The 142830-nt window shown below is 39.9% G+C and overlaps 12 protein-coding genes and 1 pseudogene across 18 annotated transcripts; 5 read left to right on the plus strand and 8 right to left on the minus strand.

Annotated features, from left to right (window-relative positions):
• Positions 1-12141: 12141 nt before the first annotated feature.
• LOC116318360 lies at positions 12142-13331 on the minus strand (annotated as a pseudogene).
• Positions 13332-13481: 150 nt separating this feature from the next.
• Positions 13482-15607, plus strand: LOC116318361 (immune-associated nucleotide-binding protein 9-like). 2 transcript variants are annotated; one of them, XM_039617452.1, is made up of 5 exons: positions 13482-13559; positions 13697-14124; positions 14357-14400; positions 14531-14581; positions 14759-15607. In XM_039617452.1, exons 2-5 carry the CDS (start codon positions 14066-14068, stop codon positions 15328-15330), a joined length of 726 nt encoding a protein of 241 aa, XP_039473386.1. In that variant the 5' UTR covers positions 13482-13559; positions 13697-14065; the 3' UTR covers positions 15331-15607. The 2 variants fall into 2 exon arrangements, with proteins under 2 accessions (XP_039473386.1, XP_039473387.1); XM_039617453.1 differs by lacking the exon at positions 13482-13559 and having other exon boundaries at positions 13633-14124.
• A 152-nt stretch (positions 15608-15759) lies between these two features.
• LOC120441922 lies at positions 15760-21102 on the minus strand. 2 transcript variants are annotated; one of them, XM_039617446.1, is made up of 2 exons: positions 21001-21102; positions 15760-18173 (listed from the first exon to the last, which is right to left on the minus strand). In XM_039617446.1, the coding sequence occupies exon 2, from the start codon at positions 18079-18081 to the stop codon at positions 16612-16614; it is 1470 nt and encodes a 489-aa protein (XP_039473380.1). In that variant the 5' UTR covers positions 18082-18173; positions 21001-21102; the 3' UTR covers positions 15760-16611. The 2 variants fall into 2 exon arrangements, with proteins under 2 accessions (XP_039473380.1, XP_039473381.1); XM_039617447.1 differs by having other exon boundaries at positions 21012-21094.
• Positions 21103-29547: 8445 nt separating this feature from the next.
• LOC120441923 (NACHT, LRR and PYD domains-containing protein 1b allele 3-like) lies at positions 29548-34058 on the minus strand. Of its 2 annotated transcripts, none has more exons than XM_039617449.1 (2): positions 33970-34058; positions 29548-33073 (listed from the first exon to the last, which is right to left on the minus strand). In XM_039617449.1, exon 2 carries the CDS (start codon positions 32890-32892, stop codon positions 31531-31533), a length of 1362 nt encoding a protein of 453 aa, XP_039473383.1. In that variant the 5' UTR covers positions 32893-33073; positions 33970-34058; the 3' UTR covers positions 29548-31530. The 2 variants fall into 2 exon arrangements, with proteins under 2 accessions (XP_039473383.1, XP_039473382.1); XM_039617448.1 differs by having other exon boundaries at positions 33959-34053.
• A 7082-nt stretch (positions 34059-41140) lies between these two features.
• LOC116336342 (GTPase IMAP family member 8-like) lies at positions 41141-64596 on the plus strand. Of its 4 annotated transcripts, XM_039617443.1 has the most exons (12): positions 41141-41253; positions 42917-43064; positions 52020-52077; positions 52230-52272; positions 55118-55294; positions 55387-55606; positions 55747-55875; positions 55964-56073; positions 58025-58118; positions 60784-61222; positions 61309-61352; positions 61501-64594. In XM_039617443.1, the coding sequence occupies exons 4-12, from the start codon at positions 52237-52239 to the stop codon at positions 62079-62081; spliced, it is 1830 nt and encodes a 609-aa protein (XP_039473377.1). In that variant the 5' UTR covers positions 41141-41253; positions 42917-43064; positions 52020-52077; positions 52230-52236; the 3' UTR covers positions 62082-64594. The 4 variants fall into 4 exon arrangements, with proteins under 4 accessions (XP_039473377.1, XP_039473379.1, XP_039473376.1 ...); XM_039617445.1 differs by lacking the exons at positions 41141-41253; positions 42917-43064 and adding an exon at positions 50082-50193 and having other exon boundaries at positions 55390-55606; positions 61501-64596; XM_039617442.1 differs by lacking the exons at positions 41141-41253; positions 42917-43064 and adding an exon at positions 50082-50193.
• A 3358-nt stretch (positions 64597-67954) lies between these two features.
• LOC120441847 (GTPase IMAP family member 1-like) lies at positions 67955-79945 on the minus strand. Its single transcript, XM_039617294.1, has 2 exons — positions 79923-79945; positions 67955-68456 (listed from the first exon to the last, which is right to left on the minus strand). Exons 1-2 carry the CDS (start codon positions 79943-79945, stop codon positions 67955-67957), a joined length of 525 nt encoding a protein of 174 aa, XP_039473228.1.
• Positions 79946-84787: 4842 nt separating this feature from the next.
• On the minus strand, positions 84788-86187 carry LOC116312793 (GTPase IMAP family member 7-like). Its single transcript, XM_031730275.2, has 2 exons — positions 86135-86187; positions 84788-86004 (listed from the first exon to the last, which is right to left on the minus strand). Exons 1-2 carry the CDS (start codon positions 86151-86153, stop codon positions 85307-85309), a joined length of 717 nt encoding a protein of 238 aa, XP_031586135.2. The 5' UTR covers positions 86154-86187; the 3' UTR covers positions 84788-85306.
• A 105-nt stretch (positions 86188-86292) lies between these two features.
• On the plus strand, positions 86293-87824 carry LOC116312787 (GTPase IMAP family member 7-like). Its single transcript, XM_039617728.1, has 4 exons — positions 86293-86345; positions 86564-86647; positions 86866-86921; positions 87168-87824. Coding segments are annotated over exons 1-4 (729 nt in total). The 5' UTR covers positions 86293-86343; the 3' UTR covers positions 87755-87824.
• An 8067-nt stretch (positions 87825-95891) lies between these two features.
• On the minus strand, positions 95892-99426 carry LOC116312786 (GTPase IMAP family member 3-like). The gene is made up of 5 exons (XM_039617197.1): positions 99272-99426; positions 98663-99104; positions 98466-98509; positions 98326-98376; positions 95892-98151 (listed from the first exon to the last, which is right to left on the minus strand). The coding sequence occupies exons 1-5, from the start codon at positions 99279-99281 to the stop codon at positions 97580-97582; spliced, it is 1119 nt and encodes a 372-aa protein (XP_039473131.1). The 5' UTR covers positions 99282-99426; the 3' UTR covers positions 95892-97579.
• Positions 99427-106385: 6959 nt separating this feature from the next.
• LOC116312785 (GTPase IMAP family member 7-like) lies at positions 106386-107852 on the minus strand. Its single transcript, XM_031730268.2, has 2 exons — positions 107788-107852; positions 106386-107658 (listed from the first exon to the last, which is right to left on the minus strand). Exons 1-2 carry the CDS (start codon positions 107804-107806, stop codon positions 106961-106963), a joined length of 717 nt encoding a protein of 238 aa, XP_031586128.2. The 5' UTR covers positions 107807-107852; the 3' UTR covers positions 106386-106960.
• Positions 107853-107949: 97 nt separating this feature from the next.
• On the plus strand, positions 107950-109662 carry LOC116312784 (GTPase IMAP family member 7-like). The gene is made up of 4 exons (XM_031730267.2): positions 107950-107991; positions 108265-108352; positions 108573-108628; positions 108818-109662. Exons 2-4 carry the CDS (start codon positions 108288-108290, stop codon positions 109402-109404), a joined length of 708 nt encoding a protein of 235 aa, XP_031586127.2. The 5' UTR covers positions 107950-107991; positions 108265-108287; the 3' UTR covers positions 109405-109662.
• Positions 109663-131554: 21892 nt separating this feature from the next.
• On the minus strand, positions 131555-132893 carry LOC116312782 (GTPase IMAP family member 7-like). Its single transcript, XM_031730265.2, has 2 exons — positions 132841-132893; positions 131555-132736 (listed from the first exon to the last, which is right to left on the minus strand). Exons 1-2 carry the CDS (start codon positions 132857-132859, stop codon positions 132039-132041), a joined length of 717 nt encoding a protein of 238 aa, XP_031586125.2. The 5' UTR covers positions 132860-132893; the 3' UTR covers positions 131555-132038.
• A 3895-nt stretch (positions 132894-136788) lies between these two features.
• LOC120441973 (GTPase IMAP family member 6-like) lies at positions 136789-139659 on the plus strand. Its single transcript, XM_039617638.1, has 5 exons — positions 136789-136805; positions 137417-137527; positions 137633-138077; positions 138324-138520; positions 138623-139659. The coding sequence occupies exons 2-5, from the start codon at positions 137518-137520 to the stop codon at positions 139234-139236; spliced, it is 1266 nt and encodes a 421-aa protein (XP_039473572.1). The 5' UTR covers positions 136789-136805; positions 137417-137517; the 3' UTR covers positions 139237-139659.
• Positions 139660-142830: the final 3171 nt, after the last annotated feature.

A 142830-nucleotide genomic window follows, 5' to 3' on the forward strand; every position in this document is an offset into this window, starting at 1 on the left:
TAAGGACCAGGGCTTTCAGCTGCTTTGCTCTTCGACTCTGGAATTCCCGACCTCCTGATTTAAGAAATATCTCTTCCTTCTCTGTCTTTAAGTCCCATGTCAAAACTCACTAGTTCAAAATAGCTTATGCCACATAATCTCTCCACTCTGCTATTTTAAATTTGTTTTATGTCTTATGCTTTAATGATTGTGTAAACTGCTTGCTTTCATGTTGCTTTCATTATTCTACCATGTACAGTGTCCTTGAGTGTTCTGAAAGGCGCTTTCAAAGAAAATGTATTATTATTGTTATTAAGAAACCAAAACTTGAGAACTAAATCACACACCAAGAAGAACTGGGGAAAAAATAGAAATGCATAACAGAAACCAAAACCTTCACAAAAATAAACTAAGATGAGAACAAACATAAAAAGGTACAAAACTGAAACCTCTAACATCTTTAGAGTAATGAATTCAATTTCCCCTTTCATAAATCTGTTTGTGTCCTCCAGACTCATTTCTTAATACAGAACAAGCCTGATCATGTAATATTCTCCCTGAAAGTAAAATTGTGAAACATAAACCTGGAGAACATCAGAGAGTCTGATAAGAATTAATGAGGAGTTTAAACTGTTCCAAATCCTTTCTTGATACAAGACCGCCCTCTAGAGGCCATACTCACTACATGCTCTTTTTTGCAAATTATTAGCAAAAAGGAATAAAGCAAATTTGAAAATTCAGTCTTCAGTTTTTCTGTACATCAGCATTAGGTAACCCCCTACCTGTACCAGGACTACAAATAAAATATAATTTTAAATATGCAAAAACAAAATAACTTATCTAGAGTTATGGTTACAGAGTCTCTTCAACTTCCTATTCTTATTTTATGAAATCAAACCCATATTTTAACTGAATAAAAAGAAATAGATGCATATTTTTAATGAATTATGCTAACAATACATTTCATGAATAATAGTACCAAATACTCACATGAAAGTACTATTAAAATAAATACTATAACAAAATAAACTGTAAATAAAACATAAAATAAAATAAATAAACATATTTAAATGTCTGTATGGGAGAAAATAGGAGGTTGATTAGAAATCTACTGACAAATCAGGTTTTTGGAAAGTCTCATCATGACAGGACGATTCCTGAGATGGTGGCGCACAGATAGTAGGAGGGGCTAAAGTTTTTAGAGAGATTAATTAAAAAGAAAAGAAGCAAAAAACAAAAAACAATTCTAAGAGCAAATCTATTCAAGAGAATTCATTTACAAAGCTAACTAAAACAAAACATGCTCGAAGCTGAAACTGAAGAGTTGCATAGACTGTTTGTGTGTCTGTGTGTGTGTCAGAAGAAATGCGACTGTAGCATGCTATCAAACATGTCTGATACTGAGAACAAAGCATGCTTAGCGGGAGCTTTTAAATTTTTGCCCATGTGCAGTGATATTTAATCCTGCTCGGGTTACCAAAGCCAGGCCCAGTGAGGATGACTGGAGAAGAGCACCTTGTGGCTAAGCCTGTGCACAGTCCACAGAGGGGACCCACCATCAGCAGGAGACAGTGTAGGGGCCGGGTGCAGTGTGTATTGGGTGGGACGCCCTGCCAGATCTGAACACCAGTGGTGTTTTTTTTACTGACATTCTGTGTAAACCACAGTTTTTCCATAACAAACACCATCTTTGAACATGTGCCACAGGTCGATGATCAGTTTTATAATCTTATCATTGGATCTGCAGCTGCATGTTCTGGACACTGATGTGAAGGTAGCATCATGTGGCGATGGAGGATGCTGGACAGACAAGATGCTGGGAATGACTGGCAGAGGATCCGGTCCACAAGATCTTCAACTCCCACCTCCGACAGAGCTTTGCCAGCATTAGATTCTGAAAAACTGTCAAACTAAAATACTTAACAGTGATAAAACCAAAAGGTTTTAAGAGACGCAGTCCAAATGCAGCAGTTCAAACAGAAGCACAAACTGCAAGTTAAAGGTTGGAAGAGCAATTGGAAAGAAAGGAAAAGAGATGTTGAACCAGAGACTTAATAGGATAATGTGGTGGTGTAAAAACTGTGTTTATGAAAATAAGTGATAATGATATGAAAACCATGGGATTAAAAAAAGAAAAAAAGAAAAACGGGAAGACAAAAACAATGTAGAAATGTGTGTAAAAGAAATTGTCTCCAACTGGGGGGGAGCAGTGATACTGTAGATCTGCCCTTAGAAAGAAACAGAACAGGAGAGTCGTTTATGAAAATAAGCAATAATGATATGAAGACAGTTTTGTGTTTCTCAGTCGAGAACAACATTCTCACTTTCGGGGTTTTAAGACCAGAGAGTACAAAAACAAAAGTGAGGGGGGATGTGATGCTTCAGGAGTGATGAGAATAATAGCAGTGACAGTGAATGATCAAAATATCTCAGTCTGTCAGTTGCAGGCGGGGAAACAGACCTGGATCAATTTCCACAGGTAGCAGTTGGAAGAAAATTATAGGTTAATATTATTAGAAACACTCAGACCAAGTTTTAGGTGATTTGTCTTGCAGCTTCACTTCCATGTGCTAAGCATTCTGAAAAGCAAGCTCCAAGGACGCTAACTTCTCCCTGAAGACAAGAAATACAGTTCCAACAACAAGAGACAGCAGCAGTATCGTGACCAGTGAGTGGGTCCAGCAACAGCAGCATGGGCAAACGGCATCAGGAAGGAGGAAAAACAGCGTCTTTATGACTGGATGGATGGAGATGCATTTCCAACAAGCCACAACTTCACAGTGTGTGAATGGACCTTTGAGAAGATTGTCTAAGTTTGACATTTGCCATGTTTGGAGTGAAATGGCAATGAAAGAGACAGTGGGATTACACAGGAAAAAGGACAAATTGAGTTAGTGAACCTGGGGAAGAAAAACTGACTGCCTTGAAGTGGAAAATTGACAAACTGTCTTGGGGCACCACAAAATAGCACATGTGCACAAAATCACGCACACAAACAGAAAAATGCATTAATCCTACTAACACATACAATGAAGCTCATGAAGACCAAGATGACATCTTAAGTGTCCGGTTCACTTAGTGGGATGAGAAGTGATATGTAAACTAGTGAACTAGTATTTTATTAGAAAAGATGACTGAATTATAGCAGGGGGACAGACTGCTGAAGAGAGGGTTTTAATGAGTGAGACTCTCGTTTAAGCAGGACTGCACGGTTGGAACTGAAAGCCACACATTCCTTTTTTGTCGGGAACGATCGCAAAGTGAGCTTCTCCACATTACAATGGGCTCTGGAGAAAGCCACTTATCCGGGACACAGTCACATAGCAAGTCCCTGTCTAAAGGATTCGGTGAGGTAATCCAGTCAAAATTCTTCTTTTTGTTTTTTTAAATGACTTCATATTCCTGGCAGTAGAAACTTTTCTGCTATCAGCAATAAAAAATGGGGAACTGACTGAAATGACAAAGGCTTGACTGACTTGACACCAGTATGCAAGACTGCACCTACTCCACCCAGTGGCTAATGTTTTTTTCCTTAACACAGGGTTACAGGCCTGGAGCATAGCTACCCTGGGGAGAAGTTCCGCGGCCACCAGCAAACAAAAATTTTCGATCCACATGATTGAGGGAGAGAGAATGAAACAGATAAAAGTACAAGTAAAAATTAAAGAGAAAAAGCAGGAGCAACAGTAACAGGCTGCATTCAGGTTGGTGCATGCAGCCTGTTACAGCCGATGTAGTCCCCTCACTTTTTTTTGTTACCCTAAGTGTCAGACATAACATCACTAGTAAAAAGTATAGATATATAGATAGAGTGTACAGGACCTCATATGGATATCCTGCAGCTGATACATCATTACATTTACTTCTGCACTGGTATGTAGCTCACATGTATTATCACAGCAGGGCTACTGCACATCAAATGACCAGCAGATGTCAGTACTTCCAAATGAGCTGTTAAAATGGGCGTAATGTGACCTGCCTTTTAGTGATGCAATTGGCCAGAATGATTTACCGGGCATTCTGACACCATTCCTGCAAGACCGTCACATTACACTCAGACCAGCGATCCTTTCCTCCTCTCACCTGTTACTGAAACTACCATTACAACCTCAGTCCTGCAGTTTGTCTTTCAGCAGTCTTGACTCACAGATTGAGGTCACACTAAGTGTTTGTCATAGAATTCAATTAAATTTAATACAATCCAGCATCTACTGAGGTCCAGACAGTGATAGCCTCCCAGTCCAAATGCTGCACACACACACACACACACACACACACACACACACACACACACACACACACACACACAGCAGAGGGAGAACTTTGAGAAGAGACCAAAATAAAAATGTGAGGGACCATGATACTTTTTGATCTCACCACCAGTACGGTACTGTGACATCCCCTGATCCAGTTGTTGCTAAAGCCCACAAAGAAATGACTAACAGGCCCAAATGTGGTCCACATCTGCAGCTTTCTTTTGGCCATATTTGACCTGCAATAACAACAATCACTCAGGGCGAGTATAAGTGACACAACTCAGGCACAGGTCAATTAAATATGGACAACATGTCAGGTGGATGAAATCGAGTACAGCTGGTTACCCTCTTACACAACTGTCATCAAACAAACTTGGTTTTCTTTTAAATAAGGTTCATGGATTTTTATAGAGTCTATAGTAAATAAGTTTTTTATTTACATTTCATGATGAATGCGTGGCTGAGTGGTTGACATTAACTCTGTAGATATACTTGGACATACTGTAGAGGGCAGTCATGTGTAAGGATGAGCTCACTTTGTTATGATCCAGAGAAAAAATCTTTTTAATTTTCCCAACCACTGACTCTTTGCTTTTTTGTATTTTTAGTTTCAAAATTTTAATTCATTCTCATTTCTCAGTTTTTAGAAAACTGTAATAAAAATCTATTCTGAAAACAGCTGAAGGGATTCAAAAATACATCAAATAAATAAACTGGGGACACATACTCGCCCCATGTCTGAGTTGAAAAGCAATAAACCAAATACAGCTGTACTGTTTACTGACCAACATTATTTATCTGCACTGTGATGAATAAAACTTCAGTAAATACACACTCTACATACATTACATGCTGATATTATTAAGTAAAGTGATGTAATAACAGAGTAAATTACAAATGTAAGTTGTTTTAAATTAAGACTGCTCCAGGTTTAGTCTAAAAACAGAATAAAGCAAGAACAAGGACATTAAGAGTTAACTACTTTAATATTATTGTGGCAAAATCTTAGAAAGTTTTCAATTAGCTAACATAAGCAAGTGAAATGAACTGCAGTTTTGCCAAAATAGAACCCAAATGACATCGTTTAGCACACTTTGTACACCTACAAATACTGGTCTTCAAAATGCCCAAACGCTAATTATCAGTTACTCTCACACATGTTGCAGATGTGAAAAAGGTGGAAGGAAGAAGCTACAAGTTTAAGCTTCTACAAATGTTATTCAAGATAATGGAATGGCAACAATCCATTTGATGGAAAAATCTGTTCAGCTGAACATGTTGTGTTGTTGCAGCAAATCAACATTTGTTCTGTCATATGTATCATTTACATATGAAATAGTGCACTACATGGGGAATATATACAGCTACTATAAATGCTTTTTGTGAGTGAAAAATAGAAGACGTTGGACTCAACAAGAAAAAGACAGCTTATTTCCATATATTTGTATACATATGCATAAAATGGTCACATTAAGACAAAACATACATTAGCATTTCTGATGGCCATGTTTTGAATCTTTTACATCGGTATTTATTTTTGATGATCTGTGAGATGTAAGCATATATGTGTGTTATCTGGTGGAAAGAATTAGTTTTGATGTAGCTTATAGCACTAACTAGGCATTGTTTAAAAATAACTACTTATTGGTTTATTACTTTGTGTTTTACTTTCAAGATTGTCCTCTCAAGAGCAGGTAAAATGTATTTAAATTCTATAAAAAGAATATTTAGATAAATCTGACGTAAAGAGTGATTTAAAAAACACAGAATTTCAGTGGCCCAAAGAACAACATAAGCATCATCCAAAACCAAACAATGATTGATTATTAATTTATTTCAAACATGTAAACAATTTACAGGTACATTTAGAAAAGAAAATAAGAGGGAAAAAAATATACTATACAAAAATCAATACATTTCAATATTTCCACCGTTCTGATTCATTTACACGTTGAAAGGGAGTGGGGAGAAGTAAACACTTATTTAATCCCACCCCTTTGCTTAAATTATCAGTTAAGATTTAGTCAGCTTCCTTACTGATATAATCTGTGGTGAAGAGATTTCTGATATACTCTATAATATTATCACATCATAATTTTTATTTTAAATAGAGACATTCACTAAATTTCAATATTTTCCTTTTCTTTATAGTTTGAGAAGATCATATTTTTATTTTAACTCTTTTTGAACTGTTTTATGTTTGGACATAAAGCAATTCCATGTTCAGACTGTTCCACAGTTTCACTCCATGAACAGAAACACAAAAGCTTTTTTCTTGTAGTACGTACCTTCCCTGTTTTGAAGTTACAAAAACCCCTTAAATTATAACTTTCTTCTTTCAAAAAAAACATACTCTGAATATTACCTGGCAGTTCTTTATTTTTTGCTTTGAATACAATATGTGCTGTTTGGATGGGTGCAGGGGTCAGTGTTTTGAGCCATCTTTATGTCACGCAACTGCAGCTCTCAAGCTGCCAGCCGCAAATACACCACACCACCCACCATCCCCTGAGTCCCTGTGTCTTACCAGGCGGGCGTAACTTTTGCTATTTTCACTCTATCTGGAAATCGACCAGTTTGAAATGATAAATTACAGATGTATGTAAACGGTTTTATAATAGCCTCAATGACTCTTTTAACCACTATCATATCATTACAATCCAAAGATTTCTGATTTTTACATTTTATGAGAATTTCAAAAACTTCATTTTCATCAACGGCTGTGAGAAACATAGAATATGGATTTCTGTCAATCAGTGTATCCAGTTTTTCCTGTGCTTTCCCAGGATCAGTGATTGTTCTTGCTAAATTTAGTCCAGCAGTTACAAAGAATTCATTGAAACTATTTGCCACAACATCCATATAATGAAATACTAGTTCTTTTGTCCAGCCCCATGTTTTATAACACTGCTCAGTATTTCCCATGATCTTTTAAAATTATTTCTATTTATATCCAATTGCTTCATATAGTATTCCTTTTTACTATATGTAAGTATATTATTTAACCTATTTTTATATCTTTTGTATCTGATTTCTTAAGAAATCTCTGTATAGAGCATTTTTATTTATACATGCAGACCTTTTGTTATCTATAAAACCGCAACATGAGACTGATTGAGTTTTAATGGGCTATAAATTAGAGTCACTAAGGTGAAACAGAAATGGTTAAAATATATTAGCTCGTGTGTAATGACAAAAAATAACCCAAGAATATCTTTCTGACATAAGCTGCAAAAAAGTGAGTTTTTTTATGATATTAAATCACTTCATGTTTTATTCCAAATCGTGACTGTTTCATTAATTTAGCTGTCGACAAAAAGAGTTGGCAGTTTTCACACACTTTTATTCTCTTGTGATTCATAAAGTTTGCCACAACGAGGATGATATTAAACACCACTGCAGCACAAATGTGAGTTTTTAATCAAGAAGACTCGATTTCCAGGCTTATTTTGCAAGACATGTGAGGGGTTTTGACAAAACCGGGACTGTTTTACATGCAGTCTCTGAAAATGTGCTTAAATGTTTCATAAATACTGTAATCACTGCTAATCACTCATTTAGAATCAGCTGATTGGACTCCATAGTTTAAGTAGGTGCTGTGTTTACAGACAACGATTACATGTAGCTTAAAAAAGATCCTGAAGTGAAACCGTAACAGCTTGAGGGAGAAAGAGATAACCATCAGCTGAAAATGACAGTTTTGTTAATTAAAATGTCTACAGAGAAATTCCTTTTTTTGTCCTCATGACATCTCTTTAAAAAACATGCTGTCATCACAGCAAAACCTGCTGAATGTTTGTTCTTCTCATCTGTCAGTGAAAACATTTTGGTTGAATAAAGCAGGTGTTACAGGTTTTTCCACATCAGTATCCAACTTTCTGTCATGTTTGTTCGAGTCCCACAGCAACATCACCGTTCCTTGGTAATAGTGATAGGATTTCTGGCTCTTTTTAGAGAACCGGCTCTTTCTGCTTTTATCACTAAGTCTCTTTCTGCTCCCAACTGGTTCTTCAGGGTTTTTTTGCTTTAATTTATTATTAAAAACAATATAAAATTATTTTTTTACATTAGTAATTCCTTTTGTGCATAGAAGTGGTTTTATTTATATATATTTATATATAAATATATAAGGTGGCCCCTAGAGACAAATCACGTTCAAACTACAAAGCACTTACACCCATATGGAAAAGAAATAGTAAAAACTTATAAAAAAAACTTTTATAAGATGTGGCCTACTTCATATAGTGAATCATATACGGCTTATATGATTTACTCATGAAAGTGGCCACTTTCTCATACTTTCATATGTTGTTTTAGTAAATATCCAAAACAGACATGTTTATATATGTTTTCACTCTTGTATGCTTTTCATACAAGTTTTACACAAGACAGATACAAACTTTATAAGATTGATATTTATCTTTTCCATATGGAAAAGATATACATAAATATATCGGTCACGTCAAAGTGCCTTGAGGGGACCGTTGTAGTCATTATGCAGTACGCTGCACTCTCCTCAGCCTCTCTTTGCTGCCTCATGTCTTCTCTCATGAGGTCTAACAGCTCATCATCCTTGTCTCTTTTCCTCTTCCTCCATGTTGTGGGTGGCTGACTTCCCTTATCGCTTTCGTTGTAGTCACCCACTGCTGTGCTTAGCCATGGAGTACGGAGCCCCGCAAGGGACATGGGAGAAAAAAATTTAAGATGAGCTTTTGCCAGATCTCGCAAAATAGGAATTCCAACAATGGCGGCAGCTACTTAGTTGTAATATTGCTCTTTCTGGGTCACAAAAAAAACTTTTAAGATATTTTGAGGCATGAATGTAGCTGTGTAAATGTCAAATATCTGCTCGGTTTACAAGACATCACATATTTGCAAAAGTGCTCCGACGTTTTCGGAGATGTCTGACACCCACCATCTCGAAGCTAACGGGAGGTCGAGACCTACTACATCCGGGGCCTCGACCTCCCGGTCGGCTTCGAGCTGGGGGCCTCCGAAGAATGCGGCCAAAACTTTTGCGAGGTCTCACAAAAGTTCATCTTGAATTTTTTTTTTCTCCCATGTCCATTGCAGGGCTCCGTACTGGAGAGTCCTCCGGGATTGAGAAAATTAGGACAGGAGGTCTCATGGAAGGCCTCTGTTCTGTCACCTCATCCATGAGGGCAAACCAGGGTCAAGTAGCAGCAGTGTCCTTCCCACTCACTCCCTCCTCTGACCCTGGATACTTGCAATCCTAAAGGCAGAGGAAATCAAAAATGACAGTAGACAAATGAAAACAACACAACTATTAGTAATTCTATATTTATTAACTTGTGTTTTTAACCCTTTAAGACCTATCATAGAACCAAGCCCAGCAGAGCTTATCTTTTTACATGTTGTAGAGCCATTTTTGGGACCACTTCAAGTTGCTTTACATCAATACAGCCATTATAGCCCAAATTGTAATAATATGTATGTATTAAGTCTGTATTAATTATATAAATTTCAAAAATGTACAATAAACTACAAAAAAATTTAAATGCATTTTTAGTTGGTTTTTTATTTACATATATTTATAGTTAGAGAAATTTCAGTGGGATATCCCTCAAAACTTTAAATACAAAAAAGTTGCAAAAATAGTTTACAACAACAACAAATTTATTTTGAGTGTCTTTATAATTTTATTTTTGAGATACACAAATTATATATACTGCAGGAAAAATGAAAATAAATATTACAATGCAAACTTGCAAAGAAAACAGTATGTGCATCAAAATAAACTATTTCCAGCAGTGCAATTTAAGTTCCAAGCATCCCAGAAACGATAGTTCGCACTGAGATCTATTCCAACGTAGGAAGTGTTATGAACAGCTGATTGGAAATTTTAAAATTTTTTAAAAACATTTTAAAAAGTTAAATGGCACATATTTTATCAGACTATTTCATTAGAATAATATTCTTTACAATATTTAACATATTTAATTTGAGACTGCAGGTTTACCCTTGTGTTCACTTGTTGGTGGCTGGTGATTTTCCAGCTACAGTATAGGATTTTTGTACTGTCATGCTAATGAAAAACCTAGCTCCTGAAATTTGAGTTCCTGATTTAAAGCTTGTCAAAGCTGGATTTGGTAACCCAGAATTGTTGTTGTGATATAAAAGCAGGGTTGGGGAGTAACAGAATACATGTACCGGCATTATTTATTTGAAATGCAAAATATGACCAACTGTATTCCTTTATAGTTACTGTTTGAAAAGGTGATAATCAGAATACAGTTACTTTGTTGAAATAAATGGATGACACAGCGGTATATTCCTGTTTCTTATGTTAGGCTTTCCCCACTTTATTTTTGGTAATTCCACGCTGGTGGAAACCCAAACAAAACTGCTTGTCTCTCGCAAGCAAAGTTGACCCAGACAACAAAGTAAAGCTAGTTTTCAGCTACCAGCCCGACACGGAACCCGACGTATTAGCCAGAGGTCCCTTTACTACTGTTTGGAGCCACGGACCTGTTTTATATATGGGCAGAATAGTTTTCTATACGAGATCGCTGCAAAAAGTGCAGCTTTACCTAATGTCCACCTACAGTTACTCATTTTATATTAAGATTTAAAAATCTAGTTGGTATTGCTATGGCGAATAATCTTCAGTAATAGTAATAAATTACAAAGTGATAGTACATTCATGTTATTGTAAAAAGCATGACAGTATATTATGTAATCCAAAGTATTGAGCATACATTTCTCTCATTGAGTAACGTAACGGCTTGTGTGTATTCATGTATTCAGTACATTTTTCTCATGGTGGGCTGTGTGGCAGGCAGGCAAGTAGGAGTGGTGGACCCAAAATGCAGGACTCAGACACGGAAGTGAAACTTAAAGCGCAGCTTTATTGCTGGGGAAAAAAACCTCTACTTAACAAAACTCACCTAAAGACAACAAAAACACATTGGAGGACAAAACAACTGGAACTGAAATGCTAAATGAGAGCTGGTGACTAAACCCCAGAAACACAGAAGCAGAACACACAGCTAGTTGAGGGTACAATGCGACAGGGAACACAGTAAAACACAGGGCTTATATACACAGGGGAGTAATCAAGGAATGGAAAACAGGAGGGAGACACAGCTGGGAAGGTTTGGGCTAACGAGACATGGGGAGCAAAATAAGACACACTGACATGAGGTACAACCTTTCAGAATAAAAGAGGACACAAGAAACAGACAGATTGACACTGAAGTGAACCTATACTAAACATGAGACACAACTCAAGAACAACCCTCACAAGAATAATACTTATAAACAAAGCATAACAAAAGGATCAGAATACCAAACCATAATACAAAGGAATGTAAGAACTGAAAATGCTGGGCCAAAACGACCCAGGACCGTGACAATTTTAAAAGGAACCTTCCCAACACTGTATACAAGCAGTACCAGTCAAACATTGGGACACATCTTCAGATTTAATGTTTTTTCTCTGTATATATACATATATAGGTGTGTGTGTGTGTGTGTGTGTGTGTGTGTGTGTGTGTGTGTGTGTGTGTGTGTGTGTGTGTGTGTGTGTGTGTGTGTGTGTGTGTGTGTGTGTGTATCAAAATTAACATCACTCAAATGAAGCTGGAGTTAATTTGCTCGGAAAATCTTTTATTAAATAACAAGTAACATCCTTTCTGATCAGTTTGTTATGCTTTATCCATTTATACAGTTCTGCTAGTGTATTGGGATGATATTTTCTTTCTTTCTTATTATTTGGTGGAGTCTAAAAACGGGGATTTAGAAATATACTGATATAATTTTTGTAAGGCAGTTGGCTGCGTAAGATCTTTATTTGTTATTTTATTTAATTTGGAATAAAAAACTGTTCACATTTGATGATTAGCTATATATTGTTTTTTATTTCATATTCATGTTTGAAATAAAATCAAAATCAAGCATTAAGGCAAACACATTTCATTAAGAAAGAAACTTAAAGGGCACAAACTTTAGTTCAGACAGATCACACCACCATGAATAAAAGCCTACTACAGCATTTAAAGCAGGTACAAGAAACATTTTCTTAATGGCATGACACCTCTATTATGATCATTATTACATTTTTTAAAACCATTTATTTCTTCATCAGCACCCAAGGATATTTCATTAGATTTTTTTTCTGGCAAACCAAAGAGAATTAATGCTACACAGCTGTCTACACATTAAATGTTTTCAATCAGATGTTACATTTTGATGCAAAGATGCTGTCCTGTTTTAACTACACTCATTCTAATGTTTATATGATTTACTACAGTAATCTAATCTCTCCCAAGAATGTAAAGAAATTCCATGATACGTTGCTGCAGTAGAGCGAGGAATATATAATTAAATATTCCATGTCCACTGGTCTGTGCAGCCTCGACCTCTCTGTACATTTCATTTGTGTAGCATGTGCCCCCGTTTACATCCACCATGTTATCGATTTTCCTGAAGAGCTCCACCACCTGCTGGCTGTCACTGCTATGGTTTTCGAAAACGTGAAACCTGTTTCCACATCTTTGGATGACTCGCTGTAGATCTGGTGTGGATTCACGTACATGGTCTTGGTTCCAAGTTCACGACAATCATGTAGCGGTTAGCCTGTGGACCAAACAGCTCCTGCAGGGCTTCCACAGCATTTTTCTCCTCTTTGGTGAATCGACCGACTTGGATGACCAGCAGGAACACATGGGGGCCTGGGCAGGAGACTTCAACACATCTCACAATTTCTCTTTTTATGAATTCTGCAGATCTTGAAGTGTCCAGGATCCCTGGTGTGTCTACTACACTAACCACTCTATTACCCCACTGTACCACTTGTTTTGTACAAGTCGTAGTAACTGACTCTGCACTGGGTTCAGATCTGAAATATTCTCCTCCCAGGATGGTGTTTCCGACAGCACTCTTGCCCACACCAGTTTTTCCAATCATCACAATTCTCAAATCAGGACCTGCAACAGAAATTGTGAGACATTTAGTTTATGTTTTTTGGTCAGAGTATCTAAATAGCTCGGTGTAAATAAATCAGTTTTCACTTAACCGGAAATTAGCTATAAACTGAACAAATTAAATCTATTGCTTACCATGTGAAAATGCCATACTTTCTCTAAGTGTTGTTTCTTCACAGGTGAGAAATGAAAAATGAGGAGAAACGTAATGTTTATTTATAGATCCAAAGCTGACACACCTGCAGCATTTGCATATTGCATACGGGAGGCGTGTCAGGTTTAGTTCTGTATAATGCAGACAGAGAGCAGCACAGCCAGCGGATACACACAGCTTGTCTTTTACTGATTGCTGCATTGTATTGAAGGGCGATGTCTCACAGTAAGTCTTAGATGTAATCTTTTTTTTTTTAACTTTCGTGTCTCACACACACTATCAGTGTTTGAGAAATGTGTTTACATATGTTTGTGGTTTATGAAAGTATCAGAGGAAAAGATATTTCTATTTTTTGTTCACAGACAAGATTTCAGTTGTTCTTCTGGGAAATGTGGATTATCTGAAAAAATCCCTGATAACTATCATCCTGGGGAAAGACGCGATTAAGCTCTCTGAAACAGGGGCTCTGAAAAACTGAGAGATTTATCAAGATGACAAGTTTGTGTTCACATGTATATCAGACACAAATAATGCCATAAAATAGTCATTTCTGGAGAATCCGGTCCCTGACATGTGTTTGTTGATGGTGGAGAATGAGTTTTCAGTAGATCGTGTGTGGCAGCCAGTATATAGGAAATCTGAACAAGGTCACTGGAAAACCTAGAGATGAGTTCATAGTTGTGCTGCCTGGAATCACAACTACTACAGATTACCCATTCAGATGCTACACAATGCTGCAGTTTTTCACTCAGCTGAACGATGTGGTGAAAATGAAAGAGACAAATATGAGGTAAGGTTCAAAAATCTCAAATGTATACTGACTGATTATTTGGGATTTGATATTCTCATGATAAGAACATTGAGGTGATTTTACAGTGTACATTAGGACAAATGTTCGGTTTCGGTTTGTAAAGTAATACATATTCACTGTGTTATGGTTTCATTGTAGTTATAGTGTTACACTAAATAATACAAAAGGAAGCAGCCTCCCAATCACTCAATTTGTTTTTACTAAACTACAGAACTGATTACAACCCTGAGTCACAACATCAAATGGATATGAAAGGTAAGGCACAATCTTTCCTCGGTATTACGACACAGGACCGATGTTCACTGAAGGGTGTTTAATTAATTAAGAAAGAACTGAAAGATTTAATGGATACTTACAAATTCTCTTATTTGGCCTTTCTATTCAGGTGGCAGATTTAGCAACAACACCTATGAGGACCCTATGATGACTTCAAAAAGTAGACATGTTTTCAAACTTGCACAAGTATTAATTACAAAAATCTGTGCTAAAGTATAAAAGTGTTTGTGGACATTCTGATCATAGCAGTGCATGCATGTTTTTAAACAAATTAAAATAATAACATTTTTTTTATTTTCAGTATATAATATGTTCCTTTTCTTCTTCAACAATGCAGGAAAGTGCACCATCACCAATGTGAACCTTGTTCTGGTGGGAATGGCAGGCACTGGAAAGAGTGCAAGTGCAAACTCCATTCTTGGGAGGGAAGCTTTCCTGTCCACATCCAGTTCATCTTCAGTCACCACAGAATGTCAGGTGGAACAAAGAGAAATGAATGGCATACATGTGCGTGTGATTGATACTCCAGACATCTTTGATGATGAAATGCCATCATCAGTTAGGGACAAACATGTAAAACGGTGCAAAAAGCTTTGCGAGTCAAAACCTTGTGTGATTGTACTTGTGATGCATGTGAGCAGATTCACAGATGGTGAGAGAGACATACTAAAAAAGTTAGAAAAAGCTTTTGGGAGCAAAGTTAGAGAAAAAACTGTTATACTGTTCACCCGAGGCGATGACTTGAAGCATGCACGAATGAGCCTGGATGATTTTCTGCATCGCTGCCAACCTGCTCTGAAGGAAATAATTCAAAAGTGTGGCAACAGGTGTGTCCTCTTTGAGAACATGTCACATTCATGCCAAGTGGAAAAATTAATGAACCTAGCAATCGCTTTGTCAAAACAGTAGAACGTATCATTGAAAATCATACCAAAAAACATTGGATCTTTTATTTTGAATATAAATATGAATAAACAAGACCTTGAGATGATTTTTTCTCATTAGTCATACATTTAAAGTTAGCGCTGCTTTTTTAATCCTTTTTTCAGCATTAAATCGGAGATGGTTATAGTTGTAAATGAACCTTTTTCTGAAATTGGTGGCTGGATTTTGTCTTTTATTATTTGTTATTGTGAACTGCTGTAAAATATTTGTGTGAGAGTGATCAATAAAAAAATGGTTGAAATTTGTTGTTTATTAATGAAAATGTGATCAAAATTTCAAAATATGGCTTTTTGCTACATTCAGTGGATCTTTGCATCTTTTTAAAAAGAAAAAAACACCAGAAATCATAATTTATTAAAGTATGACTTATAACTACAGACGTTGTTAAACGGTTGTAACCAGGAAGTCATGTATACAAGCACAGATACACTCACACATGCATACACGGTGCCTTTAACTTGACACACCATAGAGGTTTTACAATGAGGTGTTTGTGTGTTCACTCAACAAAAGACTGCGTGGGAAGGCTGGAATTTGAAGTTGGCTGGGGTCAGGTGGGGAGCTTGTACCTTCAAGATGCTGACCAGACTGGCTTGCCTTGCAAGTTAAAATGGATTGAGCTCTGAGTGTCTTGCTTCATTCATGGGGATAAGTGTCTGAGTCAGTGAGGCCTGTGAAAGCAGACCTAACAGGAGAAGTCTACGCCGAGCAGGGATGTGGAAGAGGGAATGATCCCGGCAGCCAGTAGATAATGATTAAATACAGAACGGTGTATTACCATATTGTGGATAAAACCAGAACGTAAGTGAAGAAGAGGAGGGGCCTGAAAGCTGAAGGCTCTGCTTCTCATTCTACTTTAGGAACTACATGTAGGCCTGCAGTCTGAGAAGTGAATCTAATGGGGTGAAATAGCATTATGAGGTCATTAAGAAGAGGCTGAATATAATGGGGTGAAAGCAGAAATATGGTTTCTCTTTCTAATCCCTGTCAGTACTCTTGCTGCAGCATTTTGGATTAACTGAAGGATTTTCAGGAAGTTAATGATACTGATGATAATGAATTATAGTAGTCCAGCCTAGAAGTAATAAATGCATGAACTAGTTTTTCAGTGCCTAATTTTAGAGAAATTGTGAAAATGAAAGAAAGCTGACGTATGTAGCTTTCATATGTGCATTCAAGGACATGTCCTGGTCAAAAATTCCTCCAAAATTCCTCACTGTGTTACTGGAGGTCAAGATAATAATGTCATAGCAACCCAAGATTCCTGCAGAGGAAGGAATCGAGCTCACAAAGAGACTCAATCATTTCTAAAATGGCATCTTCACCTTTCCTCCTCACAGTATCGAAAACAAAACAAGCTATTTTCCTTCTCTTTTTCTTTGCATCTGCTGCCTCCCTCTCAGCATCAGTTATCACATTTTTCTCCAGCAGTTTGTCGAGCAGACTGTTGAGAACAGGTTCTGATATCTTATCAATGAACAAGCTCCGTACTTTTAACAGCTTCTTATTTGAAGAGAGAATCATGCTTCTCATTCTGTTGGGCAAAAGACAAACCTCACTTTCCCAGACACAGCTGGAGCTGCTCTGGTGTGTCAGACTCAGGTTAATATTGCTAATGAGTCTATTAAAAATCACTTGGAAGGATGGGACAGGATTGTCAAGGGACACGTCATCAAACACTGTTTCACTTGGTTGAACTACAATCAGGCCATCATCAGGAACGGTGGAAAGAGAGTAAAGCTGCTTTGGATGCAGATTGCATTTAGAGGGTATGTCTATGTATGTCTCTTCTCCAATTAATTCCCTCCTCTTCTCTTTGACATCTTGGATCTTGATGTTCCTCGGCACCAACAACACACTGAGGACAGACCTGGGATCAGGATCAACTGGGGGTTTGTAGAAGAGCAGAACCAAAGCTTGGACTGGGTCAGGGGGAGAGTCTTCATTATTGACAATGCCGTAATAAGAAAAGCCTGTGATGTTTACAACAACGTGAGTTTTTGTTATCTGGTGAGGGGTGATGAACTCGATGCCCTCATCATTCACCTCAGTGACCTGCAAGAACTGACCTCCACCTGTGGAGATGATCTCACTGTGTGGGAGATGAAGCTGACACACAGACTGCTGCTGACATCTGATGTCAAACAGGGGTCCTGCAGGCTTCTTGTGGTGTTGGGTCAGCAGCCTCATGTACCAAGGGACAGTCCTGTAAACCACTTCTCCTTCTCCCTTCATGACAAACACCAGGCCGGTCACACTGCACTGGTACAGGCCTGCACAGGAGCACTGGAACAGGTAGGTTTTATCATCAGACCCATCAGCAGTGATGCCCGGTGTAAACTCCTTTAACCTCATGTCAGGTAAGCTTGCTGCTAATGGTTTGGATCGCCATATAACAGTTTCTTTCTCCATAACTTCATCATCACCGATATTGCAGTGATGACTATTTAATTTAATGCGTGGAGACAGCCTAGAAGAGGACCATGTTCTGTATGGGAAGAGACGTGATCCCAAGACAGGAGAGTTGTCCGGTAGGATTTGAGATGGCCTTCTGGGAACTGAGCAGCAGGCTCCTCCTACAGGATCCTCCATGTCTTCACCATGTGAGCGATTTTCTTCTCCTGCTTCTGCAGATCTTTGACTGGGTGGTTCATTTTTGACTTTATGCAATTCTTTCGCTTTTCTTTTCTTCACTGAAAAAAGTTTCTTAAACATCTTCTCTTATGTTTAATGTATGCCTGTTGAACCTTCTTTAAAGATGCTTCTTTATGGTCTTCTGTTCAGGTCTGCTTGTACTCATCAGTTTCCTGTTTCCAAAAATATACATTTGAATTAAGTTTTAACTTTAATGTTTAAAAAGACAATTAAAAAAAGGTAAAAAAAAAAAAAAAAAAAAAAAAAAAAGAAAGAAAAAAGAAAAAAAGGTTTTTAATACATTTAGTATTAATACTTTCATGCATGAATTATGACAACATCAATCAGGATTTCTTTTAAGTGTTTTTATTCATCTTTAGGCATAAAAAAAGATTTTTGAACTTTGAAAACATGTAGTTCTCAATGAGTTTTTTTTAACTTATCCACTCTGTGAACAACATACATTTTGACTTATGAATTTGACAAACAAATAAATAATATATACTGTGTAAAAATTATAACATCACAAAAATATTTTTGTAACAACATATGTAACAAATATAAGAAATATAACGGCATCAGTTTCTTTTGTAGTGGTTTATGTGCAATACAATACAACTTTATTTATTTAGCACATTTAAAAAACCAACGGTATACCAAAGTGCCTCACAATAAACTAGTGCAAGTAAACAATCAACACTGAAACAAATATAAGAAAACAGTCCACTGTACTGACCACTACTGAAAGGGTTAAATAAGGAAAATATTAGATGTTCTTGATGATATTCCCCCGTTTTTAGCTTTTTAAAGGAAGTTTGCATATAACGTGCAGGTGTGGGTTTTGATGTCCAGAGTGCAGCTGAGCTCCGTGAATGAGTAAGTGTAGCACTGTAATAGTATGCCACTGAGGAAAATAGTCAGCGAACCTAAATCTTCCACAATCAACTGAAAGAGGTGTTATTGAAAGTAGGAAACATTTAGGAGCATCAGCAACTCAGCCGTGAAGTGTCAGCGCCAAGGGCGTAGATTTGGTTTTGGCATTGCTGGGGACGGATGATTCACCACCGAACCCTGACCTGTTTCTTTTTTCCTTTTTGTCTTTGCTTCTTAATAAAAAAAGGAGAAATATAGTTGCCTACATGTGCTATTCTACATGCTTTTGAACCATTTAAAATCACAATTCATAGTTTTATATGTGAATTATATAATGTTAAATTACTGTTAAACAAATGACTGACGAAGTATTTTAGGCTTTAGTTTACTTCAGCCATATTCCATATAAATCAGGTATCATACAAAAATAAAAATAGCTTCAAATACAGTCATGACAATAAAAGAATTTGACTTTAAGGACTTAACAACATTACTTCAGTTATAGTACACCAACATCTCTGATACATTAGCACTAAGGGAACACTGAATGACCTGGTGGGTTTTGGCCATAAAACTACTCATCTAAGATTACCACAAAGTAAAAGATCTCTCAGCAAAATTACGCAACATTTTACGCACACTATTGTCCCGATCAAATCAGTGAGCTGGGATTTTTTATTCTAAACATGAACTACTGTTACAGCAACAGACATGGACTACTGGTGTCCCACACAACAACTCAATGTCCACTATGTGAAGGAGCCAAACACATGCCTGCTCCTCTCGTTAACTGAGATGAACTGCTGGTATATTGGTTTTACATATACTGTCCAGTCTCTCTTGATGGACATGGCAACAGAATATTAATGGTTACAAACAATTTTAGACTGATGTGGACCAAAGCCTAAAACGATGTGCCCGGAATTTGCTGTTCTCCCCGGCTCAGATATTTGAAGTTTACACAGCTACATTCTCACCTGAAAATATATTAAAAGTTTATTTTGCGACCCAGAAAGAGTAATAAGAGTAATACTAAAACTAAGTAGCTGCAGTAGTAGTAGCCATTGTTGGAAACTGGAATTGGCTGGGCTAATCTGGGATATGGTTTTTCAATTTGGTTGTCCGAGTGGAAAAACGGAAGAAATTTGGGAGAATGGTGGCTCCGGGAAATTTTCGGGAAGGGCACTGAAATTCGGGATTCTCCCAGAAAAATTGGGCCTAGCATATCCTGTAACGTTATTATGACGGACACATTTTATGAGAGAACTTGACTTTAAGTGACTTACAGGTTTCTTTGAAAAATACTTTCTTACATTCTGGTTCTTTTTGCTGCCATCCTCCTCTCCTCCTTGCAGGTCATCGCAGCGCAGGCTTGCTGCTGCTAAAACTAAAGAGAGCTCCCCGAAAGGCACAGCCAATCACATTGGCCATATTTGTCACATAACGTAGGACTCCAGTAGAGAACCTAATTTAACTCTTTGTGCACCGCTAGGTGAATGAGACATTGACAGATCGTTTTTTTTTTCTTGCTATCGGTTTTGTTTTTCTTAACTGGAAGAGATCAAATTATTGGTGGGGACAATTCAGTATCAAATCTACGCTCTTGGTCAGCACACATAAAGTTGCTGATTATTCTGGGTTAACTCTATGACTTATTAACTGCAGCATTTTAAAAGTCCTCTGTTACCGCGAGAAAACCAACGTGAAATATTTAATGTTTCCACCATTTTCTTGGTTAGGTTTAATAATTACTTTCACAATTTGTGTAACCGCCATAAATACGTGTTTAAAAGGTGACCCTGGCCTTTAATAACAGGCAAATATTAAGTGACCATTTCTTCACATTGTTCTGTTGCCATTTTATTTGCCACAAAGGAGGGAAATTTGAACATAACCTGCTCACCAACAGGTGACGTATACATAAGTTACTGTGGTAAATCAGGTCACAAAAGAGCCACTGTTGTGACACTAAAAACAGTTTATTCTCAGAAGCCTCACTAAGCCTACTCTCACTGTTCATATTTAAATTGTAATTGTGAAGTCGTAGGCTATTCTAATGAGAATGCTGTAAAATTGAATCTGAAAGCTAAAATGATCATACTCTGGCTGTTTCTATCACATCCTTACCTGGTGTTTACCTTTGTAGGACAGATTCAGTCCTGCTTTTCTTCCTTCACTGGGATGTTCCACTGCAGTCAGTCTGACGTTAGCGACATCAGACCTGTAAAATATAATCTACAAGATGGAAATTTGGTTTTGTTTCCTCTGTTAATTACAGACTCCATGGACCCACCCACATATTTCTGACGTAGCTTCAGACAGATGGGCAGACAGACACTGATGATAATGTAAAGAATGAGCAGGGCTGCAGTGAGTCAGACAGAGAACCTACAGTCATACCTTCATACCTTACTAACACCATGGAATGAAGCCCTGCTGTGATCGGTAAGAGTCACATTGTAACAGGAATGTCTTCAGTGTCTGTAGAAGTACAAGCCTATTACAAAGAAAGAGCTCCCCTAGTATATTTTATTATTTTCATCATCTGTTTAAAATTAGTTAAAATCATCCAAGTGGCTGGGAAAGCTGGATAATCTTTTGCATTTACAGTTGGTCATTATGGCTGAAGGATTTTTAAATTGTGAGCAGAGGAAGCAAAAGAAACAGAAAAAACAAACAACATTAGTAGAGCAAATCTATTTCTATTTACAAAGCTGATAAAACCGAAAGACACGTGAATCTCAAACTGAATAACTGCAGTGCGTGTGTGCTGTTGTGTGAAGGAATGCAACTATTTTGTAACTTGTAGTCAAACAGGTCTGTTACTGAGAACAAAGTGTCCTTAGCAGGAGCTTTGGAATTCCCCCCCCACCCTCCGTGTGATGTTTAAGTATAATAATAAATAACTATGAATAATAGTGATTAATAAAATAAGTTTGGTTCGGTTTACAATACACAAATTAGTTCATCTGAGGTTTTTATACAGAAGGATATAAAAATCTAAACTTAGTCTTCCTGTAAAACTAATTCATGTGAAGTCTATCAGTTCAGCATCAGAGAAATGCGAAACAATCACAAATATCAAACAACAAGTCCCCCTAAAAGTGGACAGTAAATTACAACATACCCAGGTTCTCTGTGTTATCTGGATTAATTTACCCTAACATTGGCGATGAAGATCAACTTGTTAAACCAGGGTTAACAACATATTGTTGGAGGCCCATTTGATTTTGCCCAAATCTATAAGGGGCTTTATCAAATGGTTATTAAAAATAGATGTAAAAAAAAGAGTATGAAACATATCAACACATCAGTAAAATGCAATATTTAATTGTTTATTTCTAAGAGCTCTAAAGCTTTTAACTAGATACATTTAATCATTAAAGTCTACTGTCACATGCTGATAAAGGAGATGTGGACAGATGTTATACCGTATATATAACTTAATATATTTAACTTTTATAAACTTTCTAAAATCAGTTAATAGATGCACTTTGGTACGGTCTGGCTTAACAAATGTCACATGTAAAATGTATTGCACTAGCAGATAAACTATAATATATTTAAAAGATGCTGTGAAGAAAACACTCCACATTAAAACTGATCATAAATCAAAACTTTGAACATAACCTGCTTTACCCAGGTTTAGTTTTGTTTCTGTCACATGCAGACGCAGTGCTTTTTAAGGGTTTGAAAGTTAAGAATAAATATAAACAATAAAAGTGTTATAAATTATTTGCTGACAACAGAAAAAAATATTATAAATAGTAATAAAGAAATAAAGCTGCATCTAAGAATGTATGTTTATTGTTGATTCTCAGCAGGGAAACAAAGATTTTAGAGCCTATTTAAAACTTTAGACTCTCCTGTTTGTGCACAGAGGTATGAGGGAACTTCCAGGAATGATGGTCAGGCAGTAATTTCATATTTGATCCCTAATTTGAGACCAGAGCATGTTAAGTTTCACTAATTTCAGCCACTTGCTATCTCAGCTCACTCATAGATGATGGCTCTTACAGCCATACCGCAGATTGACTATTACTAGTATGCTAGTAAACAGAGTCCAGCAATGTTTTCACATTTAAGTAAAAAAAGGACAGGTTCACGATCTCCAAATTCCAACTACGAGAGGCATTTTTCCATTAGTGTGAATAATTATGGTAAATGGTAAATGGACTGGTTCTTATATAGTGCTTTTCTACTCTATCTGAGCACTCAAAGCACTTTAGGCAACTCGTTCCTTCATCCAATCACACAAGCAGTTTTCTAAGTTTTTAGTGCTGTCTAACTAACTAACATTCATTCACACATTCTCACGCCGATGGATGCATCAGAGAGCAACCTGGGGTTTGTATCCTGCCCAAGGATATTTGACATGCAGACTGGAGCAGGCTAGGATTGAACCACGATCCTTCCGGTTAGTAGGTGACCTGAGCTACAGCACAACAAATGTTAATGTTGTGTCTGATGTTTTATCTTAGACAAGTCTGATTGCAATTGAGATTGCTAAAGTCCTGTACAGTAAATTTTTGCACTTCAAACAAACAGGGAGTCTGATGTGTGCTTTACAGTCAACAGAGCCACAGAGATGTAGACATAAATTTTAGTATTAGCTGATAATACTTCGCTGCTGTAATCTCCGTGTTTTGTAATGACTACAGGATGACCGTACAATCTCTGAAGTTAAGAAAAAAAATAGGAAACTCACATCTAACTGTTATCACAATTTCTTTTAAAACTAACTTTCTACAAATATTTAAATTAAATCTGAGCTTTATGAATGAGAAAATGAAAAACAAACAGACACATCATCCCATAAAGTCTAATGTATAAATACATAGAAACACACAGACGGCAAATGGAGGGGAGTGGAAACAGCTGTATAACAACAGGCAATGGCAATCAAGGTAATCAAGTTAACTAGATACAAGACATAGACCAGAATAGCTATCAAAATAGGGGATCGGAAAACTTTGGAAAAATTGTTTACTATCTGTTTTATGGATCATTAGTACACCCAGAGTCTTGAAACTTGGAGAATGAAATAAAAGCTATAATACCACCAGCATGATACACAACAGGAGAGACAATTCAGTGTCATTCTCAATAATTAGGCTCACAATGTTTTCTTTACAAGTAACCAAGGTTTTTTTTTTTTTTTTTTTGATTTATTCACATGATTAAATGACAGGTTAAATTTCTATAAAATGCCAAACCATATTCTAATTCTGGACAACAAAGAACAATGATAAAACAAAACAAAGAAGGAATATTTAAAATTATATTACTACACAATTACAATCATTTACAAAAGACAACACTACATCATTGAATTCATCCTCGCCATTACCTACACAAACTAGAGTATTAAAAAAAAGAAAACGTTTTTAATGACAGGTAATCTATTTTTTATGTTTTATTCCCACTGACACTTCTGGTGTATATATCACATTTGGAGAACAAACTTTATGAAGTTTGTTCAAACTTTATGAAGCTAATTGCAAGAATTAGCATCATCAGTAGGGGGGAAGGCTGGCCAAAAAACCTACCTACTTCAGAAAAACCAAGCTGCTGACTAAATTGTTTTGCCATGCATCATATTGAATTGCTTAAGCAGTTGAAATAGCCATATATATGTTTAACACAGAGAGAAAATAATATTTTTTGAAGCACATTGTTCCTTATTTGCATGGAAATTTTTCCAAAAGGTGTCTATAATTATAATAAGGTGTTAATCTTAGATTATCACAACTATTTTAATACACAGCCCTTTTAGTTACATTTGAGCCAGGTCTGGAAACAATTTCATGTGTTAGTTACATTCATAAGCTGTTTCTGTGACGTCACAACACAAAGGCAAAGAAGCTCTTTGCAAATGAAACAGAAGCAAAAACATCCATCAGAGCAGGAAATTGACTTTTTAGAGAAAAAGAACATTGAAAAATTGAGAAGAAAAAAAAACGTGACTCTTGATCCATGGAAGATAAACTGTGGTGGATGATCATAGGATCATTTACAATGTAAAGAAAAACTTGTTCTGCTAGTCTTACTTTTTGTGGTGTGTTTAAAAAAAATAAAAAAAATAAAATACATTTTAAAAAAACTTTACATACATTTACTTTTAAATAAGGAAAAAAATCTTGATGACATTCTTTCCCTGTCTTTTTTTGTTTGTTTGTTATTTGTTTTAGCTTTTCAAAGAGAATTTTCCTGTGCCAGGGCTAGGGCCCAAGACATGCACCAATCCACAACCCCAGTGACACACCGACAAGTCATAAAGTCAAACATAACTTTTAAATCAAATCACCTTTATTGTCACGTCACATGTGCAGGTACACTGGTACAGTACATGCGAGTGAAATTCTTGTGTAAAACACCAGTATAGGCTCATGAGGCCCTGATGGTAAAAAACTACATTTCCGCAAAAATGACGTCACTTCCGGTTTCAGGCAGGTAATGGCGGACATGCAATAGTTCGCGCTGACGTCTATTTCAACATAGGAAGTGTTACGAACAGCTGATCGGATCGGTAAAGCGTGTTTCTGGAATTTTATGTTTTTGATGCTGCAAGCGCTTTTTATGCAGTTTTTGCAAAGCTATATGTGGAAGGAAACCGTGACCTAGGACAAGCTGATGGCATAAGATGTAAGTTCAACTCCTCCAGTTTCATATTCAAAAAAATTTATTGCGCTAGTTTACGTTGTTGAAGTTCTAGAGGGATTTAAAAGTAGTTACGCAAAATGGAGCGTGCCTGCTCTGACCGGTTTTAAAGGGTTAATATTCTGTGGTTTTGTTTATGTTGGGTTGTATGTGATTATCCTACCTGGTGTTTTGTGTCCTCTGTACTCTCATGTTCCACATTTCAAGTTCCTGTGTTCTCTCTCCACACTCTGTATTAAGTTTGCGTGTTTAGAGTGTGTTTCCTGTTTTATTTTGAAGGTCCCAGCCGTGTCTCCCTCCTGTCTCCCATTCCTTGATTGCCCTGTGTGTATTTAAGCCCTGTTTTATCATGTGCGTTGCTGGTTCATCTGTGTTCTTTCCTTGCGTCATCCAGCGTCATTCTCCCTATGCTGCTTGAATCTTGGGTCCTACTTTCAACCTCCACTTGTCTGCCACTGCAGACGTAACACTACAAACCAACCAACATGGACCCAGCAGCTTTCAATCCTTCTGAGGAGCTTAAAGACAATATAATCTACAATGTGGAGAATCTTCTCCAATTCTGGCTGGATCATTCAGGGGAGGAGTTTCATCGCACTGTGGAGGCCCGGTTACAGTGGCTTATTTCCGGGCTTCCGTGACTTCTGGGATTGCTTCCCCCGATTGCACAGGATTTCATCCTTAACACTTTGCATCTGCACCCAGCCACTACCTTGGAACTACCCTGTCCAGCAGAAGATTTCCAACCCAGTCCGTTGGATTGGCGGATCTTTTTTCTCCTCCTTTATCTCGACGAAAGCGGTGCTCACGCTGCTGACACTCCACAGTTGCGGAGCAAACTCCTGTGGTGGTAAGTGAAAGAGACACTTTTCCCACATCTTCCAATGTTGGGACAGTTTATTCTGGGGCCATGTTTTGTGTGGCAGGTGGTAATAACAACAGTGGATTTCCAGTTTCCCCTGTGACTGAAATTACTGAGACTGCCTTTTCCGGGTCTATATTAAATTCTAATGACTGTTTTTGCTCTGGTCCCTTCAAGCCCAGAGTTATACTAACTAGGTCTGCTAATTTAAAGACTGAGAATTCTGAGAACGGTTTATCACCTGCACAAGCTTCAGTTCACTCTCCTGCTTAGCTGCCCCCCCCCGTTCACTCTGCAGTGTCCCCGCTGGGCCCAGTTCACTCTGCAGTGTCCCCGCTGGGCCCCTCCAGCCTTTGTCTGCCTCACCTGGAGGGTCCGAGGGGCCCTTCTAGCCTGCACCACCATCGCCTGCAGCGCTGCCGCCGTCTGGTCCTGCCTCATCTGGTCCTGCGGTTGCTATGCCGCCGGCCAATGTATGTCCAGCGCCTCAACATCGCCGGCCACTTTCCAGGCCACTGGCTGGGTGTCATCGCTGTCGTGTGCAACCTCCAGACCTACTCAGTCACCACTGCTGCCTTCTGCACCTCCTTCGCCTGCGTTGCGGCCGCTGGCTTCCGCGCAGCCAGCCCCCTGACCTGTTTTGTTTTGGACCTTCTTGCTGGCCTCCTGCCACCACCTTCTTCCGCGTGGTCAGCCACAGGTATCCTCTCGGGTATCCTGTGCTGCAATCCTCTGGTCAGCCACCTGAACTGTGTTTTGAACGTTTCCTGTGCCTTTGATGGACATTTTTATTTTGAAGGTTAGTCGTTCCATAGTTGTATTACTTCTGTCCCGTCCGAAACAGTTGGTGGTTCCTCATTTAACCATTTACGTGTTATAGCTTTCTTGCTGGCCACCAGTAGTGTCTGCCGGTATCATTGTGATTTGGTACTGTATTTAAATGTATGTAAATAAAATCGGATCAGACTGATACATCACCCCCACCACCCCTTTTCCCCCTGGTGAGAAAGTTCCACACCAACTTTCCAATTCCAACAACCAAAACCACCATTTACTTAAACAAAATCTATCGCAATGAGGTCCAGAAACCAAACACTTAAGCAAAAGAAGAGAGTGGAAACAACAACAGGCAGTATGACCCTTCATGTAGTGAGGACAACCCCATTCCTGTGATCAGACCATACAAAAGTGCCTTTGCATCCATGTGCTACACCAAACAACGCCAGCATGGTGGGAGGAATGTGCCCAGATAGGAGAACAAAATGCCCTTCCAAATGTCCACCAATTTCAAGAAAACCAGAGCAAAGTCCTACATATGGACTTGGCAGGATCCACCAACCCCTACCAATCTCCCACTTGCAGCACTCCTAAAATCAACACCAAATGTCTGCCATCTGTGTCATCTAAAATCCAGTTTTGAGATCCCTTCTCAGAGGCCTTAACTGTCGTGAATCGCTGTGTGGCAGGCAGGAATTGGACCCAAAATTCAGGCTCTTAGACACAAGGGATGAACGCAAAACCACAGCTTTATTCACGGGCTGGGAAAGCATACAACATAAACTAAACTGGGGAATAACACACTAAACTTACAGGGAGACACCAGGAGATCCACACAGCAATGGACACTGACTCAGAGAAACACAGGGTTTAAATACACTGGGAAGTAACGAGGGGAATGAGACACAGAAGGAGGGCACAGATGGGAGAAATCAGGACTGACGAGACAAGGAAGCAAAGCAGGACACATTCACATAAGACACGGACCTTCAAAGTAAAACAGGAAGTATGACACAGAGACGCGAACTTGACACGGTGGAGACAGCAACTAAGAAACACCGAGACAAACCATGAGACAGAGGACTCTAAGAACCGAAAGACACAGAGGGAAACTCAAACATGCAGACAGACTTACACAGAACAGAGGGGACACAGAGAAACATGAAGGGCAAGGGATCGAAAACTAGAAACGATAGAATAACTCACACGAGTACAATAATACAAAATCACAAAGAACTAAACATGCTGGGTCAGGGGACCCAGGACCCTGACATTAACGGCCACTCAGATCTCGAGTCATTTGATCTCAGTAAAGCATGTGAGAGGGTGGGGGCAGGTCTCACAATGGGTTTACCCAAAACCTTGGCTGATTGTGACAGACACCCATTTTCACACCTTGGCTTCAGGTGTGAAAAGGATCAAAATGGGGGTCCATGATCTCTTAGTGACACTCCCGATAGGGATCAAGAATCTGGGACTTTTGACCATTTGGTCTTAGAATTAAAGACGTTTCTTGGATGAGAGGCGAAATGTCTTCAAGAAACTTGAAGGAGTCCAGACGTTTAACTTTCCAGGCTCCTCACAGTTCTGGGTCGGTTCGACCCAGCATTTTGAGTTTATTATGTTTTGGTTTATTTTCGAATGATCGTTTTGTTACTCTTGTGCCTTGTTGATTATTATTAGAATTCTATGTTTCTGTTTATTTGTGGTTAAGGATTTGTTGTCTCATGTATGGTTTGAGTTCCATGTGTTATTTTCTGTCAGCCTCTGTGTTGAGTCTGTGTCTTTGTGTAGTGATTTCGCGTTTCTTGTTTTATTGTAAAGGTCTGCATCTCATGTGAGTGTATTCAGTTTTACCTCCCTTGTCTCGTCTTGTTAATTACTTCCAGCTGTGTCCCCCATCTTTGTGTAATATCTCTGTGTTTCTCTGACTGTAGTCGCTGGTCCGTCTGTGTATTCACCGTGTTTCATCTGCTTGTTCTCCCTGCTGTACATCGTCACTTATTTATGCCCATCCTCCTTCGTGTTCGTGTTCTGGTTTGTGTTTCGTAGTTTCGTTGTTCTCAGTTTAGATAGTCTGCCGTCTCGTTTGTTGTTTTTCTATTTTGTACTTTGTGTTCAATAAACCATCTTCACACCTTTACAAGTGCCTGCAATTGGATCCTCCTTTATTATCTCCACACAGGTCATCTCACTCGCCGTGACACTCCTTAGACCAAGGCTTTTATATTAATAACTATTTTGATGCTGAGTAAATGGGGGTTTCCTTTTTTTTTAAGTGATTTTTTTTTTCTTTGTTTTGCTTGTGTTTTGCTCATAAATTACATTAACATGAATTAAGACATTTTTCTTTATTGTGGTCGTCAGCAGCACTCGGGTCTGTGTCACAAATACAGTCATATTCTTTAAATGTTTAAGGGAAATTACAAAGTGTTAAGTTCTTCACACAGAAAACGATGCACAGGCAATATGCATATATATTTATTTATTTTAATTACAAGATATATATTATTTGTTAGACAATAACAAGTATTTTAAGTAGAGGAAAAACATTGGATTCATGACATAATTACAATAACATATTATAGCTATTAATATGGAAAATTAGAAAATGAAAGAAGTTAAAATCATTAATTTGTGAAAATATTTCCTACCAGTGTTCAGTGGATTAATATTATTACTGCACATGTTTATGACTGCGCTTATTTTAAATACTTTATCTGCGCTTCAGTTATCAGGATCATACTCTATAAATCATATGTTTGCAGTGGCTGTTCAGTTGTTCAGAAACACAAGTATACATCTTGATATTTCATGAAATAAAATATAAGTAAAATATTAACAACAAAAAAGTTTAATTAAAAGGTTCGATTAGTATACGTCATAACAGTCAACATCTACATGGAAAATGAAAATATAAATATTGATGAATAACCAGAGAAATCTCTGTTATGATGCTAAATCACTGAGGCTTGTTGATAATCTAATGCTAGCTTTGTTTCTATATGACATTCAGGTCTAACTGATCTAGAACAGTGAAAGATGAGCCAGTGCAAGCTTGCCTCGGATGCTGCACTCCCATCAGTTTAACGTCAAAGGCCAGAGGTTTATTCAGAATGAGAATGGGCAAACCACCAGGAAAAGTTGCTGGCACCTCAGCTTCCTCAAGTTACTGTTGGGAGAAACATTTTCATAGCACCAAATCACAACAGCAGTTGCCTCAAGGTGCTTTATATGTAGGCCCTAGAATAATATAGTGAAAACAGAAGTCCCAACAATTAAATGACCCAAATGCGTTGGCGAGAGAAGGAAAAATGTTACGGTGGGGTCCGCCGGTGTGTTGATTTCAGGACCCAGATGCACATCAGCGGAGAGAGGTGTTGCGTTTGAAAAGAAAACGAGTCTTTATTTTGGCTGATGACAGCAGCAAAACACAAGAAGTATGAAAAACTATGACAGACTATGAAAACTGTGGAGATTATAACAGATGACCTGACAATGACACACAGAAGACAGGGGACTTGAATACACAAGAGGTGATCAGGGGAAGTGGGAACACATGGGGAAACAGTTGACACACATGAACCATATGAAGCTACGGGGAGAGGCACAATGAACAAGAACACACCAGACTCTTTCAAAATAAAACATGGAGTCGTACATATGGCAACACAAACTTGGCCATACACAGCCCTAATGCACATGACAGACGAGAAAGACAATACAATAACCCATGAAACCAATGATAATAATGGAAACCCAAACCCAACTAAACCCACAACAAGAGACTCAAAAAACCCAGAAAACCCTCAGAAATTCTGGGTCAGAGACCTAATCCATGACAAAGAAACTCAGTTTTAACAGGAAGAAGAAACAGGCTGAGGGAGGTTTGGCTATATGCTGCAACCGGTTAGGGTGACTGGAGAAAGACAGAAACTAGTTTTTCCTGTGTCTAATTTTAGAGAAATTGTGCAATAATAGAAAGCTGTTGTACATATTTGTTTAATATTTGCATTCAAGGATAAAAATGCAAAAAATGTCCATTTCCTCACTGGTTTAATTGAGGTCAAAGTAATACCATCCAGAGTAAGATTAATCCTAGAAATCATGTTTCTAATATTTTTAGAGCCAAGGTATAATAACTTTAGTTTCACCTGAATTTAGAAGCATAAAAGTAAATTAGTCCAAATCTTTAAAGAAAACCTTGGATTTTCTTTGCTAAAACAAACTGGAAAAGTTAGAGCAGTCCTATTTAGACGAACTGAAATCCACTTGTAACAGAATGATGGAGGCAATGTGATTTGAAGCAGACTCAAGACTCAGATTCAAGCAGTTTCAGCAAAGTTAACTAGATGCTCTCATAGCAACCCAAGATTTCTGCAGAGGAAGGAATCGAGCTCACAAAGGGACTCGGTCATTTCTAAAATGGCATCTTCACCTTTCCTCCTCACAGTGTCAAAAACGAAACGTGCTATTTTCCTTCTCTTTTTCTTTGCATCTGCTGCCTCCCTCTCAGCATCAGTTATCACATTTTTCTCCAACAGTTTGTCGAGCAGACTGTTGAGAACAGGTTCTGATATCTTATCAATGAACAAGCTCCGTACATTTAACAGTTTCTTATTTGAAGAGAGAATCATGCTTCTCATTCTGTTGGGCAAAAGACAAACCTCACTTTTCCAGACACAGCTGGAGCTGCTCTGGTGTCTCAGACTCAGGTTAATATTTCTAGTGAGTCTATTAAAAATCACTTGGAAGGATGGGACAGGATTGTCAAGGGACACGTCATCAAACACTGTTTCATTTGGTTGAACTACAATCAGGCCATCATCAGGAACGGTGGAAAGAGAGTAAACCTGGTTTGGATGCAGATTGCATTTAGAGGGTATGTCTATGTATGTCTCTTCTCCAATTAATTCCCTCCTGATATTCTTAACTTGACAAATCACCACATTTCTTGGCACCAACAACACACTGAGGACAGATCTGAGATCACCTTCTTCTGGAGATTTGTAAAAGAGCAAAACCAAAGCTTGGACTGGGTCAGGGGGAGAGTCTTCATCCCTGACAATACCATAACCAGAAAAGTCTGTGATGTTTATAACAACATGACTTTCTGTTATCTGATGAGGGAGGATGAACTCAATGCCCTCATCATTCACATGAGCGACCTGCAAGAACTGACCTCCACCTGTGGAGATGAGCTCACAGTGTGGGAGATGAAGCTGACACACAGACTGCTGCTGACATTTGATGTCAAACAGGGGTCCTGCAGGCTTCTTGTGGTGTTTGTCCAGCAGCTTCCTGTTCCAAGGGACAGTCCTGTAAACCACGTCTCCTTCTCCCTTCATGTCAAACACCAGACCAGTCACACTGCACTGGTACAGACCTGCACTGGAGCACTGGAACTGGTAGGTTTCATCATGACAGTTATCAGCAGTGATGGCAGGTTTAAACTCCTTTAATCTCATGTCAGGTAACCTTGATGCTTCAGTCAATATTTTCATCTGAGGGATAGACACTGATTTTGATCGCCATATAACAGTTCCTTTCTCACTGACTTTAGTGCCACTGGTATTCCAGTGAGTAAGTAATACAATGTGGGGATACAGTCTATAAGAGGACCATGTTTTGTATGGGAAGAGACGTGAGAAGGAAGTAAGTAGGATTTGAGATGGCCTTCTGAGAAAGGAAGAGCAGTCTCCTCCTACAAGATCCTCCATGTCTTCACAATGTGACAGATTTCCTTCTTCTGCTTCTGCAGATCTTTGATTTCATGCAATTCTTTCTTTTTCATTGGGAAAATGTTCTTGAACATACATTACATCTTCTTTTATGTTTAAGTTCTGCCTTTTAAAACTTCTTTAAAGATGTGTCTATATGGTTTCCCATGCCTTTGCTCATCTGTTTAAAAAAAAATACATTTGAAGTAAGTTTTAACTTTAATGTTCAAAAAGAAAATACAAAAAAGAATAGTTTTAATACATTTAGTATTAAATGAGGAAAATATTAGATGTTCTTGATGATATTCTTTCCCCCTTTTTTTAGCTTTTTAAAGGAAGTTTGCATATAACGTGCAGGTGTGGGGTTTGATGTCCAGAGTGCAGCTGAGCTCCGTGAATGAGTAAGTGTAGCACTGTAATAGTATGCCACTGAGGCAAATGGTCAGTGAACCTAAATCTTCCACAATCAACTGAAAGAGGTGTTATTGAAAGTAGGAAACATTTAGGAGCATCAGCTACTCAGCCGTGAAGTGTCAGCACACATAAAGTTAGAGAGTGGGGTTGCTGATTATTCTGGGTAAACTCTACGACTTATTAACTGCAGCATTTCAAAAGTCCTCTGTTACCGCGAGAAAACCAACGTGAAATATTTCATGTTTCCACCATTTTCTTGGTTAGGTTTAATAATGACTTTCACAATTTGTGTAACCGCCATAAATACGTGTTTAAAAGGTGACCCTGGCCTTTAATAACAGGCAAATATTAAGTGACCATTTCTTCACATTGTTCTGTTGCCATTTTATTTGCCACAAAGGAGGGAAATTTGAACATAACCTGCTCACCAACAGGTGACGTATACATAAGTTACTGTGGTAAATCAGGTCACAAAAGAGCCACTGTTGTGACACTAAAAACAGTTTATTCTCAGAAGCCTCACTAAGCCTACTCTTACTGTTCATATTTAAATTGTAATTGTGAAGTTGTAGGCTATTCTAATGAGAATGCTGTAAAATTGAATCTGAAAGCTAAAATGATCATACTCTGGCTGTTTCTATCACATCCTTACCTGGTGTTTACCTTTGTAGGACAGATTCAGTCCTGCGTTTCTTCCTTCACTGGGATGTTCCGCTGCAGTCAGTCTGACGTTAGCGACATCAGACCTGTAAAATATAATCTACAAGATGGAAATTTGGTTTTGTTTCCTCTGTTTATGACTCCATGGACCCACCCACATCTTTCTGACGTAGCTTCAGACAGATGGGCAGACAGACACTGATGATAATGTAAAGAATGAGCAGGGCTGCAGTGAGTCAGACAGAGAACCTACAGTCATACCTTCATACCTTACTAACACCATGGAATGAAGCCCTGCTGTGATCGGTAAGAGTCACATTGTAACAGGAATGTCTTCAGTGTCTGTAGAAGTACAAGACCATTACTCATACTAGGTCAGCACCTTGACTTTGGGTTATCTTGTGAGGGCATGTGAACTCACTGTCCTTGTCAACCAAATAAGCAAGAACTGACCTCCACCTGTGGAGATAATCTCACAGTGTGGGAGATGAAGCTGATGGATTCGACTTTGAAGGTACAATCAAAATCTTGAATGCTTTCTGACTTTAGAAGGAAAAACTACTTAAAACCCGAGGTCTGAACTATAAAGTGAAACAGGAAGCTCATTACGTTATCGTAAGGTTTAACCCAGGTTTCAGTGTTCAATGTTCCCTATAAGCTGCGCGCGTGCGCAATCGCACACTGCTGGCACGGTCTCTGCACACGGAAAATCTGCATTGCGCACAAAAAAAAAATCTAACCTGAAATGAAATTAAAATAAATTAACAACTCATTAAGTTTTGCAGTGTGAGTCAGTAAGTGACCAGTGACAGGCTGCTACAGTCAATGATGCGTTTTACATTCGTATATACGCAGCCAATCAACGTGGTTGACAGGCTATGACAGCGTCCTTATGTGCCCACACCGGTGTTTTAGCTAGCAAAGCGGCGTGGCTGATGTGGAGTGAAGCCACGTTAATGACAACGTGTACAACCTTTGGAGATGTGAGCAGGACAGACGGAACAACTGACGGAAAAAGTGGCGACTTTATACCAGTTTTTAAATTGTGTTGATCGGCCACGTAAAACCAGAGTTATGATGAAAATATCTGCAATGTTTGTTTTTTTCCTGAATGCTATCATTTTTATATTTACTGCCAGAAGAAATGGTAAAAGCGACATTTATAAAGAAAGAGCTCGAAGGCACTCGCCGCCTGTAAGCAAAAACAAAACCAAAAAAACCCTTTCCTATTGGTGGAAAAATGTACCATGTTGAACAATCAAAAAATGATGTGGCAACATGTCATTTACTTGTTTAGGAAGGGGGAAGTTTTAGGAGTGGCGGCGGTGTTTTGAGATGTGACAGATTTGCAATGTTTAGCATGTTTGGAGCCTAAAGTTAGTGTGTTGTCTTGTGTAGTTAGTGTGCAGTTAGTGTGTAGTGTAGTTAATAGTTTTGGTGTGTGTGTCAGAACAATGAGGCGACCTCTGAATGTTACAGATATTACAGGAGTTTTACATAATAATAATAATAATAATAATAATAATAATAATAATAATAATAATAATAACAATAATGCATTTTATTTGGGGCGCCTTTCAGAAACCCAAGGTTACCTTACAAAGAACAAAATTAATAAAATGAACAATAGTCATAAAATAAGTTAAAATTGCAAAACAGAGCTTGTCAACAGATAAAATCAGCATTAAAGCGAATAAACCAGTTTAAACAGATGTGTTTTGAGCTGTGACTTAAATACGGAGAGGGAGTCAATATTTCTTATGGCTGGAGGAAGAGAGTTCCAGAGCCGGGGACCAGAGCGACTGGAAGCTCTGTTCCCCATAGTAATAAGGTGTGAGGACAGAACAGTAAGATGAATAGCAGATGATGATCTGAGAAGCCGGGAAACAGTGGTGATATGGAGCAGGTCACACAAATATGAAGGAGCAGATTTATGGATACACTTGTATGTAAGAATTAAGATTTTAAAATGTATCCTGGCTTCTATGGGCAACCAGTGAAGCTGCTGAAGAACTGGGGTAATATGCGCTCTTAATGGAGTACGGGTTATGACCCGTGCTGCAGAATTTTGAAGAAGTTGGAGTTTATGAAGAGACCTTTTAGGGAGACCAAATAGGAGGGAACAGTGATACATCTCCTGTTGTCAGGCCTGCAGGTATCAGGCTGTTGTTCTCCTTTATCTCATAGTGCACAGAAATTATTTTTTGGAGCGGCTCAAATAATTTGTGTGGCATCAAATTTGATGCAGAACAGCTGATTGTTCTGTAAATAGTGCGAAATGTTTATTTAAAAACGCCTTGGCTGCATTTTTTTGGTAAATAGCTGCAAAAAACTTTGTTGTTTGCAAAACCCAGTTACTTCTTTGAAGAAGTAACTATAGGATTAATTGCCCAACATCGGTCATCATATGCTGTATTTTGCAGACAGAGAGTTACAGGACTCTCTCCTAGACCACAGACTCATAATACAAGTCAGAGGTTTATAAAAAAAAAAAAGAAGAAGAAGAAGGTTGTGTTTTCAAAATTGGAGTTCAAGTTATTTTTTACTTCCAGTAGTGTTAACATACTAATGTGTGCGTGACCAGAGTGCACACATCTGCTGTTGCTCACAGTGGTCCAAGGGATCGCTCAGGGAGTTTGTGTGTTTGCTCAGACACATAAAAAATGAGAGGGAACATTGGTTATGACTCTGTCATTAGCCGTTTCTGGGCCCAAAGTCAAAGAAACACTGCGGCATCACGGAGTGTTACAAACTGTCTAAATTCTTTCATCATTAATAAAATGATCAGTGTGGCTGCTCTACCAGGTGTAACAATTAATTTTATGATCCAGGCATTCGTGAAACTGGAATTTATGAAATTTAACTGAGTTAGAAGTTAGCAGGGAGTTAGCTCACTAGTTTCCAACTAAATGTAATATACCATGTTCTGATTGAGTGATTTCTGAAAAATTGAAACATGAAGATCTGCTATTACTTCCAACATAATTAAAGACAGAAAACTAAACATCAGTGTTTGTAGGGTTACTGATGTTGAGCTAGCTGGTATATACTGATGTGCTACGTTGTGGCTAGCAACACAGCTACAGATAGCATAATATAAACACAGTGAAGCTGGAAGATGAACGCTAACTTTTTTCCACATGATAAAAGTTAACGTGAAGGTGCCCAATGGTTAGTGACAAATGTATTCGCATGGCAAGATGCTGTAAACGGACCAAACTAAAGTCAGGAGAACAACTGAGATAATCCATCCACAATAGAAGGTTAATGATCTCCAAAAAGTTGATTCTGTTCATCTGGATGTAGCGTCCAGATGAACAGAATCAACTTTTGGAAATTTACTTTCCTGGATGATTGAGAATGCATCAAGAAGGTTAGTGATCAATTTACTGCTGCACGGGCTGTGCTGTAGTTATATGTACAGTTTTAAAACTGAGCTTTAAAATGTGCTCCTGTGGTAATAAAAACCAAGAGAGGCCGACAGTGTTCACTGCCTTTTTGTAGGGGCTTGTTCAGTTTAAATAGAAGAAGATACAAAGCATTAAAAACTGTTAAAAACACAACAGCCTTAAAATGCAGAGGAGTTTGGGCCCGGGAACACAGTTCAGGTACGTCATAACTTACAGACCGGATTGAGAAACATGTGAGAACAATGTCAGAACTTTATTACTGAGAGGCTTTTCAACATTTTTGTCAGCGCTCCTTTTAAATAGGCCAAAGCTTGTATTATGGGCCAAATAAATTAGTTAGCACTTTTATAGCACCAAAGAGCTCATAAAGCACGCACACACATTTACAGTACATTTAACACTATAATTTCAGATTATATTTGACTTAGAAAGTTGACAAAAGCTTTGTATGGCTGCTTACCCTGACTGCTGATGTCATGTATGAGATAAATGGCTTATCTGGTTTCCAGTAAGTGAATTCCTGATAATGACAAGATGTCCTTGGTATGCTGAATTTACTTGATAGTTCTGTCTACAAAGGAAAAAAAACTCCCCTAGTATCTTTCATTTTCATTATTGGTTTACAGTTAATTAGAATAATCAAAATGGCTGGGGAAGCTGCATAGGCTATTAGTTTATTTATTAAGCTAACTAAGTCACTAAGTTTATACTAAACTATTGTTTTATTTTATTTTTTTGATTAGTTATTAAATAAAGAACTAAATTTGAAGTTACATATCAATAGTACAAAAGAATTTATTTTTAAGGGTGATAAAAACAAAAGACACGTAACAGAATAACTACAGTGCGTGTGTGTGTTTGTGAATCTGAAGGAATGAGACTCTTTGTTCTGTAACATGTAGTTGAGCGGGTCTGATACTGAGAACAAAGCATGCTCAGCAGGAGCTTTGAAATTCTTCCCCATCTACAGTGACATTTAAGCCAAATAATAATACATGATTAATAATGTCATGTAAGTTTCTCTGTTTGGTGTACTGTACGCAAACTGGTTCATCTAAGGTCAATACAGAGTAAAAGGATCTAGAAATCCAAACTCACTTTTACTGTAACTGAAATTCATCATAATTCATCAGTTTGGGATCAGAAAATGTGAAACAATCACAAAGAAAGAACAACAACAACAACACAGCCCACCTGAATGTTTGAACCTAGAATCACCCTTAGTCGAGCTACATTAACAAACATCTACAAAAAACACAAAAGCTAATGAGAGGAAGGAAGCTTGAAATACTTTTTCAAAGACCAGAATATCCAAGACTTCAGGATCTGAATTAATAAAGAAAGAAAGAAAAAACTAACTTAAGGTGGTGCACAGTCCATAAGTTCAAACAGAAACACAGAAAACAAACCAGGGCCCTACTGCAGGAAACAAACTCAAACTCAGTTTGTTCAACAAACTGAGTTTAAAAATAAACAGTAAAGTTGGATTTTATCCAACTTTGTCTATAATGTATTCATTAGAGTTCATGCAGTGTCTTAAACACTTTGCTTAAAGCCAACTTTGTTATGATTGGCTGCCATTAACAAACAGAAGGTTTGAATAGCAGGTTGGTGGGACTTGTAGTCTGACAGCCTGAGCTGGTTCTGCTCACTACGAACATCTGCCTGAACTGTATGACTGAATACAGTCAGGAAGTCCATCACACACACTTATACTCTTCAGATCTGATAAAGCCCATGTTGACTTCCAAAGTTGACAACAAGCTTTCTATGACTGCTGCTGTCATTTATCAGGAAAATAAAATGGCTTGTCTGTCTACAAAGGTTTGGATTCTATGTTTGTGTGTGTCTTGGTGTTTGTGTTACTGTGCGTGTGTGTGTGTCAGGGCGAGACATGGAGCTTCTTGGGTGTCTCTGAAAGAATATGACTCTCTATTCTGTAGCATGTAGTTGAACTGGTTTGATACTGAAAACACAGCATACGTATCAGGAGCTACATCTCCATCTGCAGTGACATGTAACACAAATAATAATGGTGATTACTAAAAGTAGTTTGGATCACTTTACAGCACACAAATGAGTTCATCTTACGTCTATATAGAAGACTAAAAAATCCAAACCTATTAGTACTGTAACACAAATTCGTCATTATTCACTAGTTCAGTGTCAGAAAAATGTGAAATAATCACAAAAAGGATCAAGCAGTGGATGTCCATGTACCTGACGAAGAAGCTCCTCATCAACACACAAACTTTTTGCAAGATGTCTTGTTTTGGAAGTATGTTGATTTCTGTGTGTTCACTGATTTTGTCCCCCATGTTCTTTGTTTTTCTTAATTTATTATTTATTATTTTCAATAAAAACAGAAAAAAACCTGCACTGAATGGGTGCACATCAATCTGTAGATCCATGATTCAGTCTACCACTGCCCTCATAGAATGAAGAATTTGAAAAAAGGAAAATAACAACAACAACAACAACAATGATGATGATAATAATAATAACAATAATAATAATAATAATGCAGTTTGTCTTTGGTTTTGCATTCTTTTGTAATCATTTAATGTGAACTTACATTCATGTAAAGACATCATAAAAGCCAACAAACCTACAAGTTTCTGCATTTATATCACTGAACATAAACAATCTATATCAGACTCCTCTAGTTACATCACACAGCTAGAACTTGAACAACCTCATTTAAAGTCTCTGGACGTTTTTTGTTTTGTTTTTTTTCTCCATTGTGCGCATCGACCCACTTTCCCTTTAGATGTGCTGGTGGGTTTCAAGATTGTGCTTTAGTAAGAAACAGTTATGTTTGTGGTGTGATGCACATGTAGTAACATGTTGTGTTGTAAACTGTCTGGATGTGCTGGGGAAAGCAAAGACTACTTCATTGTATAAAATAGCGCTGAATAGCTGATTGTGCCAGACCAGGAAAAATCAAAGTTTGTGGCTCCAACTTCTGTCTGTCTGGTGAACCACCTGTCACCTGACTCACACAGACTCTTCTCCACACAGTCCTCATTTATAAAGTGCTTTACAAAGCCGAGCATTTACAGCTCACAAGTGGATTTTACCGTTTCAGTGCATGTAGCCAAACAACAAAGAAACCCCTACTGCTTAAAAGACAGAGCATGAAAATGGACAGCATATCTGCGGTTTCTGAACTTAAAACTCCTTGCACAGCAGAAAAGTGACCCCTTAGACCAACTTTTAGTTTTAGTCTCCTTGTACTGCTCTGAGTTATTGATGCTGTTACTAGTTAGCTAACAAAAAATGCAGGGCAGCTTTCTTATCTCCAAAATTCCAGTGATGACAGAGTTTTCCATTAGAAAAAAGACAATCACGCTGAAACCGTGTGGAGAGTGAGTGGAGGACGCGGGCGGGGACACAGTCGAGGAGATGAAATTAACTCTAACAAAAGGCGAGCCTTTATTTCGGGCTGATAAACATAAAATAAGGCGAGAAACAAACTTTAGCAACAACTAGACTGAAGACTGTGACTTAAAAAAGAAAACTATGAATAAACTGAGACACTGTGACTTGACTATGAACTAACTATGAAACTAATAACGACTATGAGTAAACTATGATCACTATGGTGACGTAGGGGAAAGATACACAGACAACGTGATGAGGAGTGAATGGAAACACAGAGTAAATACAGAGGAGGTGATGAGGGAAAGGAAAACACGTGGGGAAACAGCTGACACAAAGTGAAACTAAAACAATGAACACAGAACACAAGACCTCTTCAAAATAAAACAGGAAACATGGAGACTTAGACATGACAACACCAGCTTACCAGACCTGAAACACATGACAGCCAAGACAAGAAACCAAACAGAAAAACAAGACAGATGATAAGTAATGGGTAAGCTTAACCTCAACTAAAACCTAAATAAGAATAACACACTACAGGGGTGGCTGTAGCTCAAGTGGCAAAGCAGGTCAGCCACTAACCAGAAGGTTGGTGGTGATTGGGTGCTGGTGTGATTGGGTGAATAAATTAGTTATATAAAGCGCTTTGAGTGCTCAGAAAGAGTAGAAAAGCACGATATAAGAACCAGTCCATTTACACAATTATTACAGACCTAACATGAGAATTTCAACAATGCAAAATAAAACTCAAAAAGCTTCGTCAGAGTCTTCCATTCCACAGATTCAGACGACAACTGATGTGTCTGAAGCTTTATCTATTAGATAAGCTTGATTTAAACTGTGATTGCTAAAGTCTTGTACAGTAAATGTTTGCAGTTCAAAGAAACTTGCAGTCTGACTTGTGCATTACTGTCAACAGAGTCAAAGATGAAGACAGATTTTGATCTGAGCTGATAATAAATCTTTCCTGTAGTGGATCTGTTTTATATTGACAACAGATTGATAGTAAAAGCTCTGAGGTCAAGGACACAAACTAGCAAACTAACATCTAACTTTGATTTAAATTTTTGTATGAATATAAACTTCTACAGACTCGTTTACTTTACTCTGCACTTTGAGAGCGACTTTATGAAAGAGGAAAGCAATCAGAGCACGGGTCAGCTGGTTAATGTGCAGCAGGAGGGGACGAGTGAGGGAGAAACTCAGAGTTTAGTCGAGAAAACCTGCTAGCGCTCAGATTCACAGGCTCTGTTACCCAAGTAACTGACTCATGTCAGGATTAATAACCTCAGAGAGAAGAAACAGCTGGGTTACAACAGGAGCCAGCAGTCAAGATAATCAAGTGTAAACTAGATAAAAGTCAGAGAAGACAGTAGCTGGAAATTTGGGAAAATTTTCTTCACTGCCTGTTTTATGGATCCCCCTAGAGAGTGAAATATAGGTTATAATACCACCAGTAGGATAAACAACAGGAGAGACGATTCAGTGTACTCCCCTCAAAACAAACAAACAAACAAACAAACAAACAAACAAACAAACAAACAAACAAACAAACAAACAACAACAATAAAGAGTAACAAAAATCATTGACATGATAAAATTAGAGGTTAAATGTGTTTAAAATACCACACAAATTCACTGAATTCTGACAACTAGGAAAATAATTTATTGAATCTGCAAGAATAATAAAACAGAACAAAACTTTAAATTAAATCAATATTTTAAATAGAAAATGTTCGACATTTTCTGGTCAGATTGATACGATCTACTATTCTATATTTCTATATTTTCCCTTTTCATAGAACTGTGTCCTCTAGACTCATTTCTTAATACAGAACAAGCCTGATGATATAATAATCTCTGTGAAATTAAAATTGTGAAACATAAACCTGCTGGAGAACATGAGAGTGTCTTATTGTTGTAAATGATGAGCAGGAATGAGGATCTTTCTGAATATCCTGATACAAGACTGCCCTCTAGAGGACTTACACGCTACATGCCTGTTGTTTATACACAAATCATTTGCAAAAATGAATAAAAAAACAAATAAAAAGACTAAACATATATGCTGAATGAATTGAAATAAGAAACCTCTCATTGATAACTGATATAAGACCTGCTAAAGCCATTTGTCATGTTTGCCATTTCTCTGACAGTGTCAGGCGCACATAAACAGAGGATATGTCTGAAGAGGCAACGGAAGCCAATCGTCTCGTGCACGAGTGAAAATGAAAGCAGAGAATGAGACTTTGGCTCTGTCCTGACCGGGATCACTGAGACTGTCTGAGTGAAGGTGAAATGCAGGTAGGAGGCATGTCAGTCTGTTAAACGCACTCACTCTGTTTACAGTTTACACCCTGTTTTAATTTCACTGAATGTGTTTATAATTTTTCAATCTTTGCGTAATGCTTGAATGTAATTAAACTTCTGAGCTAACTCTGTATCTGTAATAATTATCTGACGCGTGCATTTTGACTGAGTAATTGCAAATCAGTTTTTACTGATGCACCAGGAGCCAGAACATGCATTTGAAAGTTCAATGTTCAGACAGTTTTTCCGTACATCAGCATTAGGAAATATTATCTACACCAGGACTGCCAATAAAATATCATTTTAAATATGCAAAACAAAAAATAACTTTTCTAGAGTTACACTTACACTTATTTATTAGTCCAAACTCACATCGCTTATTTAGTCTTCTGGTACTTGAGGAGTGAGGTGGTCGTTATTGAAATAAAATGAAATGGAAGCTGAAACTGAAGAACAGCATTGAATGTTTTTGTGTCTGTGTGTGTCAGAAGGAATGATACTGAGAACAAAACATGCCTGACAGGAGCTTTTAAATTGTTGCTCATGTGCAGTGATATTTAATAATGATAAATAATAAAGAGTAATGGTGATGAATCGTGAATCGCTACCTTATCGTGGTGAAAGGATTACAGAGGCTATGTTGTGGGGGGGGGGGGTTGCCCTCTAGGGTCTCCCAAGGTAAATCGGTGCTGGGTAAGGGACCAGACAATTTAAACACCCCTGTGAGTAAAAGATGTAGGAGCAGTTTTCTATTTGCTGGTATTTTTTTTTAACTTGCAGTCCCCTTGGACTCTGAGGGCCACCATAAAAGACTGAGCATCAGTCACTACCTTAAGTATTGCCCTTTAATGAGATCATCAGCAACAGGTGTGTGATTAGAGCAGGACTGGGATGAGACCCACCCACAAACAAACTCAGTCAGGAAGGACTGAGGGACAATCACAAGTCCAGCATCCCACCTGTAATCTTTTTTGTGCATGCACCAATAAAGGAAGAATAGAAGTTTGGAGTTTTATTTTTTTAGACAGAAAACAGCCCGTCACTGTTCTAGGCAATGAGCAGTGATGGGAATAACGGCGTTACTAAGGGTGTTACTTTTAACAGCAATGAGTAATCTAACTAATTACTATTTCTAACGTTACAACGCCGTTACAGTTACTAACAAGAAAATGCGGTCGCGTTACTTTTTTTCAACAAGCAGACGGTTGAAGCTGTGTTCAGCTTACCGCATCTTATATCAGTTGCACGGAAGTAGCTGTAAGTAATCTGGACGCTACTGCTTTAAGCAGCTGCGCGCTCCCGCGGACGGTAATCACGATCACTGTCTAGCACAACACCTGGAGCTAAGGAGGCAAAACAATCGCATGAGTGCTGCTGTTTGACTGAGGAAGAATAAAGTAGTCGTGGTAAGTCAATCACATGACCACTTCAAGATCACAAAGCAACAAGGTGATATATACCAGTTTATAAATTGTGTTGATAGGCCACGTAAAACCAGAGTCATGATAAACAAGATATACGCATGTTTTTTCCTCAATAGTTTCGCCACGTTTACTGTCTAAGGACAGCGCTAGCGATCACTCTCTGCTTATGAGCAAAAAAGAAAACAAAAAACAGCCCTTTCGTGTTGGTGGAAAAATGTACCGTGTCAACCAATCAAAAAATGATATGACATGATATTGGGTTGTTTAGGAAGAAGGGGAAGTTTTAGGAGTGACGGCGAGAGAGAGAGAGAATGAGATGTGAGGAATTTGTGACGTCCCACATAGCAAAATTGGCATGGACTGGATCTGGCCCACACAATGTGCTTACACATGGCCCACATACCGCAAAGAATGACGGCCCTTTGGTGCCATCATTGCCAGACATCTGGTTGACATACACTCTGCTATAACAAAGGGTCAGTCAGAAGTGCCAGCTTGATGCCAGATCAGGGCCACACCTGCTTTCTATGGGCCTGGGCCACATGAACCAAACCACAATCGAGCCAGATATGGCATGCCATCAAATAGACAGTGCCATCTAGGTCAGGCCTGGCCCATATCTGGATGACATACGTCTTATCATGCCAGAAGTCAGCCAGCAGTGCTGGTTTGATACCAGATCCAGGCCAGACTTCCTTGCTATGTATGTGTCAGCTTCTCAATCAGCTTGCCCAGATGGATGGTGTTGAAAGCAGAGCTGTAGTCCAGGAAGAGCATCTTGACATATGTTCTGCTGCTTTCCAGGTGTTGCAGAGTATGGTGCAGGGCTATTGCTGTTGCATCATCCACTCATCCATTGGGACGGTATGCAAACTGGAGGGGCTCAATAGTGTTTGGGACCATGTGGTTGATGTGTGTGAGAACCATATTTTTAGACACTTCATAACGACTGGTGTGAGTGCCGCTGGCCAATGTGTCCAGTCTTTTGGGAACTGGTATAATGATGGAGGATTTAAAAATACGTGGGACTACTGCCTGGGATAGTGACAAGTTGAAGTTATCAGTGGACACACCAGCTAGTTGGTGCCCACTGGACTTCAAAACTCTGTGGGGAACTCCATCAGGTCCCAAAGGCTTGTGTGGGTTTTGCTATTTTCAGAGGGGTCCCAGGGGCCTGTGAGGGAGTGTCTGTGTTCAGCCTGTCAAACCTGGCATAGAAGGTGTTGAGGCTGTTTGTCATCATATTTTCAAAAGTGTGTGTATTTGTGTGTGTTGGGATTTAGAGATTCTTTTATTGCTGCCATATAATCTGCCTTATGATAAATGCATTGGTAACATGTTCTACAGTATTTCTCAGTAATATTGTTTACAGGGTTCATATTGCATTGAATATGTTTGTCATCACATTCATTCTATTCACAGGTTGAGTTCATTCTATACACAATGCATAACTGTGCTTGTTTAGAGTTGATGTTCTATCCAAGAGGGTTTTAAGCTTCACTGGTGAGAGTGTCCAGGTGATACATGTTGAGGGAAGATGAGAACATAGCAGGTTAATTGCATGCATGCTTACAATACACATAAATCTAGTAGCAGGCCTGAGCGAAGGCCCAAGTGTCTTCTGCTTCTTATTTGAGACCTGCGCCAATTCAGTCTACTTAGTGATTGAGGACGAGGGTCCATTATTAGCCCTTAGAGGCCCTGAAGCTTGAAGTTATTACCTTAAAAGGAAGGTGTTATCAAAAAGAGAAGTTATATGTCTGTTCATAGTTATTAGAGATGTACAAGATGTACCCTTGTCTGTAAACAATGACTGGACATAATGTATTTTTGACCTGTATTGACGTGTATGTGGGGGTGTCATCCTCTATGCTATAAAACCAGAACTCAGTGTATTTTTGTCAGAGCAAATAAGCCATATGCTGACGGTTGTTCTCCGTTGTCAATAAACTCATCGTTTGATTGTACTTTTCTGGTGCCTCCGTCGTTTGTTGTCTGGTCTGCAGTTGATCGATCTCGCTTCATGTGGGAACCATGCCAAACTGGGATCCTTAGAACAACAGGTAAATGTGAACGTGGAGACTTATAGATTTGACGAATCTTTGTGAGAAGCTTTAACTTAATGCTACTTTAAACTGAAGCATGTAAAAACAAATGCAGGTTTAATCATTTTATGTTTTTAATGTTCTATGTCAATGATCAGCTGATTATTTAAAAGCCAACAGTTTCTGCATCAGTTCATGAGGTTCAACTCTCACATTACAGTTCTGCTGTAAATCAAGAAAAAAAAATCAAGATTTACCTGAGACTAAAGGTGAGACACAAACATTTTGCACTAAAAGCATGTGAACAATCACAATTCCATGATTATTGTATTTTCCAGGAATAGTGATGCTATTTTCAAGAGATTTGATTGGTCAGTAGGAAGTGCTTTAATACTTTCTGACATCTAATCTTGAACACAATCTGCTCCAGAACAGATTAGGTTACCATGGTGATACAAGTAACAGGAGGAGACGACCTGCACTCTGCAAACATTAAGCTGGAGGATTTTCTTCACTCCTGCCAACCTGGTCTGAAAGAAATCATTCAGAAGTGTGACTACAGGTGTGTTCTTTTTGAGAACAGCAGGCCAACATCACATCAAGTGGAAATGCTAATGGAGACGGTGATCAGGATGATCCAAGAACAGCAGCAATGATAACACTGTGAATCAGATCAGAGCGATAAAGTGCTTAGAAGTGAAGTTGTTAAACAGAAAGATATAAACAGAGCATAAAATTATTCAGAACTGTTCAGTTAGAAATGTTTTCTTTTGTTTCCCTTTCATTTGCCTTCCTCAAAATCAGCATTTAATCAGGGACAGATTATGAATTCAGTTGTTATTCAAATTGGTGCAAGGAGTTGGTGTCTTATTGTCTTTGTGTTTATAGCCTGTTGATATAAATCATTTATAATAAAATTCACCAAAAAAATGAAGTTTGGTAATGAAGGTTTTTCTAATAACACAGACCCTTCTGCTGAAACTGATCTGTACTTTTCAGTCTTTGGTGACACTGATTTAACTAAGTGGACATTTTATCAGTACAGTTTTCCACAGTTACTAAGACATCTCACAATGTTTCAACCTTTTTCTATAGAAGAAGCTTTGTTTTCTCAAAATGACCAATTCTTCAGGGAAAACCAAAAAACATTCACATCATTTGCACAGTTACTTAAAATATGAATTCTATGCACTACATAAAACATAATACATGACAGGGAAATTGAGTTTAGAGCATTTAGTTACAGCAAAAGGAGATATGATACATTAATAGCATTTGTAACTTTAAAAAGATTATCAAGAAATTAAAAGTCCATAGCAGAGTGTAGATAGTCCATACAGTACTCACAGTGAAAATTCCTGCATCTGATGTCTGTGAATTTGAAGAAAACAAAACAGGCAGTCACAGCCAAAGCTTTACAGAAAAATCACATATTCATCTCTAGACAGACTCATTTTGAGAGACACAAAACCTGCTTAATTATGACACCTTTGTGAATCAGAAACCACAACTTTTTGCGTTCTCTCACAACATTGTTTTACGAAAAAAGATGAAAAAATAATGTTAAATAATTATTGGTTAATACGACAACAATTCATCAACAATTTGTTATAAACCAAAGGTTCACCCAAGGAAAGGGCCCAAGTGACACCAAACACACGCAAAGTAACTATTAACAAGGATATTTATTTTGTAATAACAGAATATGGAGTAGACAAAGATGATGAGTAGACAAAAGGAGAGGTGGTTATTGCATGGGTGAAAGGCAGGAGCCTGACAATCATGAGCAGTGGGCGGGCAGGCAGGGAGGTGAGGAATACCCAGATGAGATTGAACCAGGAGATGCAACACCTCTGAACACAGGGAAAGCAGAGTTACATAAGAAGAAAGCAACAAGCATAAGTCTCAGAGGGTCAGTCGAGTTATGGCCGTAGAGAAGATAATAAACTGGTGAGGAAAAGCAACTTGCTTTTCCTCACTGACTTAATTTACTTAAGTCTTTGTCAGTGAGGAAAAGCAGGTTGCTTTTTTTCCTCACTGGTTTAAGAATCTTGTTCTTTAAGTAAAGACGTATTAAATCTCCAGTTCCTAATTGTTTGTGTTACTCTTTTCTGTGTCAGAGAGCTAGACACACACGAGTGCATGATCGCTGTCTGTGATGGGATGAAGCTGAGTGTCTGTAAAATACCTCATAATGGAGCTGCTAAATAAAAAGTAATCTAAGCAAAACTGTGAGTGGTGTGCTCAAGAAAAAAAGTTGTAATCCCTTAACATGAAGTGATGTGAATACCAAGCATCACCTAAGAGATCAAAATCACTTGCGTATCGTTTAGGAATATCTATAGACTGCCACCTTTGACTCACTGCTGTACTCTGCCGTCAATTTCTAGAATAAATACCAGGTTGAAGTCTCCTCTTATCATAAGTGTGGTGTCAGAGTGATCCAAAAGTGATGAAAAGAAGTTATGAAAAAAGGAGGAGTCATCAACATTTTGTCCATATATACTTGCAATACACAGATTCATATTTTAAATACATAAATTAAGTATTATAATTCTGCCTTCTGGAACTGTAATTATGTTGCTAACAATGATGTTTGTTTTTTTGTTAACTAATATAGCTACGCTCTTTGTTGTGAGTTGTAACTGACTGAGATTGTGTGATAGAACTGTGGAGAAGTGAGGGTGTGTGCAGATGTTTGGACATATGAGTGTCCTTTAGAAAGACAGTGTCTGCCTGTAAGTCATTTAACCGATTAGTAATTTTAAGAGTTAATCACTCTATGTTGACACGTCTATTAGTGGGAAAGAGGGGTGAAAAAAAGGTGTTTGTGTAGATACAGGTCACCTGACTCAGTACAGGCATGGTCGCCATAAAGCTGCATGTTAATGTACAGCTTATCAACTGCGATGAGAAATCAGGAGCCACCTTGGATCAATTTTTTTTTCGGATCACTACAGGATGTCTTTGGGAAACTGGTCGTTGATACTGTAGTCCGCTCCTCTCAGCTCCAGGCCACACAGACAGGGTTTTGTTTTTCATCTGTTCAAAGTTGAAGACACCAAATGTTTCATTTTAACCTGAGTCACTGATCACTTACAACATTTCCCACAGTCTGACAGTAAACGTGTAAGCTTCTAGTTTATTCTCTTTAGTCCTTATGATTAAATCCTGGCTCCTTTAGTCCTCCAAGATTTAAGGAGCCAGACTTTGTTCAGACAGGTAGAATTTTATTTTACATTGACCCTGGGTCAGTATAAGTAACATACCGTTTAAATGAAGCTCTGGAACTAGCAGAACTATATCGGGATATTTATTGGGAATATTTAACCAGTAATTCAATTTCCAACTAGCCATGTCAGAAGCTAATATTTCTGTAATAACATTGTTTTAATACCATGCAGACCTTGGCACACCAACTTTAGGTAGCACAATAAAGATGACTGATATATGAGAACAAACTTTTTAAAAAATAAACAAACCCCGGGGATGACTGATGGGGAGGAGCTCCGAGGTCAGGTGGCACATCTGTTTGCTATAGAGCTGAACTGAGTATGTTAAGATTGTGCAGTCAGGGCGCTAGCTGCTCTCAGTGAAATTGGATAAGTGAGACTTCTTCAGCTCATCAGAGAGTTTTTGGATATCATCTTTAAGGTCGGTGATGTTTTTGTTTGCTTCCTTGAGCAGCAAATTATCACAATTATCTCACAAGTGAGCGCCGATCGTTTCAAAAGCACTAGCGTTTATAATTGTGATAGTTGAATATTCAGGCTGAAGTGTGTAGAGAAAAAAAAATAAAATCTAACAGGTTTTAAGTGAATATGTGGTTTCAAAGCAGATAAAAAGATACTTTGTGGCTCCTAACAGCTGGCAGCTTCAACAGGAGAACAAACGAAATAGAAACGTGTAAAAGCCTCCTCAGTATGAGTGCGTTCATAAACGGGTCCAAACTGACATGCACTGAATTTTGTTGTCTTGTACAAACAGTTTGTCAACAATTACACATTAGCAGAAATTATTTTCTTTAAATGTTCTTTCACTTTCAGTTTTAAATGATTGCGTCAAAGGATGTCATAACGGAAGAGTCAGTGAGCACTTCATGTTCTGTGAACTTTGACTTGAGAGCAGATAATATTTGGATTATTTATAGGGTTTTTTCCTGCTGTCTAACAGTCGGCCAGATCATGTGCACCTGGTTGAAATGAAAAATGTTGGGTCAGAACCAGAGGCACCCGAGCATCGCTCAGACACCCCTCCAAGACAGGAAGTAAAAAATATTCACAGTCAGTTCGTTGAAACTTTAACAGCAGGCGTGTTTCATGCAGAAAGTTTAAAGCTACGTCCAAACATACACGTGTATTTTTAAAAACGGAAATTTTACATTTTCTTTTAAAAAATAAAAAATACAGTCCGCACGTGCAGTTTCGAACAAATTTCTCCGTCCACATGTAAATCACAAAAAACGCAGTCAAGAACACGCCAAATCCTAACCGTGTAGAAATGCTGGCCAATCAGAAGTCTATGATCCAGGCAGGGAACGAGTAAACAGGATTTTATGTATAAGTACTTCTGAAATGTTTTTGTGTTTTTTTTGGACCAGCTAATTGTGGGTTACTTTTCAAGTGCTTTCATCATTTCAAACGTTAATAACTAAAGACAGTATTTTGGCTGTTGTGTAGACTCACAACTTAGGAACGAACAAAGTGCATACAGCATACATAAATGTAATTTAAAAATATATATATTTATTCAAAACCGACGTCTGGATTTGTTTGTGAGAGCGTCTGTGTTAAATGTAGAAGCCACGTCCGAAGTTCACTGTGACGCCTCTGTCTCTCTAAGTGGAGGGATAGTAACTGCGTCTAGTTTTTACTTTATTCGTTTATTTTCGTTTCACCCAGTGTTTTCACCAAACCCCATGCAGACGGATATATTTGCATGGCCATGAATTACACTTTGCCTACACCAGCACAAAATTGTCTTTTAGCGTCAAAAAGCTGTTCTCCAAGTTCTGCTAGGATGGCTCACTGAACTGTCTGCTTAAAAGTTGCCTGACTTGAGCAACTAGGTGTGGGATCTTTGCCAGGAGTTGTCCTTTGGGTGAAACTGGCACTGCACAGCTCAGGTGGCAGCCTTACTTTGACTGGTTAATGCTGTTTGGCTTGTGTGTTTTTATTTCAGTCTTTTAGTGGATATGTGTTTGTATACATGTATTTATCATAAAATAAAATATAAATATTTGTATTATTGTAAAGTCTTTACTTAACAACATAAAGCACTTTGAGGCAACTGTTGATGTGATTTGGCGCTTTAAAAGTAAATTAAAAATAAAATACAATTTTGAATTATACTGAATTTGAGTGTTTTTATTTGATGTATGTGTGTTAAGCATTTCGTGTTATCAAGTGAAAAAACAGTTATGACTGAGTATCCATATTTGTGAAACTCTTGTGAGTAATTATCTTATTTCATCTTTTTAGTAGCTGGATTTGGCAACAGAAGGACGAGCCAGTAGGAGTGAGACCTCCCTCGAAGTGGGTTTGTCTTTCCAGATTTTTTCAAAGTACAGTGTGAAGCTGATGTGTACTGTTTCTTTTCCTACCTCTTCATTAGGACCTTTGGCTACTACTAAGTCCATCCCAAAATCTTTTTTCTTTTGATTTACTGAAACTGTTCTCTGATCCATTTAGGTTAAAGATGGCGACATGCAGAGATGACGAGTGGGCAAAAAACGTATGTCACTGTATAATTCTTATATAAATCATGTTCACTGAGAGAGACGCTGTCCTCTCAAATCAGTAATTAGTAGTGGCCTATTGTAGCTGACAGTATTTCAGCTACATCATCAATTTTTTTAAGATGTGGTCACTTTCTCAATTATGTAATTTTTTTCTAGGCAACATTTCTTGAGTGGCAGATAGAATAAGCATAGATCTAGGCCTGAGGGTGTAGCCGGGGGAAGGCCTCAGTCCGTGTGCAGCAGCTCCTGAGTGGGGAAATCCCTCTAAAATTCATCCAAAAGCAGTAGTGACTGAGCATTACAAAGATAAAAATAAAGTGAAGGGTAGAGATGAAGATCAGCATGATGTAATCTGACCAACCTCAATGATGACGAGGTAAACTCTTAGAAAAAAGAGTCTCTCCAGCGAGTGAAACAGGATGTCTGACACTGGAGGCCTTCAGTGTGTAGAAACACCTGAGATAATCCAGTAGTTGAGCAGCTGGAACCCATGAATAGCTTTGCAAAATAACTGATGGGGCTGAAATGAGATTTAATTGTGGGGATTTTGATACAAAGGGATAAATGTGCGTGTATGATTGGATGGGAGGTGTCGTTTGAAGTGGGAATGCATGGAACAAAATGAATTCTAGTGGACAGGGTGCTGGTACGAGGGCCGTTAATGATGGCTTTTTGAGATAGGTTGATGCTGGGCTTTAAATTTGTTTAAATATGATGTTGCTGAAAATGGAGCTACCATTGTAAAATCTGCCTCTGCATGAGGAACCAAGGTTCTGAATGTGTGGAGACAAGACAAGGTGTCAGGAACAGTATAGTGGTGGGTTGGATTGTGTCCTGCTCTGTGTGAGGATTGGTGAGTGGCCGACTGTCATGTACGACTCTGAATGAAGGAGGTGGTGGATGGGGAGTTTCTTTAGCCCCTTTTAATTATGTCAAATTCTGCAATGCTATCTGAGTGAATAAGGATTGAAATTTTTATCAAGTCTCTGTAATTAAAAAGCAATGATTTTGTGATTTTTTTTTATAAATAGCTGAAGATAACTGGAAACACTTTTAGAGGAAAAACAAATTTGATCATAACAACCCCTAAAACCAGCAGAAGGAGCAGCATATGTGTAGGGCTGAATGTTTGTTTTTATTTATTTTATTTTATTTTTTTTTAATTTTTTAATTTTTTTTTTTTTTTTTTGGGGGTACCTGGGTGAGAGCAGGTGAGACGGTGGGTTTGTGCACAGGGTGAAGTTCAGGTGTTCTAAAAATGAGAACAAACAGCCTGCAGTGTGGGAAGGCATATTATAGTTATACACCTGCTATGAGGAGTAACTGGAGTGGTCTTGCTCCCTTTGCCAGTTAAATTCACTGCTATGCAGATGACACCCAGCTCTATCTGTCCATGAAGCCAGGTAACACACACCAATTAGTTAAACTGCAGGAATGTCTTAAAGACATAAAGACTTGGATGGCCGCTAACTTTCTGCTTCTTAATTCAGATCAAACTGAGGTTATTGTACTCGGCCCTGAAAATCTTAGAAATATGGTATCTAACCAGATTCTTAGTCTGGATGGCATTACCTTGGCCTCCAGTAACACTGTGAGGAACCTTGAGTCATTTTTGACCAGGACATGTCCTTCAACGCACATATTAAACAAATATGTAAGACTGCTTTCTTCCATTTGCAACATCTCTAAAATTAGAAATATCCTGTCTCAGAGTGATGCTGAAAAACTAGTTCATGCATTTATTACTTCCAGGCTGGACTACTGTAATTCATTATTATCAGGATGTCCTAAAAACTCCCTGAAAAGCCTTCAGTTAATCCAAAATGCTGCAGCAAGAGTCCTGACAGGGACTAGAAAGAGAAACAGATTTCTCCTGTTTTGGCTTCCTTCATTGGCTTCCTGTTAAATCCAGAATTGAATTCAAAATCCTGCTCCTCACATACAAGGTCTTAAATAATCAGGCCCCATCTTATCTTAATGACCTTGTAGTACCATATCACCCTATTAGAGCACTTCGCTCTCGCACTGCAGGCTTACTTGTTGTTCCTAGAGTATTTAAAAGTAGAATGGGAGGCAGAGCCTTCAGTTTTCAGGCCCCTCTTCTGTGGAACCAGCTTCCAGTTTGGATTCGGGAGACAGACACTATCTCTACTTTCAAGATTAGGCTTCAAACTTTCCTTTTGCTAAAGCATATAGTTAGGGCTGGACCAGGTGACCCTGAATCCTCCCTTAGTTATGCTGCAATAGACGTAAGGCTGTCAGATTCCCATGATGCATTGAGTTTTTCCTTTCCAGTCACCTTTCTCACTCACTATGTGTTAACAGACCTCTCTGCATTGAATCATATCTGTTATTAATCTCTGTCTCTCTTCCACAGCATGTCTTTATCCTGTTTTCCTTCTCTCACCCCAACCGGTCGCAGCAGATGGCCCCGCCCCTCCCTGAGCCTGGTTCTGCCGGAGGTTTCTTCCTGTTAAAGGGAGTTTTTCCTTCCCACTGTCGCCAAAGTGCTTGCTCATAGGGGTCATATGATTGTTGGGTTTTCTCTGTATTTATTATTGTGCTATCTACTGTACAATATAAAGCACCTTGAGGCGACTTTTGTTGTGATTTGGCGCTATATAAATAAAATTGAATTGAATTGAATGGTTGCCTGTTCCTGTGTGTCAGCCCTGCGACAGACTGGCGACCTGTCCAGGGTGTACCCCGCCTCTCGCCCTGTGACAGCTGGGATAGGCTCCAGCGCTCCCCGCGACCCTGAAAAGGATAAGCGGAAGCGAATGGATGGATGGATGGATGAATTAAATTCTTAACATGACTTTCCATTTTGTCTTTCAGATATATCCTGTGACTAAACAATCCAAGTCTCATCGCATCGCCCTGATGATCAATAATATAAAGTTTCATAACAACAGCTCGGACAGACATGGAGCTGAGAAAGATGACTGGGTCATGTTCAATCTGCTCCAAAGTCTGGGATACCAGGTGGTGCGTTATAATAACTTGACTGGAAAGGTAAATCTTTACTGGCAGACAATGTTTATTCACTTTCACTGTCAGTTTTTTAAATTGATTGAATAACCCGTGATGATATTTTGTTCATACAGCAGATTGATGATGCTCTTACTCAGTTCTCGCAGCATAAAAAACTCACCCACACAGACAGTGTGTTTGTGACCATCATGTCTCATGGAGACATGGGAATTATCTCTGGCACTGACAGTGAGGAGTTTGAAACTGAGAAAATTTTCCAATGCTTAAACGCAAAGAACTGTCCAGCACTGGTGAACAAACCGAAGATCATCATCATTCAGGCCTGCAGAGGAGGTAATTCTCATCTGTCTTCACATACACGATACAACACATACATGTATTTACTGTCTAGCATAAATGCTGATATGGATGCAGACCCCCGAAGATGAAAAGATAAACTTTAGTCACAAGTAAGTCTGTGTTCCATGTTTCAGCTCAGAAAGGATGGGTGGATTTACAGTCTGTGCGCACAGATAACATCAGAGCTCCATCAGAAAACTTTACCAGAGCTGCCAGAGTTCACATCGAAAAGGACTTCATCTGTTTTCATTCCAGCACTCCTCGTAAGTTTTCCTGCTTCCTGTAACAAATAATTTTTAATAAACTGCAGTTAATAATCTGTTTAATCTGTTACTGTCTGTTTATTTGCAGACACAGTTTCATACAGATCAACATCAGATGGTTCTTTTTTTATCCAAACACTTGCTGATGTGTTCAACAAATGGAGCCACGAGTATGACATTGAAGAACTGTTCAGAAAAGTAAGTCTGATGACTGGAAGCTTTTGTTTCTTTAAATGAAATCTGTGACTGGGATCATTTGTCCAATAATCAGTGGTTCCCTATAGTAATCTGATAGACAGCTGCATAATAATCCATAACAAAGACATCACGGCTTTGATCACTGTCATTAACATGGAGATGTCTTTGTCATCCATGAAATATGTCACTGAACTTCAAAAAAAGTTTCAGTTTCTGATAAAGTAACCAATACAGTCAGAGACAAATTTCTCTCACTAAAAGGCAGCAAGATCCTTAACTTAAACTTTGTTTGGTCAGTGACCAACTCTATTACTTACCAGAAAATAATACGCAAGAGAATGATTTCTCCAAGTGTGTGTGTATATATAAAATATATGATATAATGTGGTAAAATAAAATACTATGTAAAGTATCAAGCTATGAAGTCAACAAGCCTCTCAATGGTGAACTGGATATAATAAAATGAATTAGATCTGTTTGAGTTAAGAAGATTTGATTTGCAGTACATACTGTAGGACACAGATAACAGGAGTCAGGGACTTTTTGCCATAATACAGTATAAACAATGTAAACTCTTATAGTTGTTATTCAGGGGAAATCTGTCAATAGAGATCAAAACTGTTTGTATGCTGAGACACAGACAGGACATTCATTTTTGTTATAGCAGACACTTCAGCCCACCATCTCTGGAACATGGTTCAACGCCGAATGCCCCGTCAGAGACATGAGATTGTATTGATCACTGCCATGCATTAGGCACACACTCTGGCTGGCGAGTAGGGATGTGGTTCTGAAATTAGTAGGAAAGTAGGAAACACCATAAACATTTCTTTCAGAGATTCGGCATCTTTCACTTGAAAGTGTTAAAGACAATAACAAAATAAAATATAATATCAACTGTGGAATAGAAGTAGATATACAAAGTGTCATAACCACTTTAATGGAAAATGCCTGCATCTCTGTAGGACTGTAATATTTTCTGTAATATGAATCTGTGTGTCACAGTCTGGCTGAGGCAGACTGTATGAATTTTGAAAAGGACTCAAATGCAGACCAAAACAAACGTGAACTGTGACGTGGATTAACAAAAATGAGCTGTTTATTAAGACTGGCAAAAATAGATACAAACAAAGGGCATGGGTGAAACTAAACAATAACCTAAACTGGGTTAACTAAAATTAACCTCCTAGGACCTGCCGTCCACATATGTGGACATCACATTTTTGGTTATTTTGACCAAAATACTCAATTTTGCTCTACATGGGCCTGATATCCACTTACGAGGACATTATACTGCTACTGTTCTATCAAAATTTTAAATGAATATCCTCATTTGTGGCTCTCATTTTTCTTAAAAACCAAAATTAGGTAAAAAAAAATAAATCTGGAAATTCTTTGTTTTTACATTCATTGGGCCCCAATATGCCCAAATATCAAAGAGAAATTAAAAATGCATGTCGTGGAAGAGTTCGGGTCTTAGGAGGTTAAACATGTAAAAACCTTAAACATGGAGAACTCGCATGGATACCTGGAGACACGACGTGGACTAGAAGACAACCTGACAAGGAATAACTGAAAACAGACGGACTAAATACACACAGGAGGATAATGAGGGAAATGGAAACACATGGGGAAACAGCTGACACAGATGAACATAAGAACGTCACAAGGGGAGAGTAAACCTAAAGACACTGAACATAGGAACACAGGACCTCTTGAAATAATACAGGAAACATAATGAAACACAGACATGAAACACATAAAGGACAAAGGAGACTTAACACAGGGGTTGAAAACACAAGTGAAATCGAATAAAAAAATGAACTCAATGACCTAATGAACTTAAACATGAACCATAAACATCAAAATAAACTAAAACTCAAAACGCTGGGTCAAAAGACCCAGGATCATGACCCTGTGTCTCTGAAATTAAGTGACATGTCTCCCACAGGTCATGCAGCACTTTGAAGCTTCCTCCTCTGACTGCATGCAGATGCCAACAAAGGAGAGAAACACTCTGACAAAGCGCTTCAACCTGTTTCCAGGTCAGTTTACATTTTATCTGTAGTTTTATTGGTGTGAGGTCTTTTTTTTAATTTCTTTCGTATTTTTTGGTTGTTTAGTGGAACGCTTTGTCCTGCTTTCTTTCTTTCTTATCTTTGGGGAGGGGGGGGCTAAAATTGAGGAACAAAAGAAATAAAGGTGTAGGAACTGGAATAGGAGGGTGGAGAGAGAAGGTGGAAGTACTTTTTATAAGTAATCATTTTCTCTTAGTAAATTTGTGAACAGCGAAGACCAGGATATTGTTTCTCTGAGTTCAGGTGAGAAACAATTATTAAACTTTAATAAATTGCCATCTGTTAGATTTTCAGCATAGCTTTTTTTCGTTGTTCAACAACATGTTTCAGCTACAACCCTAATTCCAAACCAGTTGGAACACTGTGTAGAGTTTAAATAAAAACAGTACACAGTGATCCGTAAATCACACAAACTTATATAGAGATGTGTCCGTGTATTTCCGTGGTGCTGATGCGGACAGCTCCTGAAGCATTTGAAGTGTCGGAATGTGGAAATTTCAACATTGCTTGAAAAAAAAACTGCCAGCTAGCAACGCCCCTCTCACCGGTAGGCAAGGTAACTTATTTTTAGCCAATCACAAGTTGAATCTCGTAGTTGGGGTTGTGTGTCTACGCGAGCTAAATTGTGATGCGCACCACTGGCCAGCCATTTATTTTTTAATGCACCTTCTGAGATAGGGGTGGGTTTTAATAATCGATTCATCAATTAAAATCGATTCTGGCTTGGATAACGTGAAATCGATTCATTAAAATCCTGAATCGATTTTTTTATATAAATGTATTTTGCCCAAAATTCCAGAATCTTAGGTGAAACGTCACAAAATTTTGACAACCACCAAACAGCTAAAACAGTGAATGAGAGCAGGTACACGGCTTATGCACAAAGACGTAAACACAAAGCGCGGAGCCTCCGACGGATCAGAATCAGTGAGATGTCGCCTTTCTCACCCGACGGCATGGGTCGGCGGGTCCGCGCTTTGTGTTCACGCCCTTTTTGCGCTGATTCTAAAGCTGTTAGTTTTATTTCTCTCCAAACAATATTGACCGAACCAGCAGCAAAAGAAGATCCAAACTACGCTTCACATAAACATCGTCATGAATTCCCTCTGACTTTTACTGTTTTGCTTCCACCACGATAAAAATCACACTTCATGCACAGCTCTCTCTCTCTCTCTCTCGCTCTTTCTGTACTTCAAGAACAGTTTCCCGTCTATCCCCGAAATCTGTTTTCTGCATTATTCGCTTGCTTGTTACGCACAAGTCTACCGTTGTTTACAGCGCTGTCAGACGCTGTTTTTTTTTTTCGTTTTACATACTTCCGAAAAGAAAACCTAATTTCTGCCGTCCAATACTGAACAAATTTAAACTTTTTAAAATTATGCAAAATGCAAAACGCTTAGCCGTGTCTCTAATAAAACCTCTGTAACTTCAGAGGTAACGTTCATATGTTGATTAATGGTTTTCTTTCATTTTTGATGTACTGCAGAATATTTTTATAAAATCCCAGGCCAGGAAAACCACCTTCATGTTTTTCTGTGTTTTAGCTTCAGCTACTTTGACACAAACGCATCTGCTGTGATGCTCACACCTTTGATAAGGTCTCGAAAGTGTCAGCTTCCATTTTATAGATACAAAAATATGTAAATGTGCTGATCTGAATTATAATATTTTTGACTGTCTGAGGCAAAATTTCCCAGATTCAAATCGAATTGAATCAAATCGTGGATCGAATCGATTCAGGACCTTGTGAATTGGAATCGAATCGATTCTAGAAATCAGTGACGATACCCAGCCCTATTCTGAGATTAATTCACTGCGTGTCGGGCCATCAGTTAACCCTTCGCATGCCAGCTGTGGCATGAGTGCCCAGGGTTGCCGATCCCTGCTCCAGACCTACAAAGACACACTGAAACTCCTTCTGACCTTCTCTATACTTCTCAACACAACCATTACATCTGTAGTGTTCTGTCTCAGTATGAATCCATCCTTCTGCTCACTGATCTTCACCTCTCTTAGTCTAGCTTCCAAATTTCTTTCCCATAACTTCACCCTAAACTCTGAGGAACATTTTTCCTGCTTCTGCCATTTAATCTTTGTGTCCCGTTCACTCACTTTCTGTTGATTTCCAAAATATTTCAAACAATATAGCAATATTTTAATCTCCCTAAATCTAAGATAGGGAATGTATTACTGAAATTATGTACAATATTACATAAATTGGACTTTCTGACAGAAATTACAGCTTTAAGTGACAAAGCATAATACTGAAATTGCTGTTTAGTTGACATGCCTCCCACATATTTTTGTAATAGGTTTATATAATACAGGCCAAGATCAGCAAAGCTTTATATTGGCATTGGTCTCTTTGCGCTGCATCAGTGAGATGCCTTCAATGGTTGTTAACACCACACACTAAGATGGAAACAAGGTGTAATCCACAACACATTAAAATTATCCACTCTTTTTGCGCATACTTACATCCTCAGCTGTAAGATTAAGAGTATAGTGGCACTGGTGGAGGGTTACCAGGGTAATCATATTTCAGGGGTCTATGTAACCCCATGCATTTTCTCTAAAGCTGCATCTGATTGTTTGAACTGTATTAAAATCTTTATTTGGTTTATTTTTACAGACAGAATTTCAGTCATCATTTTTGGCAAAGGGGAGTTGTTGAAGAAAGCTCTAATAACCAACATCCTGGGCAAAGATTTATCGGAGCTATCCAACAAAAAGTTTCTCACAAACACAGAAATATATGAAAATCATACATATGAGTTCATATGTACTCCAGACTTGAACACACAATGTGAATATATACAGTACTTTTCTAAAGTCCCACCCCCTGACATGTGCTTGGTGGTAGTTGCGGATGGGTTTTCAGATAAAGATGTGCGGCAACAGATAGACGATCTGAGCAAGAAAACTGGAAAACCTCCAGAAGTGTTCACAGTGGTGCTGCCTTTGAGATACAAACCAGGATGTTACTCTTTCAAATCCTGCACCATTCAGCAGGCTTTCAGTGAACTGGACAAACTGGCTGCAGACAGAGGACTGACTCTCATCAGCATGAGGTAAAGATGCAAGTACACACATGCAGAGTTAGAAAGTGACGTCATTTTGTACAACAAGAAATAATCATTTAATTTTCATGTTACAGAAATGCTGATTATTTTGGGGCCCACAATAAAATGGAGAACAATAGTAAGCCACAAATATTTCTCCAGATTATCATTGTGTGTGTTTTGATGCAGCTCTTAAGAAAGAAATAATATTTATAGATATATTTATATAGATAGATATTATAGATATAGAATTTATTTAAGTTATTTTTTGTTCTTCGTTGATACAGGAAAGCTCACCAGCACCAAAGTGAACCTTGTTCTTCTGGGAACAGGCGGGACTGGAAAGAGTGCCAGTGGAAACACCATCCTTGGAGAGAAAGTCTTCATGTCTAAATTCAGTCCAATGCCAGTCACTGCAGAGTGTCAGGTGGCAGAAACAGTGATAAATGGCAAACATGTACGTGTGATTGATACTCCAGACATGTTTGATGGTTTCATTGAAGCATCAGTCACGGACAAACATGTAAAACAGTGCAAACAGCTCTGTGAGTCAGAACCCTCTGTGTATCTCCTTGTGATGCGTGTGGGCAGATGTACAGAACGTGAGAGACGCATACTGAAAATGTTAGAAAAATCTTTTGGGAACAAAGTTAGTGAACAAACAGTCATCCTGCTCACATGGGGAGGCGACCTGGAGTGTGAAGGAATGAGCCTGGAGAATTTGTTTTCCTTACAACCTACGCTGAAGGAAATAACTGAAAAATGTGGCAACAGGTGTGTTGTTTTTGAGAACAGAGAATCAGATTCAGATCAAGTGAAAAAATTGATGGACACCGTGGTCAGAATGTTAGAAAAAAGGCAGAAATGATAACTTCGTGTATCAAATAAGGGTAATAAAGGGCCTGCAGTTAATTTCTCAAACTATAAACAGGTAGAGCATGAAACAATGTTCTGAAGTATCCAGTCAACAACTAATCAGGGGCTTAGATATTTGTGGATGAAGTATTTGTAGAAAATGGTGCATGAATTTTGTGTTTGTTAAACTAAATCATTCATGTTAGAGACTTTAATAAAAGAAGTCTGTTATATTTACCTTGTTTGTTTGACAGTATAAAGTTTAACTTCAAATATCACAGACCTTTCTCCTGAATCTGAACTATTTTCAGACATGATTTGATGTTTTAAATTAAACACCCTTCAAACACACGTGGGCAGCTTTTTAAGGCACATTTCCTGAAACCTTGCAGCTTTTTTCTCAAAACTGCACTTACTGTTCACAAAATGACTGGTGCATCTGGTAAAAGAAGCAGAGATATTTAATTAAAAATAAAATGGAATAAAAATGGAAAATCGCAAATTAAAATGTAGAGTTCAGAGCTTTTATCTCAGATGTTTTACGATAGATTTAATGCATAATTTCATTTTCCAGTGAAATATTCACCTGCTCAGTAAAATAGTTTATTGTATACTGTTAGTAAAGGAAGTGATGTGCATAGAGTGGATTAAACACTTGCATATGAAAAACAATACTAAAAAGGCAAAGGAAAATAGAGGATTCGAATTAAATCAACAATGTAGTAAACTGCATTGTTGAAGTGTCATCATTGCCTCTGCAATGACAATGCAGATGTTGATAATCTCAGTACAATATGAAACCTTTGCTTGTGAGTCAGTGATCACACAATAAATATAAAGAGACAGTGTAGAAGACCTTAGCATGAGTCAAAGAAAGATAAACCTATGGCTTTTTCTAATGAAAAAAGAAAGATGGGATACGTTCAATTAGTGGATTACGCATTATAATCAACTGAAATGTGTGTGTGAATGGGTGGATGACTGGATATGTAAAGCGCTTTGGGGTCCTTAGGGACTATTAAGGCGCTATATAAATACAGGCCATTTACCATTTACCATTTTTGATATACTCTTCTGTATAAGGAGTACTTTTATTTTAGGTAAATCACTACTCCATGAAATTCCGTTACTTGATATAAGTTACTAGCTACTAGCCAATGAGCAAGTGGGAAAATTCTTTTTTGAAACATGGTATGGCCAATATTAATAGAATAGATTTACCTTTTTATTCAGCCAAAAATGAGTTTCTAAGACCAAAAAGGCAGCATTAAAATGTTTACAGCAGTGTTCCTCAAACTGGGGTCCACAAAAACATGAAGTAGTACCTGGCACGTAGCGGCATGTGAATACATGTGCATCATCTGGTTTGAGCTAATTAGCACAATGTATTTAAGTCTGTCACAATGCAAAAGTCAAACCAGCTAAAATTAGAAAGTATGACCACAGTTACCTCGAGTTTGGCTTAATGGAGAATGACGATGTGCGTTTTCAAGTGTTAGCAAATGAACTAATGAAGTATCTCATCACAAAGCACTCGGAATTTAAATATAAAACTTTAAAAGATCTTTTGGGGTCAGGATTACCTGAGTCAGAAAAAACTAATGGTGGACCTGACAACAACTTCAGAAAGATCTCAGAGGCCTTCGTATCTGGCTCAGCTCATCACAAAAATAAGAAGTCAAAGTTAATTGGACTGGACCTTGTGCTTCCAGCTACAGTGGACATGTGTGAAGGTCTACTTGGCACAGATGCAGCTAATTAATTGAAAGCTGTGCCGCTTTCAGATGATGCAGTGAGGAGGAGAACAAAAAATCGTCTGACATTCAACAACACTAACTGGACAGACTGCATTCATTTTTTTCCCCTCTTCAAATATTTTTATTGTGAAGCACAAGTGACAATTACAAATTGCCCCAGAGGCTGACATTGCTTCATTTTTATATTTTTATCACCAAGAAAGGGGAAAAACAAGCAAACAAACAAAAAACAAAACAACAACAAAAAAAAAAATCAAAACACAAAACTAAGACAGTGGAAAATACCAGAAAGGGCAGCATAAAAAAAAAAAACACCCCTCCCTCCCCACACCATTCCTTTATCCCAGAGGGCTATCAGCTTGTTGTAACCTATGGTAAAGTCCACATAGTACCTCTCATTTCTTCATAATTTCCAGATACTCGTGCGCTCCCCCGGGTGAGGAAAGTAGTCGTGGTAAGCCAATCACATGACCACTTTAAGATGACAAAGCAACAAGGTGATATATACCAGTTTTTAAATTGTGTTGATAGGCCACGTAAAACCAGAGTCATGATAAACAAGATATACGCGGAGTTTTTTCCTGAATAGTTTCGTCATGTTTAACGTCTAAGGACAGTGCTAGCAAGCACTCTCTGCTTATGACCAAAAAGTAAAAAAAACAAAACAAAACAACAGCCCTTTCGTGTTGCTGGGAAAATGCACCATGTCGACCAATCAAAAATAATATGGCAACATGACATTCGATTGTTTAGGTAGAGGGTGAAGTTTTAGGAGTGAGAGAGAGAGAGAGAGCGAGTTTTGAGTCGTGAGAGATTTGTGACGTTTAGCGTGTTTGGAGTGTGTAGTTAATGTGTTGTCTTGTGTAGTTAGTGTGTAGTGTTGTGGATAGTTTTGTGTTGTGTGTCAGAACAATGAGGCGACTGCTGTCTCCAGGTAGAAACAGGAGTGATACACCTGCTGCTGTCAGACCTGCAGGTATCAGGCTGTGATGTTCTCCTTTATAGTGGACAGAAATTTTTGGAGTGGCACAAATAATTTGCATGGCATCTTATTGAAGAACAGCTGATTGTTCTGTAAATAGTTTGAAATGGTTATTTTACAAAAGGGTAAAAGGTAAATGGCTGCAAATAACTTTGTTGTTTGCAAAACTTGTGCATATGATTTTAAAATTGATAATTTATTTTTGCATTTAAAGTTATGAAATATGATTCATTAAACATGTTTGTGGTTGTTACAGTAAAAAATACAACTTTTTCTACTCTGATCTTATGTTTTCTGTCTGATTTTAGATCAATTGTGTTAATACAGTATGTCAAAATGAAAACATGACTGTAAATTCAGATACATGAGGTTGTGCTGAAAAGAATGATACCAAACAAGGCAAATAAATAGTTTTTAAAGGTAAAATGTGGAGGGAAAATCAAAAGTAGTTAAAAATGGCCAATTATAACCTGGACCCCAGAGGGTTAAACGTCGAATCTTGTAACTCAGTTACTTTTTTGAAGAAGTAACTACTAACTATAATTAATTACTTTTTCAAAGTAAATTGCCCAACACTGATTATGAAGAATAAGTATCGGGCTCGTTTACAAGTGGAAGCTGATCTCAGAGAGTGTTTACTTCCATCCCTTGAATAATAGAGAAACTTTGTTTTGACACACAGGCTCATTCTTCTTATTAATTTAGGGACTTATTATTGTTGGTGATGCCTGGATGGACTTTGTGTCATGGTCCAAGTGAATTGCTGTGTTTTCCATTAGCTCTGGTTTTTGACCTCTGGGTGGAGCCTCATCAGCCCGCCCAATCTCCACACCAGATGGCAATCTAATTGGCTTTATTTAAGACCAGCGCCCTCAACGAATCTTTGCCAGAATGTTTGCTGAACATAGTTAGTGCTAGCCGCCAAGTTATGTTGAATCAAGTTCCTTATTCTTATTGGAGCAGGTGCCGGTCTCTCACCTCCTTCACGGCTACAATCCACGCCACCACAGGTCACTTGCTCTGCCTCCCTGCCATCAACTCTGTTTTTGAACTCACTGCAACTCTGGACTCCCTGGATGATTCCCAAACAGACACTCACTGGTAACCCATCGCCTGCTCCCCTCACTCACCATCTCCTACCTGCTTCACTCATTTACTTGTCTTTCCACCTGAAACGCTCCTGACACCTGTTCCCTCTCCCACAGTAACTCTGACCACCGTACCTTGAACCTCGGCCCCTACCCCGAAAAACCCATGATAGAACCGCTGCTGATTCTCAGTTGCCGCCATAGTTATCCTTCTGGTTAAAGCTCAGAGTATCAAGTTTTGGGTGTTGTCATTAAATATTCACATTTGGGAAATACACTCAGCTTCCATCTGTGTCTGAACACTGGGTCCAACCTTTCATTCTTGCTACACAGCCGTGACACTTTGTGTAGTAAAGCCTAAAGCAAATATTTATGATGAGGCAAACTTGTTTTTCAATTTTCTGCCAAGGTTGAATAAGGGAAATATATTCATTGTGTTAAAATTGAACCAATTAAATAGTACTTAATCTGCTTTTCATGCAAAATGGGTTCACTAGAGTTGTTCCAGCATTTTCACTGTTAATTCTTTGGAAACCTTTAGATTCTTCATTCGAAAAACAAAAACGCCATTAGTAAAAATACATCTTGAAAAAATTTGCCCTGATTTTAAAAGTGATCAAATTGTAAATGTTTGGGAACCCTTGGTTTACATAGTCCAACTTGAAAAGCTGTTTGCCAGTAGACTCCTGTACAACTGGAAAACCTTAGTGTGTATCACCATCTGCTGGCCTTCAGATAGAATGCAGGCAGTGAAAGCAAACAAACAGTTTCAGCACAATTAAGAGGATGAGGTACTACAGGAAAAGGGAAGGTGAAGTGTTGGCAAAACAGCTGGTTAAATATATTTCATTCAGACTTTCTGATAGATGCTAATCTGAAAGTGCTGCTGAGCCTGCATCTGCTCAACTTTTAATGGAACACACATTATCAGAGATGTCCCCTCTCCTTCATCATCAGTGCTTTTGCTGATGTACTAAAGGGGTTACTAAGAACTTTTTTTCATATTCCATTGGTACAAAAGCTTTCCTGTTTAGAATATATTAATTATTGTTTACCACAATAGTTTAATCTCTCCCAAGAATGATGCGAAAAATTTAAATACACTGAAACAGCAACTCAGTGAACCTATACTGCTGCAGTCTTGTTCCCTTTTTGCGTCCTTCCTCCACCTCTTTTTACATGGCATCTGTGTAGTGTGTGGCTCTATTTACTGCCACCACTCTGTGTCGCTTCATGTACATACTGCTCTATGGTTCAAAGATCACCACCACAAGAGAAGAGCACAGTCATGTACTTGTTTGCCTCGGGGCCAAACAGCTCCTGCAGGGCTTCCACTGAGTTTTTCTCTTCTCTTGTGATTTGGATGACCAACAGGAACACATGACAGGAGACTTCAACATATTTCACAATTTATCTTTTGATGAACTCATCTGATTTTGAAGTCTCCAGGATCCCTGTTAACTACTGTTACCACACTTAACTACAATTAACTACTGTTACCTCACAGTGTCACACTTTTTTGACAGACCTCAGTCACTGATCCAGATAAAGGACAAGATCTAAAACCCTCACATCCTAGGATGGTGTTTCTGGCAGCAGTCTTACCAACACCAGTTTTTCCAATCATCACAATCCTCAGAATCATCTATTCAACATGTTGCATATTAATAGCTCCAAAGACAAAACATGACTTTTATGCCAACATAATAATAATAATGCCACAATAATAGCAGTAATACTTAATATACTTTGTCTTTTAAAAGCCTTAAACAATTAAAAACGAGGTTGGACTTTGTCTACTTCTGATGGGGTTGCCTCATAATATCCACTGCACTAATACATGTTCTGTTTGGGCCCAATTTGCTGAAGAAGCAGAAGTGTTTCAATGACAATGTGTGATTAAAAATATCAGAAACCAGCGACATAGCAGGTACACCAAACAGCTTAGATTTATGGCATTCAACATTAATTTGTTCATTTTTTGTATAAATTTGTTAATTTGTTACATTTTACAGATGCTCACAAAGTGAGTTGGAGGCCTTAAATATCATTTTATATTCTAACCCATTTGCATCACCGTGTCAATCAGCTTTTCCACTTCCTGTGAACTCGACCTGCTGTTCTCAAAGAGAACACACCTGTTTCCACACTTTTCAACTATTTCCCTCAGACCAGGTTGGCAGCAATGCAGAAAATCCTTCAAGCTCATTTTTGCCTGCTGCAGGTCGTCTCCCCGTGTGAACAGAATGACTGTTTTTTCTTTAACTTCTCTCCCAAAAGCTTTTTCTAACTTTTCCATAATGTGTCTCTCACCATCTGTAAATCTGCTCACATGCATCACGAGTACATACACACATGGTTCTGACCGACAGAGCTGTTTACACTTTTTTACATGTCTGTCCCAAACTGTTGGCTCAGTGTCATCATCAAAGATGTCTGGGCTATCAATCACACGTACACGTAAGTCATTCATCTCAGTTTCTGCCACCTGGAATTCTGTGGTGACCGGCTTTGAACTGGGTTTAGACATGAAGCTCTTCTTTCCGAGGATGGAGTTTCCACTTTATTTGAACAAATATTTGCAAGATAATCCAATAACATTCTTTATTTATACTAGGAATAAGAGTACCTTGTGGACACAAATAAACTATTACATTATAAACTTACCGTGACACATGCTTCTGTGTGGTGCAGGCAAAGGCTGTGTGGATCTGTGCAGACTGTGTTGCTCTATCTTTGCATTTTGGGAACCTGTTACACAACTACTGGAGGTGTGTCAGCTGTTGTACTATAAATCTTTGTGTTAAACAGAACTTTTAACATTTATCTCTCAGCAGTGCTCTGTTGTTCTGACGGGCAGCAGAAAAATGCAGGGAGATATTAATGGTTTCATCTCTCACTGTCTGATTTTTTGAAATTATTCTATGTCAAATAACAAAGCTTGACTCATTCATTATTCTTGTTTTAGATTTCTTAAATATTTTTATGTTATTTTTTTCTTTTTTTTTTAGCAGTAATGATACCTGTAACAAATGTAGCATATTTGCAGCTCTGGAGGCCAGGATTACTGAATTGGAGACTCGGCTTCGCACCCTTCATTCACCCGTAGCTAGCCAGGCCCCTGTAGCTGGTGCAGCCGAAGCTAGCGTAGGCCCCGCTAGCTGTTCCCCGGCAGACCCCAAGCAGCTGGGGAAAGAGGGCGGCTGGGTGACGGTGAGGAGGAAGCATAGTCTTAAACTGAAGCCCCAGGTACACCACCAACCTGTTCATGTGCGTTTTTCCCCACTCGGCGACACACCCGCCGGGGTCAAACTCTGGTAATTGGTGATTCTGTTCTCAGACATGTGAAGCTAGAGACACCGGCAACCATAGTCAATTGTCTTCCAGGGGCCAGAGCAGGCGACATTGAAGGAAATTTAAAACTGCTGGCTAAGGGTAAACGTAAATACAGTAAGATCATAATTCACGTCGGCAGTAATGACACCCGGTTACGCCAATCGGAGGTCACTAAAATCAATATTGAATCGGTGTGTAACTTTGCCAAAACAATGTCGGACTCTGTAGTTTCTCTGGTCCCTCCCCAATCAGACCAGGAGTGACATGTTTAGCCGCATGTTCTCCTTAAATTGCTGGCTGTCTGAGTGGTGTCCCAGAAACGATGTGGGCTTCATAGATAATTGGCAAACCTTCTGGAGGAAACCTGGTCTTGCTAGGAGAGACGGCATCCATCCCACTTTGGATGGAGCAGCTCTCATTTCTAGAAATATGGACCAATTTATTAAACCCCCAAAATATGACTATCCAGAGTTGGGACCAGGAAGCAGAGTTGCAATCTTACACGCCTCTCTGCAGCTTCTCTCCTCCTGCTACCCCCAAAAACCCATCTCCATTGAGACTGTGTCAGCTCCCAAAGACAAAAAACAAACTAAAAACCAGCAACAAACAACTTAAACATAAAAATCACAAAGAAAGAACAATACAGTATCCACATCTGAACCAAAGAGTAAAACAATGAAATGTGGATTATTAAATATTAGGTCTCTCTCCTCCAAGTCTCTGTTAGTACATGACTTAATAATTGATCAACAAATCGATTTACTCTGCCTTACAGAAACCTGGTTGCAGCAGGATGATTATGTTAGTTTAAATGAATCAACACCCCGAGTCATTCTAACTACCAGAAACCTCGAAGCACAGGCTGAGGGGCGGTGTGGCAGCAATTTTCACACCAGCCTATTAATTAATGAAAGACCAAGACAGACTTTTAATTCATTTGAAAGCCTGATGCTTAGCCTCGTCCACCCCAGCTGTAAAACTCAGAAACCAGTCTTACTTGTTATTATCTATCGTCCACCTGGGCCTTACACAGAGTTTCTCTCTGATTTCTCAGACTTTTTATCTGATTTAGTGCTCAGCTCAGATAAAATAATTATTGTGGTGATTTTAACATCCATGTAGATGCTAAAAATGACAGCCTCAACATGGCATTTAATCTGTTATTAGACTCAATTGGCTTCTCTCAAAATGTAAAAGAACCCACCCACCACTTTAATCACACTCTAGATCTTGTTTTAACATATGGCATAGAAACTGAACATTTAACAGTGTTTCCTGAAAACCCTCTGCTGTCTGATCATTTCCTGATAACATTTACATTTACAATAATTGATTACACAGCAATGGAGAGTAGACTTTATCAAAGTAGATGTCTTTCTGAAAGTGCTGTAACTAAGTTTAAGAATATAATCCACCCACTGTTATCATCTTCAATGCCCTGTACCAACATAGAGCAGAGCAGCTATCTGAACGCTTACTCCAACAGAGGTCGATTATCTTGTTAATAATTTTACCTCCTCACGCACGACTCTGGATACTGTAGCTCCTGTGAAAACTAAGGCCTCAAATCAGAAGTACCTGACTCCGTGGTATAATTCTCAAACACGTAGCCTAAAGCAGATAACTCGTAAGCTGGAGAGGAAATGGCGTGTCACAAATTTAGAGGATCATCATTTAGCCTGGAGAAATAGTTTGCTGCTTTATAAGAAAGCCCTCCGCAAAGCCAGAACATCTTACTATTCGTCACTGATTGAAGAAAATAAGAACAACCCCAGGTTTCTCTTCAGCACTGTAGCCAGGCTGACAAAAAGTCAGAGCTCTACTGAGCCAACCATCCCTTTAACGTTAACTAGTAATGACTTCATGAACTTCTTCACAAATAAAATTTTTATCATTAGAGAAAAAATTACCAATAATCATCCCACAGATGTAATATCATCTACAGCTACTTTTAGTACCATTGATGTTAAGTTAGACTCTTTTTCTCCAATTGATCTTTCTGAGTTAACTTCAATAATTAATTCCTCCAAACCATCAACGTGTCTTTTAGACCCCATTCCTACAAAACTGCTCAAAGAAGCCCTGCCATTAATTAATTCTTCAATCTTAAATATGATCAACCTATCTCTAATAATCGGCTATGTACCACAGGCCTTCAAGGTGGCTGTAGTTAAACCTTTACTCAAAAAGCATCTCTAGACCCAGCTGTCTTAGCTAATTACAGGCCAATCTCCAACCTTCCTTTCATATCAAACATCCTTGAAAGAGTAGTTGTCAAACAGCTAACAGATCATCTGCAGAGGAATGGCTTATTTGAAGAGTTTCAGTCAGGTTTCAGAGCTCAGCACAGCACAGAAACAGCTTTAGTGAAGGTTACAAATGATCTTCTTATGGCCTCTGACAGTGGACTCATCTCTGTGCTTGTCCTGCTAGACCTCAGTGCAGCGGTCGATACTGTTGACCATAATATCCTATTAGAGCGATTAGAACATGCTGTAGGTATTACAGGTACTGCGCTGCAGTGGTTTGTATCATATCTATCTAATAGACTCCAATTTGTTCATGTAAATGGAGAGTCCTCTTCACCCACTAAGGTCAATTATGGAGTTCCACAGGGTTCAGTGCTAGGATCAATTCTATTTACATTATACATGCTTCCCCTAGGCAGCATCATTAGAAGACATAGCATAAATTTTCACTGCTATGCAGATGACACGCAGCTCTATCTATCCATGAAGCCAGGTAACACACACCAATTAGTTAAACTGCAGGAATGTCTTAAAGACATAAAGACCTGGATGGCCGCTTAACTTTCTGCTTCTTAATTCAGATAAAACTGAGGTTATTGTACTCGGCCCTGAAAATCTTAGAAATATGGTATCTAAGCAGATTCTTACTCTGGATGGCATTACCTTGGCCTCCAGTAATGCTGTGAGGAACCTTGAGTCATTTTGACCAGGACATGTCCTTCAATGCACATATTAAACAAATATGTAAGACTGCTTTCTTCCATTTGCGCAACATCTCTAAAATTAGAAATATCCTGTCTCAGAGTGATGCTGAAAAACTAGTTCATGCATTTATTACTTCCAGGCTGGACTACTGTAATTCTTTATTATCAGGATGTCCTAAAACTCCCTGAAAAGTCTTCAGCTAATCCAAAATGCTGCAGCAAGAGTCCTGACAGGGACTAGGAAGAGAGCATATTTCTCCTGTTTTGGCTTCCTTCATTGGCTTCCTGTTAAATCCAGAATTGAATTCAAAATCCTGCTCCTCACATACAAGGTCTTAAATAATCAGGCCCCATCTTATCTTAATGACCTTGTAGTACCATATCACCCTATTAGAGCACTTCGCTCTCGCACTGCAGGCCTACTTGTTGTTCCTAGAGTATTTAAAAGTAGAATGGGAGGCAGAGCCTTCAGTTTTCAGGCCCCTCTTCTGTGGAACCAACTTCCAGTTTGGATTCGGGAGACAGACACTATCTCTACTTTCAAGATTAGGCTTAAAACTTTCCTTTTGCTAAAGCATATAGTTAGGGCTGGACCAGGTGACCCTGAATCCTCCCTTAGTTATCTGCAATAGCGTGAGGCTGCCGGGATTCCCATGATGCATTGAGTTTTTCCTTCCAGTCACCTTTTCACTCACTATGTGTTAATAGACCTCTCTGCATCGAATCATATCTGTTATTAATTTCTGTCTCTTCCACAGCATGTCTTTATCCTGTTTTTCTTCTATCACCCCAACCGTCGCAGCAGATGGCCGCCTCCCTGAGCCTGGTTCTGCCGGAGGTTTCTTCCTGTTAAAGGAGTTTTTCCTTCCCACTGTCGCCAAAGTGCTTGCTCATAGGGGGTCATATGATTGTTGGGTTTTTCTCTGTATTTATTATTGTGCTATCTACTGTACAATATAAAGCGCCTTGAGGCGACTTTTGTTGTGATTTGGCGCTATATAAATAAAATTGAATTGAATTGAATTGGGCAGTGTCAACAGTCATGATGATGATAAAGTTTTATTTTGGAGATACAAAACAAACAAACCAGCTTATGCATATGAACATATAAAGAGATACCAGCATATAAATGTACACACACACACACACACACACACACACACACACAGACACACACACATATATATATATATATATATATACACCCCACTTCCCCTCAGCAATTGTACATATTTGTCCCACAAAAAAGTAAAAAGAGAAAAAAAAAAGAAAAAGTCAATGTATAAAGACAGATTTAGCAAAAGATATAATTCATATAGAGTCACGGTCTCTAAGGGGATTTGGGGTTGATAACATGGATACTCACATTTTGGGGGGTTTTATTTGGCCAGATTTCTAGAAATGAGAGCGACTCCACCCAAAGTGGGATGGATCCTGTCGTTTCTAACAAGACATGGATGATTGGACTAGAGTAATGATGTCAATTTTGAGTTACAAAGCATGAGAAAGGTTTTAGAACAGACTAGCAGCTCGACATTCAAGAAAGCAGGCAGATGAGTGATAACAGATCTTACTTATCGAACAATGTGTGCCAGTTATTTGTAGTACAGCAGCCACCATGGCTAGGATTATGTTGTTGAATTTGGAGGAATAACAAAAGAGAATTCAGTTTACTGCAATATGCAATCTACTGACATCAAGCGGTGAGTGGTGATTTTACATTATGCACCACATCTCACATTTTGTTCATGAACTCTTTAGTTTGCCCGGCCCAGGATTTGACTTGTCTGCTAATACAGTCAATGACACCTTTTTCTAAAAGGATTAAAAATGAGATTCTTCCTGAATTTTTCTAACAGCACAACAGCTGCTCCAACTACTTTTTGCACTGCTGGCAAGATTTCTCGTAACAATTTAAAAGACAAACTGAAAAAAATGGAAATATATGAAAATGATATATGCAAAGTTGTGTTTACACCAGCTTTATGCACCCAATATGAGCACACAAAAGAGTTATTTTTGATGAATCGGCATCCTGACATGTGTTTGCTGGTGGTAGAACGTGGCTTTTAATCATGTGTCGAAGCAGACAGAACATCTGAGAAAGAAAATCCACAAAATAGTTTACAGTTTCGCTACCCGTTCAGATCCTGCACCATGCAGCAAGTTTTCAGTGAACTCGACAGACTGGCTGAAAGCAAAAATCTGATGCTAACCAAAACAAAGTAAGGATGAAAAATAACATAATGCTTTATAGTATTTTTCTTAATTGTATTTGTGGGGTAAGGCTTGATATGCTACTAAAACACAGGTATGGCTTTGTTTCAACATTAGGTGCACAGATAATCCTCTTCCACTTTTGCCAATACCACTTAATTAAATGACAATGTCAGGTAAACCACAATCTATACAGTGTGTCATGATCAAATTTATCTTCATTTTTCAAAATTGTGTTGATGATTCTGAACTTGCAGGCATTTAATTGTTGTTATACATCATCAGTGCATCAGTGGTGTAGTAAACCTTGTATTTCCGGGAATGTCTGGGACAGGAAAAGCAAGTTGACCATCATCGGAAAGAAAATCTTCTTCTCTAGATCCGACTCAAAGTCAGTTACCACAGATTGCCACATGGCAGAAACAGAGATAAATGGCATACATGTACGTGTGATTGATTCTCCATCTCTGATGATCAACTTGGACCATATCATCAGTTCTTGTTTCAAGAACAAGAACAGTCAGAAGTCAAGAAAAAACAAATCTATGCATCTTTCAAGGGCCTTAATAAACTAAACAGTGTCTTCTTTCTATGAAAGGAATCAGTTACGGAATATAATAACATCAGAATAAAACACTTAATCTGGGGCAATTATGAGAGCATGGCCTCTTCTGAGAAGAAACTGTTGACTTGAAGAATAAAAAAAACTTCACAGGGTCGGAACGCCTGAAATGTAACGATACAGAAGTCTAGATGCCATTTTATTGTGTTTTACTAATTTCTTGATTCCTGGACGACACTGTGGGGTTACAAGTTCCAAAAATAAACAGCAATTCATTAAATACTCAATTATAACTCATAAGAATGTCCCACAGTTGCAATCTTGGTAAGTCTGTTAACTCACAGGGTTGGAATTTTTGCCAGCTTTTCTTCCTGCCTCCATATAGACTAGACTTTAATACAGTAGCTCTTTTCCAATCTTACTGACCAGAATGTTTAAACCACAAACACATTTCAGTATCACATTTAAAACTTAGGTACTGTACAGTGCTGCCCTTTCACACTGTTGATTATTATTTATTTATTTTATTTACTTGCAGCAGATGTGTTACTTGCATTCTATATTATGTCCGTTACATTTTTTCTTTCCCCCGGTAGAAAAAGTCACTCAGCTGCTGTTACAATAATCAGTGTGACTACGACTGTCTGGCTTCCTGGGAGCTGGAGAGCTGTGGTTGCTGTTTTGGAGTGTCTGCATGTCTGCCTCTTGGTGGCAGTGGAGGATTAGGATGGGTGCTTCCTAACTGTCTTTGGATGTGGGGCCTGGGTTGCTTGTGTTGGTGGAAGTGGTGGAGGTGGGTGAAGAGGTGGTGTCCTCCTACACCCCTGTTTCACACGGCGATACATTTGCATTTGTGCTCCATCCTTTTATTATATTTTCTCCCCCTTCTCTTTTTTTTCTATTACATATGATGTAATGACTGAAATGACACAAATAAAAATAAATAAATAAACAGAAAAATGAAACAAATAAACAAACCTATAGTGGATTCATAGAGCTCATCTTGAAAAAGCAGAATGAGTTTGGCACAACAGTGCTTTCACATCATAATTCTGCAAAAGCTGCCAAACAGGAAAGTTGGAAGTCATTTGATAAGAACAATATTAATTCAATTCAATTCAATTCAATTTTATTTATATAGCGCCAAATCACAACAAAAACGCCTCATATGCGCTTTATATTGTACAATAGAAACAATAATAAATACACAGAAAACCCCAACAATCATATCATATGACCCCTATGAGCAAGCACTTTGGCGACAGTGGGAAGGAAAACTCATCTTTAACAGGAAGAAACCTCCGGCAGAACCAGGCTCAGGGAGGGCGGGGCCATCTGCTGCGACAGGAAAGTTGGAAGATATAAGTTGGGGTGAAGAAGTAAAACAGGATGAAAGACATGCTGTGGAAGAGAGACAGAGATTAATAACAGATATGATTCGATGCAGAGAGGTCTATTAACACATAGTGAGTGGCTGGAAAGGAAAAACTCAATGCATCATGGGAATCCCCGGCAGCCTACGTCTATTGCAGCATAACTAAGGGAGGATTCAGGGTCACCTGGTCCAGCCCTAACTATATATATTAGTGAGTTAAATCTGTGTCTTATTAGGTGGAGGAGCACAATGAGTTTGTAGCACCAATACCTTAGTTTGAGTTGTATTTCTGTCCACACAAGGGTGAGTAAAACACATGAACACACAACAAGGCTTTAACAAACCTGAAGAGAAAATTGTCTTAGAAACACAGAAAAGTGAAACAAAAGACAACATGAACATCAACTGAGATCAAACAATTAAAGTTCTGTTGAATCAAATATTCCCACAAACTTTGTGCTTTTCTCCATCACAACATTTGATTAATAAAAGTGTCTCTTTACAACAGACCTTCCTGAATATTTGCAGTTCATTGTGAGCTTATTAACACAAGAGTGAATGAAAACATTTTGGGTGGATACCCACAGGTGTTACAGGTATTTTCACATTACTGTCTCACCTTATGTTATAATTGTTTCAGTCTCATAGCAGCATGTTTCTTTTGTCTAAGAAGCCGTAGACTCTCACGATATTTTGTTATCTGGTGCTAGGAGAGCAGGGTTGGGTCAAATGTTAAAATATCAGAGCAGTTCTGAATAATCGGAGATGGCTGTTTAGTAACAGGCTCATCAGGTCCAATAAAAACACATAAATTCTTCTCTAATGAAAAGTGAAAGTTGTTGTCCTAGATTACTTCTTGCACAGTGATCTAACTGGATTAGCAGGTTTTCTGAATCTCTACAACATTAACTCCCATTATGTGAACCAAATGCTGACTAAATTAGTGTATAATACAAAATTTCACATGAAATATACAATGCAGATAAAATATTTACTACATCTTTTGAACTATTAAACTTTCTTCTTTGAATGTAGAAGAAGAACGTGGGCAGTCTTGGCAGTGTCTCTGTAATCCTTTCATTTCTATCATTACTTCAATGCATCACTTTGAATAGAGCAAAGGGCTAGAGCGGTATTGTATTTATATTGTATTTTATTTGTGCTTGAAAATTTTATTATATTTTCTCTCTCTCCTCTTTTTTTAACCTTGCCTGTCAGCTTAACATACAATAATATACCTTATTACATATAATGTAATAACTGAAATGACACTATTTATTAAAACTGATTAAAAAAACAAATAAATGAAACACATAAACAAGAGCAACCTATAGTGGGTTTAGAAAGCAGAATGTGTTTGTTGAAACAGTGCTTTCACATCATAATTGTGGGAAAGCTGCCAAACAGGAAAAGATTTTTTTTTATTTTTAAAGTTGGAAGTCATTTAACAACAACCATATTAGTCAGTTAAATCTGTGTCTTATTAGATGGAGGAGCACAACTAGTTAGTTGCACCAAATCCTTACTTTGACTAACAATGACGAACAAACATAACAAACCTGAAAAGAAATAACACAAGAAAGGACAACGTGAACATCAACTAAACAGAACTTTGTGCTTTTCTCCATCAAAGCATTTTATTAACAAAAGTGTTTCTTCACAGACCGTCCTGAATATTTGTGGTTCAATGTTAGCTTATCAACACAAAAGTGAAAGAAAACATTTTGGGTGTAACCCACAGGTGTTACAGGTATTTTCACAAGACTGTCAAACCTTTTGTTAGCTTTTCCAGGGGGGCATTTCTAATTTTAGTTTGTATAGCATTTTTTTAAGACAGGAAGCTATTACAAAGTGCTTTACATGGGAATAAAAAAAACCCATTATACACTTGAGCATTGCCCAGATGCCGATCTAAACAGATGTGTTTTAAGCTGTTTTTCTTAAAAAAGCCACAGAGTTGATGGTGCGTAGTGGGGGGGATAAACTGTTCCACAATGTTGAAGCTAGGGTTTGAAACGCGCGATCCCCCTTTGTTATCAAACAGGTTTGTGGAATAGTCAGAAGACCACGAAGGATCTAAGGATCCGGGTGCAGAGTAAGGTGTAAGAAGTTCAATGATATAAAGGGGGGGCGTGTATTGTCTTTGTTTATCTGCTTATGTTTAGTTTCACTTTTAGGTTTGCATATCTGCTCATGTCTAGTTTCTTGATGAGTCATTAAAGGGCTCGCCTTCGGTTAAACCTCCTGCTGCCTCTGTCTGCAGTTGTGGGTCCTCCTTCACCATACCCTGGCAGATGTAATCTATAATGAATGCTCTGTAGTGTTGTCATTTTCAGTTATTGAAATGTTTGAAATGTTTTTTCCTGAAAAGAGAAAACTACAGGCCAACTTCATGACAAAGGTATTAAAACAAATCTTTCTCGATAGTCTTTAACATTACATGAAAACTACTGACAAAAATAAAAAACAAAGATATCTGCACATATATTCTGAGGGGTCTTGTTCACGAGTGATGGGAGAAGGGAGCGGGAGATCGACAGACAGATTGGTGCAGCAGCTGCAGTGATGCAGATGCTGTACCGGTCTGTTGTGGTGAAGAGAGAGCTGAGTGTAAAAGCGAAGCTCTCAATTTACCAGTCGATCTACGCCCGTACCCTCATCTATGGTCACGAGCTGTGGGTAGTGACCGAAAGAAAGAGATCGCGAATACAAACAGCGGAAATCAGCTTCCTCTGAAGGGTGGCTGGCCTCTCCCTTAGAGATAGGGTGAGAAGTTCGGCCATTCGGGAGGTGCTCAGAGTAGAGCTGCTGCTTCTCCACATCGAAAGGAGCCAGCTGAGGTGGTTCGGGCATCTGACAAGGATGCCCCCTGGGTGCCTCCTGGGCGAGGTTTTTCTGGGCATGTCCCACCGGGAGGAGGCCCCAGGGCAGACCCAGGACACACTGGAGAGAATATATCTCTCGGCTGGCCTGGGAACACCTTGGTGTTCTCCCGGATAAGCTGGAGGAGGTGGCTGGGGAGAGGGAGGTCTGGGAAGAAAATGATGGATTGATGGATGGATGGATCAACTTAAAGTGACACAACATATAGTCCCGTTCAAAAGTTTAAGACCATTTAAAAACTGGGGGAAACTCATATTTTGCACAGTTTTGCAAGGTTTCAAGTAGAGCAACAAGAAGAAATGTGAGTGAGACAAAACATTTGAACGTGCAATTTATTGAAAACAATGCTTAAACTGAAACAGGCTGTTTTATATCTGATCAAGTTTAGGACCAAATGCCTTTAAAAAGCCAAATCTGTACAAAAATGTGGATTCATTGACATTTTCTGTGAGGTAGCAAAGTCCTTTCATTGAATCAGAGATTCTCCTCACAGGAGTGGGTGAAACATGTTTAAAGTAAAAGAAAAACCCCACAAACCTGAACTGAAACAGTGGCAGTAACACTGAATTCTGGAACAAAGAACAACATGAACATCAGCTGAAATCAAACAATTAGTTTTGCTGATTAAAACATTCACATAGAACTTTGTGCTTTTCTCCATCACAACATTTGACTGACAAAAATATTTCTTCATAACAAACCTTCCTCGGTACATGTGGTTCATTGTTAGCTCATTAACACGAGTGAATGAAAACATTTTGGGTGTAACCCACAGGTGTTACAGGTATTTTCACATCACTGTCCAACTTTCTGTTGTATTTGTTTGAGTCTCATGCAGGCATGTTTGTTTCGATCTAAGACACGTGAAGACTCACGAGATAATTTTATGATGTGGTGATAGGAGAGCAGGGCTGGGTCAGATGTTTAAATATCAGAGCACTTTTGACTATGCCATTTAGTAACAGGGTTTTTATATTCAACAGAAACAAAGAAATTATTTTCTGATGAAAAGTCAGTGCTCTTTTCCCTGTTTATTTTCTGCATAGTGATCTAACCATAGTAGAGGTTTTCTGAAGCTCTACAACATTAACTCCCATCATCTGAGCCAAATGTGTTACAGTCTGCTGTGTGGTTGGCAGGATAAAGGACCCAAGTGCAAGACTCAAAAACCGAGGAGTGAACAAAAGGAAGCAGCTTTATTGCGCTTTAGCGAAAATCATACTAGAAACAAAATCCAAAGCAGAAAACTAAAACCTAGGCTGGACACTAGAATCTAAGAATACATGAACTAGGAAAACAAACCAGAACTTGGAACTAGAATTTCCTCAGGAACACAGAAGGAAAACAAACAAGGGTGCAAGAGCATGACGCAACACTGACAAAGCAAGAAACACAGGGCTTAAATACAGTGAGGGATTACGAGGGAGGAGAGCACAGCTGGGTGTAATCAAACATAACAAGACAAGGGAAAGCAAAACTAGATTCTCTGCACACAGGACTGGGACTATCAAAATAAAACAGGAAGCACATGACAGGCTCAGAGACAAACTAGACACAGAACAGAGGGAGCTCCAAATACAAAGACAGAAACCAAAACACTTGTAGTCAAACCATTACGATAAAACAATACAGGTACAAAACTCAAAAGACTAAACTACATCATGAAACAATAATTCCTATGTAATACACAATGCATACAGAACCATTTACATGATATGTCCTATTTAACTTGTAGTAGGAGAAATTGAACAGTCTCAGCAGCTTTTCAAGGGTCTTTTGTCTTTACTCATACTTGAATGCATCACTTTAAAAATAGAAAAGTAGAGAAGAGAGGACTAGAGGTAGAGGATGCAATTTGGATTTTAGTTCGCAGATTTGTGGTTGTGCACAACACAACCACAAATCTGACCACAGACTTTGTTTGTTTAACTTCATTGGGAAATTTAATTTGTGCTTTGTCTCCCCCTTGCCTTCCACATTGTCCCACAGGATTCTCATAAACAGCTGCATTTAAGCTTATATTGTTTCGATTCAATCCATTTTTATTTATACAGTGCCAAACCACACAAAAGTTGCCTCAATGCCTTTTGGGAACAAAAAACCCTTTTAACAGGATGACACCTCCAGCTGAACGAGCCTCAGTGAGAGGCAGTCATCTGCCACGACTGGATGGGGTGAATGTAGAAAGGGTATTAACACACAGTCAGTGAAAAAGGTGACTGAAAAAGATTGTGGGAGTCCCTCAGCAGATTACACCTATTGCAGAATAACTAGGAGAGGATTCAGGGTCATCTGATCCAGCCACAACTATATGCTTTAGCAAAAAGGAAAGTTTTAAGCCTAATCTTAAAGCAGAGATAGTGTCTGTCTACTGAATCCAAACTGGAAGCTGGTTCCATAGAAGAGGGGCCTGAAAACTGAAGGCTCTGCCTCTTATTGTCTGTGAAGGTTCTCAGTCATCCAGGTCATCGTAGTCTAAGGAGCTTGAAAAGAAAAGTGTCTGGAATTCTTTAAGTTGCTTGAAGATGTTTCACCTCTCACCCGAGATGCTTCTTCAGGTCTGTGGTCAAATGGTGGAGAGTCCCAGAGGGACATGGACCTCCTATTGATCCTCTACCTAATCACATGAGCCAAGGTATGAAAACGACCAGCCAAGGTTTCGGGTGAACCCACTGTGAAACCTGGCCCCACCCTATCATGTGATTTCCTGAGGTCAGATGGCCCAGGATGTGAGTGGGTGTTAAGGCATCTGGGAAGGGATCTCAAAACTGGTGTGAGTGACCTCTGGCCTTTAGATGCAGGTGGACAGCCGGGTCTTGTCCCATCGAGGTGGCTCTTCTATGTTGTGCCATGCGTTTATGAAGTGCCTGTTTGGTCTCTCCAATGTAAAGGCCTGAACATTCCTCGATACAATGTACAGCATACACTACGTTGTTCAGTTTGTGTTTAGGAGTTTTGTCTTTGGGATGAACCCACTGGGATATCATACTTGGAGAAGCTTCTCCTGAGTTTTTCTGATAAACCGGCTACATAGGGGATGACAATATGGTTGCGTTTGTCTTTCTGATCCTCCCTAGTTGTTGACTGATCTTCTTTTCTGTGACTCTTGATGAAAAGCCCAGTTAGAATAACCACATGTGTGTGTTCCCTCTTTTTCCCTTTAGGCTTAGAGGGAACATTTAAGCACAGTGAGATATAGAATGTGCTAAAGCGTGGCGTCGGTGGCGCGGTGATGAGGTCGTGGGTCTAGAAGGGGGGAAAGGGCTGAACAGGAGCACCTGGAGCATGGCAGACACGTCTGAGGGGTGAACTGAGAAAAGAGGAAAACAGTGTTAGGATGGTGGAGCGGACAGGGGTGCTTGGAGATGGTGAGTGTAACTGGTATTTTGATTACTTAGCTGGAGTAGAGTTTGGCTTTGAGGGACAAGCGGTGAGTATCCAGGTAAGTTAATGGTATGAGCTGGCTGACCTGAGTTCCACTGTGTCCGAGAGAGTGAGAGATGGCTGGAGGGCAGGCAGGTAAGGATCCGAGAGGTTTCCAGATTGGAGAGATTGTCCGAGAGAAGCTGGAGCTGAAGGTAAGTGACATGGAGAGTCCAGGTGAGTTGAGGTAGTTGAAAAACCGGCAGTGAAGGAGAGTCAATGTGGAGCTTAAATCCTCAACCTGATTACCCAGAATCAGCTACAGGTGTGTTGGACTGCAGGAGAGACAATGGCCCCGGTGTTGGACCGAGGGCACAGCCAACTCGGCTTCTTTGGCTGGAAACAACAGGGGTTGGTAGCCTAGAGAAACTTCAAATGGAGATAAACCAGTTGAAGCAGAGACATAGTAACTGTGTGAATGTTCAACCCATGGTAGGTGTGTAGACCAGGAAGCTGGATTATGATTAATGACACAACGAAGGGTTGTTTCTAATTCTTGATTGAGTCTTTCTGTTTGACCATTTGTTTGAGGGTCATTACAGGACTAAGATTTACCTGATAGGAGGACAAATGTGCAGCCTACCTGTGGCTGTTGTGTAGCCTGATCAAAACCACCTAATTTAACCTGAAGATTTATCAGCACACAACACTGCTCGCAGGAGACAAAGGAGGCATGAATGGCAGGTGCCACCCTGTAATTAACTTAGCTAGCCATATAACAAACAGAGAGAGAGCAGAAAAGAGTGAGGGCAAGAGAGAAAGCAAGAGAGAAAGGGCAGTGGCGAGCGAGTAGCCCATCCGGCTACAGTAGCTAGGCTCAGAAGCAGAACTTTTCAAAAAGTTCAACAGGTTTATTTATATTCACTTAAACCAAACACAAGACTCAGGGGAATGTACACCTAACAGGAGGGGGCCGGACGAAGGGAAGAAAGGGGCGGTCCACACATCAAAATCACTTGGGAAACATTTGGATACTCTCTCACAGCACGCCTAGGATGGAACAGGGAAGGCCGGCACACAGGGGAAAACGGTAAGTAGCCAGAAACATGAGGAGAATGAAATACCCAAGGGGCCGGGGCTTTACTAACGAGGCAGGTCAACAATCCAGCAAGGAATGGCCGACAGTGACTGCCAAGAAGTGGTTGCGATTATTCATTAGTAACAGGTGGGTGATGATCCTTAGGTGTGCTGGGCAGGGAGCTGGAATGAGTCCAGGCCATGATGTAGACACCAAAACAAACAAAGAATGACAGAGAGTCAGAGAAAGAGGCATTGAGAGAGTACACAAAGGACTTAGGGATCATTACACTTTGTACCCCGTGTAGATTAGAGATAATCCTAAATAAATTTTAAGTTGTGCATCCAACTCTTAAAGAAATAAAAGGAATGTCTTCCCAGAGTGATGATTCTTAGAGGGAACACGTGTGCTGTCATGACAGAAAGTTGGATAGTGATGTTGAAATACCTGTAATACCTTAGGTGGGTTTCTACAGAGAATGTTTTCACCTCATTATCGTGATAACCAGAAATATTAAAGATGATTAAAGGTTAAATGTATTAAAGCTCTTGCATTTCAGCTGATGTTTTGCATTTTCTTCAAAACATGGTTCAGTAGTTAAGTGTTTGTCTGCTATTTTTACTACAGAAGTGTTTAAATATTATTTACATGTTCTTTTAATATGTCTTTAAATATGTTTTCCCAGTCCTGTGAGGACAGACTTTGAAATCCGAAGAAATAGTAATGAAGGAAATCAATTAAATAGCCAAAATAACTTAAAGAAAGTTCAGTAAATCTTTGAGAAACTATCAGTAGAAGAGTAAAAGAAAAAAGTAATATGAATAATATTAAGCCATTACAATTAATATTAAAAGAAGCTTCATCCTAATGATTGGGAAGCAGTATATTAGAGTGATTTTTATGTACATAGATATACACCTAGAAACCTGTTGATACATGTCATCTAATATTCTCTCATTCAAACAGGCAAAAATAATAATGAATGAAGCAGTTGAATATTTGGTTCTGACACTGTCATCTTAGGATCACAAATAACGGATGAAAGTGGTGTGATTACTAATTTTTTACCTAAAGCTTTACAAGAATAATTGTCAAACAATAATGAGCCTAAAGGGAATTTTTTGTTACGTTTTTAATACAAACAGCCAGAGCAGAATAGACCCAAAATAAAGACTTCTCATTAGAAACTGAAGTCCACATTCTTTAAATCAGAAAACAATTCACAGTCCCATTTGCATAAAATATTTAATTGACTAAATTTATCTTGTGTCTCCCAAATTTACAACTAAATTTAAACACTGTAAACGTCAGCTCAGACATAATCACCATGATATGATGCTCACATACAAATTAGAATAGATACAACAGAGACAATCAATAATTATAATAGCACCGCTTATATTATGATTATTATATAACAATGATGATTATATGATCATTATTTAACTTTCACATACTTTCTTCTTCAAATTTAAAAGACAAATTCACTTAATCAATAATATTTTATTTTATTATTTTTTTCATGGGAAATCAACATAAACTATCTACACTCTGTCTGCCATCATGAACAGATTGTATATTTCATGTAGGTAAAACAACAGCTGTCCTATTTAGAATAGAATAATTACAATTAACCACAGCAGTTTAATCTTTCCCAAGAATGATGCGAAAAAGTTTGATACGTTTACACAAAGACTCAGTGAACCTATACTGCTGCACTGTTACTCCCTTTTTGCGTGCTTCCTCCACCTCTTTAAACATGGCGTCTGTGTAGTGCGTGCCCTTATTTGCTGACACCATTTTGTCGATCTTCTTGATGAGCTCCACCAACTGCTTTCTGTCTCTGCTGGTGTTGTCAAATACGTGGTACCTGTTTCCACAGCTTTGGATGATGCGTTTAAGCCCTGGCTCAGCGTCACGTACATACTGCTCTATGGTTACGCTTCCAAGATCACCACCTCGGGTGAAGAGCACAATCATGTACTTGTTTGCCTCGGGGCCAAACAGCTCCTGCAGGGCTTCCACTGAGTTTTTCTCTTCTCTTGTGAATCGGCCGATTTGGATGACCAACAGGAACACATGAGGACCGGGACAGGAGACTTCAACACATTTGACGATTTCACTTTTGATGAACTCATCTGATTTTGAAGTGTCCAGGATCCCTGGTGTGTCTACAACACTAACTACTCTCTTCCCCCACTGTACCCAAGCTTTTTGACAGAACTCAGTCACTGATACAGATAAAGGACAAGATCTGAAACGCTCATATCCCAGGATGGTGTTCCCAACAGCACTCTTGCCCACACCAGTTTTTCCAATCATCACAATCCTCAAATCAGGACCTGAAACACAATTCAGTCATTTGATTTAACCCATATACACAAGAATTTAACAAGAACCAAAGTGAAACTGAGAAATTTTCACACTTTAGGAAAATAATTTAAAAAAACAGTGATTAATAATAAGTCTTACCTGCTGGAACTAAAGCCATGTTTTCTCTTCACTGTTGTCACTGCACAGGTGAGAGATGAATGTTAAAACTGCTACGCAACAAGTTGCTTTTTATAGCTAAGCAGATGACACGCCTCCTCCAGTATTATACAGTCGGAGAACAGCAGTCTGCAGGCTTTAGACAGTGTCAGACAGAGTTATGCTTCAACAGACCGAACAACTTCCACTTAATGTAAGTTGTGCTTGTACATTTATTTGCTTTGTAACAATAAAAAAACAATTTCAAATCAGTATTTAGAGAAAATGATTCTGATTTTTCTGATTTCAGACAAAAGTTATTTTTACATTTGTGATGATAAATCTCTTAAGAGACCTTTGTTAACAATAGATTTAAGGTATATGTGAATCATCTGAAAACAACTGAGCTGGCATTGACATTTGAACCCACAGGTTATTCAAATTCTGCATCATGGGAAGCTTTTTCAGCATATTCAGAAGCAACAAAACTAAAGACAGACAACCGGCAGCACTGAGGTAAAGCTAAAGTTGAGCACTTTTGATTTAGCTTTAGCATGTAAATCAAGTTGTGAACGTAATGTCTTTATATGGGTTCATGTATGCTATGAAATAGTTTATAAATGTAGCTTATAGAGATACTCTGAAATGCTTGCATACTATTATAGTAATAATTTTTTATGACACAAAAACCAGCTTCCTGATGAAGTTGTATTTATTCTATATCTAACTTGTAGTTGGGACCGTGAATCACAATGTATAACAAGACCGCACACTAATGAGGCAAAGACAGGTAAACCACAATCGCTTTTAAGTACTTTATAAAGCACATATTAGTGGGTTATTCAGTCAATCAGCATTGTTTAGATGATTTCTGAAACAAAGAGCACTTAATGAAAAACACAGCAATAAAGATTCACTAATGATAACCGCATTCTTTTGTATTTTAATAGTAGTGTACAAGATTACATTGATTCCTTTTTTAATGTAGCATAATTAGTTTTTTCACTTACATTATTATTGGTACACATCTATGCAGGACGACACACTGGCACCACAGTGAACCTTGTTCTTTTGGGAATGGCTGGGACTGGAAAGAGTGCCAGTGGGAACACCATCCTTGGACAGAAACTCTTTGTTTCTAGACCCAGTTCAACGCCGGTCACCACAAAGTGCCAGAATGTACAAACTGAGATCAATGGTGTAGACGTAAATGTGATTGATACCCCAGATATCTTTGATGATGACATTGCACCATCAGTTAGGGGCAAACATGTGAAAAGGTGCAAACAACTCTGTGAGTCAGGACCATGTGTGTATGTACTTGTGATGCATGTGAGCAGATTTACAGATGGTGAGAGAGACATAATGGAAAAGTTAGAAAAAGCTTTTGGGAGGGAAGTTAGAGGACGAACAATCATCCTGTTCACCCGAGGAAACGACTTGCAGCAGGCAGGAATGGGCTTGGAGGATTTTCTTCATTCTTGCCAACCTGATCTGAAGAAAATGGTTGAAAAGTGTGGAAACAGGTGTGTTCTCTTTGAGAACAACAAATCAGGTCCTGATCAGGTTGAAAAACTAATGAAGGTGTTAAACACAATACTCAAAGACCAGAAGAATTTATAAGTTGAAGTGCTTGGAAAAGTTTTTTTTTTTTTACTTATAGAGCATTGAGTGAATCATTATCTTGAAGAGGTACATCGGGGGTTCTGCCCTAGCAGGGCCTCCTTGGATGAGGGTGTCTAGTGATAATGGCCGAAACACCCAATGAATCAAAGGTCCACTACTGACGATGTGTCCCAAATTTTAATATGATAATTTGGATCAGATCTCTAATCCCTAAACTTAACCAAGGGAAAATGGCAGATTAGCTTGGGTAAAAGAAGGAAAGTTGAGGCACACAACGATGTGTGCTGCTGGTAAAGTTTCTGAGCTGCTTTTCCTCATAACAGCCATCCCCCAATATTTTCTCCATTTAGAGCAATGCATTGTCAGGGATTGTAACATCTAGTCCTTTTCCTGAATCATATGAATTACCATACAGACAAGAAGAGAAGAATGACCTTTTATGGTTTTTATAGATTTGTCAAATGAGGCAATGAAAGCTTGTTAACCTTTGTAAACTGGAAAAACAAATTCAATAAAGCTAAGATTTTCATGTCCCGTTGTTCTTTTCCAGGATTCAATCCAATTCAGTTTTATTTATATTATGCTTACAATGCAATAAAATAAACTAACTAATTTAACTAAACTGAACTAAAATAAAATAAACCTTTTTTCAATAAAAGAAAAACCAAAACATCTTTTGGTGTAATTATTTTATGTGTAGTTGTTTTTTTTACTGTGTAACAATATTCCACATTGCTATCAATACATTTTTCAAAAAATGCCTCTCTTTCCAAAAGGACCTGGCGTCCACATATGTGGACATCACATTTTGGGTTACTTAGACCAAAATACTCAGTTTTGCTCTCCAGGGGCCTGATATCCACGTACGAGGACGTTATTCTGCTACTGTTCTATCGAAATTTTAAAAGAATATCCTCATATTAAAATATCAACATTACCTGATGTTGCTGAAGTGAAGCAGAGCAAAGTTAAAGGTTTTATTAGAGCAATTTGGCTATTTGGCATAATTAAAAAGTTTAAATTTCCTCAATATTAAACAGCAGAAATGTGGCTTTCTTATCAGAGGTCATTTTTGAAAAAAAAAAGAAAGAAAAAAAGAAAAAAGAAAGTGGCTGACAGCCCAGAACAACGGTAGACTCGTGCTTAATAAGCAAGTGAATAATGCAAAAAACTGATTTTTAGATAGGAAACTGTTCTTAAAGAACTTGTTTGAGTGAGATGGAGAGCTGCAGGAAGTGTCATTTTTATCATGGTGGAAGCAAAACAGCAAAAGTAAGAGGGAATTAATGACAATGTTTATCAAATGTGAACCATAGTTTTGATCTTCTTTTACTTCTGGTTCAGTGAATTTTGGTTGGAGAGTGACAAAACCTGCAGCATCAGAAGCTGTGAGATATCGTACGGCTACATTGCAACCTTGGTTCTCTGAGTGAGAGACTATCTCTCCACTCCATTACATTTTCCATATGTAACGGGGTATGACCCCCCCCTTCTTGGTCATGGTGTGTGAATACTTCTTTAACACACTCCTGCTAGCCCAGCCACACTCAGAGAACAGACGGTTACAATGTAACCATACGTTTTCTATTATATCGAGACTGTCTCTCCAGTCCGTTACATATTCCATATGTATGGGGTAACTCTGTGAGACATCCTGCGAGGAGACAGGACAACAGAACCCAGAGTGAAGGTACCAACTTGTACATATATACACAGACCACCCCGGTCATGGCCTCGCCAGCAACCCGAAGGTCCAGCCCCAGACCCGGCCAGGGCACCCTGCACTGCGCTGCAGACAGGGGAGGTGGGTGGCAGCCTAGCCCGACGGAATACCAGAAAGCACAGGGGCGGTCGAAGGGAGGACACGTCCTGAGTGCGGGTGCTGCATCTTCAAAAGGTCTTCAGCTGGGACCCGAGATCCTCAGGGCCCAAATCCGGAATCCCCGGAGCAGAGGAGAAGCGTAGCCCACCGAGCTGCCGATTGGGTACCCCACTGGTCACATAAACCCACAACACATGGGCAAGACTGGAGAACTCTCACTCGTCAGGGGAACACAGGGGGACTGGCGGCCGAGCCCGCTGAAGGCCAAGTGGGACTCAACACAAAGTTCCTCCCCAGGGTCGAGCAGCCACCATGCGCTGTCCACAGACAGCGGAGCAGCAAGAGTGAATTCGAGAACAAGACACTCGTGCACAGCCAGGAACATGGCCCACCGTGATGCTCCAGACAGGAAGCCGGCACTGCAGGCTTGAGAACACTCGCTCGCCGGCTGACGTATCAGACAGAGCAAGTACCGACTGTCAAGTAAACCGGCGAAGCATGGGCTGTACGCCAGGGGAACACAACCTGCAGCAGCAGCGCAGCCACTGAAGGTAATGGGCCGAGGTAGGGACGCGACCCAGAGGTCTGTCACCAGGGCCAAGCAGTTACTCTGCACAGCCAGTAAGTTACAGCTCACCGAGGGCACCCCTGCTGGCCACTTAACCATGCAGCACGCGGGCAAGATGCCAGGGGAACACCCTGCAGCAGCACAGCCACTGAAGTAGAGGGCCAAGACAGGGATGTGAACCCAAGGTCCATCCCCAGCGCCCAGCAGCTGCTCCACGCTGTTTGCAGACAGGGGAGCAGCAAGAGTGAACTCGAATAAGACAATGCACTAGCCAGGAAGCTCAGCACACTGAGGTAAGGTGAACAAACCAGCAACCCGCAGGCAATACACTGGACAAGGAGCCGGCACTGCAGACTGGAGAACTCACACTTGCCATCTGATGTATCAGACACAGTGTGGTCCGACTGGTGTGACACCCTGTGGGAACCGCAGGAAAACGCCAGGGGAACACAGCCTGCAGCAACCGCAGCAGCTCGGCCGGGACATGACCCGAAGGCCTGTCCCCAGGTCCGAGCACTCGCTCCGCACCAGCCACGGACAAGGGAGCAGCAAGAGTGAACTCGGGAACGAGACAACTGTGGGCAGCCATGGAGTGTCAGCTCACTGAGCGGGCCTCTGCTGACCACATAAACCCGCAACATGTGGGCAATACGCTAGACAGAGAGCCAGAGCTACAGGCAGGAGAACTCTCTACAGTTATGTGCTGGATTGTCTCAGGGGCATCTTTACACAGCCTGCACCTGGGGTCTTGCCTGGTGTGGTAGACCCCAGCCTCTATGGATCTTTTCCTCAGAGCTCGTTCCTGTGCTGCCATGTTTAGAGCCTCTGTGCTGTCTGTCTATGTGCCTATGAAAAACTTGTCAAACCTTCTGTGCCTATGCCAAACAGCTTATTCTTCTATTGAATCTTATTAGGTGTCATTTATTAAATTGGATGATTGAAGTCTGTGTTGGCAGTTTAACAATTTATTCATTTAACAAATAGGGAACTTTGGGGAATGTTCACTAACCATGACCACAACAGCCTGGCACCTTGTCCTCATCCTCACTAGCATAAATTTCCATGTATTTAGTGCTACATTTATATATCGTTGAGTGGTGTTACCTGGAGGAGAGGGAGAAGGAAGGTAAAACAGTGAATGAAAGAGAGTGGCCAGGTACCTAAGTAATCTGGAGATTTTAAATGAGATTATTCCAGAAGGTTTCCCAAAGTATAAGAACTGTCCCAACCACCTTTTTTCCAGTACCTGCAACAAGCGAACTTTTTATATTCTGATTATAATGAGTGTGAAGTCGTACCCCAACACACGTACACAACAAGTCCACTGTCGTGGTGACAGCACTTTTATTTAATCACACTATTTACTGTGGTTTCAGCTAGGGTTGGGCGATATGGCCTAAAATTCATATCGCGATATAATTTGAAGCATGTGCGGTAACGATATATATCACGATATATTCTTTTCTTCTGTATAACGTATTCTCCACACTATAAGGCACACTTAAAATCCTTTAATTTTCTCAAAAATCGAGAGTGTGCCTTATGTATGAATTCTGGTTGTGCTCACTGACCTTGAACCGATTTTGGCGTGTAGAAATCTGTTAAAAAATGTTTTAGTACAACTTTGGTAAGCCTGCTGATGGACTGCTTGATGGATTGTCAGAGCATTACGGCTGCCGTAGTGAGGAGTAATCTGGGTCCAAAACTCCGTCCACTTCAGTTCCCAAAGTCAAACGAACACTGAGAGTTAAAAACAGTCTAAATTCTTTCATCTTTAATTAAATCATCAGCGTTGCTGCTTTATCGGGTGTAACAATTAAGTTTAACATCCATGCATCCATGAAAACAGAATTTATTAAATTTAACGGAGTTAGAAGTTAACAGGAAGTTAGCTCGCTAGTTTATACCTAAACATTTCATACCATGTTCTGACTGAGATTTTTGAAACTAATTAAAACGTACAGCTCTGCTACCACTTCCAACATAAGTGAAGACAGAAACACTAAACAGCAGTGGCGTTTGCAGGGTTACCGAAGTTGGACTACCTGGTATATAATGTTGTGCTACGTGATTGCTAGCGACACAGCTATGTTAGCATAACACTAGCACAGTGAAGCTGGAGGATGAACGTCAACTTTTTTTCCACTCGATAAAAGTTAACGTGTGGGATTCTGGTGGTCAGGGACAAATGCAATTGCATAGCAGGATGCTATACACGGACCAAACTTCAGTCAGGAGAACATAATTTACTGATGATAATGGTTGTAGCCGCTGTGATACTTTCTACCAAAACAGGCGCAGCTTGATGACATCATCAACATGCGCTATCGCGATATCGCGATATAGTCAAAATCTCTATCGTTGGCCAAATCTATATCGTTTCTATCGTATATCGTTTATATCGCCCACCCCTAGTTTCAGCACAACACACGGGAAACAGACACTCCCACTCCGCTGTCACATCCGCTCCTCCTGCCCCGACAGTTACTGTGAACGTAAAAAGAGTCACCAGTCAATCAGTCTTCCCCAGCACACCTGTTCACCCCTCCTCTGCAGCCGGCCAGAGACCACACCCTTTCCACGCATCCCCACCACCCGACTGAGGCTGGGGCCTATCCAGCCGAACCTACTCAGCCATGACCATCTGCGCGCCCGGCCTATGGATCACTTTGAACTTATAAGGCAGCAAAGCCAGATACCACTGAGTGATCTGGGCTTTGGCATCCTTCATGCGGAGGGTGAATGGACCTCCCAGGAGGTAGTAGCGAAGGGAGTCGATCGCCCACCGAATTGCCAGGCACTCTTTCTCCACGGTACTTTACCGTGACTCTTGGTCCGTTAGCTTGCGGCTGATATAGACAACCAGCCGGTCAGCTCCCCCTACCTGCTGGGACAAAACGACCCTCAGCCCTCTGTTCAAAGCATTAGTCTGCAGATAAAAAGGGAGGGAGAAGTAAGGTGTGAACAGCAGCGGCTCTCCACAGAGAGCCCATTTCACCTTGTTAGGGTTCAAAAATGTTGAGGAGGAATCCATAAATAAACACTGATCCGGGCGTGTGCAATTAGACGGCATTTTAATGAACACATGTGTGAGTCCGACCGCTGTGCAGATTTCAGCGTCGAACTGAACTTACAATAATTAGACAAAGGTTTTATAGGGTTGGCAGTCTTCCTGTTACCAGGCAGACTTAAACAAAGCATACGTCAACTCAAAACCACAATGACTTTTAACATAGTCTAAAACAGAACATCTTCTTCGCCTCGAAGGCAGATGCTTCCTGTCTCCATCCTCGCTGTCGCTCATCTCTGGGACATCTGGTGTACTTCCTGGAACAGACTAACACGTACACCTCGACTTTGCAGCCATAAGCAAAACATCATTCACTCTTACCTACTAAATGAGTCTATCTAATTTGTGTGTGCGTGCACGTGCGGGGGCGCGTGCGTGCTGTGTACTGCGTACGTGTCGTGACCTCTCTATTTGTGTCTGTATGTGTGTGTATGTCTCGTCTGTCTGTGCGCAGATGCTCTCTGCACCTTAGTTGACCTCAACTCAAGCAACCAGGCTAAGGCCATCCTGTGTGTAATGATCTTAACTTCTATGTAAAATGTATAAAACAAATGTTTCAATCTAATACAACTACTTAAAGCTTAAATCAAAGATAAATGCATAATAAACACCCTACTCTTTGGCTTGCACTCACTCTGCTTTCGGTTTCACTTCTGCAAAAGCATGCCTTGCAGACGTGTTTCCTGTCAGCCTGCAACTCCGTCTGTCACCCACTGAAGACTATGTGTAAGAATATAAAAACATTCCAAAGCCTTTAAAATTATAAATTCAACTCAACAATTTAAAGTGGTTCTTCTTGGACCTGTAATAAAGACTAATATGATACCAATATATTTGAACATCTGAATGCATCTAAATGCAACATCACTATTAACATGAAATGGTAATGATGATTATAAAAATAGCAGCAAATAATAGCAGTGAAATATTTCTACTCCTCTCAACCTACACAAACACTGCCTGGTACTGCTCCGTCCACTGGACCAGATACGGGGCACCCTTCCGGGTGAGTTCGGTTAATAGGCTGGTCAGGTCCGCGAACCCGGGCACGAACCGCCGGTAGTAGGCAGCCAGCCCCAGAAACCGCCTCAACTCCTTTTTTGTCTTAGGGCACAGGCAGAATGCAATCGCTGCCGTATTCTCCACTTGAGGACGCACCTGCCCGCACCCCAAGTGGTACCACAAATACTGTACCTCCCTGTGTCCAACCACACACTTCTTCGGGTTGGCCGTGAGCCCTTCCTGCCTCAGAGACTCCAGCACCGCAGCCACCCGCCGCACATGCTCCGCCAACATGTCACTATAGATGATTACGTCATCCAGATAGGCGGCAGCATATGCAACGTGCGGCCGCAGCACCCGGTCCATGAGACACTGAAAAGTGGCGGGGGCTCCGAACAAGTCGAACGGAAGTGTAACGAACTGGTAAAAACTGTACGGCATGTAGCGGCACATAAATACATGTGCATCATCCGGTTTGAGCTAATTAGCACAATGTTTTTAAGTCTGTCACTTCATCAAGTAATGCAAAAGTCAAATCAGTTAAAATTAGACCACAGTTACCTTTGAGTTTGGCTTTATCGAGAATGATGATGGAAGACCAAAATTTGTTGTGCGTTTTCAAGTGTTAGCAAATGAAGCAATGAAGTATCTCATCACAAAGCACTCGGAGTTTAAAGATAAAACTTTAAAAGATTTTTTGGGGTCAAGATTACCTTCATCAGAAAAAGCGAATGGTGAACCTGACAACAACTTCAGAAAGAGCTCAGAGGCCTTCGTATCTGGCTCAGCTAGTCACTAAAAGTAAGAAGTCAAAGTTAACTGGACTAGACTTTGTGCTTCCAGCTGCAGTGGACATGTGTGAAGGTCTACTTGGCACAGATGCAACTAATAAGTTGAAAGCTGTACAGCTTTCAAATGATGCAATTAGGAGGATAAAAGAATTATCAGTTGACATTCAAGAACAGTAACTGGATAGACTGCATTCGTGTGAGAAATTTTCTATTCAGCTGGACAAATTGACAGACATTTTCAGTGCAGCTCAGTTGATAGCTTTGATGCGCTATCCCTGGAAAGGAGACATTTTGGAGGATTTTCTTTTCTACAACGAGGTATCGGGCAGGACAACTGGTGAAGAAATATTAAGACTTGTAGATGCTTTTATAACTGAATCAACACTGAGCTGGGTAAACTTTAACTATTTGTACATATGGCACAGCAGTGATAAAAGGCCGCAGATGAAAAGACATGAAACCAGATCATCACTCTGTTTTGAACACAGCTATCACTGCAGTTAATTTGTGAAATCCAAAACTCACATTTGTTTGGTCAACTTTGTCGAAATCTGGATGGTGAGCATGACCCACTGCTATATCACTCAGTGGTATAGCAGCACCACAAGCATGCAGCGGCTGATTGTACTGCAGCAAAATTCAGTGTTTATATTGTTACTGTTTTAGTTTGGTTTTGTTTCGCGACTGGGGTACGATGCGTACCACCTACAATAGACAATTCCTGCTCAGAATGAGGAAAAATAGCACAATTTCCACGACTTATCTGCCAACAGAGAAACTCTGGAGTCTGGGTTTGTTAACCCCCTGATGGGATTTTCAGATTCCCTCCCCGATCCTTTGATTCTGACCTGGTACAAGAAAACAACTTGAGACAGAACAACTCAATTCAACAATTCTTTATTTCACCATGTACATGGCAGACATGCACAGCATAACAGCCTAAGCAGATCTGAGGGGCAGTCCCTGGATCCGTTACATTTATACTTCTTTCAGAGTTCCTCATTCAGCATTTGCCTATCCTGTTTTCTTAGTACTCTGTGTTGTTGCCCCATTCTTCATGCACAGTTTCAATACACACACCTCCTTGTATGGTTATCTGCCCCAACTTCTATTTCTATTTCCCTGCACATGCCTTCATTTCCTCTATGTGTGGGTGACTTTCACACGAACTCTCTATGCAACTTAAGCTTCACTACTTAGTTCTACTTTCTAATCTACACTGATCTATATCTTTGTCTATACTTATCCAGATGTGTTAGATGTGTTAGACAGCCATTAGCGCTGTTTGTTCTGTACCATTTCCTTTAAATGCTGCTCTCTGTCTGACTACTTTTTCTCCTACAGCTAAACAGAACCCTGTCCTTACACGAAGGCCTGACCCTAAGATAATAATCTTATACTATAATGCAGCAAGACATTACTATTGTTCTATATAATGCAGCAAGCTAACACTACTAATCTATATAATAACTCCACCCCCCCACCGAGGCAGCGAGGCACAGCTGGCCAATATGCAAGCGCTGCACACCTAAAAAAAAAGCGAGTAAAGCGTGCCGGTGCTAGCACTAGGCTAAAGGCTAACCCTTTCCAACCAGCACTCCCATCCATCCTGCTCTCTAACGTTCGCTCCCTGGACAGTAAAATGGATTATCTGTGGCTCCAGCACTCGACCCAAAGTGAATTTAAGAATTGTTGTGTTTACATCCTCACGGAAACATGGCTGAATGTGGACATTGCTGACTCGGCTATCCAGCTAACCGGGCTAGCATGCTATCAAGCCGACAGAAAGGCTCCTTATCTGGCAAGAGCCGGGGTGGTGGTTTGTGCATATACATCAACAAACTATCGTGCATGAACTCAGCTGAAGTGAGTCACCACTGCTCACCCCAGGTGGATTTTTTAAATTGTGGAGTGTCGCCCTTTCTACCTACCGAGAGAGTTTTCCTCGCTACTTGTAATAGCAGTATATCTTCCACCAAATGCTAATGCTAACTTGGCACTAGCAGAACAGTCTCAAGCTATCAACAAGCTCCAGACTGCGCACCCGGAAGGTTTCTTTGTCGTAGCGACTTCAACCACAAGAATCTCAAGACAGTTCTCCCCAAATTCCATCAGCATGTGAACTTCCCAACAAGAGGACATAACTGCCTGGATAAAGCTTACACCAACGTGCACGGGGTGCACGTACTGTTTATAAGATTGGGGAAACCTGCAGTCAGCTGAGACTGAAGAAGTCACTTGGATGAGTGACGAAAAATTTCTCCCACTGAAAACGCTACGTCCAGATGAACACAATCAACTTTTTCAGATTTCCTTATCTGGATGATTGAGGATGCATCAAGAGGCATTCAACATTAATTTGTCCGTTTTTATATGAATTTGTTAATTTGTTACATTTTATAGATCCTCACAAAGCGCTAAGCTTTTTTTATTTGACCAATTCAGTAAAACAATTTAAAATGAACAAATTTTAACCATACATCTCTGCCTGTATTGTCTACCAATTTGCATTGTTACAGAAAACATCTGCTTTATTAATCTTATCTGACCCCTGAGGTTATATTGCCTGTTATTCTAACAGCCTGATCACCGTGTCAATCAGCTTTCCAACTTCCTGTGAACTCAACCTGCTGTTCTCAAAGAGAACACACCTGTTTCCACACTTTTCAACTATTTCCCTCAGACCAGGTTGGCAGGAATGCAGGAAATCCTTCAAGCTCATTTTTGCCTGCTGCAGGTCGTCTCCCCGTGTGAACAGAACAACTGTTTTTTCTTTAACTTCTCTCCCAAAAGCTTTTTCTAACTTTTCCATGATGTCTTTCTCACAATCTGTAAATCTGCTCACATGCATCACGAGTACATACACGCAGGGTTCTGACTCACAGAGCTGTTTACACTTTTTTACATGTTTGTCCCAAACTGATGCTTCAGTGTCATCATCAAAGATGTCTGGGCTATCAATCACACGTACACGTAAGTCATTCATCTCAGTTTCTGCCACCTGGAATTCTGTGGTGACCGGCTTTGAACTGGGTTTAGACATGAAGCTCTTCTTTCCGAGGATGGTGTTTCCACTTGCACTCTTTCCAGTTCCAGCCATTCCCAGTAGAACAAGGTTTACTGTAGTACCAGTGTGTTTTCCTGTATTGATGTATAGCAATAATGATTTGAGAGAAATCAGTTGTTTTGCTATACAATAAATAAATAAATGTGAAGCTGCATTTAATCACAGTAACTTGGCTAGCATCAGTAGAATATTCTTGCAATATTTTGCTTTCTGTAAGTTCAAACACATCAGAAAAGCACTGGTCTTACTTTTTAAACACTTCTTGGGGTCAGTGAAGGAATCTTTGCCATGACTGCCACCTGAATTAAAAGGTCATATAAAACTTACTACTTCAGTTAAACAATCCACCTTCACTGAAGATACTGATACTGTGAAAGATGGGGTCTACCTGTCTTTGGCATGTTTGACATAGTTTGTAATCCATGGCCGCTGCTACAATTGAGTAAACAAGTCAGACTCTCCTTATAAAATACATTTCCAAAATATTTCAGAGCAACATTGTAAACAGTTAAAAAGAATGTGCTTTAAATCTGGTTTCCATGAAGTTAACTCTGACAATCAGTCAGTCTCTACTTTCAGTTTTACCTGTTATCTGTTGATTGAGGTTGTCTGTGTTTAGCCAGTTTGTCCAGTTCACTGAAAAGCTGCTGGATGGGGCAGGATTTGAAACAGTAATCTGAGGGTTCATATGTCAGTGGCAGTACAACTGTGAACTCTTCTCTTGGTTTTCCAGTTTTCTTGCTCAAATCGTCTATTTGCTTTCCCACATTTTCTGGTGAAAACCCATCCTCTACCACCAACAAACACATGTCACTGTGGGAATTCTTAGAAAATAGTTCCTTCATGTCATCACAGAATATGTCAAAGTCAGGTGTACATGTGATCTCATATGTGTAATTCTCATATATCTCAGTGTTTTTCAGAATCTTTCTCATGGGTAGCACAGACAAATCTTTCCCCAAGATGTTGGTTATTAGAGCTTTCTTCAAAGACTCTGTGTTTCCAAAGATGACAACTGAAATCTTGGCTGTGAAAATAGTGAATCAAAGTTTTTTGTTAAGCAACACTATACATGAAATGTAAACACTTTATTTGAACAAATATTTCCAAGATAATCCAATAATCTTCCTTTTTGCCAGGACTAAGCTTATATTACGGACACAAATAAATCAAACTATTACAGTATAAACTTACTGTACGACATGCTTCTTTTTGGTGCAGGCAAAGGCTGTGTGGATGTGTGCAGACTGTGTCGCTCTGTCTTTGTAATATATGAACCTTTTGTGCAACTACTGGAGGTGTGTCAGCTATGGTGTTATAAATGCAGTGTCAGCTGCACAGGTAAGAGTTGAAATTGTCTTGAACAACCCATTGTGTACTTGGATTAAAGTAATAAATAATTGGTTATAAATGTGTTATTATTTTGGAAACATCACATTAAGATGAAGTCCCTTCATTGACTGAGAGATTCTCCTCACAAGAGTGGGTGAGATTTAAAGATTAGACCAGTGGTGGCCATGTCATCCATCAACTACAGAGGTTTCATGGATGGTTCCCCTAAGGTTCTCATGGCTGTGCAGGCAGGCAGGGAAAAGGACCCAATATGCAGACTCGTGGAGGCAGAACTTTAACTCAAAGATCAAAACTAGGAGGGCTGGAAACTGAACTGGAAACAAAACACACCTGCCAGAATGAGAGTACGCTTAACAGAAGAAAACAAAGACAATAGGGACCGCAACAGAGGTAGTCTGATTAAAGTACTAAATAATTAAATACTAGTTATAGTTTTGTTATCTTTCAAAATAGGGGAAACATCAATACTGATATGTTAGTAAAGTCCCTTCACTGAATCAGAGATTCTGCTCACAAGAGTGGGTGAAACATTCTAAGGTTAAAAAAAACAAACAAACAAAAAAACTTCCACAGCCAACTCTGAAGTGAAACAGTGGCAGTAACACATGAGCATCGGCTGAAATCAAACAATTAGTTTGGCTGATTAAAACATTCACACAGAACTTTGTGCTTTTCTCCATCACAACATTGGTTTGACTGAACATTTGACTGACAAAAATATTTCTTGACAGCAGTACATGTGGTTCATTGTTAGCTCATTAACACGAGTGAATGAAAACATTTTGGGTGTAACCCACAGGTGTTACAGGTTTTTTCACATCACTGTCCAACTTTCTATTATATTTGTTTGAGTCTCATGGCAGCATGTTTGTTTCTCTCTAAGAAGACTCACAAGATAATTTTCTCATATGGTGATAGGAGAGCAGGGTTGGGTCAACTGTTAAAATAGCAGAGCCGATCTGAATAAGTTGTTTAGTGACAGGCTTATTATGTCCAACAAAAACAAAGAAATGCTTTTCTAATGAAAAGTGAAAGCTGTTGTCCCAGGTTACTTCTGTCACAGCCTGGCTGAGGCAGATTGTATGTGCTGCGAAAAAGGACTCGAATGCAGACCAAACACAGAATGTGAAACGTGACCTGGATTAACAGAAAACGAGCAGTTTATTAAGGCTGGCAAAATAAATACAAACAAAGGGCATGAGTGAAACTAAACAATAACCTAAACCTTAAACATGGCGAACTGACACAGATACCTGAAGACACGACGTGGAGCAGACAACCTGGCAAGGAATGACTGAAAACACACAGACTAAATACACACAGGAGGATAATGAGGGAAGTGGGAACACATTGGGAAACAGCTGATACACATGAACATAACGACATCACAAGGGGAGTCTAAGGCTAAACACAGGAACACAGGACCTCTTCAAAGTAAAACAGGAAACACACTGACTGAACTCAAGACATGTAAACTTAACAGACTGGGGAGACAAAACATAGGGACCTGAAACATGGGACAGAAAGACACAGTAAACACAACATGGAACATAAGGAAGCATCTCACAAAACATAAGAACTAAACCCTTGACAACCATAACTGAAACCTAGGGAAATGACAATAATCAAAACAGTAAAACCAAGGACTTAGAACATAAACCATAATATAAAAATACAAGAACTCAAAATGCTGGGTCACAAAGACCCAGAACCGTGACAACTTCTTTTATAGTCATCTAACCATAGTAGAGTTTTTCTGAATGTCTACAACTTTAACTCACATTATCTGAACCAAATGCAGAGTAAACCAAATCATAAAACAATAATTCCTATGAAATGCACAATGCATATAGAAACATTAAGTAGCAGACTGTTGTTGAAATATGGCCATACAAATAATATTAAGTTGAGTTAAACTTGAGAAAAATATGGTTGCTTTGTGGCTTCCTGTTCTATCATCATCTGAATTTTGAACAACATGACAAAAACACATAAGAGATCAAATATTTTCATTTGAGCAATCCAATTGCCTCAACATTGTTTAGATATAAAAAAAAGGAAAAATATAACATATAGCGAAAAGAACATATTGTGAAGTTTTCTGTCTTTTCTTTGAGAAAAGAAAAACAGATGTTATATAAGATAAGTCATAAACTTCTTGCCATGCTTATATTGTCTAAGTAATGTACACATCATGTTAAAATGGTGAGCTTAACAGTTAAGGTACGGTCCCCCATACAGTCCATTCACACTTTGTCATAGTTGTAAGAAGACTGGGGAAAAAGGTGCAATAATAAATAAAACCATAAATGTTAATTGAGTCATTTTATTTTTTCTAAATTCAAAAATTGCTTTCTGTCCACCGTGTGTGACTAACAGTCTCACTACCAGCTGGCTGTTGTTGTAATTTGGTGATGCATGGATAAAAGTGAATTGAAACTTCTGCGGTACATAACCAATACTGGAGACAGTTTGGAATTCTAATTGACATTACAACTGGTGCACATTGCTCTAAAATCAGTGCTGTGAGATTGACTTTAAGATCACAACCTGATTTAAAAACCGTATCTAACATTCTTCCCCCTGGAAATAGCTCTAAGATATTAAAAGAATATGCCAAATGAGACCACAAGATGGACAAAAATGTACTTTAAAAAGCGGTCTTCTTGTTTCATTGGAACAGTAAAGTACCGTAGCAAAGAATAAGTGCACCTATGTAAGAACAAGTGAGTTTTACATTATTATTGAACTTTGATTTTGCCATTATTTATCCTTTCTAGTCATTTGGTTTCTTAGAATTCTGTCTTCTGGTTTCTGTCTCTTTGGTTATTCCGTCTCCACTGTCAGCTCTATCCCCTTGTCAAGTCCATGTCTCTGTGTTATGTTTCCCATTTTACTTTGAAATTCTGTGTCTCATGTTAATGTATCTGGTTTTGCTTCCCTTGTCTTGTTAGCCCTGATTTGTCCCACATATGTTTCCCTCCTGTCTGCTATTCCCTGATTGCTCCCTCTGTGTATTTAAGCCCCGTGTTTTCCTTTGTCTGTGCTGTGATCTACCCTCATGTTTGCTCTCATCCCACACTGTGTGTTCTGTTTGCCAGCCTGCCTGTTTAGTTTATTGATATTTTCACTTAGTTGTTTTATGTTCAGCAATAAAGCTATTTTGAGTTCACGTTTTGCCTCCGAGTGTCTGCACTTTGGTTCCTCCATTCCTGCCTGCACATAACACACGACAGAAGGTCACGACCAGAAGATGGACCCCGCAGACTGCTCCGCTTCGGAGTTTGATGCTGAGATGGAGAGGTTGGTTAAATTGCTGGATGGTATCCCCCAGTCTGATAGCTTGTGGGTTATGTCCGAGGGACTGAGCGCGGTGGAAGCAATGGTGAAAACCAATCCCCAGCTTCAGCAATTTGACACAAACATCATTCTGTTCAGGACCATAGCTGCGTGGGGGGAGCACGTCAGGGCAATTTTACTTGGTTTCTCTCTCTCTCTCCACGCCGACGCAACAGAGGCAGCTTAATCAGCGGTCGCTACAACAGGACAGAGTTTCTGTGCCGGTGTCACGAAATTCCTCTCCCTCCACACACCCGCTGGGACCTCGTTCACCTGCCCATTCACCGGCCTCCTTCCTGACGGCTTTGTGATCAGAGGATGAGAAGCAGGTCTCCATTTCTCCACCATTTCCAATTCCTTCATCCAGGAGGAAACGGCACCCTCGCCGCCACCACTCCTCTTCACAGCCCATTCCCAAGATTACAGAGCAGCACACAGTGGTGAATCGCAAGAGCACTTTTCCTGTTCAAATGCTGAGACTGTTGCTCATGCTGTCCAGTCAGCTAACTCCGAGAGAGAATATTATGTTTTGGCACCTCCTGAGTTTGCTGGATTGCTGAGTTTAGTAAGCTGCCCCCAAAGACTCATGAGACTTTGTGCACAGAGACTGTTAAGGTTTCCATGAGTCTCAATCCCAGACTGTTATCATTTCTGAGCCTATTATTTCCAGCTCTCCAGATTTTAAAGACTGTTTTTCACCTGCTCAGTCATCGAACATTGACGACTGAGCAGCACCATCGAACCTGTTCATTGACCTCAAAGTTTGATCTCAAAAAAGCATTGACCCACTTCAGGAGTTGGCACGGGCCTCTCTCAGTGCAGGATGGTCAGGGTTCTGCTGGTAGCTGTTGAGGTGAAATGTTGGCATTAGATGGAGTTAGATATTGCTTGAGCATACCTGCAATTTTTAGAACCATGGAGTCCTGTTTGCCAGAGAAGAGGCATAATAATTGTTCATGCCTGCTGAGCTGCGCCTCCTGGGTGGAGAGGCGTACAGGGCCAGAGCCTGAGTCCTTGATATGTGGCTGGGTTGTTCTGTCACATCCAATGCAAGCTAGCAAGATTCGGAAGCGGGACTTTTCCAAAAGTTCAACAGGTTTATTTATCAGAATCAGAATCAGAATCAGAATACTTTATTGATCCCTAGGGGAAATTATTTTTTTTGTTACAGTGCTCCATAATAAACAGACATTAACAAGACAGACAATACACTAACTAAGAATAGTACAATATATACAGGCATATATATACATAAGTCGTTTATTAATAAATAGCTAAAAAAGAAAAAGAAAGAAAAAGAAAAAAGAAACATGTGTGTTAAGTGGATGAGTTGTAGAGGGAGATGGCCACAGGCAGGAATGATTTCCTGTGTCGTTCAGTGGTGCTTTTCGGTAATCTCAGTCTGTCACTGAACGCGCTCCTGTGACTGACCAGCATGTCATGGAGTGGGTGGGAGGTGTTATCCAACATTGTCTTTATTTTGGACAACATCCGCCTCTCCGACACCACCTTGAGGCTCCATCCCCACAACACTACTGGCCTTACAGATCAGTTTATCGAGTCTGTTGGCATCAGCGACCCTCAGCCTGCTCCCCCAGCATGCAACAGCATAGAGCAGGGGTGTCAAACTCAAATACACGGTGGGCCAAAATTCAAAACTGGAACAAAGTCGCGGGCCAACATTAATATTTATTGAAAAAAAAAATCTTCCTCCAGATATAAGAATGAATCTTTTCTTATGGACTCAAACAAGTTTTGCTGAAAAACTGAATATGGAACAAGCAAAGCTTAATACTAAACAATATATATATTAGCTGTATAATACCAGTAGGCCAGCTCTAATAATAATGTGGTATGACTTCGGGCCAGAGTTTGACACCTATGGCATAGAGGATCGCACTGGCCACAACAGACTCGTAGAAAATCCTGAGCATTTTCTGGCAGATGTTGAAGGACCTCAGTCGCCTCAAAAAATAGAGACGACTCTGGAAGTCCACTATTAATTCCTTGGTCTTTGCCACGTTGAGCTGCAGATGATTCTGCTCACACCACGTGACAAAGGAGTCGACCACAGCCCGGTACTCTGACTCATCATCCCTGCTGATGCATCCAACCACCGCAGAGTCATCAGAAAACTTCTGAAGGTGGCAGGTCTCTGTGCAGTGGCTGAAGTCTGTGGTGTAGAGGGTGAAGAGGAAGGGGGAGAGGACAGTCCCCTGTGGTGCCCGTGTGTTGCTGATTACCTTGTCAGACACACACTGTGGGAGACGTACATATTGTGGTCTTCCTGTCAGGTAATCAACAATCAACAATCCAGGACACCAGTGAAGCATCCACCTGCATCACTTTAAATTTCCTAACACCAAACACAAGACTTAGGGGAATGTACACCTAACAGGAGGGGGCCTGATTAGGAAATCAGGCCCCCTCCTGGTCCACACATCCACATCACAATATAAACCTGTGCACACACTTTCACCAAACACCTATGGAACACCGGAGAACACCATCACACAGGGAAACATGGTAAGCAGTAAATATCCGAGGGGCTGGGGCTTAACTAACGAGGTAGTTCAACGATCCAGTGAGGAGTGACCGCGAAGAAGTGGTAGCGATCACTCAAGGGAGTGATTTGTAGGGAGCTGGAATTAGCCCTGACTATGACGTAGACACCAAAACAAACAAAGAACGACAGAGCGAGGGAGAGAGGCGCTGACAGCTCACAGGGAGGACTGGGGAACCCTCACACTTTGAACCCTGTGCAGATTAGAAATAATCCTAAATAAATGTAACCATGTGCATCCAACTCTTAAACTCGTAAAAGAACAAAGGAATGTCTTCGCAGAGCCAGGATTCTCAGAGGGAACACCTCAGCTGTCATGACAGGAAGTTGCATAGTGATGTTGAAATACCGGTAATACCTGTTTCTATAGAGAATATTTTCACCTGCTTGTGCTGATAACCAGAAATATTAAAGATGGTTGAACGTATTAAAGGTATTAAAGCTGTTGTTGTTCAGCTGATGCGTCTATCTTTCTACAAAACATGATTCAGTATTTAAGTGTTTGAGTCTGCTGTTTCACAACAGAAGTGTTTAAATATTATTTACATGTTCTTTTAATATGTCTTTAAACATGTTTTCCCACTCTTGTAAGGACAGACTTGAAAATCTGAAGTCAAACCTGAAGTAATAAAGCAAATCAACTAAATAGTCAAAATAATTTAAATGAAATTAACTAAATATGTCAGTAGAACAGTAAAAGAAAAGGGTAATATATATAATTGTAAGTCAGTATGATTAATATCAAACCAGTTAAATCATAATAAGTGAGAACCAATAATCTTTATGTACATTGATGTACACCTAGAAACCTGTTGATACATATCATCTAATTTTCTCAGTGTGTGAATGTGTGCATGAATGGGTGGATGACTGGATATGTAAAGCGCTTTGGGGTCCTTAGGGACTAGTAAAGCGCTATATAAATACAGGCCATTTACCAGTTACCATTCTCTCATTCACACAGGCAAAAAATAGTAATAAATGAAGTGGTGGAACATTTGGTTCTGATGTTGTCATCTTAGAATGACAAATAACTGATGAACGTGGTGTGATTATTAGTTTTTATTAGGCTAGAAGCTTTACACGAATAATTGTCAAACAATAATGAGCCTAAAGGGAAATTTTCATAATGTGTTTTAATACAAACAGCCAGAGCAGAACAGACCCAACATAAAAACTCCTTATAAACTGAAGTCCTCATTCTTTAAAAGACAAAACAATCCACAATTCTCATTTATATAAAATATTTACTTGACTAAATTTAACTATTGTCCCCTAAATTGTTCAATAGATTAAAACAGTGTACAATTCAGCTCAGACATAACCACCATAATTTCATGCACATATACAAATCAGAATAGATGCAACAGAAAAAATAAATGCTTTAATAGACAGCTTACATGATCATTATTTCACTTATAAATACTTTCTTGTTTAACATCAAAAGATAAACTCACATAATGAACAATATTGTATTGTGTTATTTCTTTATGGGAAATCAACGTATATTGATCTTACACAGCTATCTACACTCTGTGTGCCATCATGAACAAACTGTATATTTCATGTAGGTAAAAAAAAAGAGTTGTCTTGTTTAGAATAGAATAATTACAATTAACCACAGCAGTTTAATCTTTCCCAAGAATGATGCGAAAAAGTTTGATACGTTTACACAAAGACTCAGTGAACCTATACTGCTGCACTGTTACTCCCTTTTTGCGTGCTTCCTCTACCTCTTTATACATGGCGTCTGTGTAGTGCGTGTTTCTATTTACTTCCATCATTTTGTCGATCTTCTTGATGAGCTCCACCACCTGCTTTCTGTCGCTGCTGGTGTTGTCAAAGACGTGGTACCTGTTTCCACAGCTTTGGATGATGCGTTTAAGCCCTGGCTCAGCGTCACGTACATACTGCTCTATGGATATGCCTCCAAGATCACCACCACGGGTGAAGAGCACAATCATGTACCGGTTTGCCTCGGGGCCAAACAGCTCCTGCAGGGCTTCCACTGAGTTTTTTTCTTCTCTCGTGAATCGGCCAATTTGGATGACCAACAGGAACACATGAGGACCGGGAGAGGAGATTTCAACACATTTCACAATTTCTCTTTTGATGAACTCATCTGATTTTGAAGTGTCCAGGATCCCTGGTGTGTCTACAACACTAACTAATCTCTTCCCCCACTGTGTCCAAGCTTTTTGACAGAACTCAGTCACTGATACAGATAAAGGACAAGATCTGAAATGCTCACATCCCAGGATGGTGTTCCCAACAGCACTCTTGCCCACACCAGTTTTTCCAATCATCACAATCCTCAAATCAGGACCTGAAACACAATTCACTAATTTGATTTAACCCATATACACAAGAGTTTTACAAGAACCAAAGTGAAACTGAGAAGTTTTCACACTTTAGGAAAATAATTTAAAAAACAATGATTAATAATAAGTCTTACCTGCTGGAATTAAAGCCATTTTTTCACCGTTGTCACTGCACAGGTGAGAGATGAATGTTAAAACTGCTCTGCAACATGTTGCTTTTTATAGCTCAACAGATGACACGCCTCCTCCAGTATTATACAGTCATAGAACAGCAGTCTGCAGACTTTAGACAGTGTCAGACAGAGTTTTGCTTCAACAGACTGAACAACTCACTTAATGTAAGTTGTGCTTGTACATTTATTTGCTTTGTAGCAATAAAAAAAAATCTAAGTAATGAGAAAAAAGGTCTCTGATTTCTTAAAGAGTATAAAAGCAAGGTTATTTTTACATCTGTCATGATAAAACTCTTAAGAGAGCATTGTAAACTTTAGATTTAAGATTTATGTGAATAATCTGAAAACAACTGAGATATACTAAATTGCTAAATGAGTTACTTAAACAAAAAAACGAAGAGTTCAGAGTTGTGCTGGCTTTGACATTTGAACTCACAGGTTATTCGTTCAAATCCTGCATCATGGGAAGCTTTTTCAGCATATTCAGAAGCAACGAGACTAAAGACAGACAACCGGCAGCACTGAGGTAAAGCTAAAGTTGAGCACTTTTGATTTAGCTTTAGCATGTAAATTAAATTGTGAACGTAATGTCTTTACATGGGGTACATATATGCTATGAAATATTTTATAAATGTAGTTAACAGAAAAAACTCTGAAATGTTTGCAAACTATTATAGTAATAATTATTTATGAAACAACAAGCAGTTTATTGATTAATTTGTATTTCTTCTATTACTAACTTGTAGTTGGGACCGTGGATTACAATGTATATCAAGACCACACACTGACGAGACAAAGACAGGTAAACCACAATCACTTTTAAGTACTATATAAAGAACATACTAACGGGTTATTCAGTCAATCAGCATTTTTCACATGATGGTTGAAGCAAAGAGCACTTAATGAAAACCACTGCAACAAAGATTCACTCATTTTAACCACATTCTTTTTTCACTTTCCCTTACATTGTTATTGGTATACATCTATGCAGGACGACACACTGGCACCACAGTGAACCTTGTTCTTTTGGGAATGGCAGGGACTGGAAAGAGTGCCAGTGGGAACACCATCCTTGAACAGAAACTCTTTGTTTCTAGACCCAGTTCAACGCCGGTCACCACAAATTGCCAGAATGTACAAACTGAGATCAATGGTGTAGACGTAAATGTGATTGATACCCCAGATATCTTTGATGATGACATTGCACCATCAGTTAGGGGCAAACATGTGAAAAGGTGCAAGCAACTCTGTCAGTCAGGACCATGTGTGTTTGTACTTGTGATGCATGTGAGCAGATTTACAGATGGTGAAAGAGACATAATGGAAAAGTTAGAAAAAGCTTTTGGGAGGGAAGTTAGAGGACGAACAATCATCCTGTTCACCCGAGGAAACGACTTGCAGCAGGCAGGAATGGGCTTGGAGGATTTTCTTCATTCTTGCCAACCTGATCTGAAGAAAATGGTTGAAAAGTGTGGAAACAGGTGTGTTCTCTTTGAGAACAACAAATCAGGTCCTGATCAGGTTGAAAAACTAATGACGGTGGTGAACACAATACTCAAAGACCAGAATAATTTATAAGTTAAAGTGCTTGGAAATTGTTTTTTTCTTTTACGGAAAGATAGACCGTTGAGTGAGTGAGTATCATGAAGAGGTAGATGATGCAATACAGATTTTTTGTTTTTTTCTTTAATAGACTAGATACGAATTAACTTACAGACGAGACAAGATAAATGATCTTTTATGGTTTATTATGAATTTCTGCTAAATGAGGTACTGAAAGCTTATTAACCTTTGTAAACTGGAACAAACTACTTCAATAAACTAAGAAACAAAGTGTCTCGTTGTTCTTTGGTCTCATTCCGACCGTGTAATATACTGATGATTTGTTACGTCCCGAGGCCTTCCTCAGTAACGCAAAAGGTAACCTTCCGCGTTCCCGCTTTCAGTATAAGACATGGCAGGTTGTGGATGGAATCCAATAGATTGACGCTCCCGGTGGTAACACACGTTCCAGCCGTGTATTACAACCCTAATCCTAACTTTAATCCCAACCATAACCGTATGCCTAACCTTAACCACCTTCTTAATCGTGTTTTCCAAAGCAATTACAGTAAAACAAAAGTACATGTGTACATTCAGTCCAAACAGTTCTCATGTCTGGATAGTCACGTTTGGAGAGTTGTAATAAAATTGGACGCATTTCTTGTAATGGCAGCTGGTCCATCTAAAGTGTAATGGATGCATTCTCTCCTAACGGAAAGTGTCCCAACTATCTTTAAAGTCTTTTTGGGACACCACTCTGACAGCCAGATATTTAAGAAGAAGAGAGATGAGAACATGTAGCTAAACATGTCACTCCTGGTCTGATTGGGGAGGGAACCAGAGAAAACTCCAACACTGTTTTGGCAAAGTTACACACCTATTCAATATTAATTTTTGTGACCTCAAATTCCCCACTCGGTGTGTCGCAGAGTGGGGAAAAACGTCCCCTCTACTGTCACTCAGCAATCCTGCTTTTCTAGCTTCTCGGCACAACCTCCCAGGGGACTACGCTACCTTTGATACACTGATTACAGGAACCTGGCTAGCTATGAGTTTTTCAAGGGTACAGTGCTGGGTCTCCAATTCAGTGATCCTGCCCTCCAGAGTTATAGAACATGCTATATTTATTAATGTATCAAGTTCATTTATTAAAACAATACTATTATTTTAAGTGTCATTATTACTAAAGAGACCGAAGAGCAATCATCGTACACGGTGAGCAGGAACTAGGCTTTCTGATCACAAGGGCAGCATTAGAAGTTATTACAAGAGCTCCCCCATAGTCAGACATTTTTTATCAGGTGTACAAGACATTTATTGAGCATTGAAGACTATGGCATTATTTTTGTGCCTGTATTCTAAGCGCATGCCAAAAAATGCTGCAAGTGCAAATGTTGCATGTTGAGAAGAAAATTATTTTGAGCGAACAAAATTCATTGCTGCATGCAAGAAATGTATTTGAGTGTTTGCTATTATCCATATACTGTCATGTTACTGGGTCGTGTGACCCAGTGTTTGAGTTTTTATGTATCCTTTGTATTCATTTGTGTTCTAGTTTAGCTCATCTAGTTAATTTCTAGGTTGCAGTTTAGTCCTTTGTTTCTTAGTTGTTTCTGTCATCTCCCCCTGTACTGTCTAACTGTCATGTTTCATGTCTGTGTGGTTCTTGTTGTCAAGTTCGTGTCATGTCTATGTCTCCATGTTTCCTGTTTTATTTTGAAAGAGTCCGGTGTTCTTTGTTCATTGTATTTAGCTTCACTGCCCCTGTCCTGTCATTAGGTTCATGTGTGTCAGCTGTTTTTCCTCTTGTGTTTTCTCTTCCCCTGATCATCCCTGTGAGTATTTAGTCTCTGTGTTTCATTCAGTCTGTGTCGCGTCGTCTGTGTACCTTCCCTCTGGTCAAGTTAAGTGTTTTTCCAGTTTAGGTTTTTAGTTAGTTGCGGTCTCGGCCCCTGTTATGTTTTGTCTACTTTCCTCTGTATCGGCCCAAATAAAGGCTCGCTTTCAGTTTAAGTTCACTCCCGTCTCCTCACCTGTGTTCGCACCTGGGTCCACCATACACACCTCTGCACGGTCTGTCTCCACAGACCGTGACATATATGCTCAGTTGTTGGCATTTGCTCTTGCCCAGATCTCTGCTCTGTGTGCTGACAGACATCTGTGGACCTGCTCTCGGTGTGTCGCTCTCGCTCTCAACATCTCTGCACCACGCATGCTCAACTCTTGTACCGTTATAAGTGTGCCACAAAACCAACCAATCACAGACCTGGATGGAAAAACTCTGATTGGCCGTTACAGTCTTGAATCAGCTTGCTAGCTACTGCATTCTGGGAACACGGTCCAGGATGTAGCTATATCTACTGTGGCTTAGTATGTTTAATTTTTTTTATTTTAGATATTATTATAGATATAGTTTTTTAAGACCATTGTTGGTTTTTATATAGTTTAAACTAAACCACTCCACTGGATTTAGCCACATTCTGGGCTGTTATAGTGTGTGTATATTTGCACTTGCAATTTTTTTTTATATGTGCTCAGAATAGAGGCACAAAAATAACACTATAGAAGGCAGGTGGTTACTGACTGCTGAAACTCATTCAAAGAGAGGAATATGAATAATACCAAACATAAAATACAGCATGTCATATTTCCAAAAAGCTAAACATGTATTCCAAAACAGTAAAAATCTAAATGTTCAATAGTTGAAGACACATAGCAACAAGAGTTATTGGTTCGCTGCAGCACATAAGGATAATCATTTAAAACAAAACAAAAGACAAGTCAATAATTCATAATTTAATACTCCAAGATACACTGTTTGCCACTGGTGTTTCCCATATGTGTTGACTGTTGACTTTTTTTTAAATTCATGTCTACCTGTTTTCTCTCCTTCTTTTCTCTTCATTTAGATGCATTTATGTGCAGCTGTTTTTGGATGCACATAACTAGGCATCATGTACTTTATTGTTGATAGACTGATGATTGCCATCACCTGTGTTCACCATAAACTAGGTCAAGGTGGTGCTTTCTCAGGAGTTACTCTCACATGTGTATCAGAAACATGGAGGGAAGCCACATGCTGAAATGTGTCAGCGTCCATTTGCTTTTCCAGTAAGAGTTAAAGTATTTTATCTGCATCTGTGAGTGCCGATGTTCTTGTTTATCCAGTTTTGTGGTTTTGTTCAATTGAGCATTTTAAGATATGAATAAATATAAATATTAATAAATAATAACAAAGTTCGATAGTGGTTAGATCACTGGAAGAAAACTGAGACAGCTTTCACTTTTCATTACAGAAGAATTTAAATGTTTTTGTTAGACACAAGAGGCTACTAAAACAACTTATTGTGTGCAGTTAACCTCAGACAGGTCTGTTCTGCTATTTTAACAGTTGACCCAGCCCTGCTCTCCTGTCACCACATCATAAAACAATCTCGTGAGAGTCTTCAGCTTCTTAGATCGAAACAAACATGCTGGCATGAGACTGAAACAAATATAACAGAAAGTTGGACAGTGATGTGAAAATACCTGTAACACCTGTGGGTTACACCCTAAATGTTTTCATTCACTCGTGTTAATGAGCTAACAATGAACCACAAGTACTGAGGAAGTCTGTTGTCAAGAAATATTATGTCAGTCAAATCTTGTGATGGAGAAACGCACAAAGTTCTGTGTGAATGTTTTTTTTGGTGTGTGTGTGTGTGTGTGTGTGTGTGTGTGTGTGTGTGTGTGTGTGTGTGTGTGTGTGTGGTTAGTTATTTATTTTACTAAATAAATAACTAATAAAAACTAAAACTAATATTTAATTATTTAGTATGTTGATCAGAGTAGATGTGGGAAAGTTTAATGCAGTTATTTATAAATGTTAAGAGACATGGTTTTATTTTAATCTAAATTCTCTGTAATAACACAAAATAAACCAAAACACAACAATTAAATGAGCTTTTATTCCACTGTTTCCAGAAGCAGGTGAAATATCGTGTGCCACTTAAAGTTGGTCCAATCAAGGTCATTATGACTCCATCTGAATCCATTCATTCATCAAAATCTTATCAGCAGACAGTGAAAGGTAGGAACTTTATGCATCACAAAAATTTGGCCTTTCCATTTTCCACCTTGGAGGCTTGATCAAGATCTTGAATGCATCGTGACATGCACCCTGAAGTTTTCTTTTTTTGCTTTACTAAATATACACCAGAGGTGTGCAGTAAATAATGGAGTGCAGTAGTCTCTAAAAACAGCTATTTTAACATAATCTGAGCAGATGTAACATTACAGGCAAGGATATCTGGTTGTACTTACAACACAAGCTCTGCACATTCTCAACATCATCACCACAGAGATCGCATGTCCTCAATATCCACCAGCATTCACAAAATTTACCACTTCATCTCCCACACAGAAGAAGAGAAAAAATTCTCAACTGAAGCACTGAACAGCTGTTATCAGCCAGCACTATGACGCAATCATCAGGTTTAACTGAAGGTCAGCCCTTTAATGACTTATCAATCAACTAGACATCAGCAGATAAACAAAGACTGTGGAAAAGAACAATACACTCTGAAAAAGCACAAGGGAAGACAAACACAAGATATAAACAGGAGGGTATAGACACATGGGAACACAGCTGGAGTAAAGTAGACATAACGAGACAGCAACACTGAACACAAATCACATAAAACAATGACTATCACAAAACACAGTAAATCACAAACACTGAGGAATGGAAACAGTGACAATTGCAGAGACAGTCAGAGAGACACAGCAACACTGAACTTGACATTCATAGGGAGACATGATAGACTACACACTGGTGACACTGGGAAGGACACACATGGGTTAGACGACAACAACCTGCACACAAAAAGGAACTGACTAAATTACCAAAAGACTAAGAACTAGAAACATAACTCACTTCTCATAACAAATTACAACATATATTTTTTAAAAACACACACAGACACACAAAACACTGGGAACAGACTGAGCGACCTTAATAGCATCAGAATACCCAAAACACAGAGTTTACAACCTCTAGCCCTTTGCTCTTTTCAAAGTGACGTATTGAGGTAAAGATTACAGAGACACTGCTGAAACTGTCCACGTTCTCCTTCTACATTCAAATAAGAAAGTTTAATATTACAAAAGATCTAGTAAATATTTTATGTGCATTGTATGTTTCATGTGAATTATTGTTTTGTATTTTAATTTACTCAGCATTTGGTTCAGATTATGTGAGTTAATCTTGTAGAGATTCAGAAAACCTCTGACCTGGTTAGATCACTATGCAGAAAAGAATCTGGGACAGCAGCTTTTGCTTTTCATTGGAGAAGAATTTCTTTGTTTTTGTTGGACATAATGACCCTGTTACTAGACAGTGATCTCTGATTATTCAGATCTGCTCTGATAGTTTGACATTTGACCCAACCCTGCTCTCCTATCACCACATCATAAAAATAACTTGTCAGAGTCTTTAGCTTTTAGAGAGAAAAAAACATGTTCTCATTGGACTGAAACAAATATAAGAGAAAGTTGGACCGTGATGTGAAAATACCTGTAAAACCTGTGGGTTACACCCTAAATGTTTTCATTCACTCGTGTTAATGAGCTAACAATGAACCACAACTACTGAGGAAGGTTTGTTGTCAAGAAATATTATGTCAATCAAATCTTGTGATTGAGAAAAGCAGAGGACTGGAACAGTGGGGTTTGAGTTGTGAAACATGAAACACATTGTGGATACGCATGGTCCTGGGGAGCTTGAGAAACATGCACAGTGGAAGTCCTGGGGGGTTAACACAGGAGTCCACTTGAACGGTCCAATGAAGGTGGGGGAGAGCTTTTGCGATTCTGTTCTGAGAGGTACATACCGGGTCCAGAGCCAAACCTTCTGTCCAGGTGAGTAGGCCGGAGCCGGGGTCCTGTGGCGATCTGCCTGCCGTTTGTTCCGGTCTGCCGTGCGAAGAAGGGCAGCTCTAGTGGCCCACCATACGCGCCGACACCGCCGCAGGTGCTGCTGAACAGAGGGCACAAAGTGCTCACCTTCGATTGCAGGGAACAGGGGAGGTTGGTACCCCAGGGAGGCCTCGAACGGAGAGACGCCTGTGGCCGACGAGGTATGGCTATTGTGAGCATACTCCACCCACGTCAGTTGCTCGCTCCAGGTGGTCTGATTAGTGGATGTCAAGCAATGGAGAGCTGCTTTGAGTTCTTGGTTGGCCCGTTCCGCTTGACCGTTGGTCTGTGGATGAAAACCTGACGAGAGACTGACCTGGGCCCCTAAGGAGGTGCAGAACTCCCTCCAAACACGTGACGTGAACTGTGGACCTCGGTCCGAGACCACTTCAGCGGGGATCCCGTGGAGGCGAAACACGTGAGTAGACAGGAGCCAGGCGGTCTCCAGGGCAGTGGGGAGCTTGGGGAGAGCAACAAAGTGGGCAGCTTTAGAAAAACTGTCGACAATGGTGAGGATGACTGTGTTACCTGATGACGGCGGAAGACCAGTGACAAAGTCAACCACAATGTGGGACCAGGGGCGGCTTGGCGTAGGTAAGGGATGAAGTAGGCCGGCAGCGGGCTGGTTGACAGGTTTATTCTGGGCACAGGTTGGACAGGCGGCGATGAATTCTTGGACGTCCTTGGCCAGTGTAGGCCACCAGGCGAACCGCTTGATGAAGGTGACGGTGCGATGAATGCCCGGATGACAGGTGAGTTTTCCCCCGTGGGCCCATTGTAGCACTCGTGAGCGAACAGACGTGGGAACAAAGAGCAATCCCGGGGGACCAGTCCCTGGATCCGGTTCTGCCCGCTGGGCCTCCCGTATGGCAGACTCTCTCCCACGACAGGGCTCCGATAACGCATGTGGGAGGGAGAATGGGAACCTCACGGGTGGGATCCTCTGAGGTGGTGAATTGGCGGGAAAGGGCATCGGGTTTCACGTTCCAAGAACCGAGCCTGTAGGTGATGGTGAAGCAGAATCTGGTAAAGAACAGAGCCCACCTGGCTTGTCGGGCGTTTAGTCGTTTAGCCGACCGGATGTATTCGAGGTTCTTGTGGTCAGTCCATACCACAAAGGGTTCTGTTGCGCCCTCTAGCCAGTGGCGCCACTCCTCCAGGGCGAGTTTGATTGCCAACAGCTCCTTGTCCCCGATGTCGTAGTTCTGCTCTGCAGGAGCGAGACGACGGGAGAAGTAAGCACAAGGGTGGAGCTTACCCTATAGTTGCTGGGAGAGAACGGCTTCGACCCCTACATCCGAGGCGTCCACTTCCACAATAAACTGCCGCTTGAGATCCAGTTTTCGGAGGATGGGCGCCGACGCGAAGCGTTTCTTTAGCCGGGAGAAAGCCTCCTGAGCCTGATCATCCCAGCAGAAAGGTACCTTAGGGGAAGTTAAACGAGTTAGTGGCAAAGCAATCTTGCTGTAGTCATGAATGAATCTCCGATAAAAGTTTGCAAAACCGAGGAACCGTTGAAGCTGCTTACAGTTAGGTGGAGTGGGCCAGTCCAAGACTGCTTGTACCTTAGCTGGATCGGTTCTTAAATCGCCCTGTTCGATGATGTAGCCCAAAAATGACACAGTACTCACATGAAACTCGCACTTCTCCCCTTTAACAAACAGGCGATTCTCCAGGAAACGTTGCAGGACTTGTCTGACGTGGCGTACATGATCAGAGAGAGAGTGGGAGAAGATGAGGATGTCGTGAAGGTACACAAACACAAAACGATTGATGAAATCTCGGAGAACATCATTGACTAGACCCTGAAACACAGCGGGAGCATTAGTCAGTCCAAACGGCATGACCAAGTATTCAAAATGGCCCAGGTGCGTGTTGAAGGCTGTTTTCCACTCGTCTCCCTCTCTCATCCTGACTAAGTGGTGAGCATTTCGCAGATTGAGCTTAGTGAAAATGGTCGCCCCCTGCAGGAGTTCAAAGGCGGAGGATAAGAGTGGCAGAGGGTATTTATTCTTAATGGTAATGTTATTGAGGCCCCGGAAATCAATACATGGCCGAAGGCTTTTATCCTTCTTAGTGACGAAAAAGAACCCGGCAGCCACGGGGGATGAAGAGGGGCGAATCAGTCCATCAGCCAAGGATTCATTAATATACTTCTCCATGCATTCACGTTCAGGTTGAGAGAGACTGTATAAGCAACTAGTGGGAAGAGGTGCACCTGGGAGCAAATCAATACTGCAGTCGTACGGGCGGTGAGGAGGAAGAGAGCGGGCTCGGTCCTTACAAAATACTTGCTTGAGATCATGATACTCTGACGGGATGGCTGAAAGGTCAGGGGGCTCGTGTGGTAGTGGGTTAGATGCTTTTACGGGAGTAGCTGCTTTTAAACAGGTCATGTGACACTCCTCCCCCCACCCCAGAACCCTCTCCTCCTTCCAGTCGAGTACGGGGTTATGCAGGCGTAACCACGGAAATCCTAGCACTAGGGGCGTGAGAGGAGCTTTAAAGACATAAAACTGTAACATTTCAGTGTGATTCCCAGACAGAGTTAGGGATACGGGTTCTGTAACGTGAGTTATATCGGGGAGACGCTGACCATTTAAAGCGGTGACCTGCAATGAGTGGGGCAATGCTTGTGTGTAAATCTTAAGTTTGAGAGCCACGGAAGCATCCATGAAGCTCTGCTCCGCCCCGGAGTCAATCAGCGCCTGAAGGGAGTGAGAGGCAGAGTGGACAGTCACTTTAGCGGCTAGCATGAAGCGTGGAGGAGAATGTGAAAAGGAGACCTCGCCCACCCGTATCCTCCTTTCTACCGGCGGGCGAGGTCTTTTGGCCGTGCAGGACAGACCTTGGCGAGATGGCCCTTGTGGCCGCAGTAAAAGCACTCATTGGACCTCCATCTGTGTGCTCTTTCCTCCGGGGAAATTTGGGAGCGTCCGATCTGCATGGGTTGCTCATGCGCGTCACCACGGTCCACTTCCCGATCGCTACTTCTGCTTCCGCCGGAAGCTGTCTCCGCTCGCCCCACGGGCCTCTGGGAACTGTAGTTGCTGACGCGGTGACGCGCCCTCAAATGTTCATCTACCTTAACACATAAGGTGATTACTTCTGACAGAGTCTTGGGCAGCTCCCTCATTAATAGTTCGGCCTTGAGTTCATCACAAACATTGTTTAATAAGGTACTTATCAGCGCAGGCTGCCCCCATCCAGTCTCCTCAGCCAGTGTCCAAAACTCCACAGAGAAGTCCGCCATACACCGTCTTCCTTGTTTTAAGTTCAGCAAATGGTGGCCCGCTGCCTCTGCTCCGGTGCCCCTTTCAAACACACTTTTAAACTTTGAGAGAAAATCAGCATAGGTAATCTCCGGGTTGGTTCGTAACACTGCTTGAGCCCAGTTTAAGGCTTGACTGCAGAGTAACTGAACGAAAAAGGCTATCTTAGCTCCATCACTTTCATATGTTCGCCGCAGCTGCCTAAACTGCAACGTAATCTGTGTTAGGAAACTCACCAGCGAATGGCTCCAGTGACGGTAGAGCTCGTTCAGGGGGCTCCGCGGAAGCGGGGGCTGGTGGCGTGGAGAGTTCCGGGGCTGGTGGCTGTGCGGGAGCAGACGGGGGGGGCATAGCGGGACCTGGCAGAGGTATGTGCTGAGCGAGAGCCTGAGTGAGCGCAAGCAACTGATGGTTAATGGTTAGCATCTGCTGTTGTAGCTCCAACACGGCTTCTGGAGGGGGCGGGTTGCTGAGCTGAGTCCGCTGGATCCATAGTATGGCTGGATTGTTACTGTCACGGGTTGCTTAGAGGATCCACTCGCAGGACTCCTGGGTAGCGTTCAAACAGAGATTGTTTATTACAGATCTTCACCAAGTGTATGTACAAACAGTGCGGGGTTAGTGCTATATACAAGACGTGAGGGGCAGGGGTCCAGGGCTCCAGGGAAAACGGGGAAATCACTCATGCGCTCAGTACAGCCTCTCTCCTCTCCGCTAGCGACCTGTCACTCCTTCCACACTCCACACGAGGAAACACGGGGACGGGTCCGGGGAATCTAGGAACAAAGGAACACGTTAAGTCTCTGAGACAGAGGCACGGGAAACTTGAGCTAGGTGTGTACTGACAAGAGCCTTCACAACAATCCAGCGTTGAACAGCTGATCTCCTCCTTCTAATATACCAGCTGGTCTGATGAGGCCCAGGTGTGCACAATCCGGGAAGGCGTGGACCGAGGGCGTGAACCCGCCATGAGTTCCGCCCCGGCAAAACAGGGGAGAGAAGGGGAGAGGGAGAGAGAGAGGAAAAAGAGAAGAGAAGGGGGGCTAGGAGTGGAGAGATGCTGATCAGCGCCTTGCCGATCCCTCAGATCGTGACAGCCTATTGTTCATTCAGTGTGCTGGTTTCAGTTATTATGCAAATGTACTGTTTATAAGGTTGGGGAAACCTGCAGTCAGCTGAGACTGAAGAAGTCACTTGGATGAGTGACAAAACATTTCTACTACTGAAAACGTTACATCCAGATGAACAGAATCAAGTTTTTGGGATGGACAAGTTATATAGTTGTTTGCAGGTCAGACTTTGGTGAAGTACCCCTCACTCCTCACGTCTCTTGGAAACTAATGAAGATTCCACAGCTGTGCAGCTAAGTTTTAAACCATGACCCTACTGAAAATTGCTGAACAAATGTGAATGTCTTGAGGGTATTGAGCTCTCACTTAACTAGTTAGCTGAAGCCCTATTTGACAACTGTTAGAATTCATAGAATCTAAAACAATCATCTAAGTAAATAGAAACTACAGTCCATCATTACTTTAAGAGCTGAAGGTCAGTCAGTCTGGATAATTGTACAGTCACAAAACCCATCAAGCACTATGATGAAATTGGCTCACATGAGGACCACCCCGGGAAAAGAACAGCAAGAGTCACCTCTGCTGCTGAGGATAAATTCACACGAGTCACCAGGCTCAGAAATCACAAACTGACAGCACCTCAGATTAGAGCCCCAATAATTAGCACACATAATTCCAGCAGCAGAAACAGCTCTGCAATAATTGTTCAGAGGAGACTGCAAGAGGCCTTTATAGTCAGATAGCTGCCAAGAAACCACTACTAAGGAAAAGCAACAAGCAGAAGAGATTTGTTTGGGTCAAGAAACAACAACAAGGAAAGTGATGGAGTTCTCTGCCAGATGGCCTGGCCTCCACAGTCACCTGACCTAAGCCCATGGTTTGGGATGAGATGGACTGCAGAGTGAAGGCGAAAAGGGACAACAATTTCTCAGCATCTTTGGGAATTCTTTCAAGACTATTGGAAAACCTTTTCAGGTGACTGCCTCATGAAGCTCATCGAGAGAATGCTAAGAGTGTGCAAAGCAGTAATCAAAGTAAGGGTGGCTATTTTGAAGAGTTATTTCACACTTTAATGTTTACTATATAATTCCATATGTTTTCATTCATAGTTTAGACATGAAGATAAAGAAAAGACATTAACTGAGAAGCTGTGTCCAAACTTTTGACCCATAACATATATACATAAACTAATTCCCCCGTCAACCCTGGGATTTTGTTCCTGGGATCTACTGGACCCACTCGCCAAGCTTGGGACTCACTGCACTGAGTGCTTCGATTATCTCTGGAACCTCAGTTACCTTCAACTTCCACATCTTCTTGAGTTCTTCTTTCAGCTCTTCTTTCAGCCCTTGGTACTTCCTGATGTTGCTGTCATTTGGTATAGCTACATCTATCACTACTACCATCTTCCTCTTCTTGTCTACCACTACTATGTCCGGTTGGTAAGCCATCACTAGTTTGTCTGTTTGTATCTCACAGAATTTTGGCTTGATTATTCTCGACCACCCTAGGGGACGTGTCCTAATTTCGCTTCAGGACTTCCATGCCAGATGCTCCTGGAACAGATGTTCCTGTATGGTATGCCAGCAACTTGGTTATGGCGTGCCAAGTATTCCTTGCCTGCTAGCATCTTGCACCTTGCTATTATGTGTTGGATTATCTCAGGGGCATCACAGCCTGCACCTGGGGGTCTTGCCTGGTGTGGTAGACCCCTGCATCTATGTATCTTGTACTTAGTGCTTGTTGCTGTGCTATCTTTCCATCCAGCTTTATCCATCCACTGGTAGTATTTCTGGATGCAAGCTACTTCCTCCGTCAGCGGGTGGTATATACCATGCAGGAGCATATCCTTCCATTACGCTTCCTTCTGTTGTTCTTGTTCTTTCTTGGATTTCTGTTGCCTGATGTATTCACCAAGCACTCACTAGTATTCAGCATACTTCCATTCACAGCTTACAATCTCAGGGTGCTGGATTTTGGGTGAAGACCTCTATGCATGGTCAGGAGCTTCCTTGTCTTAATGTCAGTGGCTTTTTTTCTCATTTGGCCAGCTCATTATCCCAGCAGGGTACCTGATCACTGGCGGGGTGATAGCCGTTGATAGTCTGGATTGTGTTCTTGCCATTCAGCTGACTCTTCAGAACTTTGCAGGTGGTTGTGGCTTTCATACGTGGTTCCCATTTGCCTGTAAGATTCCCAGGTACTTGTAGCTGTCTTCAATGTCCGCAATGTTGCATTCGGGCAATGTAACCGCCCCTCAGTTCTGACTGCTTTCCTTCTCTTGTTACCATGACTACACTTCCCTAGTCCGAATGACATTCCAGTGTTGTTGTTGTGTATACTTGTGGTGTGGATCAGTGAATCGATATCTTGCTCACCCTTGGCATACAGCTTAATGTCATCCATGTAGAAAAGGTGGCTGATAATCCTTTATTCTGCATTCAGTATCTGTAGCCAATGTTGTTAAAGATTTGTCTGAGGGGCTTCGGGCCTATTCTCCTTGGTAGATCCCGCACTTGATGGTGACTTGTGCTAATGGCTTGAAGTTTGCCTCTACTGTTGTTTGCCATGTCTCCACCCATCCATCCATCCATCCATCCATCCATTTTCTTCCGCTTCTCTGGGGCCAGGTCGCGGGTGCAGCAGCCCAAGCAGAGAAGCCCAGACTTCCCTCTGCCCAGCCACCTCCTCCAGCTTATCCGGAGAAACACCAAGGCGTTCCCAGGCCAGCCAAGATATATAATCTCTCCAGCGTGTCCTGGGTCTGCCCCGGGGCCTCCCCCTGGTGGGACATGCACGGAAAACCTCGCCCAGGAGGCGCCCAGGGGGCATCCTTGTCAGATGCCCGAACCACCTCAACTAGCTCCTTTTGATGCGGAGGAGCAGCGGCTCTACTCTGAGCCCCTCCCAAATGGCCGAACTTCTCACCCTATCTCTAAGGGAGAGGCCAGCCACCCTGGAAGCCCATTTCCACCGCTTGTATTTGCGATCTCGTTCTTGCGGTCACTACCCACAGCTCGTGACCATAGGTGAGGGTAGGGGCGTAGATCGACCTTTAAATTGAGAGCTTCGCTTTTACACTCAGCTCTCTCTTCACCACAACAGACCGGTACAGCGTCCACATCACTGCAGCCGCTGCACCAATCCGTCTGTCGATCTCCTGCTCCCTTCTCCCATCACTCGTGAACAAGAATACTTAAACTCCTCCAGGGGCAGGGTCTCGTCCCTGACATGTAGTGGGCACGCCACCTTTTTCCGGCTGAGGACCATGGCCTCAGATTTGGAGGTGCTGAGACAGAATACTGTCAAAATCTGATTTTCTGTCCAGTGTAATTTCTATCAACAGTCACAAGTTCTTTTTAAATGTTAATTTTTAACTCTGATCAACCCCTGTTCCACTGTTCCTATGGAGGCTTCTTCTGCACTTTGTGAAAATGTTTTGAAACACTTAATTGAAAAAAATCTCCTCTTTAAAGTCTCCATATTCACAGGTAGTGTTCGACTTAGATCTGCCTTCTAAGTGCCCTACTGTTTTTCAACAGTTTGAGCCTTTGACTTTTTCCGCCTTAAAGGTAGTAATCGATCACTTAAGATCGTCTTAAGAAGACAGGAAGTAGCACAGTAATAATAAGAACTACCAGTATCCAGAATCAATCAGATATCATGAATATGTAACAAACAGCACCATGGTACGTGCTCATATAATGTGAGCTTTCCCAAGGTAATTAAAAAAAATGGGGTCCAGCATGTCGTTGAGCCAGACGTTGAAGGAGGGAGGAACAGCGGACTTCCATTCCTTTAGAATAAGTCTTTTCACAACCATCATTCTGAGATCAACTGGCACCCGCGTAGTTGCAGGAATAGTTCTGGAACGTACGCAGCCAAAAACTGCTATTTCTGGATTGGGTGGGATGAAGATTCTATAAGCTTTAGAGTACTAATCAAATATTCTGGACGAGAAATTAGTCAATGAGGGACAATGCCAAAAAGCATAAGCCAGTGTGCTATCTGATATTTTACATCTGTCTCATATGGGGGAAGTCGATGGATAAATTCTGTGTAGTCGAGCCTTGAAGTAATGTAGCCAATGGAAAACTTTAAATTATATTAATTGATGTCTGACATTGATGTTAGCAGAGCAGGAATGAATTTCTGATAAGCACTTGTCCCACATTGATTCCGATATTTCTATACCCAGTTCCTATGTAATCTGAATGAATATAACAGTAAATACTAAATATTGAATATTATTGTGCAGCATGTAAGATCAACAGCGCACAGTGTGCTTTGAGGTAGGAGCCAAAAAGTGTGTAGTTTGTGTCTGTGAGCACACGTGTGTACACCTGTGAGCATGAGCGCTTGTATTTAAAAAGGTTCCTTCATGTAATGATCTGCTAGAGGGGTGGGGGGCCACGAAGCCCAGGCCTCCAGGGCCAGTGTCCTGCAGGTTTAGGAGGACATCCTGGGTCCAGACACCTGAGATCAAATCAGTAGTTCATTACCAGGCCTCTGGAGAACTACAAGACATGTTGAGGAGGTAATTTACCATTTGAATCAGCTGTGTTGGATCAGGGGTCACATCCAAAACCTGCAGGACAGGGGGTTGCAGTGAGGCCTGTGAGCTCGCCGGCATCCAGCTGTGCCAGACTGATCGAGCCCCAGGGCATGAAGCAGGCCGAGGAGATCCAGGCTCCAGACATCCAGAGAGCCACCTCAGAGCACAAGAGACCTGAAGCCCCACGGAGGGACAACAAGAACCACCACTGCCCGGAATGAGCTGAGGAGAGCTGCCCAGACGGGAGGGGTCACTCAGCAGACAGGCCTGAGCATAAGCCAGGGCCTGAGATGTCCCTAGAGAGGTGGCGTCTGATACCCGACCTGACATATAGACACAGACAAACAGGCACACACAAATACGAACATCCATTCCCACCCTCATGCTCTCATATGCAAATACTCAGCAATGTATACATGTATTTAAAATTGAGAGGTGGGCAACGGCGCCAGAGGTGAGGTTGTACACCCTGACGGTCTTCTGGATGCCGTGTAGTGTACTCCAGACCTCGCAAGTTCTGGTTGATTCGGGGGCCAAGCAGAATTTAATTGATAGGGATTTAGCTGACCAGCTTCACATCCCTCTTTTTGAGTTAAATCCATCCATTCCGGTAAAAGCACTTAACAATCAGGTCTTACATTACAGGTGGCATTACATTACTCACCACACCACGCCAGTCACTGTAATTACTTCGGGTAACCACAGGGAGACACTCATTTTCTATACATGCCAATCCCCTGACACACCCATTCTGTTAGGTGTTACCCACACCTGGATTGGGTAGGGCAGAGGGTGGTGAGCTGGAGCCCTTTTTGCCATGCCAACTGCCTCGGTTTGGCACCACCACCAGAGGTAGCTGAAACCTCACATGAGGAGAACTCGGCCACAGATTTGTCATCCATTCCTCCCGAATATCATGATTTACTGGAAGCCTTTAATAAAGATAAAGCACGTTCTGTGCCACCCCATCGCCCTTAGACTGTGTCATAGACTTACTTCCTGGTTCCACCTTACCTTCCAGTCGGCTCTACAACCTGTCACGTCTGGAACGGGCTTCTATGGAGAAATATATCAAGGAATCTCTAGCAGCGGGGCTCATTAGACCATCTACTTCACCCGTTGGAGCTGGCTTCTTTTTGTCGGTAAGAAAGACGGTTCACTCCACCCTTGCATTGACTTTCAACCCCTCAATGACATTACCATTAAAAATAAATATCCATTACCACTTATTAGTTCTGCATTCGAGCCTCTTCACAGTGCCACCATTTTCACCAAATTGGACCTCCGAAATGCTTATCACCTCGTCCGAATCCGAGAGGGAGATGAGTGGAAAATGGCATTTAACACTCACTTAGGTCATTTGGAGTATTTGGTTATGCCATTCGGCCTCACAAATGCACCTGCAGTTTTTTCAAAACTTGGTTAATGATGTGCTTAGGGATTTTTTGGACCGTTTTGTCTTTGTATATCTCGATGACATCCTGATTTTCTCTAAGAATCTTGAGGAACACAGAGTACATGTCCAGGCTGTGCTCCAGCGGCTGCTGGAGAACCAATTATTCGTCAAAGCTGAGAAATGTGAATTCCACTCTCCTTCGGTGTCGTTCCTGGGTTACATCCTCGCAGGGGGACAGGTGATCCAGGACTGACCTAGCTAAGGTTAAAGCAGTCGTCAAGTGGCCCGTTCCAACATCGCGAAAACTCTTACAACATTTTCTGGGCTTTGCCAATTTCTATCGCCGCTTTATAAGAAATTACAGTCAAAAAGCCGCTCCCCTTACCTGCCTTACATCTTCTAAACTTCCCTTCATCTTGAGTCAGGAGGCTGATGATCCCTTTTCTAAGCTGAGAGAACTATTCACGTCTGCCAGTGTTAATCCATCGCGATCTCAGTAAACAGTTCGTAGTTGAGGTGGATGCATCAGATGTTGGGGTGGGGGCGGTGTTGTCCCAGCGCTCTGACCCGGCCAGAAAGCTTCAACCCTACGCCCTTTTTTTTTTTTTTCGCGCCGCTTCTCCCCAGCGGAGAGAAATTATGACGTTGGGGATTGGGAGTTGCTCGCGGTCAAACTGGCGCTAGAGGAGCGGTGGCATTTTCTTGAGGGCGCTGAGCATCCCTTTATTGTTTGGACTGATCACAAGAACTTGATATACCTCCACACTGCTAAAAGACTTAACTCACGCCAAGCGTGCTGGTCATTGTTTTTCAATCGGTTTGACTTTTCTATTTCCTATCGACCAGGATCCCGCAACATCAAACTGGATGCTCTGTCCCGCCAGTTTGACCTGGCAAATAATCCACCTGACGCTCCCACCATCTTACCGGCAGGCGTCAGAATCGGCGCCATCTTCTGGGAGGTGGAGGAGGACATCCGCCACGCACTGTGGATGGAACCGCACCCTACCACAGGTCCTCCGAACCAGCGTTTCGTTCCAGCAGCGGCGCTAAGGTGATTGATTGGGTTCACAAAGGCAGATTTGCTTGTCATCCAGGAGGCTGGAGGACCAGCTCTCTCATTAAAAGGTATTTCTAGTGGGACTCAATAGATAAAGTCGTCAAGGAGTATGTGGCCGCATGCTCAATCTGCGCCCGTAATAAATCAAACCCACGCCACCCGGCCGGATACTTACAGCCCCTCTCGATTCCTCGTCGCCCCTGGTCTCACATCTCCTTGGATTTTGTCACTGGTCTCCCCGTGTCGTCAGGTAAAACCACTATACTCACAGTGATAGACAGATTCTCCAAAGCGGCTCACTTCATTGCATTGGACAAACTTCCCACCCCCACTGAGACAGCCAGGGTCTTAACGGACCGTGTTTTTAGACTTCATGGAATACCTACCGAGATTGTGTGTGACAGGGGTCCCCAGTTTACGTCGCAGGTGTGGAAAACATTTTGTACAGCTCTCGGACCAAAACCTTGCCTAAGCTCAGATTATCACCCATAAACGAATGGACAAACTGAGAGGCTCAACCAGGAACTGGAAGCCATCCTCCGCTGCATCACTGCCTCTAATCCAGCTTCATGGTCCTCTGTTCTGCCCTCCTTGCCCCTCCCCGTTCCTCAGCTGCGGGCAATTATTCTGGCAGTATTTAGGAGCAGCGCACACAATGAGTCTTCGCCAGATTGTCTGCTAACCTCTGTTAGTTCACAGCCTCATGTTTCTGTGTATCTCTCAGTGTGCATTACTTACCTCTCTCTTCCTGTCTCCTAGTTGGCACCTGGACTCATCATCCAAACCCTGCCATAGCCACGCTTCTGGATTCTGCTCAGCTGCTGCTTAATCCTTTTCATGCAAACTGCCATTCACACCTGCCTGCCTCCCTGCGCACCCGTAAAGGACTCAGTACTCGCCTCACCTCCACCTCCAGCTTATCCCCGCCTGCCAATACGTAAGCCATCTCAGCTTATAAAACTGGGAAACTCTCACAACTCCTTGGACTGTTCTGATTATCCTCTCCTTTGTTTCAGTACCCCTGGTCTGCCATAGTTTCCACCTGCCCCACTCCAGCCCTCAGCAGCTTTTGTGACCTGACAGTTTCATGCTTAGCCTAAGCCCAGCACTTCACAGACACCACGCTTATGCACAAAATTAAATCTTGTTTTTGTCTAGATTATCTTAGTTACGAATTCTTGTAAATAAAAGTTTTGTTTTTGCAAATCACTTCAAGCCTCCGGTCTTTTGGTTCTGCGCATGAGTCCATTCCACTTCACGGGCCTCTGAGCCATGACAATAACATTCTTTTATCAAGACAAATTGTTGATATTAAAGACATAGTTTTATCATGGTTTAAATCATACCTGTCAGAGAGGTCCTTTTCTGTTGCTATTGGGAAATACTCCTCTACCTCTGCCCATATTTGTTGTGGTGTGCGACAGGGGTCTATTTTGGGTCCCACTCTGTTCTCTTATACATGCTGCCTTTGGGATGTATTTTGAGGAAATACACAATTCCCTTTCACTGGTATGCTGATGACAATAAATTTACTTTCCCTTGAAATTGGATGTCTCTGTTCTACTGCAGCCTCTACTTAACTGTTTACATGATGTTGAAGACTGGTTAATACAGAACTTTCTTTCCCTAAACGAAAATAAGACTGAAGTTTTTTTGTTTTTAGAGAAGCAAGTCCACAGTTGTGAAAAACGTTTTTTGTCAGTAATGTGAAATTACCTTATCTTTCTCCTAAAGACCTAGAAAAACTTATTCATCCCTTCGTCACCTCTAGACCGGACTACTGCAATTCTCTTTATTTCGGTCTTCAACACTCATCTCTCCACCAAACCATCGTTTGGTGCAAGGCTTTTAACAAGTGTTAGAATGTATGAACAGATCAGTCCACTTTAAGCAAATTTACACTAGCTCCCTGTCTATTATTGTATTAATTTTAAGATTCTTTTACTTACTTTCAAAGTTTTAAATGGTATAGCGCACAGTTATTTAAGCAAACTCCTCAACACATACAACTGCAAAAGAGCACTGAGATCCTCTAGACAGATGCTTTTAGGTCTAAATTGAAGGTCTTGATGGAAGCATAGAAGAGATGGGGCCTTCACAGATGCAGCGCCTAGACTCTGGAATAACCTGCCAGTTGATGTGTGTACTTCAGAGTCCATTCAGTCTCTCAAATTGAGTCTTAAAACTCACTTTTTTATGTTGGCTTTTAATTCAAGTTCAGTTTGATTGCCATCAGACTTGTTTTATGTTTGTTTTGTTTATTTTGTTTTGTTTATTTTGTTTTGTTTTTATGTTAGTATATTGTCATTGCCTCATCTCATGTTTTATTTATCTGTATTTGTGTTTTTTGTAATTGTTTTCTCTTGTTCCTAACTAATTATCAAGCAGGTCAACTTTGTTGCTTTTAAATGTGCTGTAGAAATAAAAATGATACTGATAACTGCCTGACAAGACTTGGGCTCAAATTCCAATTTTGTCTGGAGTTTGAGCCCCAGTAACTCTTAGATACTATCCAGAAAGCAACACACTCCAGGACAGATCCGTCCTCAGGTCAGCAGATCCGCCCCACTTTCTGACCATCCAAACAGGATCCATCCGCTTATGGAGAAGGCATCATCAAACAACAGGAACAATGAGAACGTGTTTTTTGCTTTGTAGGTACTGTAAACTTTCTTTCCAAATTTGCTTCATTCATGGAGTTACAATTTCAGCAAAAATTATACTTATATGAAATGATGTGAGTAACTGCTTTTTTTGCATTTTTATTTAGAAACATGAGATTGCTTTGAGCAAAGTTAGCTTTGAGCACATTACCTACCAGCATATTAGCTAATATAAAATGAAACGCTAAGAGGTTAACCGTTTAAAAAGCACCTCAGTGATTTATTTCAGTGTGGCAGGTGCTGTTATTCGGTTCTCTAGCCCAGTAGTTGTCACTCTAAGGCTGAACAGTTTTCTTTCCAAGACAATAACTTTGACTGAATAGCAATTTCTCCTGAGTAACATCTGCCGGACCTTTAACCTAAACCTTGGTGAAATGTAGATGGCCTCATCCAACAGATAGCTATGCTGTCAAGCCAATGAGAAACTTAGAAATTGGGGTTCTGGATTGGAATGATATTGATGTAAATACATTATTTGTAATGAAATAAAATTCTCCGAATAACTGACCATCAGCCCAGAGAGAGAGAGAACAGACAGGGAACAAAAAGAAATAAAAGCAAGCAAACCTGAATTCTGTTCTCTAAGAAACACTACAATCCACATTTATTTTTATTTATTGATGTTATTACCAAAAACTACTCTGACTAACTGACAAACCTATAGTCCCTCAGTACTTCTTGGCTGTCTGCTCCAGGTTTTGATTTTTTCCTCTCTCCTCTCTCCTCTCTGGTCTCTTTTACTCATTTGTTTGTGTTTATATTCATGGATAGGACTTATCACGGGTTCCTGCCTCTGGGTGAACACACCTGGGCTGATCGCCCACCTGTTCCTGATAACCTCTTCGAGAAGCCACTACAAGGGAAAACAAAAATTGGGATTGTCACAGAAAAACTGTGTTGGTAAAGAATAACAGTGTTATTCAGCAAAATTATCCCTCTTTTAACAAGACTGCTGTGTTTACTGTATTAACTACACAGCTGTTTTGAGATATTGTCACCAGAAACATCAGTGGTAATAAAAAAGGGAAAGAAAAAAATTCCTGTCATAAGAAGTAGATCACCTGTAATTAATAAAAGCTAGAAAAACATGCATTTGGCAGTGTGAATATATTCCTTATGGCAGGACAGTGTGGCTACGTTCACACTGCAGGCGAAAGCGCATCAAATCTGACATTTTTGACCCTATGCGACCCGTAAACATAAAAACACAATTTTCCACTGTGTGACATGTGTAGTCAGTACAGTCAGTGGTTTAGGGGAGTGCATGTGCGTAAGAATGGTGTATGCATTATATTGCCAAAGGCAACCAAAATCCAACAGGGTGTCTCATGGGACATCGCCCACCAGCAACTGAGCTCTGAAGGCTTTTAAAAAACACTGGCACACTGGCCCAGGTGATGCCAGTTTCATTTATTGTAAATGGGAACTCCACCGCTCTAATGACTGCAGACAAAACACACAAACAGGACAAAAGGAAGGCAGGGTGGAGTGGGCCGTCACACCATATTTATTTAATTACCCTTTGGATTCCAGTCTTATGGGACTAATAAAGGTTTACCTTATCTTATGTGTTAGGACAGTCTATGTTGGTCTCCCAAATCCACAAAAAAAAATAGTTAGAGTTGGGGTATTTTCTTTCACAAATGCATGTGTAATTAATAGAAGCAGTAGTGTCAAAAAAATGGGAATCCTGGTGCCTCCCAGTGGCTAATGGCAGCAGATACACCACCTGTTAAAACTGAGGTTAAGTGCACTAAAACCTTTAGAACGTCATGATCATCGTCCCTGGTGTTTCTAACCACACATCAGAGCAGTGTTTAGAAAAATCTACACTACAGAAGCTCGACACAGCATCGAAATGTCAGTATTGAGTGTTCCATCCCTACCATTTGTTTTTCAATCTTGTGTTGCATAAGGTCAGACAGAAAAATAATTTTGTACTTTGGTCAGCAATCCAAAGAGTAACTTCTTAACACTCACCAAGAGAATAACATTTATTCTACGAGTTTTTGTAGAAAACAGTAGCATTACATGTACGTTTATGAGATTTATAATAGCTCAGGTTTGTTTTAATTCAACATGAGTAACTTAATATTTGAAATACATAAACAATGGAAAAAAACTTTTTTTTTTAAAAGAGAACACATAAAATTGACCTGTGCAGAATCTACTTTTTTAATAATAACAAAAACACAACAAATTAGACTGTTAGGTATAGATGTTTATTTAATTTGACTTTCATTTTCTAGACAAAAAGAACACTGAACAACTTTTTAAATACACATGTATATGTGTGTATATATATATATATATATATATATATATATATATATATATATATATATATATATATATATATATATATATATATATATATATATAATACACAATAGAGTTGAGTTCGGACATATAAACTACATTTAGAATGGATACAAGAAGTACTTTTATCTAACAATTAGTCTCAGGTCCAAAACTTTTATTATTAAACTTGAATATACCCCTATTGACATCCAAGGACACACTAAAAGATGTGTTTTTTTATATTTATTCTGATAAATTAAAGCAAATTAATGCTACACAATTATCTAGGCTAAGTGTGCATTAGAGATTTTTAATGTATTTCATATGTTTACATATGGGTACACAGGCTGTCATGTTAACAGTATACTGCTTGTGTTTAGATTGTTTATCACATTGATTTAATCTCTTGCAAGAATGGAATGAAAACGTAAAATGCTCTGGTGCAATGGAGCTAGGAACCTGTACTGAGCGACTCGCATTCCCATTTTCCGTGCGGCCTCCACCTCTTGAAACATCTCATCTGTGTAGTAGGTGCACCTGTTCTCTGCCACCATGCGATCAATCTTGCCGATTAGCTCATCCACTTGCTTTCTGTCACTGCTTAGGTTATCAAAGACATGGAACCTTTTTCCACATCTTAGGATAATGTCTTTAAGACCTTGGTGGCCTTTATTTACATACTCTTCTATCGTCATGTCTCCAAGATCACCACCGCGGGTGAACAACACAATCATGTAATGGTTAGCCTGTGGGCCAAACAGCTCCTGCAGGGCTTCCACTGAGTTTTTTTCTTCTTTGGTGAATCGACCGACTTGAATGACCAGAAGGAACACGTGAGGACCTGGACAGGAGATTTCAACACATCTCACAATTTCTTTTTTGATGATTTCTGCGGATTTTGCCGTGTCCAAAATGCCTGGTGTGTCTACCACACTAACTACTCTGTTACCGAGCTTCATCGCATGTTGTTCACAGAATAAGGTCACTGACTCTGAACTGGGAGAAGAAATGAAAACTTTTTCTCCCAGGATGGTGTTCCCAACAGCACTTTTTCCCACACCAGTTTTTCCAATCAGCACAATCCTCAAGTCAGGACCTGAAACACAGATTGCACCAAAACTATTTACCATGTCAGAAATCAGTAACTCAGCATCTCAGAATCTCAGTTTGGGATATTAACTATACACAGGTAGAGCTTACCTTGTGGAAATAAAGCCATATTTTATTTGAAGTATTGTCCCGGCAGAGGTGAGAGCGATGAATGTGAATGTTTCTGTTGAACTCAATATTTATAGCTCCATAGCTGACACGCCTCCAGTAGTTGCACAACAGGTTTATGAAATATTGACAGAGCAGCACAGCATAAGTGAGGAAACAGTAAGGACAAGAAAGATTTGTAGTTGCTTAAAGTATGAGAACAACTGTTTTTCACAGACAACTATATTTGCAGTTGCCCTTGGCAACTTGGATTTTCTAAAGAGGAAAATTTAAATAATAATAATATTATTATTAATAATAATAATTATTAATAACTTTTTTGTATAAAACTATATAAACACTTTATAGATGTTTGTGTGTTTGTGTAAAAGTTTATGAAAATTGTGTTTCACACTTTGAATAATAAACCCCTTGCATTACTACCAAGACAAAGACTACATTAATAATACTTAGTAAGTTGAAGTTCTGAAACATAAATAAATATAAATACCATCAAAGTCCACCTGTGCTGGAGGTGCGCAGGACAAGCCCAGAACACCTCACCCAGGAGGCACCAGGAAGATATTCTGTTCAGATGTCAGTGCAGCAGGACGGATACATTTATTTATATATCTTAAACGCTGTTTCTCAGACAGACAACATGTGTCTGACAAATTCATAGGTATGAAAATATTAATCATATTTTCTACTTAAATTATCAAAATTGGTCTCGGTGGGTCAGCCAGAGTTGAATCTGTCCAAAGGAATCATAGGCTCTGTAATGAATCAGGAAACCATGTCTGATGGGACAGATACAACACGGATCATGGATTCAGACCAGATCAGGGCAAGATCCAATTCATCTTTTGTAATTTCCCAGCTCATCCTATCCAAATCATTCATAACAATTTAATTCTTACTGCCACAGTTTAGTTGTATTTCTTATAACATGTCCACTTTTTTTACTGATAAGTTAAAAAACTATTTGAACTCGTTAACTAAAAAACATTGGAAACTCTATCTGCATGTTTTTAGAAAAGTTTAGGGAACCTTAAAAGGTGAAACTATTACTGAACTCTGACTATTAACAGTAACTGGAAGAAAAAACATATACAACAGGAATAAAACCAGTCTACTTTATCAGTGACAAACAAACAAACAAACAAAAAACAAAACAAAACAAAAACACAAAAAAAAAAACAAACAACAAAACAAAAAACAAAAAATGATGTTGGATCAGATTAGAAATGGTTAGTTTCCCTCTGCTGACTTTCAAAGGAACCAGAATAAAGCAGACTTATCACAATTCTAAGAGACAATCGATATTAATGGCAAAAACAAACCTAAAAAATATCTTTCCCCTTAATTCTGTACATAACCCGTTCAAGAATCTTAGACATTTGTTGCTACATTCTCCATTAATTATCCTGTTTTTTTAAGATTGTTTTTTTACTGACAGTACAACAATGAAGAGTTTAAAAGACAAAGGCAGTGAACTGTGTACAACATATGAACTAGAGAGGTCAGGTGAGCAAACATACCATGATGAAACCAGCTGCTTCCAAGTGTCCTCTAAAATCTGGATACCCAGATCCTTCTCCCAACACTGCCTCAATCCCCCCAAATTATCCCATAGAATAATTAGATTTTTTTTAAGATTGTTTTTTCGACAGTACAACAATGAAGAGTAGACAAAGGCAGTGAACTGGAGGTACATTATATTGCTGACGGTGTTTACTCGGCCATCCAAAGTGTTGGATTCAGGTGTTCCAATCTCTTCTTTAGCCACAGATGTATAAAATCAACAACCTACGCATGCAGACTGCTTCTACAAACAATTGTGAAGGAATGGGTCATTCTCAGAGTGGTACCAGGATAGGATGCCACCTGGGCAAGTCCAGTCTTGAAATTTCCACATTCCTTAATATTCCACTGTCAACTGTTGGCAGTGGTATTATAACAAAGTGGAAACAATAGGGAATGACAGGAACTAAACCATGAACTTGGTGGCTACATAAACCCGTTCATTTGTCTAATTATTTTTCTTCCCACTGCTAGGTCTGTCTTTTCTAAGTCCCTGTTTGTGCATGGATTAATCATCAATATGTCTTTTAGATCCCACTACAAGACTGCTCAAAAGAGTGCTACCATTAGTTAATGCTTCAATCTTAATTATGATCAACCTATCTCTCAACATATCTCTCAAAAATCCTTGAAAGAGTAGTTGTCAAACAGCTAACAGATCATCTGCAGAGGAATGGCTTATTTGAAGAGTTTCAGTCAGGTTTCAGAGCTCATCACAGCACAGAAACAGCTTTAGTGAAGGTTACAAATGATCTTCTTATGGCCTCTGACAGTGGACTCATCTCTGTGCTTGTCCTGCTAGACCTCAGTGCTGCGTTTGATACTGTTGATCATAATATCCTATTAGAGCGATTAGAACATGCTGTAGGTATTACAGGTACTGCACTGCAGTGGTTTGTATCATATCTATCTAATAGACTCCAGTTTAACGTCAATTTGTCATGGTTCTGGGTCATTTGGCCCAGCTTTTTCTGTTTCTCATGTTTTGGTGTTTTTCTAGATTATGATGTTCTGATTAGTCAGTGATACTGTTTTGTTTATGATTATTATTATTATTTTAATAGGTTTTGGTCAGTGTCAAGTCCGTCTCTCTTTGTCTAGTCCGTGTCTTAGTAAAGTGTGTTTTGTTTCCTGTTTTACTTTGAAGGATCATGGTCTTGTGTGATGTCAGTGTGTTCAGTTTTACTCCTCCCTTGTCTCGTCAGCCTAATTTCTCCCAGCTGTGTCTCCCTCCTGTTTTCCATTCCTTGATTGTCTTGTGAGTATATAAGCCCTGTGTTTTCTCCCCGAGTCTCTCTGTGTTCCTCTGTGCCTTATGTACCTCTGCTCTCTGTCTCCTTGCGTTCAGGTTTGTTGGTTAATTCTTAGTTTTTCCCAGTTTAGGTTTTCTCAATTATGTTCTTGCCACCCTCGCCTTTCATCGTTTGTTCTTCAAACAGCAGTGCCTGCGTTTGGGTCTTTACCTCCACATGTCTGCCCTTGCAGCCGTGACACAATTATGGCGTTCCACAGGGCTCAGTGCTAGGACCAATTCTGTTTACATTATACATGCTTCCCATTGGCAGAATCATCAGAAGGCATAGCATACACCCACCTTTATCTATCCATGAAGCCAGATAACACACACCAATTAGTTAAACTGCAGGAATGTCTTGAAGACATAAAGACCTGGATGACGTCTAATTTTCTGCTTTGAATTCAGATCAAACTGAGGTTATTGTACTCGGCCCTGAAAATCATAGAAATATGGTATCTAACCAGATTATACTCTGGATGGCATTACCTTGGCCTCCAGTAACACTGTGAGGAACCTTGGAGTTATATTTGACCCGAACATGTCCTTCAATGCGCATTTTAAACAAATATTTAGGACTGCTGTCTTCCATTTGTGAAATATCTCTCAAATTTGACACTTCCTTCTTAGAATGATGTTGAAAAATGTGTTCATGCATTGTTAAAGAAAGTACATTTGTGGGTTGAACAGTATGTGGGTTATGCCTAAGACAAACTTGTCAAATCGTCTGTGCCAATGTGAACAGCTTATTCTGCTATTGAATCTTGTTATGTGTCATTTATTGGATTGGATGATTGAAGTCTGTGTTGGCAGTTTAACAATTTATTCATTTAACAAACAGGAAACTTTGTAAAATTTTGACTAACCATCACCACAACAGCCTGGCACCTCCTCCTCCTCAAAAGAGGATGAGGATAAATGTCTATGCATTTAGTGCTAAGTTGATGTATCGTGGAGTGGTCCTCTCTGGAGGAGAGGGAGAAGGAAGGTGACACAGCAAATGAAAGAGTGTGGCCAGGTACCTAAGTAATCCGGAGACAGAGGAGTGCATGAGCGCATGAGTCCTGAAGTATGCTGCCTTACAGGAAAGGTGAGCCTAACATTAACACACACACAAACCCAAGTCTAAGAGACGCAAGAGAAAGATAAAGGATGGCAATGGAGGCACGGGATCAGGTTATACCAAGGAACATAACATGCTTCTTAGTATAACCTCAAACAAATAAAAAGAAGAATATTCTAGTATATACTAAAATATCTGGGATAGAATTAATTTTTTTTCATCAATTGTCACACAGTGAATGTGATGAAATGAAGAGAGCAAAGCAAACTGAGTCTTTTCATAATTGTACTAGTGCATTTCATAACAGTACAATATCATGAAAAGATTCTTTGTTCTAATAACTTCATTAACTTTCCTATTTTCCTTATTCACTTCAGTCTTTTACATTTTAAGTTTTAGTCCCAAATTCTCTGCAGGGTTTGGATTAAACTAGCCTAAATAATCAGCAGGACATGAGACTTAAGCACATCTCATAATTGATTTTTGCTCGTGACCTCTTCAGTTTGTCTGGTTTGGGTGTTAGTGGATGAAAATAATTTTTTTCTGGCGAAGTCTTCACCACAGAGATGACACAACTGAATGTTAAAAACGTTATATATAGCTTCACACATGACACACCTCCAGCATTTGCATAACAGGTTATTAAAACAGACAAAGATCGGCACAGCTTGCAGACGCCACACAGCTCGTCTTCTTCACTTTGCTAAACTGGACGGAAGGACTGCAGGACTGCAGGACTATGTCTTCTAGTGGGTGAAAATATTCTGTTAATAATATTTTTAGTTGTTTTGCTGAAATGAAAAGAACTGCATAGCAAATGGGAAAATTAACCATGTGACTTATTGTTTTCACAGAAAGGAAGATTGTAGTTGTTATCCTGGGAAGAGATGAAGTCTTGAAGAAAGCCCTAATAACCAACATCCTGGGAAAAGATTTATCTAAACTAAATAAAAGACAAGCTTTGAAAAAAATTGAGATTTATGTAAATGATATATATGAAGTCATGTTTACACCAGACTTGTATGCAGAATTTAAGGACATACAAGACTTGTTGTGTATTAATCGATATCCTGACATGTGTTTGCTGGTGGTAGAACATGGCTTTTCAGCAGACGATGTTCGGAAGCAGATAGAACATCTGAGCAATAAGACTGAAAAACCTACAGAAGAATTTATGGTTTTGCTTCCACTCAGCTATAAACCCACAGATTATCCGTTCATATCCTGCACCATGGAACAGGTTTTCTGTGAACTCGACAGACTTGCTGAAGGCAGAAATCTGATGCTAACCAAAACAAAGTAAGGATGAAAAATAACATAATGCTTTATGGTATTTTTCATGTATTTGTGGGGGAAGGTTGATATGCTACTAGAACACAGGTATTATTTGAATATTAGGTGTACAGGTAATCGTGTTGTGGTGAAGGTGTGTTCCCTGGCTCAGCTGCAGGGGAGGGTGGTGCAGTGAACTCAAGGCACAGTGTCAGGAAGGTTGGAGGATCAGGTGGACATGAGTGAACTAATGACGTTTCTTCCTTTTTATAGTGAGGTCAGAGACCAGAGACGGGAGAGTGCGCAGACAGCTGGAAAGCCAGCGGATGTGTGTGCCGAACCAGGAAAACAGCCTATAAGTGAAAAATCAATCAAAACCATTAAGCAACCACAGGAACAGAGTGTCAGGTCACGGCCCTTTGTACCTCTTCCACGTTTGTCAGAACCACGCACTGTGACAGGAATGCCAGGTAAACCACAATCTATACACTGTCTTTCAGACTTGTTCAGACTGAGTCAGTTGAAAGTTCATTGTTCAAAAATTATGTTGATGTTTCTGAAATTCATTACAGGAATCAATACAATACAACACTTCAATACAGGAAAGCGTACCAGCAACAAAGTGAACCTTGTTCTCCTGGGAATGTCTGGCACTGGAAAGAGTGCCAGTGGGAACACCATCCTTGGAAAGCCAGTCTTCTCCTCTAGACCCAGTTCACAGCCAGTCACCAGAGAGTGTGAGATAGCAGAAACAGAGATAAATGGCAAACATGTGCGTGTGATAGATACTCCAGACATGTTTGATGATGACATTGAAGAATCAGTTAAGAACAAATATCTAAAACGGTGCAAAGAGCTCTGTGAGTTACACCCTTGTGTGTTTGTACTTGTGATGCATATAAGCAGATTTACAGATGGTGAGAGAAACATACTGAAAAAACTGGAAAAAGCTTTTGGGAGGAATGTTAAAGAACAAACTGTCATCCTGTTCACTAAAGGAGATGATTTGCATCATGCTGGAAAAACGCTGGCTGATTTTCTGCATAGTTGCCAACCTGATCTGAAGGAAATGATTCAACAGTTGGGCAACAGGTGTGTTCTCTTTGAGAATAACAGATCAGGTTCAGCTCAGGTGGAAAAGCTGCTGGACACAGTGATCATGGTGTTAGAAAAACAGCAGAAATGATAATGTCATGTATCGGATCAATTTCAGTGTAAAGATATAAAAAATTATAAAAACGGGGTTTATTATTTGTGTATTATGCAAGAGTCTACCTGAAAATATAAAGCGCCTTGAGGCAACTGATGCTGTGATTTGGAGCTGTATAAAACTGAGTGGAACTAAATCAAACTGAAAAAGGTTTGACCATGACATTATTTGATGTATTAAACAAGTAGATCTTATAAATCCCATAAATCTTATAATTTTCATTTTTAAGGCTTTATTTCACTTTTTTCCTACAAATCAGCAAATGAAAGAGTGATGGATTTAAAAATTATGTTGGGTTTTCTGTAATTGTTGTTTGTGAATCTTGGTCAGATTAATCAACCTCATTTTGTAAAGTGTAACAGTAACAAATTATTGCTGAATTCAATAAAACGAAGTTAATGTGCATCTGGTGTCTCTTTGGATAAACAGATCATTGTTAGATCCTTAGTTTTTTCTTTGGTCCACTGTAAAAACATCTCAGGTGTTTATGTTATTAAGTAGAAGTGATTGAACTGCAGATTTTCCAAGAAACCAACTTCAGAAAAGACTCCTGTTATGTCCCATAAATACATAAATATCCATATGCTGGATTTTAAAATGTAATGTGGTGAAAACCCTTTAAATTTAAAGAATGTGTATAGAATGGGTACCTTATATTAGACAATGAAAATATAAAATTAACTTAATTTCCCAATGTAAGTACTGCATATTTCACAAACAAATAAGTAATTAAGTAATTATTAATAACAATCTATTCCAGTGTGAGAAAATGCACCCAAACACATTTTAAAATCATTCTAAATATGATTTATACTCCAACGGCTTTATTTAATGAAACCTTTGATGTCATGAACCCTCAGTTATATCTTTTAGTCGTTTTATTTCTCATCCATTTATTTATCTGTTAATTTATTTAATTATTTTATTTCATTTTATGTTGCTATGTTATATTTTTCTGGAACCAAAACTGTATCCAGGTGCAGTTTCAACAAGCATCACTATTATTGTTGATGTGTCGCCATCTATTGGACATGTCATGAATAAGCCAGGATAAAGAACTTTTGTTGTTGCAGCACTATTTTTTTTAATTATCATTATTATTTTTTTGTTTGGTTCTTTAGCCATCAGAATTGTTCTCTGAAGGCCAATAAAGATATCCAACAGATTTACTTACCAAGTGGATCATCAAGTTGATCCATTTGATCAACGTTTATTTTATTTTATTTTATTTTATTTTCAGTTGTTACGAAACGCAAGGATGAAAGGCCCAAAAGCATAGAAACACCTGTGTTTTCAAAAATACCAGTGTAGGTGTGGATGTAGCGTAAAAGAGTTAGTAGTGCATTTTATTACTACCTGTAATTTATTGCAGATCACTTCTATTTGCTTAACTGTTTACTAAATGTTTGAGGTTTGCTGTTTCTAATCAGTGGTTTATTAGTTTGATCTCTAGTTTAGTACGTAGCTGCAGTGGTCCTACTTTCTGTTCCCCAGCAGCCCCAATGACTATGAATGCACATAACTCACACTCTCTTAACCTCCTAAGATCCGAACTCTTCCACTGAATCATTTTTAATTTTTTGATATTACAGCTGATTACTTTCATCTGATTCCTATTTACAGAGGGTCACTGCAGCAGGATGCTCCATTTATTTTTTTATCTTATTTTGTTATACCTGAAAATGAGAGCCCATATGAGGATATGAGTAAAATGTTGAAAGGACTGAACCAATATTTTTTTAATTGTTAGGCAAATTTGTAAACTAGCACTTTTTTAGTATTTTGGTTTTATCCCAATATGTGATGTCCATGAGGTGGTCTAACACAGTGGCCCTCTGTGGAGGACATAAAAACATTTGGGGAAAGTCTAACACATTCATCACTTTACAGAGATTTTTTAATTCAGGACTTTATAAACTTCACTCAAGCGTCAAGAGTGGATCAAGGTCAAGTTTATTTAAATTAATTTCTTGACAGAGTGATGCTGCACAAAGTGCTTAAAAATATAAGAATTACGACATTAAAAAGAATCTCAATGTAACTACAAAACAATGACTTGATAATACAACAAGAGGAGACATAACAAAGATTTATTCCAAAGTCTGGGACCTTTATCACTACAAGCCATTTGTATTATCTATAGGTGTTATAAACTTCACACAAGCGTCAGTGTAAGGTCAAGGTCAAGTTTATTTAAATAGCACATTTCCAGACAGACGATGCTGCACAAAGTGCTTAACAATATAAGAATGACATTAAAAAGAATCAATGAAAAACAATAATAACAATACAAAACAATGACAGGATAATAAAAGAATGAGAACAAGAAGAGAAGAAGACTATTCCAAAGTCTGGGACCTGCCACAGAGAAGGCAGAGATTTTAGATAAGTCTGTGGGATGGGCAGCATTAACTTTGAGCTAGACAGTTGTTTTATCTCTTCCTGTATGAGCATAAACAGAATCATGGAGCTAGAGAGGTAAGAGGGGACAACTGCTCCAGGTGTGTGAGTGACTTAAAACTCACAAAGTAAAAGTTTAAATTGTAAATCCTGTCTGAGAGACAGGAAACCTGAGTTGTACAAGAAAACTCCTTACAGGGGTTATAGGCTCTCTCCGTTTAGTACCAGTTAGCAGGCAAGTACCTGCATTTTGGACCATCTGAAGACAATGAATGGAGGCCTGGTTGAGACCAAAATACAATGAATTGCAGTAGTCCAATCTGCAAGTAAGGAAAAGGTGAATGACACGTTCGAAGACATTAGCCGGGAGGTATGGCTTTACCTTAGCTGGCTGTCTTAACTGAAAGAAGCAGGACTGGACTACTGCACTCACCAGCTTATTCAATTTAAAAGAACCATCGAGGTAGACAAGGTAGGTTTTTTACGTGTGTTTTAAGAAAAGATAAGATGACCTTTATTAGTCCCACACGTGGGAAATTTACAGCAATACAGCAAAAGTGCAAAGTTATGTAGCAGAAATTACAAGACACTGGAATGGAATAAAATAAAATACTATATACAATAGAATAAAATAGAATACAAATTATATTTACAACTGAGTAAAAAAATCCAAAAGTACAACTTTGTCAGAAAAAAGAATTGCACTTATAGCAGTCTTATTGCACATGTGTGGATGTGTGTTTGATCAGTTGAAGTCTTTGTTGTAGAGTCTGACAGCAGTGGGGAGGAAAGACCTACGAAATCTCTCCGTCCCACAGCGTGGGCGCCGCAGCTGCCACTGAAGGAGCTGCTCAGTGCTGTCAGAGTCTCCTGCATGGGGTGGGAGATGTTGTCAAACAGTGATGACAGCTTAGTCGCCATTTTCCTGTCACTCACCACCACTACTGGGTCCAGAGGGCATCCTAGAACAGAGCTGGCCCTTCGGATCAGCCTGTTCAGTCTCTTCCTGTCCCCAGCAGAGATGCTGCCGCCCCAGCAGACCACACCGTAAAAGCTGGCTGAGGCCACCACAGAGTCATAGAAGGTCTTCAGCAGTGGGCCCTCTACTCCAACGACCTGAGTCTCCGCAGCAGATACAGTCTGCTCTGCCCTTTCCTGTAGAGGGCGTCT

This window comes from Oreochromis aureus, linkage group 9 (genome assembly GCF_013358895.1).
Source record: "Oreochromis aureus strain Israel breed Guangdong linkage group 9, ZZ_aureus, whole genome shotgun sequence".
Taxonomy (NCBI): domain Eukaryota; kingdom Metazoa; phylum Chordata; class Actinopteri; order Cichliformes; family Cichlidae; genus Oreochromis; species Oreochromis aureus.

Excerpts from the sequence above, each read along its gene's own strand:
- LOC116318361 (XM_039617452.1), top strand. The coding sequence starts at position 14,066 with ATGCTGCAGTTTTTCACTCAGCTGAACGATGTGGTGAAAATGAAAGAG. Across the intron at positions 14,401-14,530 it reads ACATCAAATGGATATGAAAG|GTGGCAGATTTAGCAACAAC; the intron begins GTAAGGCACAAT and ends CTTTCTATTCAG. Across the intron at positions 14,582-14,758 it reads CCCTATGATGACTTCAAAAA|GAAAGTGCACCATCACCAAT; the intron begins GTAGACATGTTT and ends TCAACAATGCAG.
- LOC120441922 (XM_039617446.1), bottom strand. The coding sequence starts at position 18,081 with ATGTTTAAGAAACTTTTTTCAGTGAAGAAAAGAAAAGCGAAAGAATTG.
- LOC120441923 (XM_039617449.1), bottom strand. The coding sequence starts at position 32,892 with ATGGAGGATCTTGTAGGAGGAGACTGCTCTTCCTTTCTCAGAAGGCCA.
- LOC116336342 (XM_039617443.1), top strand. The coding sequence starts at position 52,237 with ATGGCGACATGCAGAGATGACGAGTGGGCAAAAAAC. Across the intron at positions 55,607-55,746 it reads CATTCAGGCCTGCAGAGGAG|CTCAGAAAGGATGGGTGGAT; the intron begins GTAATTCTCATC and ends TCCATGTTTCAG. Across the intron at positions 61,353-61,500 it reads CAATAAAATGGAGAACAATA|GAAAGCTCACCAGCACCAAA; the intron begins GTAAGCCACAAA and ends TCGTTGATACAG.
- LOC120441847 (XM_039617294.1), bottom strand. The coding sequence starts at position 79,945 with ATGAACCACATGTACCGAGGAAG. Across the intron at positions 68,457-79,922 it reads AACCACATGTACCGAGGAAG|TGGAAACTCCATCCTCGGAA; the intron begins GTTTGTTATGAA and ends GTTCAAATAAAG.
- LOC116312787 (XM_039617728.1), top strand. Across the intron at positions 86,648-86,865 it reads AGACAACCGGCAGCACTGAG|TTGGGACCGTGAATCACAAT; the intron begins GTAAAGCTAAAG and ends TCTAACTTGTAG. Across the intron at positions 86,922-87,167 it reads CACTAATGAGGCAAAGACAG|GACGACACACTGGCACCACA; the intron begins GTAAACCACAAT and ends ACATCTATGCAG.
- LOC116312786 (XM_039617197.1), bottom strand. Across the intron at positions 98,510-98,662 it reads CCTCAATCAACAGATAACAG|CAGCGGCCATGGATTACAAA; the intron begins GTAAAACTGAAA and ends ACTCAATTGTAG. Across the intron at positions 98,152-98,325 it reads CCCCAAGAAGTGTTTAAAAA|GAAAACACACTGGTACTACA; the intron begins GTAAGACCAGTG and ends ACATCAATACAG.
- LOC116312784 (XM_031730267.2), top strand. The coding sequence starts at position 108,288 with ATGGGAAGCTTTTTCAGCATATTCAGAAGCAACGAGACTAAAGACAGA. Across the intron at positions 108,353-108,572 it reads AGACAACCGGCAGCACTGAG|TTGGGACCGTGGATTACAAT; the intron begins GTAAAGCTAAAG and ends ACTAACTTGTAG. Across the intron at positions 108,629-108,817 it reads CACTGACGAGACAAAGACAG|GACGACACACTGGCACCACA; the intron begins GTAAACCACAAT and ends ACATCTATGCAG.
- LOC120441973 (XM_039617638.1), top strand. Across the intron at positions 138,078-138,323 it reads CTGATGCTAACCAAAACAAA|TGAGGTCAGAGACCAGAGAC; the intron begins GTAAGGATGAAA and ends TCCTTTTTATAG. Across the intron at positions 138,521-138,622 it reads CACTGTGACAGGAATGCCAG|GAATCAATACAATACAACAC; the intron begins GTAAACCACAAT and ends AATTCATTACAG.